At 44.7% G+C, this 113,551-nt stretch overlaps 3 protein-coding genes across 8 annotated transcripts; 1 reads left to right on the top strand and 2 right to left on the bottom strand.

Annotated features, from left to right (window-relative positions):
• Window positions 1-39,868: 39,868 nt before the first annotated feature.
• Window positions 39,869-77,380, bottom strand: LOC308619027 (tumor necrosis factor receptor superfamily member 10A-like). 4 transcript variants are annotated; one of them, XM_081237497.1, is made up of 10 exons: window positions 53,368-53,674; window positions 49,485-49,590; window positions 48,555-48,668; window positions 47,732-47,843; window positions 46,879-46,952; window positions 46,696-46,791; window positions 46,131-46,162; window positions 45,500-45,676; window positions 43,304-43,379; window positions 39,869-41,877 (listed from the first exon to the last, which is right to left on the bottom strand). In XM_081237497.1, exons 1-10 carry the CDS (start codon window positions 53,548-53,550, stop codon window positions 41,564-41,566), a joined length of 1,284 nt encoding a protein of 427 aa, XP_081093623.1. In that variant the 5' UTR covers window positions 53,551-53,674; the 3' UTR covers window positions 39,869-41,563. The 4 variants fall into 4 exon arrangements, with proteins under 4 accessions (XP_081093623.1, XP_081093622.1, XP_081093621.1 ...); XM_081237496.1 differs by lacking the exon at window positions 53,368-53,674 and adding an exon at window positions 77,083-77,380 and having other exon boundaries at window positions 46,696-46,952; XM_081237495.1 differs by having other exon boundaries at window positions 46,696-46,952; window positions 53,368-53,675.
• On the top strand, window positions 53,724-107,609 carry CHMP7 (charged multivesicular body protein 7). Of its 3 annotated transcripts, none has more exons than XM_081237501.1 (10): window positions 53,724-53,838; window positions 96,825-96,996; window positions 102,661-102,846; window positions 102,983-103,116; window positions 103,972-104,020; window positions 104,261-104,380; window positions 104,667-104,765; window positions 104,977-105,037; window positions 105,533-105,712; window positions 106,158-107,609. In XM_081237501.1, the coding sequence occupies exons 2-10, from the start codon at window positions 96,856-96,858 to the stop codon at window positions 106,208-106,210; spliced, it is 1,023 nt and encodes a 340-aa protein (XP_081093627.1). In that variant the 5' UTR covers window positions 53,724-53,838; window positions 96,825-96,855; the 3' UTR covers window positions 106,211-107,609. The 3 variants fall into 3 exon arrangements, with proteins under 3 accessions (XP_081093627.1, XP_081093626.1, XP_081093628.1); XM_081237500.1 differs by lacking the exon at window positions 53,724-53,838 and adding an exon at window positions 94,489-94,870; XM_081237502.1 differs by lacking the exons at window positions 53,724-53,838; window positions 104,977-105,037 and adding an exon at window positions 94,506-94,870.
• On the bottom strand, window positions 90,086-93,825 carry LOC308619321 (uncharacterized protein; the record flags this gene model as incomplete). The annotated part of the gene is made up of 3 exons (XM_081237939.1): window positions 90,086-93,277; window positions 93,373-93,469; window positions 93,810-93,825. 3 exons carry the CDS (start codon window positions 93,823-93,825, stop codon window positions 93,151-93,153), a joined length of 240 nt encoding a protein of 79 aa, XP_081094065.1. The 3' UTR covers window positions 90,086-93,150.
• Window positions 107,610-113,551: the final 5,942 nt, after the last annotated feature.

A 113,551-nucleotide genomic window follows, 5' to 3' on the forward strand; every position in this document is an offset into this window, starting at 1 on the left:
TCACCCACCAGGGGACAGACACCAAATGCAAGAAAACCACAATCCTGCAGACACACAGCAGGCAAGAAAGACCTTGTCCTGGGACCAGCTGGGACCCAGTCCTGCCCACTAGCAGGCCAACACAAGCTTCAGGACACCCCAGACCCCATACCCAACTGTGTCAGGAACTAGCTCCCCTGCACCAGCGATATGACACCAGCTCTGGAATTCCTGGGCCCTGCAGCCAGACCCCAGGACACAGCTCTGCATGCCAGTAGTCTGGCACTAACCCCAGGACCTGGCTTCAGCCACCTGACTCAGCACTTAGTGGCCTGGCAGTAAGCCTTGAAGCAATGCTCTGGTCATCCTTTCTACCAATATGCCTGACACAGAGTCCTTGTGCAGCCAACGGGATCCCAGGAGGCCTCACAGTGCACCCGCCCCAGCCTGCAGAACCCATGATAATGTGGTAAATTCCCCATTTAGCACATATCCAATATGGACTAGGTGCCATTCAAAGGGTTCAGTGCAAGTTCTTTCCACACCTGGCATTGCCCAAATATCCTGAGCCCTCACTGGCAGTTGAGCACAAATGGACTCGTATGCACATGAACACTGGGATGCCACTGGCTGGAGCCAGGACCCTGCACAGGAACTCCCTTCCCAAGATGATCTTAGGAGGCCTCAAGAAAGTGTCTTCCCAGCATCCACACCTGTCTAGGCATTGCCTCACTCCCTGCCTCTGGCCATCCCTCTGGCTGGAGCTCTACCACTGAGGTACCACCACACCTAGCTCTGTGTCCACCAGCATCAGCCCTTAAAAGCCCAGCAGTCTCTGGACGGGAGAAGATAAATATTCCCTCCCTTGGTGGCAAACTCGGCTATGGGGTCTCAGGCAAGGTTGCTCAGGCCCCTGGCTGCCAGTGACTCTCCACAGGATCAGGGGTGCTCAGGCAGTTCAGCTGGAGTAGTAGCCACTCCACTGGTCCTAAGCTCCTATTTTCCTCCCAAACACAACAACCTCAGGCTGGCTGGGCCCTGGGGTCCTCGCCTTCATACACCATATTGCTGGAGTTAGGTGATTCTCTGCCCCTCCTGGATGTTCTCAGACCTCTAACCAAGGGATCCCAATCTCATCCACACAACTGATGGACCAAATTTCGTCTCCAGCCTAGCCAGTTTCCCCATTAACTGAAACCAACTTAGTGCTCAGTATTATCCTGGTTTAATTGCTTTTTAAAGATAAACTGAAGCCTAGTAGGGTTAATTAGCTTTTCAGAGATGACATAGGTAGGAAGTAGTAAGAACAGGAATTCAACCCTTGACCTCTCTTGAGAGAACTTGAACATCTTTGTTCTTCCAACGACTGCAAGCTGTGCCCACATGCCTGTTAGTCTGTCTGACCTCTCTTCAGACACCTGGGAAATACTCACTCCGACCTGCCCCCAGATTAAGCCCCAGAGACCCACTGCTGAATAGGGAGACTAAGGCAGAGGTGGAGGGAAAGGGCTGAGCAGAGGACAGGAGGAGCCAGGGAGCCTGGGAGTAGGGCCTGGAGGATCACTGAAGTCATTGGCAGAGAGAGGGACTTGAAAGGTCTGTCATCAGGGACTCCCTGCCCTCCCAAATGGTGCACTGGCATGGGCTACTGGTGCTCACTGCCAAAGTCAAAGACAAGCTACAGAGGTGAGAAGAAACTAACAAAAATCAACTAGAGGGTTCCAGTTTCCAGTCTGGGATATAAGGAGCTTGGAAGTCATCACTCCCATCCTCAAAACAAGGAAACTTGAACACACTGAAAAGTCAACAACTTTTCTTAGACTCATCAGGGAATTGAGGTCACAGGGCAAACCACTGCTCTGAAAATCGGCGAAACAGGCAGATACACAGCGTCACAGCTTACTTGAGTGAAGCCCAGGAGTGGAAGCTAGATGCCAGAGCCAGTAGTGGTGCAGGAGAACTTACATTTTAATTGATGAAGTGCTGGAGGCTTGACGTAAATGAGCTTGAGAGTTAAAACTCCAGAGGAGTCCAGTTGCAGAGAGGCCCCACACTTTCATGATTTTTCCTTCTGCAGCCTTATTCAAAGTGCAGATCAGAGAAAATCTCTTCCTGCTTCCAGTCGGGGGAAGGGGTGGGGGGAGGGAGAATGTAACCATTTTGAAATATGCTCTGAGCATTCTATTCTACTTAACAAAAGCCTGCCCTCAAGAGAAACGATTTAAACAGAACGTAATCTATAGGGTTGTTTTTAATAGCCTAAGTGACTGTGGAAAAAGGGTAATCCCCAACTCCATCGCCCTCAACTGTTCCTGTCTCAACTCATGGAGGGAGTGGTACAGAGAATCAGTTGTGAAGGTCTCGAGGTCCATGGACACAGGCTCACAGAGACCTAATTACAGACTACAGGATATATCCTACCCACCACAAACCTCACCACCACCTCTAATAGAGCTCCTATATAAGAGGGGATTACAACGGAAGGAAACGCATACCTTAGACCTTATTTAAGAAGTCTCTAGGGAAGTCCAAAGACAACAGGGGGGACAAAAACATGGGTATGAGAAAAACTTTTATCCTCTGACACCTATAGCTATGCCAAATAGTAAGAAGAGTAACTACCAGCCACATAAATATAAAATCTCACACTAAAGGCCTCTTTACTTCCGTTTCTTTCACTCAGTCCACCACGTCCAGCTTTCGACGTAAAGCTGCAAGCCATAAAAAAAGACACACACATAAAAAAACAGTTTGAAGGACAGAGCAAGCATCAGAAGCAGACTCAATTATGGCAGACATATTGGAATATTCAGACCACGAATATAAGATAACTATAATACTAAGGACTCTAGTGGAAAAAGTAAGCAACATGCAAGAACATATGGGTAATATAAGCAGAGAAATGAAAAAAATCTAAGAATTAAAAGTAAATGCTACAATGCAACATTGTAAATCAAATACACTTCAATTTTTAAAAAAAAATTTAAAAAGTAAATACTAAAAATAAAAAGTACTGTAACCAGAATAAAGAATTCTTCTGATAGACCCATCTGTACACTGGACACAACCAAGAAAAGGATCCATGAGCTTGAAGATATGCCAAAAGAAATTTCTAAAATGAAATGTGAAGAGAAAAGAGAATGAGAAAACACAACAATGTATCCAAGAATTGTGGGATAATTATAAAAGATGTAATATATGAGTAGTGGGAATACCAGAGGAGAATAAAAGAGAGAAAGGGACATAAAAAATATTTGAAGTGGGCTTCCATGGTGGCGCAGTGGTTGAGAGTCCGCCTGCTGATGCAGGGGACACGGGTTCGTGCCCCGGTCCGGGAAGATCCCACATGCCGCAGAGCAGCTGGGCCTGTGAGCCATGGCCGCTGTGCCTGCGCGTCCGGAGCCTGTGTTCCACAACAGGAGAGGCCACAACAGTGAGAGGCCCGCGTACCGCCAAAAATATATATATATATATTTGAAGTGATAATGACTGAGAATTTTCCAAATCTAATGACAGCCATCAAACCACAGATCCAGAGATCTCAGAGAGCAATAAACAAGATAAATACCAAAAATTCTACACTTAGGCGTGTCATTTTCGTACTGCAAAAAAAAAAAAAAAAAAATCTAAGATAAGGAGAAAATCGTGAAAGAAGCCAGAGGGGGGAAGAAACACTTTACCTGTAGAGGAGCAAGGAAAACAATTACATTGGATTTCTCTTCAGAAACTATGCAAGCAAGAAGAGAGTGGAGTAAAATATTTTAAATGTTGAAATAAAGAAGCCACCACCATAGAATTCTGTATTCAGCAAAATTATCCTTCAAAAGTGGGAGAGAAATAAAGACTTTTTCAAACAAACAAAATTTAAGGGTTTTTTTTTTGCCAGTAGTCCTGCCTTGCAAGAAGTGTTAAAAAATAACAGAAAATCAGATCAATATAAAGGAAGGAAGAATTTTGGAGAAAGAATAAGTGAAGGTAAAATACAAATGTTTATTTTTCTTAATCAATCTAACAAACATCAGTTTGTTCAAAATAGTGATAATAACTATGTATTCAGTGACGGACTATAGCTTATGGATGAATGACAACAATGTTATAAGGAAAAGGAGGGAAGAATTGGGAATACTCTGGTACAAAGTAGTTGCACTACCCATGAAGCAGTATAACGTTATATGAAATTGAACTTAGATTAGTTGTAAATGTATAACGCAAAATCAAGGATATCACTAAATATGTGTATATATATATATATATATGTATATATATATATGTGTATATATATATATATATATGTATATATATATATATACACGAAATATTGAGAGGAGAAAAAATGGAGTCATAAAATGCTCAATTAAAATAAGAGAAGGGACCAGAGGGTAGACAGCAGAAGCAAGAAGAACTACAATCTTGCAGCCTGTGGAACAAAAACCACATTCACAGAAAGATAGACAAGATGAAAGGGCAGAGGACTATGTACCAGATGAAGGAACAAGATAAAACCCCAGAAAAACAACTAAATGAAGGGGAGATAGATAACTTTCCAGAAAAGGAATTCAGAATTATGGTAGTGAAGATGATGCAGAACCTCGGAAAAAGAATGGAGGCAAAGATCGAGAAGATGCAAGAAATTTTTATTTATTTATTTATTTATTTATTTATTTATTTATTTATTTATGGCTGTGTTGGCTCTTCGTTTCTGTACGAGGGCTTTCTCTAGTTGTGGCAAGTGGGGGCCACTCCTCATCGCGGTGCGCAGGCCTCTCACTATCGCGGCCTCTCTTGTTGCAGAGCACAGGCTCTAGACGCGCAGGCTCAGTAATTGTGGCTCACGGGGCTAGTTGCTCCGCGGCATGTGGGATCTTCCCAGACCAGGGCTCGAACCCATGTCCCCTGCATTGGCAGGCAGATTCTCAACCACTGCGCCACCAGGGAAGCCCTGCAAGAAATTTTTGACAAAGACTTAGAATACACTAGAAAGAATCAATAGCAGAATAACTGAGGGAGAAGAACGGATAAGTGACCTGGAAGACAGAAAGGTGGAATTCACTCTGCAGAACAGAATAAAGAAAAAAGAATGAAAAGAAATGAACACAGCCTAAGAGACCTCTGGGGCAACATTAAATGCAACAATATTCGCATTATAGGGGTCCCAGAAAGAGAAGAGAGAGAAAGAACCCGAGAAAATATTTGAAGAGGTAAGAGTCAAAAACTTCCCTAACATGGGAAGGGAAATAGCCACCCAAGTCCAGGAAGCGCAGAGAGTCCCATACAGGATAATCCCAAGGAGAAAGATGCCAAGGCACATAGTAATAAAATCGGTAAGAATTAAAGACAAAGAAAAATTATTGAAAGCTGCAAGGGAAACACAACTAATAAAATACAAGGGGGGCTTCCCTGGTGGCGCAGTGGTTGAGAGTCCGCCTGCTGATGCAGGGGACGTGGGTTCGTGCCCCGGTCCGGGAGGATCCCACATGCCGCAGAGCGGCTAGGCCCGTGAGCCATGGCCGCTGGGCCTGCGCGTCCAGAGCCTGTGCTCCGCAACGGGGGAGGCCGCAGCAGTGAGAGGCCCGCGTAATGCAAAAAAAAAAAAAAAAAATACAAGGGAACTCTCATAAGGTTCACAGCTGATTTCTCAGCAGAATCTCAACAAGCGAGAAGGGAGTGGCATGACATATATAAAGTGATGAAAGGGAAGAACCTGCAACCAAGATTACTGTACCTGGCAAGGATCTCATTCAGATGCAATGGAAAAATCAAAAGCTTTACAGACAAGCAAAAGCTAAGAGAATTCAGCACCACCAAACCAGCTCTACAGCAAATGCTAAAGGAACTTCTCTAGGTGGGAAACACAAGAGAAGAAAAGGGCCTACAAAAACAAACCAAAAACAATGAAGAAAATGGTAATAGGAACATACATATCAATAATTACCCTAAACGTGATGAGATTAAATGCTCCAACCAAAAGACACAGGATTGCTAAATGGATCCAAAAACAAGACCCATATATATGCTGTCTACAGAGACCCACTTCAGACCTAGGGACACATACAAACTGAAAGTGAGGGGATGGAATAAGATATTCCATGCAAATGAAAATCAGAAGAACGCTAGAGTAGCAATACTCACATCAGATAAAATAGACTTTAAAAAAAGAATGTTACAAGAGACAAGGAAGGACACTACATAACGATAAAGGGATCAATCCAAGAAGAAGAAATAACAGTTATACATATATATGCACCCAACATAGGAGGACCTCAATACATAAGGCAACTGCTAACAGCTCTAAAAGAGGAAATTGACACTAACAAAATAATAGTGGGGGATTTTAACACCTCACTTACACCAACGGACAGATCATCCAAAATGAAAATAAATAAGGAAACAGAAGCTTTAAATGACACAATAGACCAGATAGATTTCATTGATATTTATCAGACATTCCATCCAAAAACAACAGAATACACTTTCTTCTCAAGGGCGCATGGAACATTCTCCAGGATAGATCACATCTTGGGTCACAAATCAAGCCTCAGTAAATTTAAGAAAATTGAATCATATCAAGCATCTTCTCTGACCACAACGCTATGAGATTAGAAATGAATTACATGGAAAAAAACATAAAAAACAAAAACACATGGAGGCTAAACAATACGTTATTAAATAACCAAGAGATCACTGAAGAAATCAAAGAGGATATCAAAAACTACCTAGGGACAAATGACAATGAAAACACGACAATCCAAAACTATGGGATGCAGCAAAAGCAGTTCTAAGAGGGAAGTTTATAGCTATACCAGCCTACCTCAAGAAACAAGAAAAATCTCATATAAACAATCTAACCTTACACCTAAAGGAACTAGAGAAAGAAGAACAAACAAAACCCAAAGTTAGCAGTAGGAAAGAAATCATAAAGATCAGAGCAGAAATAAATGATAGAGAAACAAGGAAACAATAGCACAGATCAATAACACTAAAAACTGGTTGTTTGAGAAGATAAACAAAATTGATAAACCATTAGCTAGACTCGTCAAGAAAAAGAGGGAAAGAACTCAAATCAATAAAATTAGAAATGAAAAAGAAGTTACAACAGAAACCGCAGAAATACAAAGCATCCTAAGAGACTACTATAAGCAACTGTATGCCAATAAAATGGACAACCTGGAAGAAATGCACAAATTGTTAGAAAGGTATAACCTTCCAAGACTGAACCAGGAAGAAATAGAAAATATGAACAGACAAATCACAAGTAATGAAATTGAAACTGTGATTTAAAATCTTCCAACAAACAAAAGTCCAGGACCACATGGCTTCACAGGTGAATGCTATCAAACATTTAGAGAAGAGTTAACACCCAACCTTCTCAAACTCTTCCAAAAATTTGCAGAGGAAGGAATACTCCCAAACTCATTCTATGAGGCCACCCTCACCCTGATACCAAAACCAGACAAAGATACTACAAAAAAAGAAAATTACAGACCAATATCACTGATGAATATAGATGCAAAAATCCTCAAAAAAATACTAACAAACAGAATCCAACAACACATTAAAAGGATCGTACACCATGATCAAGTGGGATTTATCCCAGGGATGCAAGGATTCCTTAATATACACAAATCAATCAATGTGATACACCATATTAACAAATAGAAGAATAAAAACCATAAGATCCTCTCAATAGATGCAGAAAAAGCTTTTGACAACATTCAACACCGGTTTATGATAAAAACTCTCCAGAAAGTGGGCATAGAGGGAACCTACCTCAACATAATAAAGGCCATATACAACAAACCCACAGCAAACATCCTTCTCAATGGTGAAAACCTGAAAGCATTTCCTCTAAGATCAGGAACAAGACAAGGATGTCCACTCTCACCACTATTATTCAACATAGTTTTGGAAGACCTAGCCATGGCAATCAGAGAAGAAAAAGAAATAAAAGGAATAGAAATTGGAAAAGAAGAAGTAAAACTGTCACTGTTTGCAGATGGCATGATACTATACATAGAGAATCCTAAAGATGCCACCAGAAAACTATTAGAGCTCATCAATGAGTTTGGTAAAGTTTCAGGATACAAAATTACTGCACAAACATCTCTTGCATTCCTATACACTAATGATGAAAAATCTGAAGGAGAAATTAAGGAAACACTCACATTTACCAATGCAACAAAAAGAATAAAATACCTAGGAATAAACCTACCTAGGGAGACAAAAGAGCTGTATGCAGAAAACTGTAAGACACTGATGAAAGAAATTAAAGATGGGGCTTCCCTGGTGGCACAGTGGTTGAGAGTCCACTTGCCGATGCAGGGGACATGGGTTCATGCCCCGGTCCGGGAAGATCCCACATGCCATGGAGCGGCTGGGCCCGTGAGCCAAGGCTGCTGAGCCTGCACGTCCGCAGCCTGTGCTCCGCAACGGGAGAGGCCACAACAGTGAGAAGCCCGCATACTGCAAAAAAAAAAAAGAAAAGAAAAGAAATTAAAGATGATACCAACAGATGGAGAGATATACCATGATCTTGGATTGGAAGAATCAATACTGTGAAAATGACTGTAACACCCAAAGCAATCTACAGATGCAATGCGATCGCTATCAAATTACCAATGGCATTTTTTCAGAACTAGAACAAAAAAATTAAAATGTGTATGGAGACACAAAAGACCACGAATAGCCAAAGCAGTCTTCAGGGATAAAACGGAGCTGGAGGAATCAGACTCCCTGACTTCACACTATACTACAAAGCTACAGTAATCAAGACAATATGGTACTGGCACAAAAACAGAAACATAGATCAATGGAACAAGATAGAAAGCCCAGAGATAAACCCATGCACCTATGGTCAACTAATCTATGACAAAGGAGGCAAGGATATACAGTGGAGAAAAGACAGTCTCTTCAATAAGTGGTGCTGGGAAAACTGGACAGCTACATGTAAAAGAATGAAATTAGAACACTCCCTGACACCATACACAAAAATAAACTCAAAATGGATTAGAGACCTAAATGTAAGACCGGGCACTATAAAACATAGGAAGAACACGCTTTGACATAAATCACAGCAAGATCTTTTTTGATCCACCTCCTAGAGTAATGGAATAAAAAGAAAAATAAACAAATGGGACCTAATGAAACTTCAAAGCTTTTGCACCACAAAGGAAACCATAAACAAGATGAAAGGACAACCCTCAGAATGGGAGAAAATATTTGCAAATGAATCAACGGACAAAGGATTAATCTCCAAAATATATAAATAGCTCATGCAGCTCAATATTAAAAAAACAAACAACCCAATCCAAAAATGGGCAGAAGACCTAAATAGACATTTCTCCAAAGAAGACATACAGATGGGCAAGAAGCACATGAAAAGCTGCTCAACATCACTAATTATTAGAGAAATGCAAATCAAAACTACAATGAGGTGTCACCTCACACCTGTTAGAATGGGCATCATCAGAAAATCTACAAACAACAAATGCTGGAGAGGGTGTGGAGAAAAGGGAACACTCTTGCACTGCTGGTGGGAATGTAAATTGATACAGCCACTATGGAGAACAGTATGGAGGTTCCTTAAAAAACTAAAACTAGAATTACCATATGACCCAGCAATCCCACTACTGGGCATATACCCAAAGAAAACCATAAGTCAAAAAGACACATGCAGCCCAGTGTTCGTTGCAGCACTGTTTACATTAGCCAGGTCATGGAAGCAACCTAAATGCCCATCAACAGCTGAATGGATAAAGAAGATGTGGTACATATATACAATGGAATATTACTCAGCCATTAAAAAGGAACGATATTGGGTCATTTGTTGAGACATGCATGGATCTAGAGACTGTCATACAGGGTAAGTAAATCAAAAAGAGAAAAACAAATATCGTATATTAACACATATATGTGGAGCCTAGAAAAATGGTACAGATGAACCCGTTTGTAGGGCAGAAATTGAGACACAGATGTAGAGAACAAACGTATGGACGCCAAGGGGGAAAAGTGGCGGAGGGGTGGGGGTGCGAGTGTGATGAATTGGGCGATCGGGATTGACATGTATACACTGATGTGTATTAAATTGATGACTAATAAGAATCTGCTGTATAAAAAATAAAATAAAATTCAAAAAATAAAAACATGGATTATTTAGAAGTGTGTATCTTTTTTTTTTTTTTTTTCCGGTATGTGGGCCCCTCACTGTTGTGGAGCACAGGCTCCGGGCGCGCAGGATCAACGGCCATGGCTCACGGGCCCAGCTGCTCCGCAGCATGTGGGATCTTCCCAGACCGGGGCACGAACCCGTGTCCCCTGCATCGGCAAGTGGACTCTCAACCACTGCACCACCAGGGAAGCCCTAGAAGTGTGCATCTTAATTTCCAGACGTTTGGAGGCTTTCTACTTCTCACTCTCATTTTTATACAATTTGAAGCTTAGACTTTGGACACAGTGGAATAAAATGCAATTATGTTTGTTTAGTTACTTTATAGAGGTCCTTCAAATATCACTGAAGTGAAGTTTTGAAATATTAATTTTACTTAGTAGTTCTCAGTCTTTTGCACTTGTAACCATAAGTGAATTCCCAAAAAATATGTAACCCTGGCTGCTGGAGCCCTGTTTATCAGGGGAAGTTCACAGACACAGGAATAGTGGGGAGTTTGTGGGCCCCCACTTTTCTGGGCCAGCACACAGGGATCCCGTATGGATCCAGGGTCCAGGAGAGGGACCCAAACTTTGGGCTCTGGTGCTTTATGTGTCCATGAAGCCTTGAGGAAGGCCGGCCTTCCTCCTGCCGGGAGGCAGTCTTGAACAAGTTAGCCCTGTCCCCTCACTACTTCAACAACCATAATTTTCATGACTCCCTCTTGCTCCCCAACCCCACTCAGATAAAAGCGTAGTTTCTCGTGGGGTTGCCAGCCTTTCATTTTTCAAACATTATCAACATCGTTTCATAAAAGGAAGCACATTCGAACCCCAATTAACTAAGAAGCACATAGTACAGAATAAGCTCGTTTGCCCTAAAACAAGACCCTTAGGTATTTCCACGGACCCTCCTTGATTTCTCCATTATGCTGCTGAGTAGTGCAAAGTTGGTGCTCAAGAACCCCGTGGATGACGGTGTGCTATCAACAGCTGCTGTGAAAGGAAGAAGCTGGCACCCTCGGTGGCTATATGGGCAGAGTTGAGGAGACAGTAGGTGATGGCTCTGTGCTGTCAGTGAGGGCTGTCCTCTGCCCGAACCCCTTTTAATCCCTTTGTATCCGTACCACCTGAGGAATGAAGGCAGTGATGAATTATTGGCAGAATTGCCCTGTCTGATAAGAGGGTCACCTGCAAGCCAGAGGGCCCAAACCCTCCCTGGAACACATCACTCCCTACCCACCACTTAACAATTCCCTTCAAACAAAGGTGCAAATTTGTAATAGTTGTACCATTAAGATATGCAGTCTGGGATTCGGAAAATTGTGACTCCTTTCAATTTTCCTTTCAGAAAATTGTGCCCTGTTCTTGGAGAAACATGACATTTTGTAGGGAGAATCCAGGCCAGGTGGCCAAAGTCTCTGTCAAGTCTGTTTCTTCAGCCAATACTTTGATTTCAAGTGAGGGTGTTGGAGATGAGTGCACCTTCACCATGATAGCCTTTCCCTGGTATCACTGGCCAAGGTTCCCTTTGGTGAATATTACGTACAAAAGCTTGCCCAGCCCCTGCCTCGCTGCTGCTCCTGGGATTAGGCACTTCCTTTGCACATCCTGTGGATGGTGGTCCTTTCTCTGATTTTGTGAATGTGTCACTTGTTAAACTATTATTTCTTGAGGCCTGTAAACTATTATTTCTTGATGTCTGTGTAAGTTTCAATTCTGCAATTTCTATTTCATTCTTCTTACGGATTGAAAAACACTAGTGAAATTCCTCATCTTGCAATCTATGCTCCTTAACATTAACCCTAGTCTTCTTAAAGTCCTTGGTCTTACTCTCTCAGAGGCTTCCTGGGGCTTGATTCCAGTGGGCTGGTGAGGTGGACACCACTGAGCTTGACAACATGCCATACTCCACCCAAGCCTGGAGATCTCCGGTGTCTGGGGGAAGAGGCAGGGGCCGTGAGACAGGAGACAAGAACGGAGGTAAATTCAGGGGTAAAGCCCAGGGAAGAGTCCATATGTCAGTTGCAGGTCAGCTATGTGCCCTCTGTCCGAGAAGACACCCCTCAGTGTGGGATGACCAGCTGCTCTCAGAGAGAGCGAGGCTCCTGGGCCCGGCTTCTCATGTGATACTGGGCGGATCCTATGCACAGAGGCTGTGGCTTGCAGGGGGCGTCTGTCAGCACCTCTGCAGGGGTGAGGGGCCAAAGGGGGCCATGGGCAACCTCTCCCAGGAGAAGTCACCTGTCCTGGGGCTGGGGCATCAGTCCCTCAGACCCACACCATCTACCTTTCTACCTGGGTTCCAAGCCCAGCAAGGCACAACCCTGACTTCTGCAGTGTAGGATTTCGCCACTGTGTGACAAGCCAGGCTGTGGCCACCTACCCCGAGGGTATAGGTCAGCAGGGCAAAGCCCGTCACTGCCCCCTGGTGAGGCAACTACAACAGAAAGGTGAGCTTTTGAGAGCAAGGGTCAGGTGTCAGGGAGGAGAGGCAGAAACCCAAGAAGGGACCCATCGCCTGAGGCCACATCCTTGTCCACCTCTGTGGGGTCAGTCAGCCTCCAGTGTCTGCTCTGAGGTCACAAGACCCCACAGTACTGGCCATCACAACCACCTGCCTCAGAAGCAAACAAGAGGGCACGAGAGCAGGAGGCCCATATGAAAAGTGTGGTCCGTTGAGGAGGTGCTCCCTGGGCCAAGTGACAAGACATGGCTTCTCAGGGCACAGCTTCCCCCAGACTCAGCATAAATGTCTGGGCTGTGAGCCCATTGATTCTGGGAAGGGTACCAGCACAAGGTGAACAGATGCTCCATACTTTGAGTCAGGCAAGCCAGGAGCTAAGCACTGACAATCAGCCTGCGTTACACCCTCATGTTTCACAGGGCAGGAGGCTCGGGGTGGGGTGGGGGGAGGGATGGGGCCTGCCCTGAGGTCACAGCAGAGGAGGTTTACTGCTGGAGGGCCAGACACAGGACAGCTGTATACAATGTGATCAAAGGCTCTCTGGTGCTTCATGCCATTCAAAACCAGGGGCTCTTAAACAGCCTGAGGGTAAGATACCGCCAAATCCTTGCTGAAATTTCTGAGCCCATCCTCAGATCCCAAATTTTGCACAGATTGCCAAAAGTTTCATGGGCTTCTAGTCAAGGACCCGATTCATCTGGACTGCTCAGTGCACAGCAAGATTGCCAGGACAGGGCCTAGGGATCTTGCCCACACAACCGTCCCTGACATTTGCTCCTGGAGAACCACCTGCCCAGCTACCGACATCTCCTCCTTCTCTCTAATCAGGCTAAATGCAACTGGGAGAAAGGCAACACAGAAGGAGGCAAATGTGGAAAAATAAACCCGACAGTGCTGTCTCCCCGAGCCAAGACTAAGAGTCCATGAGTCTACCCACTGCACTCACCTGAAAGCCCCCCCACATCACCAGGAGCACAGAGAGCACACAGGCCATCAGGTACACCTGACCTCAGTTTCCTCCTGAGAGAGCACTCAGGGGCCTCCCTGGGATTTGGAGGTGTCAACAATTCACTGCATTGTGGCTTATGCCACAGAGCAATTTTGAACAAGGATTATAGTACCAGTAAACTTTAAGCACTGCTTTAAGTCCAATCACTTTACGTTTAAAGAGAGAGGAACTGGGACTTCCCTGGTGGTGCAGTGGTTGGGAATCCGCCTGCCAATGCAGGGGACATGGGTTTGATCCCTCGGCTGGGAAGATCCCACATGCCACCGAGCAACTAAGCCCGTGCTCCACAATTACTGAGCCTGCACTCTAGAGCCCACGAACTAGGACTATTGAGCCAGTGTGCCACGACTACTGATGCCCGCATGCCTAGAGCCCCTGTTCCGCAACAAGAGAAGCCACCGCAATGAGAAGCCTGCTCACCGCAACTAGAGAAAGCCTGTGCACAGCAACGAAGACTCAACGCACCTAAAAACAAATAAATAAATGAATGAATTTAAAAAAAGAGAGAGAGGAATGGAATATTTTAAACAGAGATATATGAGCCCTTTAAAGCAAAAAAATATTGCTTGCAACTTTTCAAATGGGAAAGGAAACAAAAAATGCTGGGTTTTCTGTTTTCCTTGAATTTGTCTAGTACTAGCACTAGAAAATACTGACGATCTTCATGCTTGATCACAAACAACATGATGCTGTAATGTTCAAACTGTTGGTGAAACTTTTTTAATCTCATGATTTACTCTGGAACAATTGTGTTGACATAGGTACTGATGGTGCAAAAGCAAAGGTGGCAGAAGAGCTGGCACCTTAACCCAAATCAAGGAGTGGCACCAAACTGTACTAGTTGGGCTTGTATTCACTATCATACACTTGTATTACCAGTGCCAGTTCCAGTTAAGAATGTTCTGTCTTCAACAGTAAAAATGATTTATGTTAGTAAATCTTGACCATTGAAATTGAATATTTTATAGTGTATGACAAAATTCAACATACAAACGTCACACATCTGTATATCAAAGTGAATGGGAAGAATTCAGATCAGATACTGATAAAGAGGAAGTGGATGACATGGATGATAGATGTGAAAAATTAGCTAAAATGTAGCACAGAAAAGAAACGGTCAGAAATTATGAATGAGAAGTTTATGGACCTAGAGTCTGCTGGTGGCTTGATTGTGGACTTTGCAGCCTCCAGAACTGTGAGAAATAAACGTCTGTTGTTTAAGCCACCCAGTCTGTGGTAGTTTGTTATAGTCCCTTGAGCTAAGACATATTTTGGTACCAAGAAGTAGCAAATACCTAAATATGTGGAAGTGGCCTTGGAATTGGATAGTAGGTAAAGGCTGAAAGAGATTTGAAGTGCATGCTAAAAAAAAGCTGAGATCACCATAAAGGCCTTTCAGCCCTTACCTATTAAAAGTGATTCTGGCGACGGCTCAGAAAGAAAAGAGGCACACTGGAGAGAAAATCTCCATCTTTGTAGAGAATACAGAAATAATCATGAACAGATAGAAATATGGACGTTAAAGGCTATTCTGGTGAGGTCTCAAACAGAAATGAGGAACACGTTATTAGAAATTGGAGGCGAGGCAATTCTTATTATAAAGTGGCAAAGAACTCGACTGAACTGTGTTCTAGTGTTTTTTGGAAGGTAGACCTTGTGAGTGATGAAACTGAATATTCATCTGAGGAGATCTCTGAACAAAGTTTGGAAGAAGTAGCTTGGTTCCTCATCACCGCACACAGTAAAACACATCAGGAGAGAGAGAAATTGAAGACCAAATTGTTAAGCAAAAAGAAATCAGAACTTAGAGATTTGGAAACTTCTCAGCCTATCCATATTTGAAAGTGAGAAAGCTTGTTCTGAAGAAAACTCGAAGGGTGTAGCAGGTGTGCTCTTAATTTAATTAGTCATCTCAGCAGAGGCCAGGAATAGAGAAGGATTAAAGCAGCAGGGACACTGCCAGTTTGAAGTAAAGGGGACAGGGAAAGCCAGGCAGAATGAGGGAAGGCTGTCAGAAGTCTTGGATTCTACAGAATGGGAGACTAGAGCAATTCGGCTGTGCATGTGTACTCCTCTTGAAGAAAAGGGAAGAAGGACCCCAAAGGTGATTCCGAGGTCATCGGGTCTGTCAATCCCACCGCAGGCCCAGGGGGCCTCAGTTTCGAAGTGTGAGATTGTCGCCCTCACAGAGAGTCATGGTATAGGTGGAGGCCCTACAGAGAGTGGCAGTGTGGGTGGCACCCCACCAAGCTGAAGGCGTGGGGCTGCCCCACCGAGCTGTGGGGTTGATGTTGCCACCCCAGCGGGCCTGGAGGGCAAAGCCTCAAACCAAAGAGGATTATTCTCGTACCTTAAGATCTAATGGGATTGGCCTTGCTAGGCTTTGGACTTGCTTGGAAACTGTCACCCCTTCCTTCTTTCCCATTTCTTCCTTTTTGTGTAAGGATGTCTATTATATGCCTGTCCCACCATCGTATTTGGAAACACTTAACTTGTCTGGGTCACAGATTAACAACTACAGAGGAATTTTGCCTCAGGATGAATAGTACCTCCAGTCTCCCCCATATATGATTTAGATGGTGTTTAGCTCAGACTTTGGACTTTAAATTTTACAGTTGATGTTGGAATGAGTTAAGGCTTTTGAGGCTGTTGGGATAGAATGAATGTATTTTGCATACAATAAGGAAGCGAATTTTGGGTACCAGGGGCAGAATGCTATGGATGTATATCCCCCCCCACCAATTCTTATGTTGAAGCCCTAACCTTCAATGTATTTGGGGATAGGGCCTTTGGGAGGTAATTAGGTCATGGGAATGGAGCTTTCATAATGGGTTTAGTGCCCATTAGAAGAAAAGACACAAGAGAGATCCCTCTTTCTCTCTGCCGTGTGAGGACACAGTAAGAAGACAACCATCTGAAAAGGAGGAAGAGAGCTCTCACCAGGAACTGAATATGGCACCTTGATCTTGGCCTTCCAACCTTCAGAACTGTTAAGAAATTACCATCTGTTTTTCAAGCCACCAGGTCTATGGCATTTTGTTATAGTCGTCCAAGCTGATGAGGACATAGAGAATATATATAAGATGGTCTAATATACATATATCCAGGGTTCTAGAAGTAGAGACAGGAGAGAATGAGTAGAAGTATCATTTGAAAAAGATAATATTATGTTCTGGATGAGATGAAGAACGTGTATTATCCGTTAATGAAGCAAAATAGATCACATGGAGGATAAATTTTTTTAACCTGAAACTAATCACACGTCAAGAAACTGGAGAACACAAAAGACAAAAGACAATCTTAAAAAAAACAATTAGCAAGGAAACTGATCACCCACCATGAAACGGTGTACTGATGGCATAATTTCAAAAAACAGTAACAAAAGCCATATTCGATGGAATAAATATTCAAAGTTCTGAAAGGAAAAACTTTTCCTCTGGAACTGATTACCCTGTCACATTATGATTTATAAAAGTTTACCAACAAGGGAACTGATAAATTATTTTTAATGTATGCATACAATGCAAAATTATAAATAATTAAAGAACATCCAATATATCAGTTTTTCTTAAAGTAAGAATGTTGAAAGAAGAAGCCAAAGGCAATATGATTTACATGACACATATATAACCAAAATATTATTATTATACATAATTTTGATTATCTACAGCTGTGCTGAAAGCATAAACATTTTTATAAGATGGATATATACCAAGTTCTTGATGGTGGCTATCTTTCTCATTGTTGGTGAGAGTGTAAAATGGGACAACCCTTATGGAAAACAATATGAAGTTTCCTCAAAAAATTAAAAATATAACTACCATGTGATCCAGCAGTCCCACTTCTGAGTTTGTATCCAAAAGAATTCAAAGCAGGATCTCAAACAGATATTTGCACACCCACATTCATCGTAACATTATCCGAAATACCCAAGATGTAAAGAAACCCAAATGTCCATCAACAGATGAACGGATAATGGGGTCTATAAATACAATGCAATATTTCCTTCCTTGAAATAAAAGGAAACCATGTCTCATGCTACAACATGGATAAACCTCTAAGACATTATGCTAAGTGAAATAAGCCACTCATAAAAGGACATATCATAGCCACTCACATGAAGTATCTACAGTAGTTAAAAATCATAGAAACATACAAAAGTGACTGTCAAGATCTCAGAGAGGAGGAGGGAGAATTAGGGAGTTTCTGTTGTCCCAACCCCCGCCTGGGCCCTGGGGAAGGAATCAGAACTCAGGAGCAGGAGAAGAGGCTTTGGCCAGCAAGGGAAGCGGGGGTGAGGCCCAGGGCGGGTTCACAAAGGATCAGAGCATCTGAGTGCGTTAGGAGGAAGGGGCTTCAGAGGTGGGCCAGCACAGGCCATGACGGGGGCTAAGCGGGCTGCAAGGGGGGCAGTTCGGGGAGACAGACAGCAGGGGTCTGCGCCCTGCCCCTCATTGTTTGCTCGTCTCACCCTTATGAGCGGGTCATTTCCTCTGCTCTGATGATTCCAAGTCTCTGCCGGCACCCACAGGACGGTGACTGAGGCCTCCACACTCCTCAGCATGGATCCCAGCTCCCACCCAGATCTGGGGCCACAGACACCTCTCCCCCACCCCGGCCGCCCCTGTGAGCAAGCTGTTCTTGTGAAACGCGGTCATAGTTTGTTAGGAGGAACTGTTTTCTATGGGGATACAAGCCAGTGTTGATACCGATACACACACACGTCCAGCCGTGGGCGCAAAGGGAAGGGCCAGTAGTTCTGGGGTGTCTTTGCAGACCCGGAGGCCCCGGACGCCAGTCCCCACGGCCACAGCCACATGGGTCCTCCTCCCTCAGTTGAACGAGATGCTGCTGCACAGAAATCCCGCAAGTTCCACAAAGGGGCCCGACTCTCATTTCCCTTACACACACCTTTAGCGGGTGCCCCATGAATTTCCCTGCACCCATTCCCCTTGCTCCATCCTCAGTGGGATTAAGAGGTAGCGGCCTCCACCACTCTCCACATTGCAATAATCCCAGTGGGACTAGAGGATGCTCCCGCTACGATGAGGCAGACAGTCCTGTCCCCACGGCCAAGACTTTTCCTCTCTGGTCAGGCCACCCACACAGGAAACCCTGGATGAGCGGAGGGTCATCCCAGCGCCGTCGCCTGGCCACTTCAGGGAAGCAGAGAGAAGCTCCATAATGACAAGGGCTGTCTCCAGGCTCCACCCTAGAAACCGGTGAGTGTCCGGAGGGCTGAAAGGCACAAAAGCAGCTCTGCCATCCCAAAAGGTTCAGGGATGCAGAAGACGGTACAGATGCCCCAGAAGGCCCCTAGCCAAGCAGGCGTTAGAGAAGGGCATGATGAGGGGGTCCCTGGGGAAAGTGAGAGCTGTGCGTTCCCAGGGGCAGCCTGAGGAGTCCTTGTCTATGTGGAGGAAAGGTGTGGCCACCTGTAGACCCAGAGCTCCTGTGACCTCCCTCATCCTTCCTTCCTCTCAGGATCGCTCTCTGTGGAGCAGCTCAACAGTGGCCTGAGAGCATTTCCCACGAAAACGATCTTTGTTCACAATTTACATACATCACTCCAAAGGTCCTCCTCCTACCCACACCTGGCCACACCCACCTCCCCCACCTCCCTAACCCCCCACAATTCCACTCCCCCTCCCCACCCTGGTGGTCCTGCCCCCCCCTCCCTTCCCCCCACATCATCCAGGATCAGCACTGGGAGGAGGAGGAGCCCTAGGCTCCCCTGGGGGCTGCCCTGGGGCCTCGCCCTGGAGGGCCGGCCCAGCTGTTCCCTACTGGCTGCAGGGCTTCTTCTTCCTCCACCCACGCTTCTCTGTGACAAACGGGTCACGCTTTCTCTTTCTGGGCTGTGACGGGCGAGCCAGCCCCAGAGCCAAGGCTGGCCTCCCAGAGACGCCGAGGCCAGCCCCGGGGATGGGCAGCTTCTCAGCAGCGGCTGGGCGTCCACACAGAGCCCGCTTCCTCGACTTGGGAGCGGCTGGTGGAGCTGGGCTGATGCTTCTTCTCTGAGGGGAGGGGGCCTGGGGAGCACTCTGGGCCCCCCAACCCCCAGGGGAGGCCAGGCATGAGGCACGCACAGGACTCTGGGACAGCCAGAAAGGAAACAGGCTCTGCAGAGAGCCAGAGAGGAAGGCCAGGCTGGAGAGCTCCTCCTCGTCCTCACTGGACCCGTTCCTGGGCCCTCGGGCCTCCCGAACAGGAGAGGCCTCTCTGAGAACAGATGCATCCCTGGGTCCCTGTAGAGGGCCGGTGTGCCTTTGACCCTGGGGACGGGAGAGCCGTCCGGCCTGGAATGGAGAGTCCTCCTGACGTCCTCGAGAGGGAACAAAGACTTTGGGCCTGCACAGGTCAGTGTCTGTTTGGATGAGCCTATGAAGAGCCTCAGAATCAGTCTCTGATGGGCAGGCTTCAACACTGACCGCTAGACGGGGGTCTTGGTCGTGCCTCTGGGCACCTTGGCCGGCGTCAGACTCAGGACTTGAGCCCATTCCGGGTGCACTGTGACTCAGGGCTGCCCGCACACCCTCGTCCTCTTTCAAGGCCAGGAGTCGTTTCTGCACCAGCTGGTAGGAGGGAGGAGGACAGTGACGGCTCCACACACACGTGTGAGAGGAGGAGCACTGGGCAGTGGGACAATGGCCCGGGGGGGAGGAGGGGACGGGCGACCCCAGGACTCGAATCCAAATACAGACGCTGTGGCAGTCCTGCCATCCTCCTGCAACTGATTCCCAGCTTTGTGTCTTTCCCTCCCCTCCCGGCTCCCCATCCTCTCCTTCCTTTCACCCTGCACTGCACCCACCCCAGAACGGGCCCTTCCCCATGCCAGGCCTCCCAGGCAGGGGAGGGATGGACAGCGCTATGTGGCCCTCCTGTTCTGGGGCCCTACCTCTCCCCCGTTCACTGGGGTCCCTCCGTGCCCTGGTCTTCCTGGGTGTCCCTTGTGTCCCCTGTTCTACCTGGGATCCCTCCCTCCTCTGGCTCCCCTGGGTCATCTGGGTTCCCCTGTCCCCTGGATCACCTGGGGTCCCCCTCCCGTGGGGTCCCCTGGCTCCCTGAGTGTCCCTCTCCCTCCCCTGACTCACTTCTTCGGGGGTGAGCCCTTCCTCCTGCTCCAGCTCCTTCTCTAGGGCCAAGAGATCCAGCTGTGGGTCTGGGGAAAGCAAATCTGCCAGGAATCGAGGGTGAATGACTGCCTCCACCACGGACAGAAAGAAGAGGCTGTGAGCATCCTTGGCCAGGAGTGGCCTGTGAGACAAGAAGGCCAGGAGGGAAAGTGAAAAGCAGAGACCCACCCCACTCTCCTCCACAAGGCGGGGATGGTCAGCACACACACACACACACACACGCAAACATGCATATACACAGTCACACACAGAAGAGCACATATACAGAGGCACAAACACAGACACAAAGGCATACACACAGACAGACACAAACATATACACACATACATCCGCGTACACCTCCCCTAACACCAGGCTCAGGAACAAGGAGCTGAGCTTAAGTCCCAACGCCTGAGCAGAGCCCAGATCTTGGGTGCTGAGAGTTCCATGCCCTGGCATCTTGCAGACCCCAGTCTCCAGGCCTAGCCTACTTTGGTGACAAAGTCCTCCTGGGAACACAGCTTGTCAATGTAGCTCAAGAGATCCGGGTCCGAGTAGGTGCCGTCCTCTTCCTGCTGCAGCTCATTTCCGTCCTCTCCCCATTCTGCATCTGAGTCGCCTGTGGCTGAGTGGACGGGCCCCACCAGCGCCTCCATGATGTCCATATACTCCCTCACAGCCTCAGGTGGAATCTCCTCGGGTGCCTTGGGCTTCGGGGGTCGCTGGGACCTGTGTGGCTTCGGGCGGGAGGGCTGGGCCCTGGGGCCGGACATCCTGGGAGCACAGGCTGAGGCGGAGCAGGAGGAAGGGAAGGAAGGGGAGGAGCTCCCGGTCCACCTCCTGACCACCGAGCGCACGCTGGTGAGGGCATTGTTGGGGGACATTGATGTGGGTGTGGGGGGGTCAGGACCACCTGAAGCCTCATGCACAGTTGGAGGGGGGAGGTAAGGGGGGCATCTAAGAGAGTCACATGTAAGGAGGGGGGAACCTCCAATTTTCCAGGGGTGTCCCCATCAAGCCCACTTCTTAGGCAGACTTTGTGTGCGGTCCTTTGACAGGGAGGTGTGAGAGGAGTTACAAAACTGACCAAGTCAATACCCCGCAGTGACAAAGGGCATCTGAGACCCCAACCCCCCACCCCCTGCCTCGGTGGCTGTTTTGCTTGAAAGACCAGTGCCCCCGTCTTGAAGGAAAAGGATCCACATGGGGACAGTGGCCAACCCTAGGCCTCTGTTACCTGTGCGTTCAACTCCAGTGGGAACCTGGGTGGCTGGCTGAAGGCCCACTTTCGGGGCTGGGGGCCCCCGAGGATCCAGCTTCGGTGGGGCTGGAGGAGGCAGGCCCTGCGCGCACTGCATCCACTGCAACTGCTGAATCGGCATCTCCTCCTCGGCCTCAAAGTCCATGAACCTGGGGGGTGACGGAGGCACAGCCACCCTGAGAAAATGGCCTGGGTTCTGGAGCCCAGCAAAGGCAGCCAAGAATGAGGGATTGGGAGAGGATGTGCCTTGGGGCCGTCAAGGCCCTGTGAGGTGCTGTCCACAGCAGAGAGCTGCTCCTGGAACTGATACAAGATCTGGGACCGTTCCTGCTTCACCAGCACTGGAGAGCATTCAACAGCACAGACCCAGGTCGCTGCATTGAACCAGGTCAACGGGACACATGGCTGACCCAGGGGGTACCCTCCTCATGCCCCCCGTCCCCATCCAGAACCACATGAAGGGCTGACAGCCAGAGGCTGGAACAGGCATGTGTTCCCCACAGGGGCCCTTGCCCGAATCCAGGACCCTGGGTTGGGACTGAGAGTCCTGGAACATAGACCTGGAGAAAGGGCTCAGGAGAGGCTGGACGATGTGGATGCTGAGCTTAGAGGACAGGCCTTCCTTTCCTCTGAGAGGCGCTTGTTTGTTTGGTTTTGTTTCTTAAACCAAGGAGATTACCGTGGAGCAAACACCGGAAGGGCCAGAGACCCCTGGGCTGATGACAGCTGGCTTCCCCAGCCTCTTCAGGGATGCCAGTGTACCCACTCAGGCCACTTTTCATGAGGAGAGGGTGTCCCAAATCTATGTCAGTGGCCGCCAGCCACCCACCACTAAGGAAGCAGCAGGCTGGCGGGTAGAGCTCTTTCCCCGGCCCAGCCCATATGGCCGGAGTTGGGCCCCTACTGGACTCACAGCTTCACCCTGCCCCGTCCTGAGACCTTCATGTCAGGGCAAGGGTAGGTCAAACTCAGGGGAAGGCAGAGCTCCTGGTGGAGGAAGGACAGAAGACCCAAACTCTCAACGTGAGGGAGGGGTTTCTGGAGGACTGTAGGGCCTCTGGGCTGCGGGGCCCCTGTTCTGAGCGACAGCCCTTCTCCTTTGTCCTCTCTGATAAGCACCCCCACGGCCAGACCCTGCCCTCACCCACTCGCCTCACCCTCCACGCAACCCCTGGGCCCAGGACGCTGACTCACTTTTCCTCCATCTTGTAGTGGATCTTACGGTCAATGTCGCTTTTGCGCTGCCATTCCTGCACGGCCCTGCACAGTCCCTCCTCCAGCTTCATGGTGGGCTTCAGGCGGGCCAGGGATCGAAGCACTGGGCTGTAAGCACTCGGGGTCAGTCTCCGTGCCCAGCCCAGCCCCCACCTGCCTGACCCCACCCGCCAATGTGGACCACACATCACTCAACACAGCATGACTGAGCAACAGGAGGGTGAGAGGCAGGTGTCTGGGAGGGCAGAGACAAGCCCAGAGACAGTCCCTTCCTTTCACGTCTTTATCCACCAACCTAGGTTTTTTTTTTTTTTGGCGGTACGCGGGCCTCTCTCAGTGTTGTGGCCTCTCCCGTTGCAGAGCACAGGCTCTGGACGCGCAGGCTCAGCGGCCATGGCTCACGGGCCCAGCCGCTCCGCGGCACGTGGGATCTTCCCGGACCGGGGCACGAACCCGTGTCCCCTGCGTCGGCAGGCGGACTCTCAACCACTGCGCCACCAGGGAAGCCCTGGAGCTTTTATAATGAAGGAAAACTTAAATGATTTTCAACCAATAACTTCATACTAGAGGAATGGTGAGGTAAAATATTGTACCCAGGCACTTGAGAAAGGCAGGCTTCCTTGTTGCTTCCTCCCTTTGTTCAGTCATTCAACCAATTATTTACAAGATTCTCACTCATAATTCTGATACAGTATTTGAAGGACTCTTCTCAAGGCCACTGATACAAAAATTGCACTGTGCAAAAATTAGCCAGTCCCAATTCTGCAATCACCTTTGTAATACTTCAAAATCCTACACCCCACAGACAGAGATAATCAAATTAGCCCAAATGTAATTTGGGAAGACCAGTCACAGAAGGGAGTATCTAAAAGTCCTTTGGATCATGATCTCTGACTATTCCTGCACAGAGGCTGGGGGCAGGCATTGACTACTGAGAAAAAACACCTCCGGACATGCATCACAAGCCTCAGAAGACAGTTCATCTTCCACTCAATCACGAAACATTAAAGAAACGAAGAGATACCATGTTTGTGTCTTGTGGAGTTTTCAAGTCTGTGCACTTGGAGGCGCTTAGTGCTGTTAGATGTGAGGGGGTCTTCAGAGGCATCCTGTTGAGTGAGAAATCCTCTAATCTTGCAATTGACCAGAAAGCGGATCTGATGATTGAAGTTTCTTTGGGAAGTATTACAAAGTCAGGTCAGTAAGTTGATCCCACTACTATTTTTGTTGTTGTCGTTGTTGTTGTTTTTATTGTCAACTGAAATTCTGCAAGATACTATAAAAAAGGAGGGAGGGAAAGTAAAATTGTTCCCATACTACCTGCTGTGTTGAAATTGGCCCAGATTGTCAACTCTTTCTCAAAATTATTAAAAAATAAAAACCAAAACCGTACAAAGGAAACACCTATGAATCAACACTTATTGAACAACCTCCATGTATTAAATACACTGAGAAAAAAGATTCTAGTAGAGTAAATGCGTTGGAAAAACTCTAGGAACGGAGTCAGGAGACAGTATCTTAAGAGTGTTTCCCAGGTCTGAAATTCTTTGCTAGCATTGTTCTTTAACAGAAACTTCAGGTTTGCTAGGAAAAAGGACCTACTGTTTTTTGAAAGGCATTAACAAGAACCAAGGAACTGCAGTCCAAAGGGCGTGAAAGCTCTTGCCCCAATTTGAGGCTACTGTGCTTACAGCGGAGCCCTCCAGAACTCTTTGTAGCTAAGTGCATGGGTTTCACGAGTGCACATCTCACGAGAGCTGGTTTTAAGAAGAGACCGTCACGAAGGTTCCCGGCGAGGAGCGTCGTCAGAGAAGTTCCGCAGCGGGCCCGACCCTCCATTGCTCTCCTCTCCTCTCCGGCAGAGACCTCCTAGGCCCGCGCGCCCCGCGCCTGCACGCACGCGCACGCCTGCGCACGCCCACTGGGGCGGGGCTCTCGGGCACGCGGTCCCTCGTCTTCCAACGGCTCCCGGCATCTGCTGGGGCAGTTTGCTCCGGAAGACAGGAGCGCATGCGCGAGCGCGGAGGGTTGGGCTCCAACGGCCGTTCGGCGGGGGAGGGGCGTGTCATGGCGGCCTCTAGAGTCAATTATAGGAATCCTGAGGTAAGGGGTACGGGGACTTTTCACCCCTCAGGTGTCACTGCTCTGCGCTGTTGTTCACCCTGTGGGTTATTTGTGCCCTTGTCCGTGTAAGGAGACGCCCCACAATGTGGATTCACGCCCCCATAGAGCTCGAGTCCCTTGAGGTGTTTACCCCAGGGTTATCGGCACCACTGGGGAGCCGGCTGCATGAAGGGTTCAGTGATTGCGGGGCCTACAGTGGGGGGTGAATAGCGTGTGCGAGCTATTAAACAGGTGCCGTTCTAGTCTGCGCGTTGTGAAGAGTACAAAAGCTAGAGGGACGTTCTTGCGAGTTGAAAACCCTCATCTGGTTCCGAAGGTGTAGCTCAGGTGATTGGAACATGAGTGAAGCTGGAAGGAACACACTCACCGTTTCACTAGTGTCTTCCTTCTTATCATAAAAACATCAGTCAGCACTTATGTTCAAACTGCATTCTTTTGTCGGTGATGCGAGCAACTTTGCTGAATGCGGTAAGAAACATGTATTTGTAGTCTGGTGTCAAATCATGATTGATTTGCAAGCATAGATGGGGTCTGTACATACTTAATTGGTTGGTGGGAATCTGATATGTAGTCAAATGTGTGGGTTGGTTTTGTCCGTGGATATTTGTGTTTGAAGGGAGGTCATGCCTGTGTTTTTGTGAGAGTGTGTAAGAGTGAGTGTTGTGTTTGGAGGGTGTTGAGATGTGACGCAGGCATACTCAAGGAGTTGGTGGTTAGGTGTTCGTAATTTGGTGTTTGGGGAATATGTTTACATGTGTTTTTTTCACCCATGAATTTGGGGATTTGTGTGTGTCTAATGGTGGATTTGGAAGGATTATCTGCATATGCATAAGGGCAATGTCAGGGAAAGTAGTGGGTGTCCAGTCTGTTAATTTTGTATATTTGGGGAATGTAGGCTGATCATTTGTGTATTCAGGGCATGTTGTATGGTTATGGGGTGTTTGTGGGTGTGCATTTTCAGGAGCTGTCTATGTATATTTGGATGTGTAGAGGGCAAGTCTGTGACTATTTTATGGGGCTGGTGGATGTTGAATGTGTAGGTATGTTGTGTTTGTATGATCCTGTATTCTGCAAGATGGCAGAGTGAATTCTGTGTGAGAGGTTGGGAATGTGGGGTTATGTATATGCCAGTCGTGTGGTACTGTATGTGTATTTGGAACAAAGGGCGTATAGGGTGACATTATTGCCTATTTGTAGTGTACTGGGTAATTGTGGTTCGATTTGGGACTTGTGGAGAGTTGTGTGTTAAAAGAGTTTGCGTGTGTGTTCAAGGGGCATGGCCACTTGGAGGAATATTTGCTGAGGCTGTGCATTTGTAATTTTCAGTAGGAGCCTCTTAGGCTTATGTATTTTGGAAAATGAGTATATGTGTATCTGATAGAGAGGTGGGGTTTTATGTTTCTACAGGGAAGATGGACAATTGCATTTATATGTATTAGAAATATGTGATACGGGTATTTGTTAGTACTTGCATATGTGTGAGCTGGCTCCTGATAGCTAGGGATAATTTGATATATGGAAGTTGTTTCATAAATGGTTTGCTGGAGATATTTCCATGTATCTTACCTGTGTATTCTAATCCGTGTGCGTGTCCATCATCAGGTGCATGCATTATCAAAGTTTGTTCATAAGGTATGGAGTTGTTAAGAGTATTCAAAGTGTATTTCTTTGGAGAATGCTAGGGTGTTTATACATGTGTTTGGTAGGAGTAAGAGGTGGTCTGTCTATATATTCAGGGTGAGGGTAGAAATATATATATACACACACATATACAGTTTATATGTTGGGGTAGTGGTGGGGAGCTTGTATTCTGGAGAGGTAGCATAATGTACAGTGTTTGGGAGGGGATCCACATGTTCAAGGGTTAGGAATATTTGCATGTGTGTGTCCATAGGTGTGTGAGAATTGTGTATGTATATTAGACTGCAGAGGTTGCCGGTGTTTTTCTGTTTTGAGTGTGTCTGAGCATTTGGGGTGTATACTCATGAGTAGTCTGTGGGTGTGTGTATTTGTGATTTGTGAGTGTATCAGAAGGCTTAGAGTCCTCTATGTGTCTATTTCAAAATGTAATGCCTGTAGAATTTAGTGGTGTTGCTTGTATGTGTGTTCTCAGTATTAGTGAGGTGGACTTATATGGACAGTTGACCCTTGAACAACACGGGTTTGAACCATACGGGTCCACTTATAGTGGATTTCTTTTTCAGTAACTACTACAGGACTACTACAGGATCGATGGATGCAGAGCCACTGCATGGAGGGTTGGCGCCCTAAGCCCCAAGCTGTTCAAGGGTCAGCTGTATTTGATAAGTATAGGTTATTTGTGTCTGTGTGTGTTTTTGAGTTCCTGGGGCTTCTGGGGTATGGATTCTGCGGGATCTGAGAGTTTAGTTTGTGTGTTTGGAAACCAGTAGGCTGTGTGGGTTCTGTGTGTGTGCAGGAGTCCTGCAGTCTATGTATTTTAGGGCTGTGGGATTGCATATGGGTCTTTTTTTGGGTTGCACATGAGACAGTTGTGTACTTGGTGAGCCTGTGTGTTTAGGTACTCAGTGTGTACATCTGGATGGCATACTGGTTGCCCAGGTTTGTTTTCAGGCCCATGTTGTGTGTGTATATATAGTTGTGAGAGTGGAATGTGAATATTCAGGGTGAGTAAGGTTTCGTCTGTAAAAATTTAGGTAGTAAGAGGTGGTCTGTTTGTGTATTTATTCAGGGTGAGGGTAGAAATGTACGTGTGTGTTTAGGATATATATATATATATATATATATATATATATATATATGTATGTATATGTACAAACACATATGTATATGTGGTATCCTTTTGGTTATATATCTGTGGTGGGAGTTGAGGGTTCTCCTTGGGGTGTAAGTGGATTCTGTGCACATATTCACAGGAAAAGGTGTGGGATGTGCTGGAACTGGTTCATACTGTCTTGGGAGAGTCAATGGTGCATATCTCTTCCCAGCTCTGTGTTTAGTGATGTCAGGTGGGTAGCTTGAAATTGGTCATGCTGGGAATATTTATACCATGTAGATACCATAAGTGAAGTCTTTCCCGCCTTTCTCGGAGAGCTTTTTATCAAGCACTTACCAGTGTACCACTGATGTGCGTGTTTGGATTATGTATGTATGAAGCAAGTATGTTTGGGCATCGGTGGGTACGTATGGGACACTCATGTGAATTGTGAGTGGGGCTTCTGGGGCTATGGGCCCTTGTATATGTGCATTGACCCTGGTAATTGTGAATCATTGCATTGCTCCTATCAGGTTGGTCTGTTCTTTAGGGCCAGAGAATCCCCATAAATGTTGTTGATTCCCAGTAGAAGTCATGTAGATGGATACAGGGGTGTCTGTACCTTAGGCAGGTGGACACTCCCTCAGCATTTGTGTGCTCCTAGCATCTGGGTCCCTAGAAGGGGAGGCCTGGTGGACAGATGGCCATGCAGGGCAGAACCTTCACAGGTACTTTGCAGTGAAAATTGATTTGTATATTTTTTGCCTCTGAGTCCTTGTGGGATTTTTTTTTATTCAAACAGAAAGTGGCAAAAATTATAATCATCCTCATCAGTTCACTCAGTCCCATGTAATTTATTTTTTATCATCTTTTATGAATTCATCAGTTTTACATTAGAGTTCTGAAAATGCTTATTCATTCAGTTCAACAGTGTAGTCAGTTACCAGAAACCTGTACTTGCCAGAGTCTTTTCCATGAATGCCTTGAATATGAAACCCTTTTATAGGAACATTTTTGCGAAAGCATCAGAGTACACCCAGAACTGTCTGTAAGTGACAAAAGACTTAAAAATGACCACGGTTAAAGATTTGATGAAAGTTCATAATAATGCAATTGACAAGGAAATTTAGTTATTGCTGAGATATACATTTTAAAGTAATAACTAGAATTATGACTTATAACATTATACCAGAACATGTAAGATTTTTAGAAATTTCATGTAATGTCTGAAACATTTATATTAACATATTTCCATACAAATAACCTAAAGAAAGTTTACTATTAGTTGTTTTTGTTTGTTTGTTTGTTTGTTTATACTGCAGGTTCTTATTAGTCATCAATTTAATACACATCAGTGTATACATGTCAATCCCAATCGCCCAATTCAGCACCCTACCATCCCCAGCCCACCGCAGTTTTCCCTCCTTGGTGTCCATACGTTTGTTCTCTACATCTGTGTCTCAACTTCTGCCCTGCAAACCGGTTCATCTGTACCATTTTTCTAGGTTCCACATACATGCGTTAATATACGATATTTGTTTTTCTCTTTCTGACTTACTTCACTCTGTATGACAGTCTGTAGATCCATGCACATCTCAACAAATGACTCAATTTCGTTCCTTTTTATGGCTGAGTAATATTCCATTGTATATATGTGCCATATCTTCTTTATCCATCGTCTGTTGATGGACACTTAGGTTGCTTCCATGTCCTGGCTATTGTAAATAGAGCTGCAGTGAACATTGTGGTACATGACTCTTTTTGAATTATGGTTTTCTCAGGGTCTATGCCCAGTAGTGGGATTGCTGGGTCGTATGGTAGTTCTGTTTTCAGTCTTTTAAGGAATCTCCATACTGTTCTCCACAGTGGCTGTATCAATTTACATATCCACCAACAGTGCAAGAGGGTTCCCTTTTCTCCACACCCTCTCCAGCATTTAGTGTTTGTAGATTTTTTGATGATAGTCATTCCTCAGTCTTTTAGTGAGCCTCCACATGTGGATTGTGCATCTCACACCTACTTCTCAGTTCCTTCTCCTCCTCACTTAGGTGGGACAGGATGACCAGCAGGATAGAATCGCATATTTCCATTCCCTGGGGTCAGTTAAGCTCTCATAAAACCCCAGCTGGTTAGGCTCTGGTTAAATAGTTTCTCCTGACAGCAGAACTTGTTATGGTGAACACAGTGCTATGGTGTATTTCAAAATGGTTGTTTTCCCCTCCTCCTGCTGGAAGCATTAGGGAGTTTTTCTCTGATATTCCTTGTGAGAATCTGATATAGCTCTGAGAGGCAACACTCACAAAAGGGTGTTTCACCAACATTCCCCCCTCCACCATACTGGAGTTTTTATCTCTCGATCTTGTCCACACTGAGCCTCCATCAATTCCTCAGTTATGGTTGAGATTTCCCTATCCAGTACTGGTTCCCATGGAGTTTTTTGCTGGCAGGTTTTTGCTCAGTGAGTTGTGAATCTTTGTACCTGCCTGTCTGTCTCTTCAATTTTGGAGACAATGGTTTGCCCTATGACCTCACTTGTCTTACAGATCTAAGAAGAGTTGTTGATTTTTTTTTTTTTAGTATGTTCATATTTTTACTTATTGTTAGGATTGAGTGGTGACTTCTAAGCTTCTTACATGCCATGACCAGAAACTGGAAGCCCATTTAAAACCTTGTAATAAAGAAAACTGCAGGTCCAGGTGGTCTCACTTGTGAATTCTATGCATAGTTATGGAAGAAATAACACCAATCTTACACATATTCTTTCAGAAAATATGGGAGAAAGGAATACTTCTTCACTGTTTTATGACGCCAACATAACCCTGATTGAAAAACAAAGCAAAAAATCCCCCAAACTGACAAAGCCATTGTTCACACAAAAAGAAAAATGCTGATCAGTTTCCTCCAAAACATAGATGCAAAAATCCTTAGAAAAACAATATGTAATAGAGTCAAAATAATTAAAGAAAACAATGTATCATGACCAAGTGGGAATAATCCCAGGATTATTAGATTACATCTGAAATTAATTAATGTTATGCACTATTTAACAGTGTGAAGGAGAACAACTATTCAACATCTTAATAGATGTAGAAAAAGCATTTGACAACATTTAACACCCTTTCATAATAAAAGCTCTCATATTAGGAACAGAAGGGCATTTTCTCCATCTGATAAAGGGTATGTATAAAAAAGCTACAGCTAACATCATTTATAATGGTAAGATACTGAATTTGTTCCCATGAAGTTTGGGAATAATACCCAGGGTGTTGGCTCATCACATCTATTCAACAATGTAGTCAGTGTCCTAGCCAGTGTAGAAAGGCAGGGGAAAAGACAAAGATTGGAAAGAAAGAGAATTATCTTCATCTGCAGACAATGGATACTGGATTTAGTAAGTGACTCTAGCATGTCACAGGACACACTGTCAACATACAGACATCAATTTTAGTTCTATGTACTAGAAGCAAACTGTGGGGAAAGCAAATTTTAAGTTTCTGTTTAAAAGAACATCAAAAAACAAAGTTTTGAAATTTAATTTGGAAGAATGTCAAAAACATAAATCATAAACATGCAGGACCTCTAGAGAGAAAACTACAAAGCATTGCTGAGAGAAGTTAATGAAGACCTAAATTAATAGAAAGTCATTGATCAGGAGCTCTATATTGTCAATTCTCCCCTAACTGATACATAAATTCAATGTAATCCCTATACCAGTCCTAATACTACTAGAGTTTTTTGGTAGAATTTGACATGCTGACTATAAAAATAATTTGGAAATACAAAGGTCCTAGCTAGCCAAAGCAATACTGAAAAGGAAGAAGAAAATTAGAGGACTGTCTCTATCTGACTTCAAGACATTTTATAAAGTGACAGTAATTTAAAACAGCATGGTACTGTCCTAAGATTGGAAAATTAAATCAATGGAACAGAATAGACGGCTGTAAAATGGACCCAAACTTGTATGTTTCTTTAATTTTCAACCAAGGTGTCAAACAATTCGATGAGGAAAGAAAAGTATTTTAGCATATTTGATGGAACAGTGGATATCCACATGGAAAAAAAAGCATATCATCCCTTCAATCATTCCATACTCAAAAATTAAACATAGATCATTACCTGTCTATAAAACCTAAACTAATAAAGCTACTTCTTGAAAACCTAAGAGACTATAGTTGCAGCTTGAGATTAGTCTTAGTTCTAATGCAGAGCATGCAAAAAAAAATTAAAGAAAATTGATAATTGGGAGTCTGTCACAGTGTTAAACCTCTCCTTATCATATGACATCAGTAAGAAGATGAATGCAAGCTACAGCCTCAGACAAAATGTTTGCAAAACAGCTTCTGAAAAAGGTGTAAAGAACACCTATAACTCATTGATTTAAAACCCAGCCCCCCAGTGCAAAGTTGTTAAAGCTTTGAACAGGCATTTCTCAGAGGAAGACATAGAATGTACTGGTATGTGCAAGGGAAAATGAACCATATATTAACCATGAGGAAAATGCACACTAAAACGGCAATGAACTGCTTTTACAGACACGGTGGATGAGCTAAAATTAAAAGGACTGACAACAGCAAATGTTGGTGAAGATGTGGAGCAATTGGAACTTTCCTACGTTGGTAATGGGAGCATATAATCGTACAACTTCTTATGAAAATATTCTGACAGAGTCTTCTAAAATTAAATACTCACCTGACCTTTGAGCCAGCGATTCCTCTTACCCCAAATAAATGAAAACACATATTAACAAAACTTATAAAAGAACAATTCATATCAGTTTTAATCATAATAGCAAAAAACTGGAAATGGCCTAGGGTATATCAATAAAAAATAGAGAAGCACTTGATGGAATTGGAGTATATTTATACAAGGAAATACAATGGAGTATATTTATACCATGAAAGTTATCAACAGAAAAGAGCAAATTGCTTGTACATAAAACAGCGTAGATGAATCTCAAAAACAACATTCTGAGTGACTGGAGGCTGACGTAGATGCACTTATTTATTTAAGATTTCAGTACTGGCAAAAACTAATCCACGGTGGAAAGAATAATTGCCTCTTGGGCCGGCCTTGCAGATTAGGATTTCCTGGGAATGGACTCCCCTGGTGGCGCAGTGGTTAAGAATCCGCCTGCCAGTGCAGGGGACATGGGTTCGAGTCCTGGTCCAGGAAGATCCCACATGCCACGGAGCGGCTAAACCCGTGATCACTACTGAGCCTGTGTGACACAACTAGTGAAGCCCAAGCGCCTAGAGCCCATGCTCCACAACAAGAGAAGCCACCGCAATAGAAGCCCACGCGCCACAAAGAAGGGTAGCCCCTGCTCGCCGCAACTAGAGAAAGCCCGCATGCAGCAACAAAGACCTAACGCAGCCAAACATAAATAAATAAATTTATTTTTTTTTAAAAAGGGTTACCTGGGAAGGGGCAAGAGGGAATATTCTGTGGTAATGATAATGTTCTATGATAGTGTATTAGGGTTACATACATGTATGCCTTATATCAAAACTCATTGAATAGTACACTTAAGAACTGTACATTTTACTATTTCTAAATTTCACCATTAAAAAAAAACTGAACAACTTTTGAACTCTAGTTAGGAAATATACTCTAAAGTATTAAGAGAAGTGTACTGGTATCTGCAACTGATATTATAAAAATGAGATAAACTGATGAATAGAGGGATGGAGAGAGAAATAAATATGTGCTAAAGCAAATATAGCAAAATATTAATTATAGAATCTAGGTGGTAATTATACATATGGGAGTTCATTGTACAGGTCTTTAAATTTTATCAAGTGCTTGAAAATGTTCATGATGAAATGTTGAAGGAAAAAGCCCAAGAGAGGAAAACCAGGGAAGACAGGAGGGAATGGGATTGTGAGGTCAGAGAAGGGAGATTTGACTGACATTGCGTGGACACAGGAGGACCAGCCTGGAAAAGGGAGGAGTTGAGGGACACATGTGACCTTAGCTGTCCCCAAATACTTGACAAGCTTTTATGGAAGAGTACTGGATTTTTTTTTTTTCTTTTTTTTGCGGTACGCGGGCCTCTCACTGTTGTGGCCTCTCCCGTTGCGGAGCACAGGCTCCGGACGCACAGGCTCAGCGGCCATGGCTCACGGGCCCAGCCGCTCAGTGGCATGTGGGATCTCCCTGGACCGGGGCATGAACCTGTGTCCCCTGCATCGGCAGGCGGACTCTCAACCACTGCGTCACCAGGGAAGCCTGATTTTAATCTTCTCTAGATCCAGGCACTTGAACTGGGCTCAACAAAAATTGTCTTTATTTTAACATTTTTTTCTTGAAATCAACTTTCTACTACTTTAAAACACTTTGAAATTAAAGTTGCAAAACCTTACAAAAAGGTTTTTCCTGAATCATTTGAAAAATAGCTGCTGAAAAGATAAACAGTATTACTGAATATCCAGTGTGTACTTTCTACAAACAAGGACATTCTCCCCCATAACCACAAAGCAACCTTCAAAATCAGAAAATTAACATCCATGTATGACTTCTGTCTCATAATGAGAGCTACTCAAAGTTCTCCAGCTGTCTCCATGCTGTCAGTTATAGCACAAGATCCTGGTCTGAATCCATGTGTTGATGTGTCACTTTTTCTGTGACTCTTTGGTATTTAGTGGGGCATTGACATAGTCCTTTGCGGGAAGCATATGAGGTTGCTTTCTAAACCAGAAATTCATTATTTAACATTTGATCTTGTAGCCTGATTTTTAAAACTTTGCATAATGTATAACCTTCAGTTGTAAAAATGTGTGTGTGTGCGCACGTGTGTGTGTGTATGAGAGAGAGAGACACAGAGAGACTATTCATACATATGGTCAGATAGTACTAAAAGATGAAAAGAACCCAATGTTTGTTTCTTTGGGTTTATTTTTTCTTTTGAATAGGCTATACTCTTGTTTCTTTGTATACCTTGTGATTTTTGTTGTTGTTGTTGAAAATTGGACACTTAAATCTTGTAATGTGGTAACTCTAGAGATCAGATTTTCCTCCTTCCCCAGGGTGTTCCTTCTTGCTGTTGTTAGCACAGAGGGTCTGTGTGCTGAGAGTTAAGCCGAGGTGTACACTTAAGGTCTTTTCCAATCTTTTCTGAGCCTGCACCTTTCCCTGGACATGCACAGTGACTTTCCGAATTCTGCACATATGTGTTTTTTGAATGTTCTAGTCCTTAAATATGTGATTCCTAAAAGGGGAAGTAAAGAAAAATGAAAGTAGTGGGGGATAGGGGGAGTAAAAGGCACAAGTCATTTAAATCCCCTGGAAGTTTCTTCAACCAGAAAGGGAGAGGATTACAACAATGATGGTGAGGGTTGCAACAATGGCTTCAGTGCAACAATGGCTTCAGTGAGCTTCTGGCTGGAATTCCTCTTTCAGGAATGGGTGTGTCTTGTGATCTAAGAAATTTATAGTAATTTTCTAGGTAGTGCTTCTTATAAATATTTGATTTGTTGGGAGAAATATTTACATAAGAGTAAATTTTCTCATACTAAAGCTTCTTCAAGAAAAAGGGCAGAACATTGTATATTTTAAATTAATATATGTTAGACAAGTTTGCTGTAGAACCTTACAATGATACATGTATATTTTAAAGCCCCATTATTTCCCCATCGTCTAGATTTTTACTCTCAACTCATTAGTGCATTGCATTAGATACAGACAGATGAGTAGAAAGAAGGAAGGGAGGAAAGTGGGAGTGGATTTGGGATGATTCAATGATGACTGGTCCTCAGTGTAACCTGTATATTCTAATAGTATTTATTGCTGCCTATAAACTGCCTGAGAATGCTGCAGGTTAAAACCATAATCTGTAATCCATTTATGAGCGTCAGGAATTAGGAGTGACTTAGATAGGTGGTTCTGGCTCAGGTGACCATGTGTTTCTGGCTCAGGTGACCATGTGTTTGTCTTCCAGATGTCAGCTGGGCTGCAGTCATCCGTAGGACTGACTGGGGCTGGAGGGGCTATTGCCCAGACAACACAATCACAGGTGGTTAATGAAGAAGCCTCGGCTTTCGGCTGGCTGTGGGCAGGAGGCCTCAGTTCCTCATCACAGGACTTCCCCATAGGACTGCTTGAATGTCCTCATGGCATGACAGCAGGCTTTCTCCAGAGAGGGATCCAAGAGAGAGAAGAAGGAGGAAGCCAGGATGCCTTTTATGATCTAGCATCACAAGTCACATACTGCTACCTCTGCCATATCCTATTTATTAGAGGTGAGTCGCTAATTGCAGCCCATGTTCAGCTATATATCTTGAAAGAAAAATATCAAAGAATTTGTGCACCTGTCTTAAAACCACCACATGTAAATACTATTAATAATCTTATTTTTTCCACTTAACATATTTTGAACACTTTTTAATTTCATTAATTATTTTGCTACAGTATTACTTTTAATAACTCCCTAACATACTGCATGAGTGTTAACACCAGTAATTTAACCAGAACCCCACTGGGAACATTTTAATTATTTTGAAGTTTTTGACATTTGAATAATACTACAAGAAACATTTTGGTGTGCATATGTTCCTATAATCCATGATTATTTAACTAGGCTAACAGGTAGATTAAAATGGTCATTAGTGTGGAAATGGTTTCAGCGACTCAGAGAATGGAGCAAAAGCCACTTAATAAGACATTGTTTGGACACTCTCCAGGGGGAGGCATGGGGAGGGGTGGAAATCCTGGGAAGTGGTTTGGATCAGCAAGATTCCAGAGCTCCTACAGGATTATAAGGGTAAGTGGAGGAGAGAGACAGATGTAAAAATGAAAGACCTTTTGCAGTGACTCAGCAGGGAGAGCATGAGGTGCAGCCACAAGGACAGAGGAGAAAGAGGAAACCTGAAGAACAGCAGGCCAGTGATGAGAGGTGGTAAAACCTGGGTATGAGGAACCCAAAAACGGCAGAGATGACTCAGGACACAGGAAAGGGGTGGGTGAAAAGTCACTTAATGTTTTTGTGGAAATCTATTTTTTTTTTTTTTTTTTTTTTTTGTGGTACACGGGCCTCTCACTGCTGTGGCCTCTCCCGTTGCAGAGCACAGGCTCTGGATGCACAGGCTCAGCGGCCATGGCTCACGGGCCCAGCCGCTCCGTCGCATGTGGGATCCTCCCGGACCGGGGCACAAACCCGTGTCCCCTGCATCGGCAGGCGGACTCTCAACCACTGCGCCACCAGGGAAGCCCAGGAAATCTATTTTTAAAAATGAGTTTTCTATTTTCTATTTGTCCAATCTCAAGATATTGTGGGTTTAGAAGTTTATATGTATTTAATGAAATTCCAGAGTGAATGTTTAACATCCAGGCCGGGAGGCTGTGTTATCTTCTTTACTACTTGGCACCCTGGTTATCTTCTTTACTACTTGGGATGAATTTCTGGCCTTTCAGACTATTGTTTTTCATTTATAAAATGGACAAGATGACATTTTTCAGATTTGCTTAAAGTTTAAGCTTTCTGAGCAAAGATTGTGGGCCACTTTGTTTAAAGGCTCTTTGAGTGGTAAACATGCCTTAGAAGGTAGAGATTGGCTACCTCCCTGGAGGGATTTAGAGGCTGTCCCCTCCCTGTCAAGGACATGTGCTCACATTCTAGGCTTCTCTCCTCCAAGAGACTTTGTTTCTATTGCAGAGTAAGATATATGATCTTTTTTTTTACTGAGGAGGAGAGCAGGGGCAGATGTGTCAACCATCTGTATAAGCTCTGAGTTTCATGATATGGGATTCCTCTCCAGTGGCATAAACCCCACTGCACGCTCAGGAACGTCTGCCTCCACCGCCTCACTCCATGGAGACCTGGGGCTTGGGTAACCGGGGCTAAGTTTGCTTGGCAACTAAACAATCTGATCCTTGATCCAGAAATTGCACGACGTGATGGTGTGTGTATAGTCTGCTAGCATGTATGTTTGTATACATACATATACACATGTATACATGGACACAAATACATACATATACACATGGATACATGGATACAAATACATACATGCTACCCAGGTCTACACAGACACACAAGGACTCACATATATAACTGTGGCAAGGTAACTTGTTAACTCGCTCGTAGGATCTCAGACCTGTCAGAGTTTCAAACAAAATATTGAGAAATGGGACAGCAGAAGTAGCGGGACGTCTCTTTGAAGATCAGGGTAGAAGGACGGTGACTGCAGTCACCCTGACACTCCCCCAGTCTCTCCCTGCTCTCTCGCTCTGACGAAAGAAGCTGCTATGTGGTGTGCAGCCCTATGGAGAGGCTCACAGCACAAAGACCGAGGGGAGCCTCCTGCCAACTGCCCCCAAGAACTGAATCCTGCCACCACCTTGTGTGTGAGCTTGGAAGCTTGTCCTTCCCCACTCAGGTCTTGCAGTGACCACAGCCCCAGTCTTGTGAGACCCAGAATCAGAGAACCCAACTACGCTGGGACTGGATTCCTGATCCATAGAAATGGTGATGTAATAAAGGCTGTGGTTTTTAAAACACTAAGTTTTAGAGTAATTTCTACTGATACGGGCTTTTTTGTTTGTTTGTTTGTCTTTTTGGGTATTTTTTGCGGTACGCGGGCCTCTCACTGTTGTGGCCTCTCCTGTTGCGGAGCACAGGCTCCGAACGTGAAGGCTCAGCGGCCATGGCTCACAGGTCCAGCCCCTCCGCGGCATATGGGATCTTCCCGGACCGGGGCACGAACCCGTGTCCCCTGCATCGGCAGGCAAACTCTCAACCACTGCGCCACCAGGGAAGCCCTGATATGGGCTTTTACATATCCTGCAAAACTGCTCAGGTTCACCCCAAGTGGACTGTGAAATAAAGCCTATTGACTGTGGAATATTGCCCCTAACACCTTCACCTTCTCACCCCGCAGGCTCCAGTAAAACTTTGACAGACACAGAAACAGATGGAGGCCCAATCAGACTGCCCAGTTCAAGGACAATTCAGATGATTCAATACAAGGGCCTCATACAGGCAAAATTACTTTTCAAGAATTTATTTTAAAGTAATTATAAATTCACCTCTTACTCCTGATTTGTGATCTAAAGTATTTTTCTTCCTAATCCTGATGTACTATGTAATAACTCACAGGCATGGGCAGTGGCAGGAGGGAGGCCCAAGGGCGTGTGCAGCTCTGCACCCAGCACCTTCGCTCTGCGGAGGAGGACAGGGGTGGGACCACGGGACCGCCCAGGAACTCTAGGTGGGTGGGAGAGCCAGACCCTAAGGTCCAGGGGAAGGGAATTGGGGCTCCAAGAGGTCGCAGGGCTGAGCCACTGGCCCACTGATGAGGATGCAGAAAGGCCAGCGGGGACAGAAAGGGGGGGTGGCCCAGGAGCTGCAGGGGGCCCCCAGGTGAGGGGTCACAGAATGACCCCAGCAAGCAGCGCCCCACCCCCCCCACTTCCCAGCAGCTCTGTCAGAGCCGGTCTGCACCTCAAGGGAGCCCAGCAGGCCCAGGTGTGGCCCAGAGACATCACCTGCAGAGGCTGTGGGGAAGCCGGGCCAGGCTGGGGTCCCTCCCCCAGGGGAAGGGCAGGGAGGAGAGGGAGGGAGGAGGGGCTGGACTCCAGTCCCCCAGGAGCCTGGCGCCCGGAAATCCATGAGTCAGAGCAGGAGACACACCCATGCAGGGCGGGCTTGAGCCCGGAAATCCATGAGTCAGAGCAGGAGACATACCCATGCTGAGCGGGCTTGAGCCCGAGGCATAAAAGGGAGAAGGATGGAGCGGGTCACACAGCAAGAACACACACCCCGTACCTGTGTCACTCAGCACTGTTCTACAGGAGGACAGGAGGATGGAGGAGAAAAGCACACATAAAATTAGATAAAATTGCATATTTAATTTGGTCACGAATTCATAAAAATGCATGTTTATATAAAATTATAAAAATTTTAATATAACATTGCATAATTTGGTCACAAATTCATAAACACATGAGTATTTTGTACCTAATGATATTTCTTGTATTGTTTGATATTTCTAACAAAATCTTCAAGAAGGGGTCCTCTCATTGAGAAGAGACTTGAACAGACATCCAATTTTCAAGTAAAACTTGAAAAGTATCATATTTGCACTGGCGTAAGGCAGTATAGGATGCAAGTTCGTGTTTCTTAAAGATTCTCCTTGGTAAAACACACAATAAACATGTGAACAAGTGAATATAGCTGACAAACACTGGCAGGGCTAATACTTTAGATGGGCATTCAAGGAAGTCTTCTGAGAAACGGACAAGTGACCCAACACTTGATTGACAAGAATTCATTTATATTTCCCTCTGAAGATGAAGGCAAAGTGGCCTGCACAGAAGGAACAGCAAAGGCAGGAAACACCTGACTTCCAGGAAAGGGAGGGACATCAGGGCCAGGGGCATATAGCACCAAGACCACAGGGTCAGCCTTTCTATAAACTCAAGTGGACTCCACATGCTATATCCTGATTTGCCTAAACACTGACAATTCCAGTTTTGGCCACATTAGCCACATCAACCTTAGGGAAGACAACACACAAAGCTTTGAGATGGAATAGACCAAAAACCCCTGAGAACTGCTTCCACCATTACGTTTTCCTGCAGCAGTTAGAACACTATGGAGAAGGGTTTGATGGAAGAAAGATATTTTTAAAAAGCAGTAAAAGGACCAAACCTTAATATAGCAGCCATTTTAGGTCAATTCTCACAGTATTTAAGAACTGGTATTTTTGTGTGAGTCTCTTCTGCAGAAGGCCAAAGCCTCCAAAGGGTCTGCGATCCTTTATATATAGCCAATTCAGATGAACAGGAGGAGGCCCACACATGACAGCCCAGTTCACAGACACCAGATACAGGGCTGCACATGGATGCCACTTCTCCTCACTCTCTGCTCACTTGTAAACTCCTACCTATAAAAAATGTAAATATTCACACAGCTATAAAACTGACACGTTTAAAGTGGGCCCTGGAGAAGTCACCAGGCATCCAAAAGTGACCAAACTTCCTCTGAGGGACAAGATGCTATCAGTGCTCTCCCCACAGTGGGCTTTTTCTCCTTTCCTTTTGTTTTTCCTTTTGCTTTTTTTGTTGTTGTTGTTTTGTGTTTGTTCTTTTGTGCTTTTTGTTGTTGTTGTTTTGGTTTTTTTGCCTCGCAGCTTTTGGTATCTCACTTCCCCGACCAGGGATTGAACCTGGGCCCTCAGCAGTGAAAACGCAGAGTCCTAACCACTGAACTGCCAGGGAATTTCCTCCTTTTGTATTTCTAATTGCTTTTGATTGCCAGCCCTCATCCAGGTAACCCACATAAACGACCTAGAAACTATATTTACAAAAACCTTTTCATACTTATATAAATACCTACATATAAACATAAATGTACGAAGATTCACAACATGTTTGCACTTTAATGATGTGTATTCTGTTACACATCATTAAATGCATACATATCAACATGAATGACAAATACAAATAACAAATACAAATAAAAAGTGCACGTATATTAGGATAAAAAAGTGTCTTCAGCTGAAAGACTGAGGTCCTCAAACACTCAGGACACAGCAGAGCCAGCTTCACCATCTTCATAGACATACTTTCCCGAGTCCAGCAGGTGGTCCTGAATTTTCTGCTTTGCCAATCTTAGCCCCAGCTTTTCCAAGGTGTCCAGCAGGGTGTTGACTGAGGCCTCCCGTCCCTTGTTGCTGACCCAAGTATCCAGCATTTCATACAAGGCATCCCGAGGGACCCGGACCCCTTCTCTGACCAGAAGGATCTCATTTTGCGTGAGGCCCAACTTTCTCATGAGTGAATCCCAGGAGTCACACGGCACGATGGTTGCAAAGTCATCAAAGAACCGCCTCAGGCCTAAGTTGGGGGAAGTCACAGACACAGAGTTGGGACAGGCTTCAGAAAGGGCAGAGGAGGGGCTTCCCTGGTGGCACAGTGGTTGAGAGTCCGCCTGCCGATGCAGGGGACACGGGTTCGTGCCCCAGTCCAGGAAGATCCCACATGCCGTGGAGCGGCTGGGCCCGTGAGCCATGGCCGCTGAGCCTGTGCGTCCGGAGGCTGTGCTCCGCAACGGGAGAGGCTACAGCAGTGAGAGGCCCGCGTACCGCAAAAAAAAAAAAAAAAAAAAAAAAAAAGAAAAGAAAGGGCAGAGGACCCTCAGTCAGGCCTAGACCCAGGGTGGGACCTGAGGAGCGCCCCCTGCTGGTGAACCTGCTGCTCTGCGTCCCTGACATGCTTCCCATCAGCAGAGAATCAGGCCACACTGCATGGGCCTCACCTGTGCCCAAGGCACTGCAGGGAGTCCAGGTCTCCAGAGAGTCCTGCCCTAAGGGGGGATGAGGGCCCACCAGGGAGGGGAGATGGACATTATGGAGGGAGAAGGCAGTCTGTGGTAGGAGACAGAGGGCGGGACACAGTGGTGCAACAGACCTCAGAGGAGGGCACCTGCCGTTCTCACAAGAGTGAGGTCCCCCGGCTGCCACCTCTGCAATGGGGACAGAGCAAGGGCCTGGAGGGAGGAAGGTCTCTGGCCTCACGCCCAGCTCGGCCTCGCTGACTGACACTGTGGCAGAGCTAGATGGGGACAGACTCGGAGCAAGAATTTAACCCATAAAATGGAGCAAACACCACCCACCTCACGGGACTGTACTGGGGATTCAATGAGTTGTGTGTGAAATGCAGTGCACACCACCGTCCATAGGTACATAAGGTGGGCACCAAATACAAATTTGTATTTTCTAACAGCTACACTGAAAAACGTAAAAAGTAACAAGTAATAACTAATTTTCATAAAATAGGGTACTAACTCAATATATTCTAAAAATTTTCGTTTCAACATGTAATCAATATACAACAAACTGTTAATGAGACATATTACAGTCCTTTTTCCTACCAATTCTTTGCAATACAGTATCGAGTTACACTACAGCTCATCAGATTTGGCCACAGGTCAGGTGCTCCACAGCCTCCTGCGGCCACTGGGTGCCCTGCTGGATGGCACAGCCCCTTGGATGCTTCAGGGTGGGCCAACCTGGCCCTGAGCAACAGGGGAGGAGGGAGGATGGGGGGGAGGGAAGGACACGGAGGTGTTAGGGGACACTGCTAGGGGACAGAGGGGTGCAGGGTGGGGAGAAGAAGAGGGGGCAGAGAGGGAATTAGAGTCCCGAAGGTCCAGTGACGAGCCATCCCTGCTCTGAGTTGCCCTAACAGCTATGGGGACAGCAGTTAGGACGCTCTCCCTCCTCCCTCCACTCCTGCTCCACTGCCCAGGGAAAGCACTCACTTTCAGTGGGGTCTTCACCGTTTGCTGGAACCAGCAGCCTTCTTCTCGTGTGAGACCCTTCAGCTTCTGCTGGTTCCTGTAAAACACAGTGGAGAACAGCCTTGGTCTTAATCAGGGGTCCTGGATTCCAGAACTGAGCCTAGCAAACATTGTTCGGAAATTCTGGCATATGCAGCCGTAAGTGAAACAAAAATACAATGTAGGATATTTGAAGGGAGAAGACAAAATAGTCATTATTTGATATATGATTGTATTCTTACAAAACTCTAATGGTTTAGCAACAATACTTAAATGTGAGTGTATCGATGGATGAATGTTAAAAATTGTAGCAGATAATAAATTATATAAAGAATTACAAGAGTCAGAAAAACTCATAAGGTTACAGAACACTTGTAGTACAAAGACACAGCCTCAATAAGAAATAGGAGAAATTTACCAAAGAAAAACACACATCTAGTTGAGGTATTATAAAACCCTTGACTTGAAAATGCTACCTCTCTTCATAAGAAAAATACAGAATATCTAAAAGATCTCAGTTCTTCCTAGATTAATTTATAAATTAAGGTAATACTCAAAAAATCAGCAGCTAAATCGAGTATAAGGAATGAGATGGTAACTCAGGACAATTCAGGGAGCTCCTCATGTCTTATTTATCACAAAATAAATTCCACTTAGCTTTTTTTTTTTAATTTTATTTCTTTCTTTCTTTTTGGCTGTGTTGGGTCTTCATTGCCGCATGTGGGCTTTCTCCAGTTGCTGCGAGCTGGGGCTGCTCTTCGTGGTGGTGCGTGAGCTTCTCATTGCGGTGGCTTCTCTTGTTGCAGAGCACAGGCTCTAGGTGTGCGGGCTTCAGTGGTTGTGGGATGTGGGCTCAGTAGTTGTGGCTCGTGGGCTCTAGAGCGCAGGCTCAATAGTGGCCCATGGGCTTAGCTGCTCCATGGCATGTGGGATTTGCCCGGACCAGGGCTCGAACCCGTGTCCCCTGCATTGGCAGGCGGATTCTATGCTACCAGTCACATCATTTAAAAAAAGCCTACCTGGGCTTCCCTGGTAGGCCCGCGCACCGTGATGAAGAGCGTCCCCCACTTGCCACAACTAGAGAAAGCCCTCGCATAGAAACGAAGACCCAACACAGCCAAATAAAAAATAAATAAATAAATAAAAAAGACTACCTAAGAATTTTATCTTCTGTTTGATGGACTTTTTTTTTTTTTTTTTTTTTTTTTCCCTGTACGCGGGCCTCTCACTGTTGTGGCCTCTCCCGTTGCGGAGCACAGGCTCCGGATGCGCAGGCTCAGCGGCCATGGCTCACGGGCCCAGCCGCTCCACAGCATGTGGGATCTTCCTGGACTGGGGCACGAACCCGTGTCCCCTGCATCGGCAGGCGGACTCTCAACCACTGCGCCACCAGGGAAGCCCCGATAAAGGACTTTAAAAGCTCTGAGCAATGAAAAATAAATGTATCGATAGATTTAATTAGTTAATATATAAAATTCTGCACATTAAAATACTAAACCAAATGAAAAAACACACATGCATGTACTCATGGGCACAAGAGCATGTCTGCTTAGAAAGACTCTTAACAGACAACAGTCATCTGAAAATAATCAAAACAAAAAACATACAAGTTTAAGTCAGTTTTTTGCTTGTTACCAAAAAAGAAATATATTAATCTCATATCAAAACTATTGAAATGATATGACCCCAAACGTCTGTGTGTGTGTGTGTGTACAGTGAAAAATACTTCTATACGTTGACAAAGAGATTCTACTTCTACTAGGAAGCCACCCCACAAATATGTCTATTCATTGAGGCAAATACTAATTTTCAAATAGATTCAACTTAATAATAATTTTGAAATAAATGTGAAATTCCTAACGTGATGAGGAATGGCTTAAAAGCATGTAACAATCACACAGAAAAATATCATGTAGCTTTAATTCCGTCACTGAACAATCATGGGAGTGACCACTCTGGCTATTCTAGACACCAGGAATGTGGTGAGAACCAGACAGATGATAAGTAGAGTAAGAGCTGCCAGTCGACCATAGCAGGGGGTGGGCTCCCTTCCCCTCCATGACCATGATTTCCCTCCATCACCACTTCCCCATGGGACGGGAGACCTGACCAGCATCAGCCTTTCCCTGTTTCTACCGCAGTCCTGGGCAAGCAGAAGGGCCAGGGCACCACACTCACCAGCAGACGCTTTGCTTCCCCCTGGGACTGGGCCGTGACATCTGTCGGCTTCACCTGCTCTTCTACCTCCTGCTCAGGGACCAGATCAATCAGCGACTCTCTGTTGATCAGCATATTGTTGTGGGCATTGTCCAGACTCCCAGGACCTCTTAAGGGATGTGAGCGCCAGAAGAGGACCTTGGGAAGGCAAAGAGCTGACTCAGGAGTCCATACCCACAGATCCATGTAGTGTCTGCGGGGGACATTGTGGGTTTTGCCTCCCCACCTACTCCCATGCTGTGCCCCCCAGGTGGGTACAGACTCAGCACATCCAGGGCTCTGCTGATGGCACCTGGACCCTAGTGCTGTGCTAAGGGGGGTTCAGCACCCCTTCCTGACACCCTCCATGCCCCAGGGTGCATCCAGCGTTATGGGGTGAGGGTGCCTCACAAGCAGTAAGAGGGACGGGCTGCCAACCAGCCTTAGGGTTGCTCTCAACAGGCCAGTTGCTCTCCTACAGTCAGCCCAGAGCTCCTACGCCACTTGAGAGAGCCAGGGACAACAGCATAGGACAAATTGGGGACTGTGTCCACCCAGGGCCAAGCAGTTACTGAGGGCCTGATGCCACCAGGTCCTGGAGAAACCAACTCACTTTGTCCATGCACTTAGGGTCCACACCACGACCTAGAAGAGAAGAGGCATCCACCTGAGCAGTGGGGAGGGCCCTCTTGCAGCACCTCCCTCCCCAGGGACAGTGCTAGGGACAGGGTGTGGGCTGGGGGCTCAGACACTGAACAAGGAGCCCCGGGCCTGGTGACAGGGAGCGGGCCATTCCAAATCTGGAGAACCCTCGGGGAGGGAGAAGAGAAGGGGGAAAATGAAATCCATGTAAAATCTCTGTAGGGTTCTGCTGAACGACCCTCTCCCCTGACTCTTGTCACCCAGTCAAGGTGCTGACCACCTCTCTGCCCCGGCTGGGGGTCCTAAAGCCATTAAGAACTGACCCTGCCCCCAGCTACACCATACTTGGCCAGGGGGAAGAGGGGACCGTCAGCTGAGATGGGGGACTCATGTGATCCCGGCTTCGTAGGAGCAGGTGAGGTGGGAGGTGAAGGGGGATCCCGGGGAACAAGATCAGAGCCAAGCCAGGAGGAACAGGAGGATTGGGGAGATGGAGGAGGGGGCCAGCACCTCCCCCTTCCCTCCCAGAACCTCACCTTTAATGAGGAACCTCCAGATAGCATATACAATCAGCAGCAGGACACAGAAAGCCACACTTGGAGCTACAGATTCGATCATCAGCTTTGAAGTGCCTGAGGAGGGAGAGGGAGTGGTGGACAGTCTTGGACGCATGGTCACTGTCTCACCAGGAACCGGGGCCTCCCCACTGGCCTGGGTACCTGATTTTCGGTCCATACATTTGAGGTCGCTGAAGGGGCTACAGGGCGTGGCCACGACCATCCCATCAGGGCACCTGGGTACAGACACAGGGAGGATATGAAGAGGATCCGTCAGGGAAAGCTGGCCAGATGAGGAGAATGAGGGAGAAAACTCCCACCTGCGGTACCCTGACCAGCCAGTGCAGGAGGGACAGGCTTCTCCTGTCTGCAGGGCTGGGTTCCCTCACTACCCCTTGTTGGGTGGGAGAAGGATCTGGGCTGTGCACTTCAGGCCCCAGGGCTCCTGCCGAGTGTTCAGAGCTGCCCCTTCAGGAGCTGGGCCCCTGGGAGGGGGCATCTCATCCATGTCAAGGGTCAGAAGGGTTTGGGCACAAGCCAAGCCTCATCCTCCAGTCAAGCTTTAATACAAGGACCCTCTTGTCCTCCACCTGTTGACTCTTCCTACCAATCACAGCCAGCACTGGAGCATCAGAGAAGACCTAATTACTATTGGCCTCTAAATCCCCAAATAGGAAAGATTCAGATCTTATTGGGGAACAAGGGCTGGATGTGAGGCCAGCTGAGTTGGCTCGGGTTTTATGGGAACCTTGAAGGAGCACACATATGGCCTCATTATGACTTTTGTCTGTGGTAGACACTTGTCTTTCTAGGCTCCTTCTGAGGAGGTGTGGGAAGGGGGCCCTGGGGAAGGACACACAGAGTGATGAGGAGGGGCTGCTGCATGCTCAGGAGACCCCACAGGCACAAGGGAGCCCTGAGGACGTAGGAGGGGCTGCATGGAAACTGGAGAAAGGGGTACAAGGAAACTGGGGGTCTCTGTGGGTTGGGAGACCCCTAGGCTCCCATGTCTCACCGGGTGCTGCACTTGTAGCAGAATTCAGGTGCATCTTCTCTACGGAAAGTGCCAGGTTTGCACTGACACTCAGTGTCCTTGGTTGAGGTGCACGGACTTTTCTCTTCTTCCCCTGGAGACCAAAGATAAGGTTTTGGGGGGGTGTTTCCCTCACGTGTCTCTCAACCATTCTTCACCACCCACTCAGTTCTACTCAGTTCAGGAAGTAATTTGGGGGCCATTTTCTGCAGCAACACACACAGACCATCCAAAGGACAGCCACTGTTCACGTGTCACCAATAGAGGCATATACAAGGGACCATGCGTCATTACAGATTACATCAGGATTGGGAAGAAAAAGGTTTTAGATCACAAATCAGGAGCAAGAGCCGGGGTGGGGCGGGGTGGGGTGTAATATGAGACACTCTGGATGGAGAGGACCACTTGGGTGACTTCCCAACACCTGGCCCTGCTGGTCATGAAGGCTGAGAGAGGCCGAGATCCCGGAGCAGAAGTCACAGGGCTCACAGGGGCGCGGCCCAGAACCAGACTCGCCACACAGCTCAAACCCAGCCCTGTCCCACTCAACCAGGCCTCCCGTGCTGTCACTAACCAGCCCCTCCGTCAAGGGACACATTACTCCCCGCCTTCCAACTGATGCTCTGAAAGACTTCCCTACCAGGTGGCATACGTTATACAAATAATTTCTGTTTTCATTTATTTTACTGACCTAAGACAGGGTAGGATGAAGACCTAGCTGGGCTGGAAATCAGGTTTCTGACTCCCCGTTCCATTCAAATCCCATCTCATCACCCAAATGTAGGCATGGGGACATGTTCTGTACCTGATTTGCAAATCCTACAGAGTAAGCAAGAAGAGAGGGTGTTTGAATAATTGGTGTAATCCACCTTATCCGTGCACGGTGTACAACCTCCACTGGCTTCCTCCATATGGAACCCTGGGAAGGAAGGGAAAAGCTGGTGAGTAAATCCCCACAGGATTCCCAGAGGCTGGCAATGTGGACAGCGCTGCCTCTTTCGGCCATCAGTGGAATCCACACGGGGAACTCTCCTTGACCTGGCTTTAATCTTTTGATTCTACATCTACCACATACCTTAGACCAGTACTGCCAACAGGAATATATTACAAGCCACACATAAAAGTCACATTCATAGTTGGCACATTAAAGAGTAAAAAGAAAGAGGCAATATCCAACATAGTATCATTTCAACGTGTATCAATATAAAAGAATGAGATTTTTACTTACTTTAATACCTCACTAAAAAAATAAAACTCATGCTCCCTTCACAGTGTTCAGGGTCTGTGGCCTCCTCCCACCTGTCCCAGTGACCTCTCCACCCTCCACTCACCCCAGCTGCCCCCTAGCTTTGCTCAAACAAGCCCAGCCCTGCCCCCTGGGGTGACAGTTCCCAGGGCCCTCTTAGGAGCACTCTACCTGGCTCTCTGCACCAAAGTCACCATCCCCAGGAGGCCTCACCAACCCCAACTCTGTCCCACCCATCACTCAGTTATCCTCACGGTTCCTATCTCATCTCTCTGACTGTCACATTTGCCCATCTGTCTGGGTACCATCCTAGGAGGAGGGTTCCAGGAGGGTGGGGGTCTCGTGCCCTCCACTGGCACAGCGCCTGGCACATGGAAGACTTCCAGTAAATGCCTGTGGAATAAGAGCCAGGAACTGCTGGGGTCAGAAGACCAGAAGGACTTGGAGACAAGGGTGGGGTAAGGGTTGGAGATCAGTCTTAGAACGTACCTGGTGCACACAGCTTCCCTGAGAGGCTGAGTTTCCATCCCTGCAGGGCAGTTAATTGCTGGTGAAATTTTTCCTGCCTTATGGGCATGGCTGAAGCAGCTGCAGTCTGTGGAGACAAAGCAGGGACAGGCATGAGTGGCTTCCAGACTCTCATCCCTCCCAGGATGCATCCCACAGTCCCTTGACCACAGCCTGCAAGACGAAACAGAACTGGGGCCTTTCTTCCAGCTATAAACTCTCATTCTTTTCATGTTTGTCCCCTGGCCTTTTGTGCTACCAAGTAACTTACACTTAAATTTTTTTCCTGGTATTCCTTTCTCTTATAATAAAATAAAATATGTTTATTCCAGAAAGTATGGGCAAGGAAACATTTTTTATAAGAAGACAGAAACCACAGGGATCCCCCCAGTTAGAGAAAACATCCATTATTTTGTGTCTTTACTTCTTCTATTTGACCATATGTGTAATACTCTCAGGCTCTCTCTCTTTCTTTCTCACGTGCGCGTACATGCGCGCACACACACATTTTCACAAATGAGTCTTACTATGCACACACTTTTTCAAAATCAGGGTACAGAATCACAGTTCAGTAAGGAACTTTTGGCTTTAACCGGACAAGCTGTCCTGGAAAGGAAGCTGTTAGCGGTCCACATAATGAGTCACACAGAGGAAGAAGAAATAGCAACACAGGGTTTTGAGATGAGTCTCCGTGCAAACAATGACACAATGGGGCCAGTCGAAAAAATTTGAATGGGGTCTGAGGATTTGATGGGGATTAACGTGTTGATGTTAGTGTTCTGATGTTGAAGGCTGTGTTGTAGTTTTGGGGGAGAATGTCCTCATTTGTAGGAAATATACATTCAAGTATTCAGTCATGGGCTCTATCATATCAGCAGCTGTTTTTCACATGGTACAGGAAAAAAGGGGGGGGGTTGTATAGTCTTTGCAACTTTGCTTTAACCTGGGAGTGACAAAATAGAAAGTGAAATTAAGGGAAAAAGAAAAAGAAAGAAAGAAAAACACGGTTCAGATGAAAACAGCTTATGTTGAGCCCAGTTCAACTGCCTGGATCTAAACAAGATAAAATGCAGCTCTCTTCCACAGAAAAGCCTGTCAAGTATTTGGGGACAGCTAAGCCCACATATGTCCTCTAAGTTGTCCCTTCCCCAGGCTGGGCCTCCTCTGACTCCCCACAAGTTGGTGGAATCTCCTTTCCCTGCCTTCACAGTCCTATTCCCTCCTCTCTTTCCTGGTTCTTCTCTCACAGGCTGTCTCCCTCAATGTTTTATTATGAACATTTTCATGCATCCAACAAAGTTTAAAGATCTGTACAGTAAACTCTCATATACTCACCACCTAGATTCGGTAACTAATATTTTGCTATGTTTGCTTTATCACATATTTTTCTTTTTTTAAAGTAATTTATTTATTTTTATTTATTTTTGGCTGCGTTGGGTCTTCGTTGCTGCACGCAGGCTTTCTCTAGTTGTGGCTCTCGCGGGCTCTAGAGCGCAGGCTCAGTCGTTGTGGCGCACAGGCTTAGCTGCTCCACGGCATGTGGGATCTTCCCGGACCAGGGCTTGAACCCGTGTCCCCTGCCTTGGCAGGCGGATTCTTAACCACTGCGCCACCAGGGAAGCCCCATATTTCTTTCTTTATCCATCCCTCTGTCCATTCTCCTATGTGTCTTATTTTTATGATGAAATTCACGTCTGCAACTCAATACTTCAGCATTGTCAGTCACTTGAGCTCCATATTTCTTTACAGTTTTTTTCAGTGTTAAGATTTACAAAGAAGGAAATGCATAATTCTTAAGGGTACCATTCAAATAGTTTTTAAAAACGCATACACTTGGGAAACCCAAACCCTCTATCTAGATCCTGGAAATTAGCATTACTACAGAACATTCCTTCACACCCCTTTCTAGGTTATCCTAATCTCCTATGTGACTCCAAGAGGAAGTGGCCTTCATCAGGTGGAGGAAGGTCTCTTCTGCCCTGATATAATGAGAGGTTTTATCATGACAGGGAGGTTAAGTGTTGTCGAATGCTTTTTCTGCATCTGTTAAGCTGTTCATATAGTTTTTCTCCTTCATGGTGGTAGCATAGTGAAAAACACTGATTCATTTTCAGATGTTATTCCTGTGATTAACCCCACTTGGTCATGGCATGTTTTCTTCTTTAAATATTCCTGAATTTAGTTTACTATTTGTTTTGTTAAGGAATTTTGCCTCTGTTTTTAGGAAGGATATTGAAGGGTATTAATATTTTTCTTCTTTTCAAATGTTTATGTCAGGTTTCACTATTAGGGTTATAGTGGGCTTAGAAACTACTAAAGCACTCTTATGTTGCCTGAAAGAATTTGTGTAAGATTTTTGTCAGTTCTTTTACTGTTTGTATTTTTGCCCCCTCCCCTGCTGCCTAATCTGGGGTCTCCTGGTCATTCACTCCCAGTCTCAGAGATCTCATGGATCCTTGAAAATCTCTACTGGCACTTGAGGAATCAAAACCACAGCACTGTGGTGCCCCATTTTTACTTCTTAGACTAGCAAAGAATTAAAGTTTAGTGTGGCAAAGGTGTAGGGAAACAGGCACACTTGTGGACTCTCGGTGTGAGGTAAAATGGTCCAGCCTTCTTTTGGAGGCCAGTTTATCCTTAACTAAACAAAAGTGTAAAATTAGCTAACCTGCTGACAGCAGTTCCACTTCTAAAGAGTTACCTAACAGACAACGCGCATGGCTACACGGAGGCTTGACAGTGCCTACAGGCACCCAGAGCCATTCGTCAAGCAGTGCTCAAGTGAGTCCTACCTATGGTAAACTGATATTTTAAAAACGAATTCTGTATTTTTTTGTGAATACAAAACGTTATTTCTTTTCTGATTTTTAGTACTAATTTGTACAATGCAAAGTACACATTTTCATGATTCCTGTAACCTTGTTAGGCCCTTAATTTTTTTTTTCCTGTGAACATATAAGAAACTTCGAAAAGAGCCTCAAACAACCTGAGAAAGCAGTGGAAGTAGGCACATTTTTTTTCCATAGTGAGTTTCTTTAGGATGCACACCGATAGTGCTAAATCGCCCCCAGAGCCTCCAGCTAGCCTCCTAAAGAAGTGGGGAGGGGGGCTTCCCTGGTGGCGCAGTGGTTGGGAGTCCGCCTGCCGATGCGGGGGGCGCAGGTTCGTGCCCCGGTCCGGGGGGATCCCGCATGCCGCGGAGCGGCTGGGCCCGTGAGCCGTGGCCGCTGAGCCTGCGCGTCGGGAGCCTGTGCTCCGCGGCGGGAGGGGCCGAGGCGGTGAGAGGCCCGCGTACCGCCCCCCCAACCCCAAAAAAGAAGTGGGGAGAATCTGGTCCCAACTGTGGGTTGATTGATGGTTTCTACACAGCACCCATAAATTGCAACAAACAGCAAACAACGTTGCTCCCCTTTCAGGGAAAAGGAAATTCAAAGGTGCTTAAGGCAGTGGTGGGGGAAGGCGGGGACCTACACGGTTAATCGATTTACAAAGGACACGTTTTAAAAGTTAAACGTAGTGCAAAATAAAAAGAAAGAAAGAGTGAGGAGGATCGGAGGAAGGAAAGGGGAAGAGAAAGAAAAGGCGATCTGTCTGTCACTCGCTGATGCTCCCCTGGGACCAATCTGGAGGCCAGACCCTCCAAGGACCCGGAGGCGGAGAGCGGGCTCTTCTTCTTCGGGGCCGCAGGTAGATGCTGCCAGCCCCGGATCCGCACCCCGCCACCCCCTCACCCCATGTACTTGGACTTCGCCCGGGTGGGTCCTGCCGGGACATGCCCAGCCGTGTCCCGCCCCCCCCCCCGCCCCCGCCCTTTTCCGGCCACGGAGAGCGCCATGTGGAGCCGGGACTCGCGGCGGGGACTCACCGACAGCAGGACAACCCGGACGACGAAGATGAGAACCGAGGGGCCCCGCAGCCGAGGCCTGGGACCGAGAACACGCCCTGCCCGGGTGCTCGAGACGGCCTGTGTGCTCTGTCCCCGCTGCCCCGTGCGGTCGCGGGGCGCTCGCTGTCCAGGTCGCCGCGGAGTGACAGCTGGCAGAGCCATCAGGAATGAAAGTGTGCTTCGTGGAGCGCGGGATCGTCCTGCCGCCTGCGGGTGCACGGGGCAGGGTAATGACTCAGTCGGACGCTAGCTTTACACCAGCCTGGGGTTGCGCCACCCTCGGGGGCGAATGAGCTACGCCTTCCGTCGAGTTGACGTAAACATTCACCACTTTAGCCAATCGCGTGTGGCTCAGGAGAGGAGCCCAGAGACCTTGAGGGCCCCTCTGTTTCATAGAGGAAACTGCCTGCTTTGGCGGCTGATACCCGGGGATGCGGTTTTTCATCAAGGGTAAGGTCTGTGCCTTTGGGAGGTGGGGACAGGGCACTTCCCACAGGCTCTGTTGTGATCCGGGCTGTGAGATTCAGAATCTGCGTTCAAGGCGGGTCCTGACCCTGCCCCTTTGCAGGGCAAATGCCCCACCCGTTCATAAACCCTGAACCACCTGTCTTCTGACTACCGCTTTCTGCCCACTCTCAGCTTCTGCTCCTCCCCGCCCCCCCCTCTATTGACCAGGGCCCCAAGGAGGCCAGAGAACAGGCACTCCCAAGAAGGAGACCCCCCGAGAGTCTGCGGAGCGCCTCCAGCCCCGCTTGGCAAAGAGTGGATGCCCTGCACGTATTGTAGGGGTGTGAACTAAGAAATCTTGAATTGTTAGAAAAATCAGTAGACTGCCAGACTCACTTGCACTTTCTGAGATTTAAGTGCTTAGAGAATGAGACAGACCTGGAGGGATTTTTTGCCCTGGGCCTATTCACGTAATTAATGTTAATGATCAATTTACTATCGAATTGCAAATAAGTATTTATTTAAAGGCAAAGGATACACACTATATTTTCCTGTTGCGAACTCTACTTTTTAAGGACCTTAATTATCATTAGCATGGCTGTATAAATGTACTTTCATCACGTTTGTTTTATAAACCTGAAGTTCTACCTGATAGAACATTTGGACCCTGGTGAATACCCGCTCAGGGTTCCCAGCATCTTCCTCTACCCTCTCTCTCACCCTCCAGTGTCTGGGTTGGGCCTCTGATATCTGTGGGCTCTTGCCATGGACTCCATGGTGCTGTTCCCAAGCCCGAGTCTGTCCCCCATTCTTCACTGGTGCTGGGCTCTCTATCCTAGGGGTGTGTGAGCATTTACAACACAATGCAGGTACAAACACTTTGTTAAAAAAATCAAAAAATGTTCCATCAAAGTCTGTTATGGCACCTTTCAGATATAATGATGCAAAATAAAGCGAAAGGAACCTTTAATATGAAAACCTCTTCCACTGAAAGGAATAATCTATTCACGGTGAGCCTGGTTCAGAGCAGAGTAAGTCATCCTCCTCTTCCCTCTATGCCTTTCCTTTCTTTCCTTCATCATTTTGCACCACAGGCCTACTTCCTATTAGGATGTTGCAGATTGGGAACCTGTACTGTTCTGTCCTGTGCTGCACGGTGGTAGTGGTGGGGTGAAGTGGGGGCGGGGGGACCACAACTGGGAGGTGTTCAGGAAGCTGCCCCCTCAGAAGCCTGGTGAGGGCCCAGAAGCCTGGTAGGGAAGTGCTTTTGTATTTGCTGTTTGTCAACAGCAAGGCCCCCAACCAGACCCTATATTTGATTTTTTTTTCTTTTTTTAAATTGCAGACCAGAAAACCAACATGTCCACTGGAGACCTCTGGGTTCTAATCATCCCTGAGTCAATAAATCCCTGTGTGACTTGAAGAAAGTTTTTTTAAATTAAAAACATTTAAAAAATATTTTACACACTGCCCCTTGACCCTGGTGGCCTGAGGCAGGTCTTCTAGTAACAGTCCAACTAGAGGAAGGGGAGTCTAAGCTGGTCCTGGGGAGGGGAGCTGCCAGAGAGAATCCAAGGCAGACTGGATGGAACTGATGACTCAGGCTGGTGGAGGTCTTGGGTACCCCCAGCCTCGTCACCTACCATGGCACTGAGAACAAGAGGAAGAAAGAGACATTCGAACCAGCCAGAGGAAATCCTCCCCAGCCCCTGTGCTAAAGCCCACAGTCATGGAGCTGTCTCTGAGTCTCTTAACTCTCCGTTTGCATACAGTCCTTTTTTCTTTCCTTTTTGCCTTTTGACCCTCTTCACCCATTTCTCCACCCCCACCCCCAACCCGCCCTCCCCACCTCTGGCAACCATCAATCTGTTCTCTGTATCTGTGAACTTGATTTGGGTTTTTTTGGGGTTTTGTTTTTTGATTTTTTTTTTAAAGATTTTTATGTAAGAAAGATTATATTGTATTCTCTTTCTCTGTCTGGTTTATTTCACTTAGGATAATGCCCTCAAGGCCCATCCATGTTTTCACAAATGGCAGGATTTCATTCTTTTTATGGTTGAATAATAGTCCATTGTGTGTATGTGTGTGTGTGTGTGTGTGTGTGTGTGTGTGTGTGTGTGTGTATATATATATATATATATATGCCACAATTTCTTTATCCATTCATCTATTGATGGACACTTAGGTTGTTTCCATATCTTGGCTATTGTAAATAATGCTGCTATGAACATGGGTGTACAGATATCTTTTCCAGTTAGTGTTTTCATTTTTTTCAGATAAATACCCAGAAGTAGAATTGCTGGATCATATGGTAGTTTTATTTTTAATGTTCTGAGGAACCTCCATAATTTTTTATAGTGGCTGCACCAATTTACCATCCTACCAAGAGCGCACAGGGGTTCCCTTTTCTCCACTGCCTCACCAATACTTGTTATTTCCTGGGTTTTTTTGATAATAGCCATTCTAACAAATTTGAGGTGATATCTCATTGTGGTTTTGGTTTGCATTTCCCTGATGATTAGTGATATTAAACATCTTTTCATGTACCTGTTGGCCATCTGTATGTCTTCTCTGGAAAAATATCTTTCAGATCTTCTGCCAATTTTTTAATTGGATCGTTTGGTTTTTCTTATTGACTTGTATGAGTTGCTTATATATTTTGGATATTAGCCCTTTATGAGATATATGATTTGCAAACATTTTCTCCGATTCAGCATGTTGCCTTTTTGTTTAGTTGATGGTTTCCTTTGCTGTGCAGAAGCTTTTTAGTTTGATGTAGTCCCACTTGTTTATGTTTGCTTTTGTTGCTTTTGCTTTTGGTGTCAGATTCAAAAAATCATTGCCAGGACCAATGTCAAGGAACTTACTGCCTATGTTTTCCTTCTAGGACTCTTATGGTTTCAGTTCTTATGTTCAAATCTTTAATCCATTTTGAGTTAATTTTTGTGTATGGGGTAAGATAGCGGTCCAGTTTCGTTCTTTTGCATGTGGCTTTCCAGTTTTCCCAACACCATTTAGGAAACAGAAGTCCTTTCCCCATTGTATATTCTTGACCCCCTTGGCATAAATTAATTGACCATATATGCATGGGTTTATTTCTGGGCTCTCTATTCTATTCCACTGATCGATGTGTCTGTTTTTATGTCAATACCATACTGTTTAATTACAATAACTTGGAAATATAGTTTGAAATCAGGAAGCAGGATGCCTCTAGCTATGTTCTTCTTTCTTAAGACTGTTTAGGCTATTCGGGGCCTTTGGTGGTTCCATACAAATTTAAGATTATTTTATTTATTTATTTACTTATTTATTTAATGTTTATTTTAATTTTTTTATTACTCGTCCATTTTATACACATCAGTGTATACACGTCAATCTCAATCTCCCAATTCATCCCAGCCCCACCCCCACCCCACCGCCGCTTTCCCCCTTGGTGTCCATACGTTTGTCCTCTACATCTGTGTCTCAATTTCTGCCCTGCAAACCGGTTCATCTGTACCATTTTCTAGGTTCCACATATATGCGTTAATATACGATATTTGTTTTTCTCTTTCTGACTTACTTCATTCTGTATGACAGTCTCTGGATGCATCCACATCTCTACAAATGACCCAATTTCGTTCCTTTTTATGGCTGAGTAATATTCCATTGTATATATGTACGACATCTCCTTTATCCATTCATCTGTCAATGGGCATTTAGGTTGCTTCCATGTCCTGACTATTGTAAGTAGTGCTGTAAAGAACATTGGGGTGCATGTGTCTTTTTGAATTCTGGTTTTCTCTGGGTATATGCCCAGTAGTGGGATTGCTGGGTCATATGGTAATTCTATTTTTAGTTCTTTAAGGAACCTCCATACTGTTCTCCATAGTGGCTGTATCAATTTACATTCCCACCAACAGTGCAAGAGGGTTCCCTTTCCTCCACACCCTCTCCAGCATTTGTTGTTTGTAGATTTGCTGATGATGCCCATTCTAACTAGTGTGAGTTGATACCTCATTGTAGTTTTGATTTGCATTTCTCTAATAATTAGTGATGTTGAGCAGCTTTTCATGTGCTTCTTGCCCATCTGTATGTCTTCTTTGGAGAAATGTCTATTTAGGTCTTCTGCCCATTTTTGGATTGGGTTGTTTGTTTTTTTAATATTGAGCTGCATGAGCTATTTATATATTTTGGAGATTAATCCTTTGTCCGATGATTCATTTGCAAATATGTTCTCCCATTCTGAGGGTTGTCTTTTCGTCTTGTTTATGGTTTCCTTTGTTGTGCAAAAGCTTTGAAGTTTCATTAGGTCCCATTTGTTTATTTTTGCTTTTATTTCCATTACTCTAGGAGGTGGATCAAAAAAGATCTTGCTGTGATTTATGTCAAAGCGTGTTCTTCCTATGTTTTATAGTGCCCGGTCTTACATTTAGGTCTCTAATCCATTTTGAGTTTATTTTTGTGTATGGTGTTAGGGAGTGTTCTAATTTCATTCTTTTACATGTAGCTGTCCAGTTTTCCCAGCACCACTTATTGAAGAGACTGTCTTTTCTCCACTGTATATCCTTGCCTCCTTTGTCATAGATTAGTTGACCATAGGTGCATGGGTTTATCTCTGGGCTTTCTATCTTGTTCCATTGATCTATGTTTCTGTTTTTGTGCCAGTACCATATTGTCTTGATTACTGTAGCTTTGTAGTATAGTGTGAAGTCAGGGAGTCTGATTCCTCCAGCTCCGTTTTTTCCCCTCAAGACTGCTTTGGCTATTCGGGGTCTTTTGTGTCTCCGTACAGATTTTAAGGTTTTTTGTTCTAGTTCTGTAAAAATGCCATAGCTAATTTGATAAGGATTGCATTGAATCTGTAGATTGCTTCGTGTAGTATAGACATTTTCACAATATCGATTCTTCCAATCCAAGAACATGGTACATCTCTCCATCTGTTGGTATCATATTTAATTTCTTTCATCAGTGTCTTATAGTTTTCTGCACACAGGTCTTTTGTCTCCCTAGGTTGGTTTATTCCTAGGTATTTTATTTTTTTTGTTGTGATGGTAAGTGGGAGTGTTTCCTTACTTTCTCTTTCAGATTTTTCATCATTAGTGTATAGGAATGCAAGAGATTTCTGTGCATTAATTTTATATCCTGCAACTTTACCAAATTCATTCATTACGTCTAGTAGTTTTCTGGTGGCATCTTTAGGATTCTCTATGTATAGTATCATATCATCTGCAAAGAGTGACAGTTTTACTTCTTCTTTTCCAATTTGTATTCCTTTTATTTAGTTTTCTTCTCTGATTGCCGTGGCTAGGACTTCCAAAACTATGTTGAATAATAGTGGTGAGAGTGGACATCCTTGTCTTGTCCCTGATCTTAGAGGAAATGCTTTCAGTTTTTCACCATTGAGAAGGATGTTTGCTGTGGTTTGTCGTATATGGCCTTTATTATGTTGAAGCAGGTTCCCTCTATGCCTACTTTCTGGAGAGTTTTTATCATAAATGGGTGTTGAATTTCATCAAAAGCTTTTTCTGCATCTATTGAGATGATCATATGGTTTTTATTCTTTAATCCGCTTGTTTGCTGGTGGGTGGGGCTGGGTTCCCTCCCTGTTGGTTGTTTGGCCTGAGGTGACCCAACACTGGAGCCTACCTGGGCTCTTTGGTGGGGCCAATGGCGGACTCTCGGAGGGCTCACACCCAGGAGTATTTCCCAGAGCTTCTGCTGCCAGTGTCCTTGTCCCTTGGTGAGCCACAGCTGCCCCCCACCTCTGCAGGAGACCCTCCAACACTAGCAGGTGGGTCTGGTTCAGTCTCCTGTGGGGTCACTGCTCCTTCCCCTGGGGCCCAATGTGCACACTACTTTGTGTGTTCCCTCCAAGAGTGGAGTCTCTGTTTCCCTCAGTCCTGCCGAAGTCCTGCAATCAAATCTTGCTAGCCTTCAGAGTCTGATCCTCTAGGAATTCCTCCTCCTGTTGCCAGACCCCCAGGTTGGGAAGCCTGATGTGTGGCTCAGAACCTTCACTCCAGTGGGTGGACTTCTGTGGTATAAGTGTTCTCCAGTTTGTGAGTCACCCACCCAGCAGTTATGGGATTTGATTTTATTATTATAGCTCCCCTCCTACCGTCTCATTGTGGCTTTTCCTTTGCCTTTGCATATGGGGTATCTTTTCTGGTGAGATACAGTGTCTTCCTGGCGATGATTGTTCAGCAGTTAGTTGTGATTCCAGTGTTCTCGAAAGAGGGAGTGAGAGCACGTCCTTTTACTCTACCATCTTCCTTACCTCAAGTGTCAAGATCATTTTTTTTCTATTTCTGTGAAAAATGCGATTGAAATTTTGATAGGGATTGCATTGAATCTGTAGATTGTTTTGGGTATATGAACATTTTAACAATATTGATTCATCAATTTCATTAACATTTACTATTCTTCCATTTATTTGTCTTCTTCAATGTCTTGTAGTTTTCAATATACAGATCTTTCACTTCCTTTGTTAAATTTATTCCTAGGAATCTTATTCTTTTTGATGCAATTATAAATGACATTATTTCCTTAATTTCTCTTTCTGAGGGTTTATTATTAGTGTAAAGAAATATAGTAGATATTTATATCAATAAAGATAACTTTATTGAATTCATTTATTAGTTCTAAGAGTTTTTGATGGAGTCTTGAGGGTTTTCTATATATAATATCATGTTCTCTGAGAATAGTGACAGGTTTTTGGTTTTTTTTTTTTCTCTCACTGTTGTGGCCTCTCCTGTTGCGGAGCACAGGCTCCGGATGCGCAGGCTCAGCGGCCATGGCTCACGGGCCCAGCCACTCCGTGGCATGTGGGATCTTCCCGACTGGGGCATGAACCCGTGTCCCCTGCGTCGGCAGGTGGACTCTTAACCACTGCGCCACCAGAGAAGCCCCAATAGTGACAGTTTTACTTCTTTCTTTCCTATTTGTTTTTTTTTAACATCTTTATTGGAGTATAATTGCTTTACAATGGTGTGTTATTTTCTGCTTTATAACAAAATGAATCAGCTATACATATACTTGTATCCCCATATCTCCTCCCCCTTGCGTCTCCTTTTCTTTCCTATTTGGATGCCTTTTATCTCTTTTTCTTGCCTAATTCCTCTGGCTAGGACTTGTAGTACTATGTGGATAAAAGCTGTGAGAGTGGGCATCCTTGTCTTATTCCTGATCTTAGAGGAAAAGTTTTCAGATTCTTGTGAATTATGCCACGCATAGAACTTCCAGATAAGGAAGACACATCTAGATCAGCAAAGGGTAACTACTGCCCTTTAGTTACAATTGAAAAACATTACACAACATTCAAATACCACTCGGCTGCTCTCAGACCTCTCTTGTGAGAGAACTATGCTTTCAAAAGCCCAGTCATATGTGGAACCCTCCCCTTTTGGGGAAGGACACAGAGAGGAAGCCACAAGAGTGAATCTGCTTTTCAGGAGGGCAGTAGTTGTGACGCTCATTACTCTTTCTCCCGGGGCAGACGTGACTCGGATGGGTGACCTCATGTGTCACCCCATCACCTCTTTTGGGCATCTTTTCATGGACAGATTCCTCCCTGTCCTTAGCTGCAGTCAAGAGCCAACCAGGACAATGCTGGAGAGAGATTTCTTCTAGGAACATTTATGTATTATCTGATTGTTGCAATAATGGGACATTTATTTTCTACAATATGTACACACAAATTTTGATGAGACTTATTTGAGAACTGTTGCTAACAACATTCCTGTTCATCTTAAATTCCCAAAAGAGAGGAGAAAATTAAATGCATGGTGAGTGTTGAAGGGGTTTTAGGTTCTCCATGAGGAAGGTGACCTAGGATCCTCCAGAACTTCTTCTGCCTGGATTATTGGCCAGCTAGAAGAATCAGAACCACGCAAGTGTAGAGACCACCTCACTGGAGCCAGTGGGCATGAGTTCACCCACCGCCCCCTACCTCTGGCCCTTTCAGGCCTGCCTGGTGGTCAGGGTCTGAACAGCCTTTGTGGGTGCTGTAAGGAGCACTGCTGAGTGCTTTGGCCTCGGAGGAAATCTCATGACGTTCCTGTGTATGCTGAATGTCACCATCACTAGGCCCCCTAGTGCCTGCGTGACACAGGGAGTATGTGGAGAGAGGAGTCTGGTTGGAGATTTAGTTGTCAGAGGATGCAACTAATAGAAACAAAGAGTGCCATCCTATCCCTTTGTCCACATAATGTGGCCCAATCAGGGGGTGACATCCCATCACCTTGGCATTTTCTTGGTGAGAAGCAAGTCAGATTCTGTCCATACCCACAGGTGGGATTACACAGGGCTGGACTCATTGGTGGTCATCTCAGGGTATGTCTGCCTCATGGATTATTTTAAAACCAGAAGAAAATTTAACACAAAAGTAACCTAGTAATGGATCATTAAAACATGTACAAGACAAGGTACAAGAATAGAAAGGGTTCCAAACTGTAAAGCACAAGTTTGATGAGCTGGTTGTTTTCCTAATGTAACACTGAAATATTGGATATATATTGTGCCTGACTTTTAAAATGAAATAAGAATCCTGCATGTTCTCCCTTAAACATACCTTTGGATATTGTTAAAGATCCCACCTGTTGGCATTACTGCAATATTCTACATTCTAAATGGCAGTAAGGTAGATTAGGACTTGGGCCCATATGACAGAGAAAAGTAAGCAGATATAGATGGAAGATGTTAAGTGTAAAGTTTATGGTCAGGTATATAATTGAATATTTTTCTCCTTTAAATTGATACACTAATTTCAGCACACTTCTTTTCTTTGAATAAGGGAAGTTAGAATAACCATAATGGTAGTAATGATTGAACAACTCACAAGACAGCAGTGGGTGCAGGAAGGGATTTTCCCAGGGAAACCTCAGGAGCCAGGAGATGTATGTCCCTGTCCCAGGGCATACAAGATGGAGGTGAGCTTTGTCTGGGCCACTTCCCTTCCAGGGATCTTCCCGCCCTGTGGTGAGGACATTCCCTCCCTAAGGATGCCCTGATCCCTCTCAAGGTGTGAATACTTTTCCAGGGTCTGTCCTCATCCACCTGCAGGGCCCTGAAGAGCTCTGTGAAGACCTGCCGCTTCCCAGCTCCAGCATGACCCTCTGCCTTCTCAACCCCAGTCTTGCGCCTGACCTTTCTCCAGCATGGGGCTAAATGAGTGCACGGAATCAATTGTGAGGAACCCTGACCATAGCTCCCCCAAAATCTCCAGGCCAAAATGAATGAGCTGTTGGTAGGAACCAAAATAGTGCACGTGTGTGTGTATGTGTGCATGCATATGTGCATGTGTGCATGTATGTGTGTGTATGTGTGTGTGTGTAGAAGAAAAAATATCTCTACAGCTTAACTCAAGATTCCACTTGTTCTAGGGAGTTACCTTAAGAACATGATCAAGAATCTAACTGAAGATATATTTTGAAATATATTCACAAGTTCTTGGCTATCAGGATGCTGGTGATTGAGCTTTGGGGGAGGGGATGGTTGCAGGGCTCCAACATAACAATGGACACTTGCCATCTTGGGAATACAGGTTATCTTCCTCACCTTCAGAGGTGACACCACAGAAGGTTTATTGTCTGTGTTGGGGTGGGGAAGTTGGGGTAAAGGTGAAATTCAGGAGAAAAGGTACAGGGCTGGAGAATGGGAATGCCCTATAGTACGAGGACACCTAGTACTGGTTGGGAGCAAAAGGGAAGGAGAAAGGGGAATAATTGAGCAGGAGCAGATTGTGGAGGAGGGGAGAGATGGTACTCGAGGACTGTGGAAGATTAAAACAGCAGGTTGTGATTTCTGTGGCTTCAGGGTGAAGCTGAGGTACCAATGGGCAGGGGCAGAGGGCAGCCTCTGGGGGTGGGGGATGCAGCTCTGTACGCAGCACCTTGGTTCTGGGAAGGGAACAGAGGTGGGACCATGGAGCCTTCCAGAAACTCTAAGTGAGAAGGAGAGCCACACCCTAAGGTCCAGGGGAAGGGAATTGGGGCTCCAAGAGGTTGCAGGGCTGAGCCACTGGGCCCACTGATGAGGATGCAGAAAGGCCAGCAGGGACAGAAAGGGGGGGGTGGCCTAGGAGCTGCAGGAGGCCCCCAGGTGAGGGGTCACAGAATGACCCCAGCAAGCAGGGCCCCACCCCCCCTTCCCAGCAGCTCTGTTAGAGCCGGTCTGCACCTCAAGGGAGCCCAGCAGGCCCAGGTGTGGCCCAGAGACATCACCTGTGGAGGCTGTGGGGAAGCCGGGCCAGGCTGGGGTCCCTCCCCCAGGGGAAGGGCAGGGAGGAGAGGGAGGGAGGAGGGGCTGGATTCCAGTCCCCCAGGAGCCTGGCGCCTAGAAATCCAGAGTCAGAGCAGGAGACACACCCATGTAGGGTGAGCCTGAGGCATAAAGGGTAGAAGGAAGGAGCTGGTCACACAGCAAGAAAACACCCCTGCACCTGGGTCACTCAGCACTGCTCCAGAGGAAAGCAGGAGAATGGGGGAGAAAAATACACACACTTCTTTTTATTTAAAATTACATATTTTGGTCATGGATTCATAAATATGTAAATATTTTGTAGCTAATGGCCTTTCTTGTATTGTTTGATACTATCGACAAACTCTTCAAAGGGACAATCAACTGCTTCCCTTTCAAGGAGAAGAGATAAACCAGGGACACTGTGATTTCCTAAATCAATTCTTCCACTCCCATGCACATGCAGGGGCTATCTGCCCTGTGTTCTTTTGTCCTATCTTCAAGTTCACTGATCCTTTCTTCTACCTATCAAATGTGCAGTTAAACACCTCTAGTGTGGATTTCTCACTTCAGCTATTTGACTTTTCAGCCCTACAATTTCGTTTTGGTTCCTTTTGATATTTTCTATTTTTATGGACACATTCCCTGCAGTAATCCTCACTTCTTAAGTGTCTGCTCCAGCTTTCACAGCTGTATGCAGCTGAGCAGTTATCACCCAATCAAGACACAGAACATTCCCAGCACCCCACACAGCTCCCTTCTGCTCCTTCTAGTCCTTTCTCACCCACCCCATCAGGAGACAGGCACTCCATCCCAGGCTATATGTGACTCAAGTGAAGAATATATATGAGGGCACTTTGGAAAATAGAAGTAAAGGTTATACCACAAATGCAAAGGTGCTTTGATCAGTAATAATGTACCATATCAATAATCTAAATAAGGGAATGAAAGCATCTGATAGTCTCCATGGAAGGTGGAAAGACATTTGGTAAAATTAAGCACCAATTTTGAGTTTTTGAAACCATCTCAAAATTGGAGGCTGCATCCACAATGACAAGAATTTCTTCATGAAACCAAGACCCAACCTCATTCTTTTTTTTTTTTTTTTTTTTGTGGTACGCAAGCCTCCCACTGCTTCGGCCCCTCCCATTGTGGAGCACAGGCTCCGGACACGCAGGCTCAGCGGCCATGGCTCACGGGCCCAGCCGCTCCACGGCACGCGAGATCCTCGTGGACCGGGGCACGAACCCACGCCCCCTGCATCGGCAGGCGGACTCGCAACAACTGTGCCACCAGGGAAGCCCCAACCTCATTCTTTTTTAAAAATTTTAATTTAATTTTTACTGAAGTACAGTTGATTTACGTTGTGTTAATTTCTGCTGTACAGCAAAGTGATTCAGTTATTCATATATATAATTTTTTAATATTGTTTTCCATTATGGTTTATCATAGGATATTGAACACAGTTCTCTGTGCTATACAGTATGACCTTTTATCCCCAACCTTGTTCTTAATGGTTAAATACTAAGGGCCTCTCCAAGAAAGTCCATTCAATATGAAAACACCTGCCTTTTCTAAGGATAGTTGAACATTATTCTGAAAACTCTAGCCTATGAAGCATGTTGTGAAAAAAAAAATGAGGCAGATTCTTGGATGGAGCTGGTAAAACAGTCATTATTTTAGATATGACTGTAGAGTTTAAAAATGAATCAGAAAATTTATTACAAGAGGGTCCAACTTACAAAATGCTTAAAATACAAAGAAAACAGCCTTGACAAGAAAATGTAATAATTTATGTGAAGGAAAGCATGAATAGTAATTGAGTTATAATAAAATACAGTTGAACCTTGAACAACACAGATTTCAACTTTGTGAATCCACTTATATGTGGACTTTTTCAAAACATATACAGTCAGCTCTCCATATTTGCACATTTTGAAATTTCTATCTGTAGTTGGTTGAATCCACAGATGCAAAACCCATGGGTATGGAGGGCTGCCTTTACCATGCCATTTTATATCAGGGACTTGAGCATCTGCAGATTTTGGCATATGTGGGAACTCCTGGAACCAATTTCCTGCAGGTACCGAGGGACAACTGTACTTGACTTGAAATTCTATCTTCATAAGAAATATGTTGAATATTGACAATATCTCAATTCTTACTAGATTATTTTTTAAATTTTAAGATAAATTTAATAAAAACTTCAATGATTTTTTTGGGGGGGAGTTGGAGGAAATCTTGTGAAACAATTCTAAATTCTGCCTGGGTAAAATTATAAGTTTTTAAAAAGTAAGGAAAAGGTATTTGCTCTGTTACATAGAAAATTTCATTGGGAAGAGTGTATTACATAATATAATGTCTTGCATGTAAAAATATACAGCTATACATATGCATATGCATATATACATGGCATATACATAAAGATTCTGGCAAACAATCACAAGAAATTCCCTCTCCTAGTTACTTGAAATAAAAAGAGCCAGGGGGCTGGGAAAAGAGTGAAAGAGGTCTCACTATTGTCTGAGAACCTTTCTGTACTATTTAAATTTTCTCACTTTGAATGTGTATTGACCTCTTTTTTAAAATATCAAAGTAGTTAATCAGGATGGAGGGATAATTGACCTTTTAAATGTTTGTTTTCTTTCTTTTTTTTTTTACATTCACTTTATTAAGTTAAAATGTGTATTGAGCAAGAAAAGAGCAAAAAGGAACTGTCTAGGCAGAAAGAGACCAATGTCTGTATAAACATTTGAACTGTGATCAAGGACAGACCAAAAGCAGAGAGAAATAGGAGAATCCATTGCTAAATGGGGTTGGAAGAACCAGAAAGTGACTCAGAATAATTCAGGGAACACATCATATCAATCACAAAATAAATTCCATTTAGGTTATAGCTATACGCTAAAAAAAATTAAAATTCTCTATGGGATTAGAGAACTTCATCTTATACGGGGTCTCTCTAGCTTATAAGCAATTAAAAAGTGTTGTATCTACAAATTTCACTAGTCAAAAATGAAAATTTCTGTACACTAAAATATTAAACTAAATAAAATGATAACAAAAAATTAGGAACTTATTGTCTGTATGTGAGAAAATGCACAGGCATGATAGCTTGTCTTCTTGGAAAGACTCTAAGCAGAAAAGACCAAAATCATAAACAAAAATAATGAAAATAAAGAAATGCAAGTTTAAACCGATTAATTTTTTTGTAGTTAGCAAAAATGAAAAAAGGCCCACAACATCAGGTCAAAACTACTGAACTATATGAACCAAAACCAGATGCACATGTGCCCACATGAGAGTGTGTATGCAGGTCTATGGTAAAAATATACTTTTGCAGGTTGACCCAGATTCTATTCTTCTAGAAAGCCACCCTACTAACATGATCAGAAAAATATATATGGATTTATTTTCAAATATATTCAATGTAATAATAATTTTGAAAAAAATAAAAAATTCTTAGTGTTATGCAGATTATTACTAAATTATATAAAAACCACACAGTGGAATACTATGCAGCCTTTATTTAATCATTCAACAAACATGGGAGTACCCACTCTGTGCCTGCCTGTTTTAGGTTTTAGGAATATAGCTAGTGAAAACAAGACAGATAATAAGTAGCATAACATCTCACAGAGCTGCCGGTCTACCATAGCCGGGGGCAGGTTCCCTCCCCCTCCATGACCCTGATCTCCCTCCTTCACCACTTCCCCATGGCACAGGAGACCTGACCAGCATCGGCTTTTCCCTGTTTCTACCATGGTCATGGGTAAGCAGAAGGGCTAGGGCACCACAGGCCCATCACACACTCATCAGCACATACTCTGTTGTTTTTCTACTTTCAATTTCATTATTTTCTGCTCTAATCTGTATTATTTCCTTCCTCTGCTTACTTTACCTTTCGTTTGTTCTTCATTTTTCAGTGTCTTACAGTACAATATTGGGTTATTGATTTGAGATCTTTCTTCTTCCTTTAAAGTAGTCATTTACAGCTATAAATTTCTTTCTAAGTTTTCAGCTACTTTAGCTATATCCCATAAGTTTTGGTATGCTGTATCTTCAATCTCATTCATCTCAAAATATTTTCCAATTTCCTTTTTGATGTCTTCTTTGACTAATTGGTTATTTGGGAGTGTGGTTTAATTTTTACATAGCTGTGAACTTCCCCAATTTCTTCCTGTTATTGATTTCTAATTTCATTCCATTGTGGTGGGAGGGTATACTTTCTATTATTTCTCTCCTTTTAAATTTATTGATATTTGTTCTATGAGCTCACATATGGTCTAATCTGGAGAATGTTCCATGTGCACTTGAAAAGAATGTATATTTTGTTGTGGTTGACTGAAGTACTCTATACATGTCTGCTAGGTCTAGTTGGTTTATAGTATTGTTCAAGTCTACTATTTCCTTGTTGATCTTCTTTCCAGTTCATTATGAACTCTTTTTTTTTTTTTTTTTTTTTTTGCCACACTGTGCAGTGTGTGGGATCTTAGTTCCCTGACAAAGGATCGAACTTGTGCCCCTCGCAGTAGAAGCTCGGAGTTTTAACCACTGGACCACCAGAGAAGTCCCCATTATGAATTCTTATAGATAAAGGAAATTACACTTCTAAGTGTGCTTTGTATTCTGAGTATTTTTTTCTAATTTGTTTTTAACTTTGTCATGATTTCTTCCATGCAGCTTTCTTCTTAATTTTTATATAGTTGACTTTAGGCAAGTTTTATAGTTTCTTGTCATACTGAAGAAGTCTTTCCCCTCTCCAAACTTGTACGAATTTTTTTCTCATATTTTTGCAGTACTTTTTTGTTTCATATATTACAATTAATTAATTGATCCATCTAGTCTTAGTTTTCTAATATAAGAACAGCATAAGGAAGACACTATTATTTTTCGGAAGTCATCCTAGTTGCTCCATCACCATTATTGAATAGTCACTTTTTTATCATTGATAGGAAGTGTCATCATCATAACATATTATTAAGGAAAGGTTTTGAAAGTTGGTTTTTTTAGAGTATCTTTCATTACTGATAAATATGAATTAGATGAGAATGACAGATCCTGCAGGGAAGAGTGAGGTCACCTGAAGGAGGAAAGCCTGGAGGTGAAGGTCAAGCCTTGGGACATGGGCTCCCAGGTCGTGACGGCTCCTGCAAGTCTTCAGCTCAGTTCCTGGAGAATACCTTTGCATTCCAGAGCACAGAACCCCCTTTCTTTGGGTCACCGTTTGACTCTTTGAGGCTTAAATTTTTTCCTATTGTTTTCTTGCTGGGGCAGATGGCATGAGCTTTATCTGAAGGCTTTTCCCTCCTTATTGTATTACTTCTGTGCCTCTTTGAGTCTTCCATTGACTGGCAGCTCATTGAGGACAGGGATTAGGACTTTCTTCTCTCAGTTCTAGAGACCCAGGTGCTGCTGTCCAATACAGTAATCATTAGGCCCATGTGGGGATGGAGCACTTCAAATAGCTTCTCTGAATCAAGGTGTGTTGCAAGTGAAAAATACACTCTGAATTTCAAAGACAGTATTTAAAAAAAGAAAAAAGTATCCCAATGTTTTATATTTCTTATATTTTCCATCTCTTTGTTGAAGCTCTCACTGTGTTCATTCATTCTCCCCAGTTTGGCAAGCTTCTTTGTGACCATTACTTTGAACTCTTTATCAAGGAACTTACTTATCTCCATTTCATTAAGGGTTTTTCCTAAGGTTTTATCTTATTTTGTCATTTGGAACAGATTTCTTTGTTTCTTCATTTCGCTTGACTCTCTGTGTTTGTTTCTATTCAGTAGATGAAACAACCATCTCTCTCCCAGTCTTGAAGGAGTAGCCTTGTGTAGGAAATGAATTTTTTGTTCAGCCCTCCCCCAGCTCTTAGTCATCGCTCAAACTTTTGGGATTGCTGAAGCAGCCTATTATATTTTTTAAGTGTTCCCTGTAGTTGAGCATGTGCCAAGACATGTCCTATCCCAAAGGAGAAGATCTCAGTGCCTAGATTCAGGATGACTGGAAGCCAGCCACACACGCACAAAGAAAATTACAGGCTAATATCCTTGATGAACATAGATGCAAAAATCTTCAACAAAATATTAGAAAACTGAATTCAACAATACCTTAAAAGGACCATGCAACATGATCAAGTGGGATTTATTCTAAGGATGCAAACTATGGTTCAAAATCCACAAATCAGTCAATGTGATACACCACATTAACAAAATGAAGAATAAAAATCATATGATCATCTCAATAGATGCAGAAAAAGCATCTGACAAAATTCAACATTGATTTATGATAAAACTCTCAACAAAGCAGATATAGAGGGAATAGACCTCAACATAATAAAGGCCATATCTGACAAGGCCACAGCAAACATATTCAATGGTGGAAAGCTAAAATTACCTCTTCTAAGATCAGGAACAAGATAAGAACACTCACTCTTGTCACTTTTATTTAACATAGTATTGGAAGTCCCAGCCAGAGTGATTAGGTAAGAAAAAGGAACAAAAGACATCCAAATTGGAAAGGAGTAAGTAAAATTGTCACATGTCACAGATGACATGATATTATGTATAGAAAATCCTAAAAATGCCATCAAAAAAACTCTTAGAACTAATAAATGAATTCAGTAAAGTTACAGGATACAAAATCAATATGAAAACATCTGGTTGCATTTCTTTACACTAATAACAAACCAGCAGAAAGAGAAATTAAGAAAACAATCTAATTTACAATTGCATCTAAAAAAGAAAATTCCTATGAATACATTTAACCAAGGAGGTCAAAGTCCTGTATATTGAAAACTACATTGAAGAAGACACAAATCCATGGAAAGATAGTCCATGCCCATGGATTTAAAGAATCAATACTGTTAAAATGTTCATACACCTAAAACAATCTACAGATTCAATGCAATCCCTATCAAAATTTCAATGGCCTTTTTCACAGAAATAGAGCAAAGAATTAAAATTTGTACTGAACCACAGAAGACCCTGAATAGCCAAAGTAATCTTAAGAAAGGAAAGCAAAGCTGGAGGCATCTTGCTTCCTGATTTCAAACTATATTATAAAGCTATTTCAATTAAACAGTATGTTATTGGCATAAAAACAGACACATAAATCAGTGGAATAGAATAGACAGCCCCCAAATAAACCCATGCGTATATGGTCAATTAATTTATGCCAAGAGAGCCAAGAATATACAATAGGGAAAGGACATTCTCTTCAGTAAATGGTGTTGGGAAAACTGGACAGCAACATGCACAAGAATGAAACTGGACCACTATCTTATACCATACACACAATCAACCCAAAGTGGATTAAAGAGTTGAACGTAAGAACTGAAACCATAAAACTCCTAGAAAAAAACATAGACAGTAAGCAACTCGACACTGATCTTGGCAATGATTTTTTGAATCTGACACCAAAAGCAAAAGCAACAAAAGCAAACATAAACAAGTGGGACTACAAAGCTTCTGCACAGCAAAGGGAACTGTCAACAAAATGAAAAGGCAACATATTGAATGCGAGAAAACATTTGTAAATCATATATCTGATAAACAGGTAATATCCAAAATATATAAGGAGCTCATACAACTCAATAGCAAAAACCCCCCAAACAATCCAAGTTAAAAATTAGCAGAAGTTCTGAATAGACATTTTTCCAAAGAAGACACACAGATGGCCAACAGGTACATAAAAATATGGTCAACATCATTAATCATCAGGGAAATGCAAATCAAAACCACAATGAGATATTGCCTCACACCTGTTAGAATGGCTATTATCAAAAAGACAAAAAAAGAATAAGCGTTGGGGAGGATGTGAAGAAAAGGGGACCCTTGTGAACTGTTGGTGGGAATGCAAATTTGTGCAACCACCATAGAAAACAGTATGAAGATTTCTCAAAGAATTAAAAATATAACTACTATATGATTCTGCAATTTCACCTCTGTGTATTTATCCAAAGAAAATGAAAACGCTAACTAAAAAAGATATAAGCACCCCATGTTCACTGCAGTATTATTTACAATACTCAAGATATGGACACAACTGAAGTGTCCATTGATGGGTGAATGTATAAAGAAATTGTGGTATATATATATAAACACAGTGGAATATTATTCAGCCATAAAAAATTAAATCTCTCCATGCATGACAACATGGGTGGACCTTGAGGGCACTATGCTTGGTGAAAAAGTCAGACAAAGAAAAATACCATATGATCTCCTATATGCAGAATCTAAAAAAAAATTTAAAAAAAACTCATAGATACAGAGAACAGACTGATGGTTGCAAGAGGTGGGGTGGGAGTGCAGGATTGGTGAAATGGATGAACTGTTTTTTATGGTTTTGGTTTTCAGTTTAAATAAATTGAATAATATTTTTTATTTAAAAAATTAAATAAATTAAAGACCCCATCTACAAACATAGTCTTATTCTGAGCTACTGTTGGTTAGGATTTAAACATATGAATTTGGTGGTGGGGGAGCACAATTCAGCCCATAACAGGCACGTAGGAAAAATACAAAATCATCTAACATACATGTAAATAAGTAAATAAAATAAAAAGGAAGTTGACAACCTGTCCTCAAAAATAGTCTGTCAATTTCCCACTAAATATCAAGGAGTCACAGAAAAAGACGAAACAGCAATTCAGGATAGGATCTCTGTGCAGTAAATGATATCATAGAGACAACTGGAGAAATATGAATGGGGTCTGAGGATTAGCTGATAGTACCCTTTGGATGTTAATGTTCTGATTCTGAAGGCTGCATTTAACTATGGGGGTAGAATGTGCTCGTTTGTTGGAAACCCCCACTGAAGCGTTAAGGGGTGATGTGCATTCTGTCATTGACTTGTTCTCAGATGGTTCAAGGAAATGTGTTTAGTACGGTTTTTGCAATTTTCTGTAATTTGAGAGTGTTTTAAGTCAGGAAGTTAAATTTTAAAAAGAAGATTGAACCAAAAACAAGTTATGTGGAGCCCAGTTTGACTGGCTGGATCCAAATAAAACAAAATGCAGCCCTCTGACACATAAAATTCTTTCAAGAACTTAGAGACAGCTATGCTAATGTGTGTCCCTCTAGTCCTCCCTTTTCCAGGCTGGGCCTCCTCTGAATTTAGGTAATGGTTGTGTCCTCTTTTTCTGCTCACACAATCCTATTGCCTCCTATGCTCCCGGACTTGCATGCTATGACCTGCTAGATTCACTTAGTTCTAGCAGTTGTTCTCTGCAAATGAATACAGTTGGTTATTTCTTCCTTTCCGATCTTTATGCCTTTCTCCTCTGACTTAGAGCAATGTCCAGGACCTGAGTACAATCACCTTGTACCTGTTTTGCTAAGTAGTATTTTTCAAGGAATTTGTCCATTTTATTCAAGTTGTCGAATTTATCAGCATAAAATTATTATTCATAAGATCCCCTTATTATCCTTTTCATGGCTGCAGAGTTTGTAATAACATCCCATCATTAATTCTTGATATTGGTTTTTTTTTTTTTGATTTTCTTTCTTTTAAAATTCGGTTTATTGGTTTTATTTTATTCATTTTGTTGATTATTTCAAAGAATCAATGCTTGGTTTGTCAATTCCTTTAACTGTTTGTATTCTATTTCATTGATTTCTACTCATATTATTATTATTTCCTTCTTATTGAGTTTAATTTGCACTTATTTTATGGTGATTAATGTGGATCTTCCAGTCACTGATTTTATTTTATTTTTCATTTTTTAAAATTTCACTCCCCATTTCTCCCAACCCCCTATTCTTTTTTTTTTTTTTTTTTTTTTTTTTTGCTGTACGCGGGCCTCTCACTGCTGTGGCCTCTCCCGTTGCGGAGCACAGGCTCCGGACACACAGGCTCCGCGGCCATGGCTCGCGGGCCCAGCTGCTGTGCGGCATGTGGGATCTTCCGGGATAGGGGCACGAACCCGTGTCCCCTGCATCGGCAGGCGGACTCTCAACCACTGCGCCACCAGGGAAGCCCCCCCAACCCCCTATTCTTTTAATAGAAGGAAGGTCTTTAATTGCAAACTACACAGTTTACTCTAAGCACTGCTTTAGCAGCCTTCCACAAATATCCATGTGGTATATATTCATTATTATTTATTTTGAAATTTTAAAAAATTCTCTTGATTTCATCTAAGAACCATGAATGCTTTGGAGGTATGTCGCTTTAAGTTCAAATTTTGGAGTTTTTTTCTAGAGATCATTCTTGACTAGTAATGTAATTTCACTGAAGTCAGAGAACAGAGTCTATATGATTTCATTGCTTTTAAACTTATTTAGACTTTTTAAAATTGTCCAGAACGTGGTCTATGTTGATGAAAGTACCACGTTCGTCAAAAAGGAAAGAGACTTCATTAGATGTTGCAGTGTGCTCTCTGAATGTCAATTAAGTCAAGGTGGTTGATAGTTGTTTTTTAAGTTTGTTTTTAATTTGGTCGTGCCGCAGGGCTTCCGGAATCTTAGTTCCCCAACCAGGGAGTGAACAGGTGCCCTCCGCAGTGAAAGCACAGAGCCCTAGCCACTGGACTGTGGGAGAATTCCCATGGTGGTTGATAGTGTTACTACCCTTTTTTCATCTTCATTAACGGGTGAGATGATAGCCCTTTAATTCCATCAGTTTTTGCTTTATGTATGGATATTTTAAAGCTCTACTATTAGGCACATAATATTTATGGTTAAGATGTCTTCCTGATGAATTGACATTTTTAACACTACAGATGGTGCCTTTTTAAAAATCTTTGGTAACATCAAGTGAAAACTTGAAATTGACTCCATGGTGCCTTTGGACCTGGGCAGTCCCTCAACAGGACATTCAGTTACCTCTGTTCTGTTCCCAACCTGCCAGTCATATTTCCCAACACCCACGTAAATACCCCCCTAGAACAGGACAAGGACATCATACCAGCGTTAGTGCAGGCATCTTAGAACCCATGTGCGTTCAGGGGAGGCACGTCTGGAGCTTGCTGAGCAGCCCTGTGCAGGGACAGTTCCGGCCATAGGGAAATGAGGCAGAGACACAAAGATCCCCCGCACCCCCATAAACACCACCAAGGTCACCAAGGTGAAAAGAGCCTGGAGGGGCTGCAAGACAGAGGTGACAATGCTACGGGTGGCAGGGACACTGGTGGACATGGAGTGAAAAGTCCACACGGACAGGATCACAGACAAGAACGAAGTCAAAGTAAAAGGGGGAGGGGGTGGGCGAGGAGGAGGCTTCCTAGTGTGTAATCCCCACTGCACCCTGTTTCAGGGACCTGGGTGCGGTGGAGATCTGAGGCTTTGCCGACCCACAGACTTGTGTGTCTATGGGGGCGGTGTGTGTGTGTGTGTGTGTGTGTGTGTGTGTGTGAGAGAGAGAGAGACAGAGACAGAGACAGAGGAGGGAGACAGGAGGGCGGCACTGGAGCAGCATCGTGGGACAAAAGAGAGAAGGAAACGAGGGGACTTCCCTGGCAGGCCAGTGGTTATGACTCCCCGCTTCCCCTGCAGAGGTAAAGGGTTTGATCCCTGGTCAGGAAACTAAGATCCCACATGCTGCCGGCATGGCAAAAAAAAAAAAAAAAAAGAGGGAGGAAATGAGAAGGAAGGAGGAGATGTGGAAGTGTGTTAAAGTTGAGTCCTGTGTAGACTCTACTGACCCTGCTCTGCCCAGAGATGAATCATGAGCAGGGATTTCCCTCTCCTGCCTCCCGCCCCCGTCGCTTCCCGCCCTCCCCCCCCGCCCCCCCTTAGAATGCAGAACAGTTTAGTTTGATCTTCACTCTCTCTTTTTCCTGTTAAGAGTCAACCAAACAAACACTACTCTTTGCTTGCCGGGACAAACACACCCTAAAGCTGCACCGTTACTCTTTTTTTTTTTTTTTTTAAGATTCTTTAAAGATTCTTTAAATTCTCTAGTGCTTTACAATTTTCAAACGTTTCACACACGTGATTTCATATAATACCATAACAACCCTTCTTTTCCCCTTATCCCTATGTTGCCCCTCCCTGCTTCCCTCTCCCCACTGGTAACCACCAGGTTGTTCTCTATACGCGTGAGTCTGGTTCTTTCACTCTTAACCTGAGCAGCTGTGACATAGTGCGTCAGACTTGTTCTCAAGGTCTTCTTGTGGTCTGAGGTCTGTTTCTTCTGAGATTTTTGTGGGTTTGGATGGTTGTTGTATAGGTAAAAAGACAAGCTACGTTAACACTAAAGCCTTCCGCCTCCTAGCTCGGGGCAGCCATTAAATAGTTTTTCCAGGATGCACACCTTACCTGTTTCGATCTCAAAATGGAAATCAAAATAAAAGCTTCACACCCTTTCCTCCTAAACTAAAGACACAGCCCCTGGGGTCAGCTGTATGATTACTGGTGGTTTACCCTGTAAGCCCTGTATGTTGCTGTGGAAGAAAATGCCCGGAAGGAATTTGGCAAATTGCTCACAGCAGCCAAGAAGGGGTGCTGAATGCAAGGGAGGATGGGAAAGCTACTTATCTGTAAAAATCAATGGGAAGAATAGATGCAATGAGCATGTTTTAGAATTTAAACAGAGGCATAAAAGAGGGGAGGGGAGGGGCGAGGGGAGGAGGGAGGGGAGGGGCGAGGGGAGGGGAGGGGGGAGGGGAGGGGAGGGGAGGGGGAGGGGAGGGGAGGGGGAGGGGAGGGGAGGGGCGAGGGAGGAAGCTGGGAAGGAAAGGAAGGGAGAGGGAGGAGAGAGGGGGTGCGAAGTGGAGTATGGTAATGAGAGGGAAGGGCCGGGCCACATCAAGGCTTGCTAAGGAGTTTTCAACTCTTCTCTCTGGAATTTACTTCTGGGGCAGCCAGACAAGCCTAAGAACGCGGGCTTTTCTCCTTCTGGGCCCCGGTCGGTCCTGCCGGGTCATGCCTCTGCTCCTTCTCCCGACTCTGCCCACTGTTGGTCCCGCTCAGACAACCCGGGCCGCAGGTGACTCGGGCAGGCACCCCACCGCGTTCCCCACGCCCCGCCCCCCCCTTTCCCGGCCGCCAAACGCGCCTCCCGGAGCCAGGACCCGCGATAGGGACTCACCGACAGCAGGACACCCAAAAGGACGAAGATGAGAGCCCTGGGGCCCCGGAACGGAGGCCTGGGACTAGGAACCGAGGCCCGGGAGCCCGAGGCAGCCGGCGCGCTATGTCCCCGCTGCCTCGTGCGGTCGAGGAGCGCTCGCTGTTCAGGTCGCCGCGCGGTGACAGCCGGCAGAGCCATCAGGGATCGAGAGTGTCTTTTGCGGAACGCGGGAAAGTCCGCTTCTGATTGCTAGTTGCTGGAAATCTGCGGGATGCCTCAGTCCCGACCCACTGCTCTCGCGGGTTTGGACTGAATGAAGGGAGCGGGTGGCCCCGCCTAGTCTTACGCTGGTATTGCGCAGTCAGTGCCGGGCGAATAAGAAGCTCCGTCTGGAGCTGGGAAAAAACACAGAGTAGGCGTTAAAAACCCTTCCTGAAGCGGGTCCCTTACCAGGGCCAACGACGCTCTCGAGCTACCGCTCTGGGCTTCTGACCACAGCCTTCTGCTCACTCAGCTTCTGCTTCTTCCACCCTCATTGGCAGGGTGGGTGCATGGATATCACTGCCTTCAGAGTCACTTTGCAGCTCTGTCCCAGTGCCAAGCTTCTGAGCCAGAGGCTTGATCTTAGCATCTCAGTAACCAGGTGCTTGGCTGCAGCGGACACTCAATGAACACGTGGGTGGACAGAATGAGGGTCGCAGAGGCAGCAAGCGGTGGATCTAAATTCAGGTCACCATTAGGCTCCCGACCTCCCCCATCACCACCTTGCATGTTCCCGTAATTCCAGGTCTGTCATCTGACTTTCGCACTCAGGACTTCATGCCATCTCTTCTTAACCCTGCTGCTCCTGCAGTCAGGCAAGCTGGAGGAATCCACTTTATTAAGCCTTTCTTCGGGGTTTTCCTTCTCTGTAGATTCTTTAAAGCCCTTGGGAAACAAAACTGCTGGAGACTAATTGGCACGTGAAACCAAATGGGCCAAGACGGGGGTCCCTAGGTGGGTCAGGCCCTTCCAGCTGTCCCTACACACTGGGCACTCTGCTGGGCCCAAGTTATGTGGAGTCCAGTATTCAGAAAGCGGCACAAGGCTAGGTCCTGCTCACAGGGTGACTGAAGGGCTGGGGACTGCGTAGGAGAGAAGGGAACCTGGGAGCATCCAGCTCCACCCCTTGTATCAGTTTTGTGAGGCCAGAGTAGTAGGAATTAAAATTCATTTTTCTCCATATGTTTATCCAGTTGTTGCAACATCATTTATTGAAAAGACTTTCTTTTCCCATTGAATATTATTACTGCCTTTGTTGAAATTCAATTGATTATATATATGTTCCATTTCTGGACTCTATATTCTCTTCCATGGATCTATTAATTTTCTATCCTTATGCCAATACCATGTTGTCTTGATTACTGTAGCTCTATACAGTGTTGAAATCAGGTAGTTTAAGTCCTCCAACCGTTTTTTTCCCCCTGGAATTGTTTGCATTTCCATATAAGTTTTATATAAATTAAAATATTCAATTCAAAAATCCTCTTGTGAGACCTACTAGAGAATGGACTTGAGGACACGGGGAGGGGGAAGGGTAAGCTGGGTCGAAGTGAGATAGTGGCATGGACTTACATATACTACCAAATGTAAAATAGTTAGCTAGTGGGAAGCGGCTGCATAGCACAGGGAGATCAGCCCGGTGCTTTGTGACCACCTAGAGGGGTGCGATATGATAGGGAGGGTGGGAGGGAGGGAGACACAAGAGAGAAGAGATATGGGGATACAAGTATATGTATAGCTGATTCACTTTGTTATAAAGCAGAAACTAACACACCATTGTAAAGCAATTATACTCCAATAAAGATGTTAAAAAAAATAAAATCCTGCTGTGATTTTAAGTGGCATTGCATTGAATGTGGTGATTGATGAGAAGAACTGACATTTTAACAATATTGTTCTCCAATCAGTGAGATGGTTTTGTTTTAGATCTTTCTTACTTTATCTTGACAATATTTTGTAAGCTTTCTGTGTACAAATTGTACACATCTTTTGTAAATGTATTCCCAAATGTTTTTGATGCTATTTTCAGTGGAATTGGTTTAGATTATTTTATTTTCAAATTGTTTTTGTGCTGATGTTTAGAAACACAACTGATTTTTCTGCATTGATCGTGTATCCTATGATATTACTAAATTTATGCATTTCTAGTTGTTTTGTAGATTGTTTAGGATTTTCTACATAAGCAATCATATTGTCTGCAACTAAACGAGTCTTACTTCTCCTTTTCCAGTCTTTATTCCTTTTGTCTTTCTTGCTTAATTGCCCTGGCTAGGACTTCCAGTACAATGTTAAATAGAAATGGTGAAAACAGAATTGCTTGTTTTACTCTTAATTTTAGAGGGAAAGCATCCAGAATGTCACTGTTACATATGAGGTTAGTTGTAGCGTTTTCATAGATACCATTTATCAGATTAATTAACTTCTGTTCCAAGTTTGGTATAAATTTTTATCATGAATGAGTTTTGAATTTTGTCAAATGATATTTTTCTACATCTGTTGAGATGATCATATGGCTTTTCTCCTTTATTAAAATGATGAATCAAATCGATGGACTTTAATATGTTAAACCTACCTTAAATTTTTGGGCTAAATTTCACTTGTCATGATGTATTGTCCTTTTCACATATTTGCTAGATTTGATTTGCTAACACTTTTCTTAAGGATTTTTTGTGTCTGTATTCATGAGAGATAATAGTCTATAATTTTCTCCTTCTATGATGTCTTTGTAAGGTTTTGGTATCAGTCTCAAGCTGGCCTTATAAAATAAGCTCAATTTTCTTGAGACTTTTATAAGATTGGTATTATTTCTTCTGTAAGGGTTTGATAGCATTCACCAATAACACCACCTGGACCCGAAGGCTATCTGTTGTTGTTTTTGTTTGAGTATGTGTGTGGTTTTTGATAATAAATTCAAATCTTTTAATAGATATAGTGCTATTCAGATTTTCTATTTGTTCATGTATTTGTTTTGGCAAGTGACGTTTTTCAAGGAATTTGTCTCTTTTATCTAAGCTGTCAAATATACTGGCATAAAGTTGTTCACACTATTATTATCTTTAATGATCATAGTGATATCCTATTATTCTGACTTTGGTAATTTGAGTTCTCTCTCTTTTTCTTGATGAATTTTGCTAGGGATTTATAAATGTTATTAATCTTTTCAAATAACTATGTGATCTACATTTACTTTCTTTCTCTTTCAGTTTCATTTTCTGTTTCTGTTTCATAGATTTCTTCTCTTTGTTTTTATCTTTCTTCTACTTATTTTGGGTTTATTTTGACTTTGTCTAGCTTCTCAAATAGCAAACGAGATCATTGATTTTAACCTTCTCTTATTTACAAATATAAACATTTACACTCTCTAACCCTTGCTCTAGCTGCTTCCCATAAATTTTGATATGTTGCAGTATCATTATCATTCAGCTTGAAATATTTTCTAATTTATGTGTAGTTTCTCCTTTGATTCATGGATTATTTATAAGTATGCTCTTTAAATTCCAGATATGGAAGTTTTTAAAAAAATATCTTATTGTTTTTGGTTTCTAATTCAATTCCTTTGCAAACAGAAAACATACTCTGGTACAATTTCAAACCTTTTAAATTTATCGAAACTTGTTTTATGGCCCAAAATATGATCTACCTTTGTGAATATACCATGTGCATTCAAAAGGAATGAGTATTCTACAGTTGTTGGGTATAGTGCTCTATAAGTGTTAATTAGGTCAAAGTAGCTGAGGAATTTTTCAGAACTTCTATGACTTTACTGATTTTTTTTTCTCACTAGTTGTTCTATGAGTTGTTGAGCAAAGGGTGTTAAAAATTTCTATGACTGTAGATGTGTCTATTTCTCCCACTAATCATGTCCATTTCTGCTTCAAGTCTTTAAAGCTCTGTTATTAGGTATACACATATTTTTGAGCATTATGCAATTCTGATGAACTGACTCTTTCATCATTATGCATCCCTCTTTATCTTTGCTAATATGCCTAATATTGAATCTACTTTGTTTGAAATAATGAGAGGCACACCGGCTTTCTTATACTTACTGGTTGCATTGTATGCCTTTTCCCATCTTTTACTTTCATTCTATCTGGAATCAGGAATTTGGGATTAAAATATCCACACTACTATATATAAAGTAGATAACTAACAAGGACCTAATGTACAGCACAGGGAACTATACTCAAATTCTTGTAATAACCTATAATGGAATAGAATGTAAAAAAAGAATATGCATGTATATTTGTTAAAAAAAAATAAAGTCCCTATGCTTTAGACAGCTTATAATTTCAGCTGGCTTTTTTTCCAGTTGGAGGATCTCAGCCTTATAACTGGAATGTTTATTCTAGTTACATTTATCGTTGCAGCCTTATTTGGAATATAGGATCTGCCACAATTTCTTCATTTTGCCCTTGTTTTTAAAAAATATTTTCACTGGATATAAATGAATCATGACTCAGCAGGTTTCTTTCACAGCTTCAAAGATTCTGAGCTCCACTGTTTAAGTCAGTTGTCATTCAGTGGTCTTACAAATGCAAAAAAACCCTTTTTTCATGCACAAAGCCACTGACTATGCTGTGCCCAGGTGGTGTCTTCTTTATTTTTATCTTTCTTTGGCATTTTCTGAGCTTTTTGAATTTGTAACTTGGTGTTTTGCACTACACTTGAGAAAATTACAGCCATTTTTTTTTCTCATTTGTTCAGCCATTTCTTTTCAGTCTCCAATTCCAAATATATTCCATGGTATTGTCCCAAGGGTCACCAAGACTCTGTTCCTTGTTTCCTTTCAATTTTTTTTTAACCTCTGCTCTTCAGATGGAATGGTTTCTATCAAATCTCTCTTCAAGTTCACTCATTCTTTTTTCTGCAGTGTTCAAACTCTGTTAATAACATTCAAGTGAATTTATTTCAGATAATGGAATTTTCAGCTCGAGAATTTCCTTTTGGTTCTTGTTTTATAGTCATCACTTGTATGCTGAGATATCCTACCTTCCATTCATTTTAATAATATTTTCTATAAACCAAACGTATATTTTAAATCTCCATAAAAGAGACTGTATTATGAATTAGAGTTAAGAACCACTGGAAAGACATAAATTTTACCTGGAAGGAAGAGATATGTAATGGGAAGTATCAGTAGTAGACAATGTGAAAATGTTTTTTAGCCCCCGCATACTTAATCTTATAACTATTTATTGAGAATTGATTATGTACCAGACATAACACATACAAAGATTAAGATATGCAGTACCTCCTCCAAGAGACTTGCAGTCTAGTAAGGTTACAGTAAAACAATTGTAATAAAGTGTGGTATTGACAGGACATATTAAAAATGTTCACATCACCAAGGACTTGTATTTTTACTTTGGAGGGAAAAAACCTTGGGATAATCAGGAGAAAGAAGGTAGAGGAGGAGAAGAGAAAGGAAGAAAAATGAATAGAGAAGAATAAATAAATACCTTATTTACAAGGAAGGCTTGAGGGAAACCCAAAGATGACAGAGAATAGATAAACAAGCACAACAGATGAAATTATAGCCTCTGACAGCAACAGCTATGGCAAATAGTAAACACATTCTAACTCCTAGCCAGACAAAAATACAACCTCACAGTAAAGGCCTACTTAGCTCAGTTCTTTTAACAGGTACATCATGTCCAGCTTTCAACAAAAAATTACATGGCATACTAAAAGAAAAAAAAAAAAAAAAACCCCATAGAGTTTTAAGAGTTAGAGCCAGTACCAGAATAAGACACGGATATGGTGGAGATGTTGGAATTATCACACCAGGAATTTAAAACAACTATGAATAATATACTAATGATTCTAATAGAAAAGTGGACAACATTCAAGAACAGATAGGAAATGTAAGCAAGGGGATGGAAACTTCAAGAAAAAATTAAAAAGAAATGCTAGAAACAAACAAACAAAAAAACCCACTGTAACAGAAATGAAGAATGCTTTTCATGTGCTCATGAATAGACTGGGCATGACCAAGGAAAGAATCAGTGAGCTTGAATCAATGTCAACAGAAAGTTAGAAAACCAAAGTGCAAAGAGAAAAAAAAAGAACAAAAAGGGCAGAATAGAATATTCAAGAAGTGGGACAATTAAAAAAGGAGTAACATATACATAAGGGGAATACTGGAAGGAAAAGAAAAGAAAGGAAAAGAAGAAATATTTGAAGCAATAATGACTTCAAATTTCCCAAAATTAATGACAGACACCAAACTAGCAGAACACAGAGCAGGATAAATACCCCAAAAATTCTATACATAGGCATATCATTCTCAAGCTGCAGAATACCAAAGAAAAATAGAAAATCTTAAAAGAGGCCTGAGGGAAAAAGTACCTTACCTATAGAGGAAGAAGAAGAAGAATTATATTGAGCTTTTCTTCAGTAACCATGAAAGCAAGAAGGAAGTGGGGTAAAATATTTAAAGTGCGAAAGGAAAAAAATCCCACCAACCTAGATTTCTGTATCAAGCAAAATTATCCTTCAAAAGTAAAAGAGAAATAACAACTTTCTCAGACAAAAAAAAATTGAGGAAGCTTGTTGCTAGTAGACCTGCCTTGCAATATACGTTTTAAAAAAGTTTTTTTTTCAGAAAGAAGGAAAATGATATAGGTCAGAAACTCAGATTTGCATAAAGGAAGAGCTTTAGAGAAGGAATAAAACAAGGCAAATTAAAATCTTTTCTTTTACTTCTTTTTTTGTATAAACACCTTTCAATTTATTTAGATCTTTGTTATTGTTTTTTTTTGTTTTTGTTTTTTTTGTGTTTTTTTTGCGGTACGCGGACCTCTCACCACTGTGGCCTCTCCCGTTGTGGAGCACAGGCTCCAGACGTGCAGGCCCAGCGGCCATGGCTCACGGGCCCAGCCGCTCCGCGGCACGTGGGATCTTCCCAAACCGGGGCACGAACCCACGTCCCCTGCATCGGCAGGCGGACTCCCAACCACTGCGCCACCAGGGAAGCCCTGTTATTGTTTTAATATCTATTTATTTATTTGGTTGCTCTGGGTCTTAGTTGTGGCTCACAGGCTCCTTAGTTGTGGCATGCGAACTCTTAGTTGCGGCATGCATGTGGGATCTAGTTCCGTGACCAGGGATTGAACTCAGGCCCCCTCCATTGGGAGCATGGAGTCTTAACCACTGTGCCACCAGGGAAGTCCCTACTTCTTTTTTTTTTTTTTTTGAAAGAAAAGTTTTACATTCAGCTGTTCTTTATTGAACACTGACTATGGACCAGTAACTATTTAGACTCTGCACACCCAGGGAGAACAACAACAACAACAAAAGACTGTCATCATGCAGCTTATCCACTAGTAAATATAATTATAATACACTTTCTGATTCTGCAGTGACAACTGTTTTTTAGTTATATTGCTATAAAATTTAACTACCTCATTCAGATTAGAGACAAACTATATTCTAAGGTTACTTATTCTTATTTGATCTAACAGATAACAGTTTGTTCAAAATAATTCTAGCAAAGATGTATCTAGTGATTGTAACTTCTTGATAAGTGAAATGAATGAAAGCAGTGTTATAAGGGTTGGGAGGAAGGAATTGGGATGACACTGCTATAGGGCACTTGCACTACCTGTGAAGTGATATAGTGTTGCTAGAAAAAGGACTTGGATTACGTTTTTTTTTTTTTTTTTTTTGGCTGCATTGGGTCTTCGTTGCTGCGCTCGGGCTTTCTCTAGCTGCGGCGAGCAGGGGCTACTCTTCATTGCGGTGCGCGGGCTTCTCATTGCGGTGGCTTCTCTTGTTGCAGAGCATGGGTTCTAGGCCCACGGGCTTCAGTAGTTGCGGCACTCAGTCTCAGTAGCTGTGGCTCACGGGCTATAGAGCTCAGGCTCAGTAGTTGTGGCGCATGGGCTTAGTTGCTCCACGGCATGTGGGATCTTCCCGGACCAGGGCTTGAACCCATGTCCCAAGCATTGGCAGGCAGATTATTAACCACTGTGTCATCAGGGAAGTCCAGCTGGATTCGTCTTAAGTGCATATTGTAAACCAAAGGACAACTACTCAGAAAGTTTAAAAAAAAATGTAAAACTTATATGCTAACAGAGGTTAAAAATGAAATCATATAAAATGTTCAATTAAACCCATAGAAGCCAGAAAAAGTGGAAGTCAATACAAGAAACAAAGAACAAGGCAATGAATAGAGAATAGTAACAAATATCATAGTATATAATTCAACTATATAAATAATAATTAAAAACATCAGTGGTCTAAATACCCCAACTAAAAGACAGAGACTGACAGAGTGGATAAAAACAAACAACACTCAACTGTATGATGTCTGCAAAAAAAGAAAAGAAAAGAAAAGAAAAAAAGCGATGTAGACACTGATAGACAAAAAGTAAAGCTGTAGAGAAAAATATAGTAGCATTAAAACTAGAATGGTGGAATGCCTATATTAATTTCAGACAAAGCAGACTTTGGAGTAAGGAAAATCATCAGGGATAAAGAGGGGCAACATGCAATGAAAAAAAAAAAATCAGTTCTCCAAGAAAACTTAGCAATCCTTAATGTGAATGCACCTAACAACATTTTGACACTTCAAAATATACGTGAGGCAAAAATGGACAGAAATGCAAGGAGAAATAAATGAATCTACTATTATAGCTGAAGACTTCAGCAGCCTCTATCAGTAACAGACAGATCCATCAGGCAGAGAATCAGTAAGGACCTAGCTGAGCTCAACAACACCATTAATCAACTGCATCTAATTGACATCTATAGTCTACTTTATCCAACAGTAGCAGAATACACATTCTTATCAAGCTGACATGGAACATTCACCAAGATAGATCACATTCTGGGCCATAAAACACCCCTTACCAAGTTTTAAGAAATAAAAATCCTACAATGTCTGCTCTCAAACCACAATGGAATAAAACTATAGAAATCTATAACAGAAACATCTAGAAAATCCCCAGATACTTGGAAATTAAACAATAATTGCTAAACCACACATGGTCGAATGAGAAAGGATTGAGAGAAATCAAATATTTTGAACTAACTGGAAATAATTAAACTTTGTGGGCTGCAGCACAAGCAGTGCATGGAGGGAAATTTATAGCAACGAATGCACATTTCAGAAAAGAAGGAAGATCTAAAATCAATAATCTAAGATTCCACCTTAGAAAACTAGGGGAAAAAAGAGCAAGTTAAATTCAAAGTAAGAGGAAGAAAAGAACAAATAAAAATTAGAGCAAAAATTAATACAACTGAAAACAGGAAATTAGTAAAGAATATCAACCAGACCAAGCTGGCTCTTTGAAAAGATCAGTAAACTTGAGAAATCTCTCGCAAGTTTGAGGGGACGGGGCGGAGGGGAGAGAGAGAGAAACAGAGACCATAACTATTGATCCCAGGGATGCTGACAGAATAATAAAGGAATAATTATGAACAAGTCTATGCCTATAAATTTGATAACCCAGATAAAATGGACAAATTCCTTGAAAGAAACAATCTACCAAAACTTACACAAGAAGAAACAGACAATCTGAATTGGCCTATATCTATTAAAGAAATCAAATCAGTAATTAATAAACTACCCAAACAGGAAGCATCAAGCCCAGATGGGTTCACAGGTGAGTTCTACCAACCATTTAAAGAAGAAATTATTCCAATTCTCCATAATCTCTTCCAGAAGATAAAAGCAGAGGGAATACTTCCTAACTTATTCTGAGGCCAGCATTACCCTAATATCAAAACCAGACAAAGACATTACAAGAAAAGACAACTACAGACCAATATCTCTCAAATATAGATGCAAAAATCCCCAACAAAGTATTAGCAAATCTAGCCAAGCATAAGAAGAATTATACACCATGACCAAGTGGGATTTATCCCAGGTATGCAAGGCTGGTTCAATATTTGAAAATCATTCAATGTAATCCACCACATCAACAAGCTAAAGAAAAAAACTGTATGTTTATATCAAACGATGCAGAAAAGCATTTGATAAGATCCAGCACCCATTCATGATAAAAACTCTCAGCAAACTAGGAATAGCGGGGAAGTTCATCAACTTGATAAACAACATCAACCAAAAACATACAGCTAACATCATACTAAATGGTGAGAAACTAGAAGCTTTCCCCCTAAGATCAGGAAAAAAACAAGCATGTCCCCTCTCACCACTCTTTTTCAACACCATGCTGGAAGTCATAGCTAATGCATTAAGAAATAAAAGGTATACAGATTGGGATGGAAGAAATAAAACTGTCTTTGTTTGCAGATGACATGATTGTTTATGTAGGAAATCCAGAAGATTCAAAAACAAACAAACAAACAAACAAAAAAAACCCTCAATGGAACTAATGAGCATTTATAGCAAGGTTGCAGGATACAACGTTAATATATAAAAGTTAATTGCCTTCTTACGTGCCAGTAATGAACAAGTGGATTTTGAAATGGAAAACACAATACAATTTACATTAGCACCCCCAAAATTGAAATTCTTAGGCATAAATCTAACAAAATATATTCAAATCTGCATGAGGAAGACTACAAAGCACTGATGAAAGAAGAGCTAAATAAATGGAGAGATGTTCTATTTTCATGGATAGGAAGACTCAATATTGTCAAGATGTCAATTCTTCCCAAATTGATCTATAGATTCAACATAATCCCAGTCAAAATCTTATTTTGTGGACATCAATGAACTGATTCTAAGGTTTATATCTTGGTATTTACCCCAAATGAGTTAAAAATGTATGTCCACACAAAAACGTGCACATGGATGTTTACAGAAGCTTTATTCATAATTGCCAAAACCTGGAAGCAACCAAGATGTCCTTCAGTAGGTGAATGGGTAAAATAAACTGTGGTACATTCAGATAAGAGCATGTTATTCAGCAATATGAAGAAATGAGCTGTCAAGACATGAAAAGATCCTGCTGATGAGACTCCCCTTCCCCCTCCAGTTCTCATATATCCAAAGACTGTACTGGCCAGTGTCATTTTATTTTTGCCCTCTTGACAAACATTCTAGAGGCTGAGGTAGGACTGTATAGGTAGATCCATACTGTATGATATTGTTTTAGGGGCTAAAGGGAGAAACTGAAAGTGTTCTACTCGTTTTTCTACAGTGTTGACGTCTTTCTAATGTATCTATTTTTCTTGTGAAGAGTAAGTAGTGACTTCTTTCAAACTGTTAGATGCCGAAACTTTTAAATCCCAATTTTGTCTAGATCTTACCAGATGCTATTGTACTTGAATGGTTAATAAAACTGTGTAGTGCTGGTGGGAAAAAAAAGTTTCTCTTGAAGGCAGGCCTTTAGAAAAATCTAACACTACTTCAAAATGATACTTTCCCCCTTTCCCTGCAGAAAGCAAGAGGTTTTTGTTTTTGTTTTTGTTTTTAATCTTCACTGTGAGAACCTGGTAGAGCTCCTGGAAGTAAAACTCACAATAGTTTGGGGATTCCCTCTAAGACTGGCCTTCCTTGTTGTCTTTAATTTTCAGATTTATCCACACATACAGTTCTGGTTTTCCTACTTTGATACTGATTCCCAAGGAGGATTTTGCCTGTAGGTTTCTGCTCTAGTAAGTTGTGATTCTCTGTATCTGCCTGTCTGTCTCTCCAATTTTTGTAGTAGAAGTTTGCCCTTTGATCTCAATTCTCTGATGGATCTAAGAGTTGTTAATTTATTGTTTTTTCAGCTCTTTTCTTGTTAGGACAAAGTGATGACTTCCAAGTTACTTACATGCTGGACTGGAAATATAGAACAATTTAGGAGGAGAGAGTGGAAGAGAAGACAGTGAGATTAAAAAGGGATAAATTCTTCAGAGTAAAACTGAATAGTTTCACAAATGGTCACTGAGGCATTCTAGAAGATCGTGGTTGTTAATGAGGAGATAGCAACTGTCTCCCGTGGTTTGCAAGCTTTGAAGAAAGAAGAAAGGGGATTTCCCACATCTGTGATTGCTCTAACCCCTCTGTCTAAACATGCAGGCAATTAAATTTAGAGGCATTTCAGCCCAAAACAGCTAAGAAACAAACAGTCATTCAAATAAATAAAAGATTCAGTTACTGTATTAGTACATTATACTTGGATAAATATTCTTATACTGTAAAGGATAGGCCTTGATGAAATTGTTTCTTTACTCGTAGTTTGATCAATTAAATTCATTCATTTATTCATTCAACAAACTGAGTCCTTAGGATGTGCCAGGCACTGTGCTAGAAACAAACATAATTAAGAACACTGTCCCTACCAGGAAGGCACTTAAGCTAGTCAGAGAGACAGGCACACAAATAGAAACTTAGAAAACAATGTGGCACTTTAAATAATAGAGAGGGACACAGGTTATAGAAAAATAAGGAGGGACACCCAATCCAGCCTGGAGCAGGAAGGAAGGAAGAGGAAACAAAGATCGGAGAAGTGTCCCATAACACAGCGGTGCCTGGCTTCTTCCCCTATAAACCTTGTGGGCTAAGAATAATGTATTTTCCTTCGCAGTCCTCTCTTAGCCAAGTCCTAATGGCTGTAAATCGTAGAGATAAGAACTAGAAATAACTGGATAATGCAACAGGGCATGCATACTGCTACAAAAATGATGAAGCATCCCCAATAAGCAGGTGAGATGACACGGAGCATCGTGCAGCATGGAGGCATTGTGGTAGCATCTGCAGAGTTTGTGCTTTATGGCTGAAGTGAGGCTGCTTCGGTGTCCGGCCAAAAACATATTGGAGCATCAGTAAATACATACCACTGCCATGATATGCTGATGTTTAGGTGGCATTTTGTTCTTCAGACTCCGCAGAACTAAAGAACTTCTGCAATCACACATCTACAGTAGATATTACATTCAGAAGCAGAAGGTGGGCGCTAGAAAAAAACTCAAGATCGTAACATAGAAACCTTTAATTCACAGAGGAGGAATCTGAGAGGAAACCTGCTTGTCTGAGGCCATGCAGCTCTTTACTAATAGAGATGAAACAAGAATGCAGGTCTAGGTGATTTCTTTATTTATTTTTAAAATGAATAATATCTAAGTGTCGAGCTATGTGCTGGGTACAAAATATGAAATTTATACTCAGATATTTCTCTACTGTCCTCCATTCAACCTCCTGCCACAGTATCATACAGTCTCACTCATAAATACTTTAGATATATCTATAAGATATACTTTTAATAAAACATAATCACCATATCATTGCACTCAATTTGCTAATATCATCAAATACCCAGTTTAATATTGAAAGTATCTAATGATCATAGATGGGTTTTTATGATTGTTTGTGTAAATTGGACCCAAATCAGATCTAATAACATTGCCCATTAAACGTCTCTTTGTTGCCATTATTTTTTTTGAAGAAACAAGGTCATTATCTAGTAGAATACCCCAGTCTGGATTTTGCTAATTGCAACCTCAGTTTTCACGAACATGTTCCTCTACCTTCTGATTTTTTTTTTTTAACCTCCATCAACTAGTACTTAGATCTAATGCCTTGATCAGATTAAGGTTCAATTTTTTGACAAAAATACTTCACAGGTGGTTCTGTGTACTTCCCATCACATTACTTCAGGAGGCAAGTAATGTTGGGTTGTCTTTCCTTTTGTGATGTTAAGATTAACCAGCAGGTGTTGTCAAACTGACCCATCCATTCTAAAATGCCAAGGGGCTTCCCTGGTGGCGCAGTGGTTGAGAGTCCGCCTGCTGATGCAGGGGACACGGGTTCGTGCCCCGGTCCGGGAAGATCCCACGTGCCACGGAGCGGCTGGGCCCGTGAGCCATGGCCGCTGAGCCTGCGCGTCCGGAGCCTGTGCTCCGCAACGGGAGAGGCCACAACAGTGAGAGGCCCGCGTACTGCAAACAAAAACAAAAACAAAAACAAGGATATCTAAAATGCCAAGGGTGCTATGTTAGATGGGGTGTTCAGACAAGGCCTTTCTGATGAAGTGACCTTTAAGCTGTGACCTAAGGATGAAAAAGAGCCAGTCCTGCAGAGCAGAGGAAGAGTGTAGCCGTTGGAAGCCCGGCAGTGTGAAAGAGCTTGCCATATACCCAGTCGCCCCCTCAAGATCAGCAGAGCTTTCTTTCCATTCTCCACCACTCCCAGTAGCTCTTCCAATCTCCAACAGGTGGAAGCAGAGAACTCTGCGCCCAGAGGTGTCAGGAACCCAGTGGCTCTTTGAGATACAGATGGTCACAGGTGCACAACTTTGGTCTCCTGAAAACGCTTAGGAGCAGGACTTTTATCAGACTCAGAGACCTAGGGGACAAAACCTGGTCTCTCTCATGACACAAACCAACCGGCCATTTTATAGGACATGAGAGCATGGCCAAAATATGGCTCTCAGGGTACAACTCATTTGCTCACATTACATACTATTCTTCTTTTCTGGAATGTTCTCCACCAGACTCAAAATAGTCATGGTTCAAGTTTCTCTTCTGAAAAATGGAAAAAGTGCCAAAACATCTCACAGGGTTGTGTCAAAGTCTGGTCTTTGTTTACAAAGCCAGACACCAGTTAAAGTGCTCAGGATAGATTTTAATCAGTAATATACTACTGCAATAGAGAAGAGAGTCCAGGGTGAACTGTACTCAACTTTCATTTGTACAGAGGTGACTGGGCTCTTTAAAGGGAGAACGAGGGAAGAGGGTGAGGGTGTCTCAGTAGGGTTAGGGCACTGAAAAATTACAAACTACAGGAAGGGAGGGTTGATCCCTGTAAAACTCATCTGGGTTTGCTAACTAGGGCTTATCAAAGTAAGACTCCTCCCCTCCCACAGAGGCCAGGAGACAGGAGCCCTGTCTTCGGGTGTTGGCTGGGACATACAGTAAATTTTTTGACAACCTTGAGTTTTCCCAGGTAGGCATGTTAAGGGGGGCTAGGGTCATCCAATGAATATGCTTCGAGCTGCCAGAAACTATGTTAGTGTTTGTTCATGTCTTTATGGGCCAAGGTGGACAGGTATAGTTAAGAAGAGGCTTCAGAGGAGCCTGTCCAGAGCGGGGTCGAGGAAAATTTTTGTCAGTTGTTACGAGTATTAAATGAGGTACTGACTGTGAAAGTACTTGTAATACTATAACACAACACATTAGTATCAATGGACACATTCATTCATGTAACCAATCATATCCCTTCCCCTCCTTCAAAATGCTTATTAAAATTCTTCCTTACACTGAGTCCCAACTACTAAACATCCTGCCTCTCAGTGAGAGCACCTACTACATTATGTGCCAGGTATTTTACATACATCGTAACATTTCCTTCAAACAACCCTATTAGGAAATATTATTTTACAAAAGAGGCTCAGAAAGTTTAAGCACTTGATCAAGGTCATACAGCCAGTAAGAAGCAGAAGCCAAATTTACATTCAACTCTGATGACTGTTACCTGGTTCCATTAAACAAGAAACTCCTTTCACTCTTTTTTTTTTTTTATTTGCATTTCATCACTTATTTAATGTTTAAGCTCTCACACTAGATTTTTACAAGCTGGTGAACAATAACAAATTATTTCTCCCACAGAACTATAACCACATGTTCCCAGACAGTATAAATATATGGTTGAGCTAACGTTAATACACATCACCATTTTATCCATTACATAATAAAACAAATTGTCAGGTATCCAAATATTAAGTTACAGAGCTCAAAAGGCATATAAAATATTAAACGTCTGCTCAATTCGTTAGCAGAGACCCACTCCTTTTTTTTTTTTTTTTTGCAAGAGAGGTTGGGAATCACACTTCAAACAAAAATAAGTTGGTAAACAACTTCAAGTAAGTATGAAAAAAATTACAAGAATTTCAGAAATTTTATGATTAAGAATTGTTTTAGCTGCAATAACAAAGTATTTCTACCCCCAGAGTGCAAACATTAAAATTAACTATAAGGCTTTTTTGTCTGGAGACCTTAAAAAACATGTGCTTCTGTACAATGCAGATTTTCAAAATGGAGGTGTTCTATAACAGCACAAAATGAGATTTATAGACAGACATTAAATAATCATTGTTTTTAAGCACTCTTATGGGGGCATCTTTGTGGAGTATAATGAATTTCTACAGTTCACTTGTCTGCATAGAGGTCGTGCTGTGCCTGGCAGTAATCTCCACTGCCCTTCAGAAACTCCATAAACGTGTGACCAAGAACACCACAGAACTGAGGAATATGTCTACTCATTGAAGACTGTGGCCTTCATACAGCTGGTCCCGAGGCGGCGGCGGCAGGGCAGGGGCGGCGGTGGTCGTCGCGGGGCGGCGGCAGCTTCGCAGGCTTGGGCCGGGGCACCGGACTCGCTCCTGCAGCGAGCGGCTCCGAGAAGAGCGCGCAGCCTCGCCGCCCCGCAGTCCCGAGAGCCAGTAGGCGTGCGGAGGCCTCCTTTCGCCTTTTAAGTGGTTCAGTTAAAAAGAAAACCAATTTATTCTTAACACACTGGACGTGTTCCTTGCTCATGAGATTTTTTTTGTGAGACTCGAACAAGATCCTAAGATATTAGAAGGGCAAGAGTGAAGTTACTCACCTTTCAGTTTATGAAATATTTCTACGGAACCACTATGCGTGGTAGATATTTAAGCCATTGCTTAAATATCAGGACACAGACTAGTAAATGCTAAATTGTTCAGTCCAGGAAAGAGATCATCAGGACAGTCGGAAACGGTTCCAAGGAAGATTGGGAGAGGGGGAGGGGGGGCGCCGCGTGGTATGTGGGATCTTAGTTCCCTCACCGGGGATGGAACGCATGCCCCCTGCAGTGGAATCGCGGAGTCTTAACCACTGGACCGCCAGGGAAGTCCCTCAAGGACGATCAGAATTGAGCTGGATCTTAAGGGATCCACAGGATATTGATTCTGAGAAGGAAACAGAGGGACACTCCAGAAGGTGGGGAGCAAGTAGAACCTTATATATCCCTGTAATTCGGCGTATATACTGTCACAGAGCTTGAGTGACCAAGAGTTTCGTTTATCCGCGGAGATTACCGTAAACGGAAGCTAACTTGGAGGTTTAAATTATATGTCCGAAGTAAGAACGCCTGGTCGAGGAGCACTAAACGGTGAACCACGCGGGCGATCCTGGCGCCTTTGGCGCCCCTTAGCGGGACTCTCCAGTCCTACTACCTGAAACCACCGCAAGTCTGAGCGTAATCGTTTGCCTCTCTACAACACCATGCCAAACTCCACGATTGCCAGGGGGTCGCGACACGCACTTACCCGCCGCGCAAGCGCTACGTCCTCCTTTCCGCACAAAAGCTGCGGGAGGGGTCGGCGCAAGCGCTCTGAGTTTCTCGGAAAATAGGGTCATCATCCCGCCTCCTGGCGCAAGCCGGTAGAGAAACGCATGCGCTGTGAGGAGGCAGGGACTTATTTCACGCGGCGGTGACGTAATGACAGAGGAGGAGGCGGCCCAGGAACGGAAGCCGGGAAGGAACCAGAGCGGAAGGGGACTAGGGCCAGGGCTGTGTTCGGAACCTCGGCTGGCCTGGGGTTCCAATGTGGTCCCCGGAGCGGGAGGCCGAGGCCCCGGCCGGGGGAGACCCGGCGGGCCTACTGCCCCCCGAGTGGGAGGAGGATGAGGAGCGCATGTCCTTCCTGTTCTCCGCTTTCAAAAGGAGTCGCGAAGTGAACAGCACCGACTGGGACAGCAAGATGGGCTTCTGGGCGCCGTTGGTGCTGAGCCACAGCCGCCGCCAGGGGGTGGTGCGCCTGCGTCTGCGGGACTTGCAGGAGGCCTTTCAGCGCAAGGGCAGCGTCCCGCTGGGGCTGGCCACCGTGCTGCAGGACCTGCTGCGGTGAGGGCGGGCCCGTTCCGGGGGCGGGGCGGCCCCCCGCGGGCAGGGACCCAGGTCGTTCTCCGTAGCGCAGCGCGACCAGCCCGGGGTCTGGCCTCCAGGAGCCGTCTGTGTCTGCTCACTGGGCGAAGAAGGAGGCCGGGTTAGGGGTGTTCGGAGGGAGAGGGAGGCGGGGTATGGGGGGAGATTGAGGGGCCAGGATAGCCCCTCAGTTAGAGGGAGAGATTAGATGAGATCCAGACGGTAAGAGGAGAAGCCAGCCTGGCGGAGGTGACAGTGATTTGTCTGGACTGGAATCCCGTTATGTAGTTATTTCATCGGGGCTTCCACATTTGAATAACCCCGGAACAGAAGGTCTGTGAGACAGGATTTATTGAACTAAGGAAGGGCAGAGCTAAGAAGAAGGTAGTGGTGGGGAAGAGGCCTGTACGGGTTTTGCCAGCAGCCTCCATCCCATCCCCGCCACAGGTCATGTGTCTGGCCTCTCTTGGCGACCCGAGAAGGTCCTGTAGGTGCTACCTGTACGACAGGTGCAGGGTTTTGGAGGTTCCTGGGGTGGTAGCATGCACGTGAAGCAGACGTACTGCACTTCGCAGCGTGCAGGTATTATGCGTACACCATCTGGCTCCCTCAGCAGTCCTGTGTGTGAGGTGGTAGAATTATCCTCAGCAGACAGAAGAGGAAGCTGAGCCACAGAGAGATCGAGCGACTTGCTGGGGGTTACACAGCTAGATAGAGGCCATGCCGGGGCTGGACGCCGGGTCTTCTGATTCTAAAGCATTTGCAATTCACGTTGTATATGTCATACCCAGAGCAGCCTCCCTAGCACAGTGACTCCCTCCGTGACTGAAGACGAAAGTCAACTTTGATATGTTGCTTTTAGCTCTCTGCTCTTCCTGGCTAAGAGATCTCCCTTCTCCCCAGCCCCCTGCCCTTGGCTGACATTAATGGGGCAAGCCATTTCTGGAACTTCACCTTTCGAGGAAAGTGTACTGTGGACAGTTTCAGTTCATGCCCAGTGTGGGGAAACAGTAGCTGAAAAAGTCCGTGAGGGGCAGGAAGAGTCTGGGCTTCCTTATTACAACAGGACCATCCTCGGCCACTTCCCACCCAGAGACCTTTAGTGCCTCGATTTCTCCTCTCCTGACTGCTGGCACTCCACTGATGCCCCTTGGGGCTTGATGGGGTCTAGGACCTGAAGAATTTCTCAGGGAGATATTTTTCCATAGAAGCAGCATAGCAGAGTAGTTAACAGCTTTGCACGAGGACCAGATGGCCTGGGTGCAAATCTTGGCTCTGCCACGTGCAAAATTACGTGACAGAGGAAAAATTATATGCCCCTCCATAAGCCTCAGTCTGACCAGTTATAAAATGTGATGATAACTGTACTTAGGTTTATTGTGAGTATTTGAAGAGATACTCCTTATGTAGCCCTTAGCATAGTGACTGGCCCAGGGGAAGCATTCAGGAAATTTAGCTACTTAACACTAGTACCGTGAAATGCTTATGTCGTATCTCCACCCAAGCTTAGGAATAGCAGAAAACCCTTTCTCTGAATGTCTTTGTATTCTTCCTCATGTCTTGCTCTTGACATTAATCCATTATCGTTGTTTTCATTTTATCGTTTTGAGCTCCGTTTGTAACGGGAAGTCTCAACATAGGCTGTGTGACCTCCGGTGCCTCTCTGTACTCTTAGTGGAGAGCTTGCATTTTGGAGCCAACTCATAGTTTAGCTTTGGCCTCTGTCATCTTCTCAGTCCCTCAATTGTTTCTTGCAGAAAATTTTGAGGCTTAGAGCTGGAGCGTAGACAGTACCGCTCACAGTAGCCGGCACGGAGTAGGTGCCCGGTAAATGATGTTTATGATGATGACCAAATTCCTCTTTGGGGGTAAGGAGGGAGGTGGGGACACTGCAGTAATCCTACTACATGCCTTTTTCTTTCTTTGCCTGCAGTCGAGGGGAGCTGCAGCGGGAGTCAGACTTCATGGCCAGTGTAGACAGCAGCTGGATCTCCTGGGGGGTCGGAGTCTTCCTGCTGAAGCCCCTCAAGTGGACTCTTTCCAATATGCTAGGGGATAATAAGGTTCCTGCCGAGGAGGTGCTCGTGGCCTTGGAGCTTCTTAAGGTGGGTGCTCAGAAGCAAGAGGTCTGGGTGTCATCTGGGGTGATGGCAGGACCCTCCATGTTCCTTGAGTTGCTTGGGTGAATGGTTAGAAAAAGAACGGATCTTTTTTACACAGTGACAGAGTTGATAACTGAGTTTATCTAACCTCCCTTTTGCTGTACTTTGTAGTATTTAGTTGTTAGTGGGACCTGTACATTTCAAGGGTGAGCCTCTGTCTAGGAATTGTCAGTTAACACACAATTGATTCTTTTCTGTATTTGTAGGGCTTAATGATAAACTAAAGTTTAGAAAATGCTTTGCCTTCTGTAGTTTATGTACAAAAATTTCTTTCTGAGGACCTTAGACTTTCAGCTTTGCCTTCCCCTAAATCAGTGAACTGGGCTCAGAGGTCCTCCTTTTGTACTTACGTACCTCCATCAAAGAAGCCACCAGGCCCTTGATCCCTTCATGCTCTCCTAATCAGTCAGCTTCCTCCTGGCCTGCCTTCTGTCCGCAGCCCAGAGCATGCAGCTGATGCTTGACTGCTTCCCTTATCAACACCCTGGGGCGCCTCTGCAGTTTTCGGGCCACACCAGAGACACCAGCAAATCAGCCACCTTAGATCAGCCCCATGGTCCACCATCCCTGCCAGAGAAAATCGCTGTATCGCCAAGCCTGGGGCCCCTTTCAAGGTCCTCAGCTTTAGGAGGGCCCTGGGAGCCACTCTGCAGCCCAGTGTTCTTGTCCCCTCCCCGGCCCTCCCACACGCCTTGCATTCTCTGCAGTCACTGCACTGAGAAGGTAGAATCCCCTTAGTCGTGCCTTCAGCTGTCCGTCCTCCCACCTCCAGTTTGACTTCCTCTGAGCCCTGCTTTCTCCCCAAGCTCAGAGGATGAAGTGTCCTTCCTGTGTTCCATGTGTGCTCTCGAGCCTCTCCCTCCCCTTTGTGGCACCTGTGACCCTCCAGGTCTGTATATTCCTTTCCCTTCTCTGTCGGTGCTCTCCTTCTTGAGCCTCTAAACCCACTCTGGTTTTCCCATCTCAGGATGACTCCTTGTGGGACCTGGGGCCCCTGCTAGTCACCACTCTGTCTCTCCTTCTCGGCCAAGCTTTGTCGTCCCCACGTCCTCACCTCCACACACCCTTTAACCCAGGGCAGACCTGCTTCACCCCCATCATTCCACCCGATTGCTGTGGGCGAGGTTACAGTAACCTTAAGTGTGTGCGTGTGTGTGTTTGTAAAGTTCACTGAACACCAGGTGGCAGGAGTAGACTCGGAGACAGTGGTTATTTTTGAAACTCACAGACCAAGCCCAACCTCAGGGCCCTTGCATAGCCCTGGAGGCTTCCACACCGCCGGACGCAGGTCAGAATCCCCCGCCTCCGCCCCATGAGAAGCTCCAGTTTCTCCTCACCTCCACAGACACCCCCCAGCACCACCCTTCGGCCTGGGGAGCAGGTCTCCAAAATCTACCAGCTCTCTGTCCCCCCCAGGAGTTTTGACTGAGCACCATGCATTTTCTTCAGGGGAACACCTCTCCCCCTTTGCACTGCACCCCCTCCCTTCCCAGGGCCCTGACCTCCAGGACCTCCGGGGCTCAGCCAATACCCCACAGAAACCGTGGGGTGTTTTAGGTGGTTCTGGGCCAGCTCCATCCCTCCTAGCGGTCTTTTACCTCCGGTGTTCTCCAGTCTGGAGCAAAGAGAGGTAGACCCATTTATCCCCACAGATGTGATTTTGGACTCAGTCTTTTGAGAGCAAACGCAGAGATGGGGGTGGGAGTGGAATTACATAGATCTTCTAAGAACCAGCAATAATTTCTAACAGCAAAGTAGTCTAATCCTATTTAGGTAGAAAAATAAATTTAGCTCTTCAGGGGCATGGACTGTTAAATCTGTACCCAGCTTACATCACTAAATAGAACACTTAACACCTATTCCCTTTCGGTGACATCTGCTATCAAATATATGGTGACTTCAAAGATATGGTTTTCTCCTGGTTAGAGACTTGTTTTCATGTGTGAAAATTAAGGGTCTTATCTGGATATTTTTATAAAACAAAAAAGCCTGTTTCTGCGGTAAATTGATTTTCCCAAGTCTAAACACAGAAAGCAGCCAGCAACTTTTAATTTTATTTGAAAAAAATACCAAAAAGTAAAAATTGCCCATAGATTTTGCTATTTAAAAATTTAAAGAAAGAAATTGAAGTTTCCTTTCTATTCATCCCATTTCCATCTCTTTGGGTCCATTCCCTTCCTGCTTGTGTCTGTAGAAACACACACATCTTTTCTTATTGAGCCTATTATATTATTTTCCATTGTATCTTCTTGTTGGCATTTACTACTTCCTGGAAATCTTATTTACTTGTTTACTTGTCTACTATATAAGCTGTCTCCCCTACCAGAAGGAGAAGTTCCATGGGCTCTGGGAACAGTGCCTGGTACATAGTAGAGAGTCAGTAAATATTAGTTAAGTAAATAAATGAATATACACATACATACATATGTATATACATATACTCCATTTTTTTCCAGAAATGGAATCTGCTTTCACCTATTGGTCTGCAACCTCCTTTTTTTTTATTTTTCACCTTAGTATATCATGAGCATCTTTCCAGGTCCCTACACAATATAGATCTACTTCATTCCTTTGGATGGCTGCAGAATAATCTATAAACACGCCACAGTTTATGCAATAGTTACCAAATGGATATTTGAGTCATTCCAATTTCTCCCTACTACAAAAAGATACTTCTCTGACAGCCTCGTGCCTACATGTATGTACTTCTACTTTTATTTTTATGGAGTTGATTTCTAGAAATGCATATGTAATTTTAAATTGTAACAGAAATTGCCAAATTACTTTTCAAAAGTTGGTATAAATTTACACTTTCATGAAGATTGCATTAAAGTGTCCAGTCTCTTCACATCCTTGCCAGTGCTGGATAACAGCAATCTTTCAAATTTTGCCAATTTGATGAACAAAAATGATACTTACTACTTGTGATTTGAGCGTCTTTTCACCTATCTACTGGCCATTTACATATTCCTTTCTGTGAATTGCCTCTTTATATCCTTTGCCTGTTTTTATTTTGGATTCTTTGTCTTATATATTAATTTGTAGGAGTTCTTCATTAGGGATAGATAGATATATAATATATTTAGTATTAGGGATGTTAATATTGTTTCCCAGTCTCTTGTTTGCTTTTCTTTTTTATTTATGATGTCTTTTACTATATAAACGTTTTTATATTTCTACAGAGTTCTCAAATTTTCCTTTATGGCTCTTGAATTTCTGCTCTTGCTTAGGAAGGCATCCTCTACTTCAAGGTTATCAGATTTTTAAAATATTTTCTTCGAAGTATTTTATACTTTCATTTTCTCAATTTAAGTTTTAATAATTCGGTATGTATTTTTGTATATGTGGTAGAGAAAAACTGTTTTCTTCTAAATGAGTAGCCAGTTGTCTTAACATCATTTGTTACTGTGTGTACCATTAATGTATGTGTGTGTGGACAACACACTGTTCTTACTACAGTAGCTTTGTAGTAAATGTTTTTATTTGACAGCACAGTCAGATCTAATGAAAGCTCTAGTTTCTGTCTTATTAGACTCTTCTGCTGCCTTGGAAACTGTTGACCACTCACTCCTTAAAATTTTCCGTTACCTTGACTTTGTTGTCACTACAGTGCAGGTTCTCCTTGGTTCTCCCCAAGCAGTTTCTGGATTGCTTTTTTTTTTTTTTTTTTGCGGTACGCGGGCCTCTCACTGTTGTGGCCTCTCCCCTTGCGGAGCACAGGCTCCGGACGCGCAGGCTCAGCGGCCATGGCATGTGGGATCTTCCCGGACCGGGGCACGAACCCGTGTCCCCTGCATCGGCAGGCGGACTCTCAACCACTGCGCCACCAGGGAAGTCAGCCCTCTGGATCGCTTTTGTGAGTTCCTTCATCTCCTGAACGTTTTGAACGTTGGTCTTCCTTCAGCTTATTACTTTGCTATCTGCATTTTCTTGGGTAACTCATTTATACTTGCGATTTTAATTACCTTCTATATGCTGAGGACTTTCAGATTAATATATCTCCTGTCCTGGCGTCTCCTTCGAGCTTCAGATTTTTTTTTTTTTTTTTTTTTTTTTTTGTGGTACGTGGGCCTCTCACTGTTGTGGCCTCTCCCGCTGCGGAGCACAGGCTCCGGATGCACAGGCCCAGCGGCCACGGCCCACGGGCCCAGCCGCTCCGCGGCACATGGGATCCTCCCGGACCGGGGCACGAACCCGCACCCCCTGCATCGGCAGGCGGACTCTCAACCACTGCACCACCAGGGAGGCCCGCTTCAGATTTTTATATCCAGTTATCTCCTGTACAATCTTAAGCATCCCAAACCAACATGTCCAAAATGGAATGTTTTGTCTTGCCTTTAAAGTATGCTTTTCCTCCTGACTTCTTGCCGTTAATCCACCCAGTCACTCAAGCCAGAACCCAGGAGTCATCCCAGATTCCTCTTTTGCCTTTCCCCCCAGACCCAGTTACCATGGACTGCCAGTTTTATCTTTTAACTTTTGCTTGAATCCCTGCCTCTTTGTCCCTATTCCCATTGCCCTGTTCAGTCCCTCGTATTCTCTTGCATCAGTGGTCTCCCTGCCTCTGAGCCTAACTGCTACAATCCAACCTTTCCCCGTTGTCAGCTACATCTCTGTTAATCTGGCCATGGCCTTCCCTTCAGGGACTACCCACCATCTGCAGAGTAAGGACAGCATAGAAGATACATTACACTTTGTATGAGGTAGAAGGGCTTCTGCTGTCTCAGCCCTTCCCACCCGCATCCGCAAACACCACGCTGGACTCAGACTCCCGGCCGTTGAGGGACTCGTGACCATCCCTCTTCCCACGATGCCTTTCCCACCGACTTCACCTAATGACTTATTCAGCCTACAGGATTCTGCTCAACAATCTTTTTTTTTTTCTGAGCCATTGCTGAACTCCTTGGGTATTCCTTCCCTGTATTTTCGTAGCATTCTGTGCATACTTCAGTAAATATTTCTTGTCTACAGAAGACCGAGAGAGTAATTTCCGTGAAAGAGGAAGACAGTGGTATTGTTTTTTGGAACTTGTATTTCTTAGACTTCTCACCAAAATCCTATCCCACCCATCTGTCACATAAGACTCTTTATAGACTCAATAATTTTCCAGTTTGCAGGATTGCCATTTGGCATAAAAATGGAGAGCCCAGGATTGGCAGGGAATTTAAATCTCATCTCATCCACCTTCTCCAGTTGGTGAGTGGGATGCTGAGGACCAGTGAGACTGACCGGTCCAGGGTCACACAGGCTAGGCCAACCACCAGGCCTTGGCTCTCATTCCTGGCCATTGCACCCCACCACACCACCTCATTCTCCCCTTGGGGGACCACGGGCCAGGGAGCTGCAGAGACATGAAGTCCTAGCTGGAAGGGCAAGCACACATCTGGCTCCCAGTATATTACGTACCTCATTTCATCCATGTTCCCCAGACTTGCCTCCGAGGTTTTAAAAAACACAAATCCTTTTTCCTTTTCCAAAGGAAAGGAAAGGGTCAGTGCTCCCCTGCTCTTGCCTTTTGTGATCGTGGATCTGAAGCACGGGGTCAGGGCTCTCCGGGTTCCGTGGGCAGCGATCAGGGCCCGCAAGCACCTTTCACTTTCCCTGCAGGAGAAGGCTGAGGAGGTGTATCGTCTGTATCAGAACTCCCCTCTCTCCTCGCACCCCGTGGTGGCCCTGTCGGAGCTGAGCACCCTCTGTGCGGGCTCCTGTCTGGATGAGAGGACCTTCTACTTGGTGTTGCTGCAGCTGCAGAAAGAGAAGCGAGTCACCGTCCTTGAGCAGAATGGGGAGAAGGTATGGAAACTCGCTGTTCCTTCCCTGACTCACCGAGGACTTGTTCAGTGTGTACTGACATGCCCACCAGCATCCCTGCCTGGTGATTCCTCAGCATTTGGGGTCAGGGCACCAGTAATTTGTCCCTGTCCCTCAGATTGTGAAGTTTGCCCGGGGCCCACATGCCAAGGTCTCTCCTGTCAACGACGTAGATGTCGGGGTTTACCAGCTGATGCAGAGCGAACAGCTGCTGTCGCGCAAGGTGGAGTCCTTATCCCAGGAAGCAGAGAGGTAACTCCCCCTGAGCTGAGCACCCCTGACCTCCACCCTGGCCCTTAGAGCTGGTGTCTGTGGGTGCTTAAAAAAAAAAGGTTATTATTATTATTTTTTTTACTAATTGTGAAAGTACTGACTGTTCAGTGCAGCCATCATGGAAAGCACAGACTATCACAAAGGAGAAAAAAATGAATTCCTCCCCAAAGAGTACAGCTTTTAACACTATGTTTATGCTCTTCCGTGCCAGTATCCATTTAACCAGTGTTTATTCAGCTAGGCCTTGTCTTGGGGACTTGGGGATAGAGTAGTGAACGAGACAGGTCTCTGCCTTCCAGGGGTCTTGCTGAGGGACCTCTGCTTTTCCCCTCCAATGACTATGCAAGGCGTCCGTGCTAAAGGCACATTACCACGTCTCCAAAAAGTAGGGTATGTAGACATGGAATTAGAATGTGCTTGTTCACACCCTCTCACAGTGGGAGAAACCTCATGTTGTGGGAAGGCCAGCGTCATTGGTGGTGTTAGGAAGTCATTCCCTACCTCCTGGCTCCCAGGATGGGAATTTGTCTTCAGGGTGCCTCGTCAGCATGTTTGCACACCCCCACGCCCGCCCCTCCCCCGCTGTGGGTTGAAACAGCTTTTCCTTGGTCCTTTGCCTTTCCCACGGGCAGACCCGCCTAGCCCGCATCTCAGCTTGCTGCAGGGGTTTGGCGGTGGGCTGTTGGGCATCGTTTTTCTGGCCATTGGGTAGTACGAATTTGATCTTCAGATTTGAAAGTACCTTCACTAAAAGTGCTAGTCTTGGGGACACTTCAGGACCATGCCACCCGCATCCTCTGGCCTCATCATCTTGAGCTGTCCCTTTGTTTGTAGGTATAAAGAAGAAGCCCGCCGGGCATGCCGAGCAGGAAAGAAGCAGCTGGTGAGTTCTCTCTCTTCTCCCCACAGCTGTGTACCTGTGCCCACAGCGAGAGGAGCCCCAGTTCAGGGAGTGACCTTCTCGAGGGGAACAGTCTGCGGGTGGCCCAGACACCACAGCTTGTTTTACAAACCTGGGATGGTCTTATCATCTGGGAAGGGCTCTCTTCCTCTAGCCCTTTTGCCTACCCGGTCTGACCCTGACTATGACCATGTCTCCACACCCCGCTCCCCCCCCCCCCAGGCCCTGAGGTCTCTCAAGGCCAAGCAGCGGACGGAGAAGCGCATCGAAGCCCTGCATGCCAAGCTGGACACTGTTCAAGGCATCCTGGACCGGATCTATGCCTCGCAGACAGATCAGATGGTAGCCACTGCCCCTCTGCCCCAGTGCTTGGCTGGTCTCTGCGGTGTCCACCGCTCATCCCCTCCGCTGTGGCTTTGCTGTTTGGAGGAGGCCTGGGTTCTTTCAGGATATGCTTGGGACTGCCTTTGCCTCTTCCATTGGGCAGTTTTGGCCTCAGTGGACATGGGGTGAATCATGCATGGGTGGGGGAAAAAAACCACAAAGCTTTCTTTTGGAGATGAAACAATATTGTCTGTATTTTGCCCAGTGTTCTTTATCTGCACTGATAACTTTGCTTTCTCTTTAGGTTTTCAATGCATATCAGGCCGGGGTAGGAGCACTGAAACTCTCCATGAAGGATGTCACCGTGGAGAAGGCAGAGAGCCTTGTGGATCAGATCCAAGAGGTACAGGAGTGGGTGGGAGGACACACCTACACAAGGCGGTTCCTGAGGACAGAAGTGACGTTGTCGTACTTCCTTCTTTTGCAAACTGTTTACCTTGTGGACTTGAGGACGCTTTCCTTGATTCTCCAGTGGGGCAGCATTACTCTGTAACCCTGAACACTGAGACCCAAAGACCATTCAGAGTTCAAGGCGTTGTGCTTTTCTCTTACAGCTGTGTGACACCCAGGACGAAATTTCTCAGACTCTGGCTGGTGGGGTAACCAATGGCTTAGGTGAGTTGACATGGTGATTCCATCTTCTTTCCTCTCTAAGGTGACTTCAGCTCCTTGTGCTGTGATAGGTTTGGCCGTGGATCTGTTTTTTTTGGTGCAGGCAGGGCTGGCCCACCGTCCGCTCTCTCTGGGGCTTCTCCACAGGAGTAAGGAGAAGGAATTGGCATTTCCCCCTTGATAGGCTATGCTAACGACCCCTTGGTGCTCCGGCGTCCCTTACTCCCTAGGCCTCTTCAAGGGCAAGGAGAAGCAGGGTCCATTCCATGGTGTCAGCAAAATACACCTCCTTGGTGACTTAGCTCTGTGTATGGAAAAAGCATATCTGCTTGAAGGTGTCCTCTGCCTCCCAACTCACACGATTTTTTTAAATAAACCTCCAAGGAGGCCTGGGCATCTTTTGTAAAGCCGAGCTGGGTTTGCAGTCCTCAATCCTTGACTCATTAATGCGTTTCCTCCCTGGACTTTATGTGTCCTTATGTCGTCTTTTCTTTCCAGACTTTGACAGTGAGGAACTGGAGAAGGAATTGGACATCCTCCTTCAGGACACCACCAAAGAACATTTGGATCTGCCCGACAACCCCCAGGAGACGTTTTATACCAACAGTGTGCCTCACCCTAGGATCTCGGACGCTGAACTTGAAGCTGAACTTGAGAAACTGTCCTTATCAGAGGGAGGTACGGAGCTGTATTCCCAGGGCTGCTGGTGGGCTTGTGGTCCTCTGGCTGACAGTAGCGAGGCTCAGGGTTAACGTGTCCCAGCCCCATTGCCCAATCTCCCAGGGTACCGAAGTCGGGTGAGGGAGTTGTGGGCTCATTATTGAGACCCGGTCCCTTAAACACTGGGATGCTTTCATCTCAAAGATCTACCTGGGGGGCTTCCCTGGTGGCGCCGTGGTTGAGAGTCCGCCTGCCGATGCAGGGGACGCGGGTTCGTGCCCCGGTCCGGGAGGATCCCACATGCCGCGGAGCGGCTGGGCCCGTGAGCCATGGCCGCTGAGCCTGCGTGTCCGGAGCCTGTGCTCCGTAACGGGAGAGGCCACAGCAGTGAGAGGCCCGCGTACCAAAAAAAAAAAAAAAAGATCTGCCTGGTATAGAGTTCAGTCATTTCTTCTCCTTGCAGGTTTGGTCCCAAGCAGTAAATCTCCAAAAAGACAATTGGAACCGACTCTATAAAGCCATTGTAGGACCCTCAAGTGAAGGACCCTCGTGTCAAAGAGAGACCAGGCTTGTGTGTGTGTACATAGTTATTTAAACGAGAAACTCTCGGAATGTGTTGGAAAGAGGAGGAAGGACCACCACTCTGATGTATCTGGATGCTACCACTTACTACGGGACAGATAGAATTTCTGGAAGCGTGCTCGCGAGGCGTGCTGCCAGCTGGGCTCGTGGCCCTGCCTTCTCATCTTTATAGTGCCACAGTTTATACAGTTCTGTGTTTGCCCTGTCGTCTCTCAGAGCCTGCGGCTTCTGCCACGGGCTCAGTTAGGTTTGTCTTCCCCCACCAGCTTCGTTCCAGCCAGCGAAGGCGAAAGATTCGTGCAGCTTTGCCAAATCAAAAGCTGTCCTCGTCCCCCACCCTCACTGTGTTCAGAGGAGTTGATTCTGTCAGTAGGTCCGTTACACAGCTCTTCCCAGCCCCTCTCTGTTTCCACTGGTAGCAAGAAGAAGGAGAATCAAACAGCAGCCACGTTATGGAGAAACACACAGTGTGAAAGGTTCTCCTCTGGGGTTCAGATTCTCCAGGTGTTCAGAAAGAGGGGTAACCCCCGAGTGGCTCAGAGTCGTGAAAGTTGGAGAGGGGCCTTGTGGGGTTGGTGGCCACTGCCGCCTCTTCCATCTTATGCAAAAGAAGATCTGCTGACTGGAGAAATGGTTACACTTGGTCTTTTGAACTTGACGAGGAGAAGCCCAGGGGACTACAGGGCCCCGGGTGTCCAAACCCCATATGCTTTCTTAAAACGGCATCATCTTTGCCTTGCCCCCGTGGTGAATAAATTAAATATAACTTAAATACATAAATCAGAAGAAGCCACACAACAGCACACCTCCCCTTCTTGAGCCTGGCAGACAACAGCAGGTTGTTTGAATTTCAGAAGCATGTTACGTTGTAGCCCGCCACTCGGGGCAGGGGATCTGAGCCAGGATGTGCAATAGATGCAGAAGACGGTGGCCTCAGCCACGTCTGCTGTGTGCTTCCCCGGTCCTGCGCTGCGCCCGGCCCCGCCTCTTGAAGGGCCGTCCTTCTACTTCCTTTGACGAATGGGGGAGGATGGTGGAGGGGGACAGGCAGGAGAGGGCCTGAGTGCGCTGGCAGCAGGGAGAAGAGAGACAGCTGCCATACTGCCGCTCTGCTGCGCAGTCCCAGACACCTGCCTGGCCCTTGGCCCTGCCCCTCCTGCTTAGGGTGACGGAGAACAGAGGGGAGGAATTTGCTCCAGGCCAGGAGCACAAATCACTGTTCAACAAGTTTCTCTCCCACTAGGCCTTGGGAAACTGAAATGTTGGGGGTGAAGAGAAACAATCACTATTTTTTCTTTTTTTATCTGGTAAATAATTAAAAGAAAAACCCTGAGCGCCTCGTCCTCGTCTCTTTTTTAGGTTGTATAAAGTGCCTTGTTCCTTCCTGCATCCCCACCCTCACCTCCAGCACACACACACGGGTTCTTTCACTGACACCACAGGAGAAGGCTGACTGGCTTCCTAGCGGGAGTTCCTAGCTGCTGGGAAAGTGGGCAGCCTACCTGATCGCTCTCACGCCGATGCTGTTATTAAATGGCCTCTTTTGTTTAAGAATGCGTCATCACTTTCCTTACTCTTTTCCTTTCCCTCTTCCCTCTAGATGACCCACTTTCCTCGGCCCGTGTGATCGTACCATATTTTAGTCTGGCACCAGTATTTACTCAGTGCCTGTTACATGCGTGGGGTTTGCCGTCCACGGCGGGAGACAGGTTTTGAGACTGCGAGCAGAGCTAGAAGAGGCTAGAAGATCTGCTGCAGGACTTGGTACGTTAGCAGGTGAACCAACCATGAAAAGGCAACTGGAGGAGCCAAGGGCAGAGACGGTTTGAACAGAACAGAGTGAAGATAGGCCGGGGTGGGGTGGGGGGGCGGCAGGGGGAGGGGGGATGTAGTAGGGAACCCTCTCCGCCCCAAAAAGTGTTAAGTGCCTGGACTTGGAGCCTCTTATCTGCTCTCTTGTTACTCTTTCTCTCGCTGACCTGAGCTGATAAGGAGTCCTTGCTCCAATGTTCCGTCCTGGTTCTTTGCTGTGCAACAGGAAATTAAGAGGTTGATCCAGGGCTTGGATCAGAGTGAAGACAAGCCGCCGTCTGGTGGTGGCTGCATTTTCGGCATTGGATTCCCGTGGGGGGCCTGGGTCTGGCCTCAGAATTCTCTCCTCTTGAAGGAGTTGACTCGGTTTAATAAGGGAGCTGCTGAGTTTTCTTCTATGTGCAGAGAGATCAGGCCCAGATGAATCAGGTTCAGATGCTGTCCTATTGGGAGTGAAGTTCCCTATGGGGTCCAGATACACAGCAAGGACATTCAGGGAACAACTCTTTCAAGTTAAGGGCTCGGGGGGGCGTCATTGAAGAGACGACGGCCAAGCTCTCATTCCCCTTGAATATTTCCTTGGGGTTTTTAAATCTTGTCAAGCAATCTACAAGTTTTAGAATATCATCATATATCCTTAATTCCACTGAGATCAAGTAGGGAGAGAAAGTGTAGCTCATCAGGTAGGGACTGGTCCTGATGTGGATCAGGAAACTTGGTTCCAGTTCTCAACTCCACCACTAACTGGTGGCTTTGGAAACACGGGGCCTCTTGTTTCTCATTCATAAAGAGATGCAGACAGACAGGGTGATCCAGAAATTCTGATGGTCTTAGGGTCCTTCTGAGCAGTCTGCTTCTCCCTTCTCTTGAACCCTTGCTGCCTCGTGACAGGAGTCAGGGCAGTGCCACAGCAAAGCCACGCCTGGGAAGGTGGCTGGAGAGTCCCCAGTCCCTGCCCGCTGGGGACATGAATGTGGTGTGCGGAGGGCAGGTGGGGGTGGGAGGAAGGGGACGGGCTCAGCCTCAGAGTCTGCTGGGCCTCCCAGAAAGCAGCTCTTAGCCAGAGCCCTGTGGCTGCGTGGGCTCCGAGGTGGGGCACCCTGTTATGAGAGGGCCCAGGAAGGGTGAAACTGCTGTGATGATCACTGCCTGCCCAAAGGGCAGAGAGAGTGTCCAAGGTTGAGCAGACCCCGGGAAGAGGTCAGGATATGCTGGTTCAATCTGCTGGCAATGTCATCAAGGCCATCGGAAAAGAGAGAGAGCTACCAAAGCCGTTCAGAGGGGCGAGGCCACTGGCAGAGCTGCTGACGCACAGGAATCCAAAAGCAGCCTGGCTTTGGGGTTGACGGGGGAGTTCGGCAACTCTCTTGTCTTTTGAAGTATTTCACTGTTTTCTCCACCAATGTTTCATTTTACTCAAGTTGCAGCTACCCTTTGGGGAAAGTGTGGCTGCTTTCCTCCTCCTGCACAGAAACAATAGACACCCAAGCATGAGAGCTGGAAGGAGTCTCAGCAACTGGTGGCAAAGCCTCCGTTTCACAGATGAAGACATGGAAGCTTTGGTGACTTGCCCAAGGCACAGAGTTCACATGGGAACTTAGGACTGCTGTCTTCCGGGCTGGTAGTGTCTCAGTACACCAGGCTCCTCTAAAGGCAGGCTCTCAGAAACCATGTAACTCCAAAGTACACTACTTCCCATGGTCGGTGGTGGGTGGGTGGTAGTCGGGCGTGTCAGTGCTTTGATCTGGCAGCTCAGCTTCCTCTGGCTGTCACTGCTGTTGCACAGACTTCTGTGTGTTGAAAACCACCTCCTAACTGGCTGGCCAGTTTCCAGCTTTTAGGGAAACCAGGACAGTCTTCACACTGTTCCTTTGCTGATATGCACCATAATGGTAATCTTTCTTTTTTTTTTTTTGCGGTACGCGGGCCTCTCACCGTTGTGGCCTCTCGCGTTGCGGAGCACAGGCTCCGGACGCGCAGGCTCAGTGGCCACGGCTCACGGGCCCAGCCGCTCTGCGGCACGTGGGATCTTCCCGGACCGGGGCACGAACCTGCGTCCCCTGCATCGGCAGGCAGACTCCCAACCACTGTGTTACTACCAGGGAAGCCCATGGTAATCTTTCTTGACTGGTATTTTATAGCAGGTACATCAACTGTGCAGAAAAAAGTTGCAGCTCTGGGCTGCCTTGAACTTCCTGAAGGAGCCAGACTTAGGGCCCTTGTGAGATAACCAGTGCTGTGATTAGGTGACATGATACCCCCAAGGGACCCCCAAAGCATTTTATGAACTGCAGGGCAGATCAAACCTCAGCTAGTGGATTCCCATCCTTCTGCACAGTGTAATGAGTGTAGGCCTGCTTATTGGGCTAGCCTAGGATAATAATGGGCTAGCCTAGGATAATAGAAATGTATTTAGATTATACATGTTGGAAGAGAATTCAGCCACACAAAAATACCATGCTGAAGTTCTCGACCCAGGAAAGTTAAAAATTAACAAACTCAAGGGACTTGCCTGGTGGTGCAGTGGTTAAGACTCCTAGCTCCCAGTGCAGGGGGCCTGGGTTCGATCCCTGGTCAGGGAACTAGATCCCACATGCATACTGCAACTGAGAGTTCACATGCCACAACTAAGGAGCCAGTGAGCCGCAACTAAGGAGCCCGCCTGCTGCAACTAAGACCGGTGCAACCAAATAAATAAATAAATAAAATTTAAAAACAAAACACAAACTCAAGTGATGTGCCTATTACATGTGAGCTAACAAATCAGAGGAGGAAAGAAGGAAGCTTTAGTTTGGGGCCCTGCCTTTCAGGAACTTAAAGTCAGAGGAAGGGTGTCTTAGTCAGTGCAGGCTGCTATACCAAAATGCCATAGACTGAGCGACTTACAAGCAACTGCAATTTATTTCTTATAGTTCTGGAGGCTGGAAGTCGGATATCAGAGTGCCAGCATGGTCTGGTTCTGGTGAGGGCCAGCCCTCTTCTGGGTTGCAAATGGCCCCCTTCTCATATTCTCACATGATGGAAAGAGGGCAAGGGAGCTGTCTGGCATCTCCTTTATAAGGGCGCTAATCCCATTCATGAGGGCTCCACCCTAACGGCCTGATTACTGCCCCCCAAAGGCCTTACCTCCTAATACCATTACATTGGGGGTTAGGATTTCAACATATGAATTTGGGGAAGACACAAACGTTCAGTCTATAGCAAAGGGTCATTCCAAGGTATTGGCACAATGAAGGTTTAGTATAGTACTAGGAATTTGTAGAGCAGGGGTTGGATGGGTTGGGAGGAGAATGCCCAATCTTGGACTATGGTTCCTATTTTAATGCAATAATAAAAAAAATGAACAGTGGCTAACATTTATTGGGTGCTTACTGTCTGCTGGACACTACAGGTTGGGCTCTTCAGAAGCAGGCCTGGAGACAGAGTTTGGGGTATCAGGGTCACCACCTGCGAAGGAAAATGGGAAGAAGCACGATTAGGGAGAAGAGGTCAATCTACAGTGCAGGCCCCCTAAACTCTTGGTCACACTGGTGGAAAATTCTAGAGCAAGTATTGTCCATGAATATCTCATATCAAGCAGAAACAGCTAGGCCTTTATCCATCCCTACCCTTCTCCCTCAGTCATCAGATACTCCTGGCAAGGGCCTGACCTCAGCTTGGTGGCTCTCTGCAGCTGGGGCAGCCTAGAAGGAGCTGACAGCTGGCTGGGAGGCTGTTGACCACACTCCCTGCAGCTGGGCAGCAAATCCTTGAAGGGCGCCCTGGACAGTGCATCTCCATGACTCTCTGGCTGTGCTAAGATCTTTGAATGTATTTAATCTTCCCAATGAGCCAGGTACTGTTACTTCACAAATGAGTTAACAGAGGCTTAGAAATGGTAAATAATTTGTCCAGGGTTACCAGTGGATGACTGTGATTGTGATTTATAACAAGAAATATATATGTGGTCTTTGTCCCTGTTTCTGGCACAGAGCTCCTAAAACCCTTGGAATTTCGTAAGCGATGAGAACAAAAAAGATGTCTTGATGTTTATAAAAACTTCTTTCAGCCATACCTGAGTTTATGTTAATGAGGTCACCAACCACGTGATAAGAGGTTGGAACATTCATTCTCCCCCACCCCTGCCCCAACCCCCAGAGAAGGGAGAGGGGCTAGAGGTTGAGTTCCATCAGCAATGGCCAATGATCTAATCAATACTGCCTAGGTAATGAAGCCTCCATAAAATCCCAAAAAGGTTCAGAGAGCTTCCAGGTTGGGTAACCAAAATGTCTTCACATGCCACCACATGGGGCCCCAAATTCCACAAGGATAGAAGCGCCTTTGTTTGAGACCTCACCCTATGTATCTCTCCATCTGGCTCTTGATTCATATTCTTTAATAGCCTTTTGTAATAAACCAGAGCAGGTTTTCTGAGTTCTGTGAGCTGCCCTAGCAAATTAATTGAACCCAAAGAGGGGGTGTGGGAATCTCTGACTTATAGCCAGTCTGTCAGAAGTATAGGTAACAACCTGGACTTGTGATTGCCATCTGAAGCTGGGTAGGGGAGGTTATTCTTGTGGGACTGAGCCCTTAACCTCTGGGATCTGATGCTATCTCCCAGCACTGAGTTGAATTGTAGGAAACCCAGCAGGTGTCCAAGAATTGCTTGATGGTGTGGGGAAAACTCCCCACATCCCTACACAGTGTAGTTGGGTAAAGAATCCCTTTTAATGATGGAGAGAGGCTTTAGCTGGGTGAATCTAATTTTTGCATTCTTCTTTTCCTTTCCTCTTTTTCTGCTCTAGTCCCAATTAGGGCAAGAGTTGGCTGTGATTCTGATCATCCTACCAGATTTATGAAGCGCACACACATACCATGTTGTTTCTTGAAAACTGCAGCTTTTCTGCAAGTTTCATATGAATAATTCCCTTTGATTGTAGGAGAGGACTGGAAGAGAAACTTCCAGAAACCAGAACCGAATTTGTTTTTGTTTTTGTTTACCAGGAGCACCAACTAGAGCTTCTGGGGGTGGGGCCCTTTATAGAATGGACCCAAATCTCAGCTGTCTTTACCAGTTTCCAGGATTAGAAGCGAGCTGCAGGCATCGTCCTGGGCATTAATGAGAGGATGATGGGGAAGAGGTGAGATTCCTTAGCGCCCTGTTCTGATTCTCTGTCACTGATACTGCATACGGGGTTCTCTGGCGTCAGGCTCCCCCAGGCCCCTCCGTCGTCTCAAAACACCGCTATAGCAAGAGAACATTTCTTCTGGTCCTCCAGAGTCCAGAAAGGAGCCATGGTGGGAAGAGGTGATCCTTCCAGAAAAAAAGCCTCCAAAGTCGGAATTATGTTCAGAGTCGCTCTTGTCCAGTCTCTACTCGGTGGGGTGCCCGTAAGGCTGGTAGGGGGCGGGCACTTGGGGAGGCGGGAAAGGGGCGGGGAGGCGGGGAGGGGTCGCGGAGGGGCCTGGAGCGCGCGCAGTAAG

This window comes from Mesoplodon bidens, assembly GCF_964165515.1.
Source record: "Mesoplodon bidens genome assembly, chromosome: 6".
Taxonomy (NCBI): Eukaryota; Metazoa; Chordata; class Mammalia; order Artiodactyla; family Ziphiidae; genus Mesoplodon; species Mesoplodon bidens.

Excerpts from the sequence above, each read along its gene's own strand:
- CHMP7 (XM_081237502.1), top strand. The coding sequence starts at position 94,572 with ATGTGGTCCCCGGAGCGGGAGGCCGAGGCCCCGGCCGGGGGAGACCCG. Across the intron at positions 102,847-102,982 it reads TTGAGCAGAATGGGGAGAAG|ATTGTGAAGTTTGCCCGGGG; the intron begins GTATGGAAACTC and ends CCTGTCCCTCAG. Across the intron at positions 105,713-106,157 it reads ACTGTCCTTATCAGAGGGAG|GTTTGGTCCCAAGCAGTAAA; the intron begins GTACGGAGCTGT and ends TTCTCCTTGCAG.
- LOC308619027 (XM_081237495.1), bottom strand. The coding sequence starts at position 53,550 with ATGGCTCTGCCAGCTGTCACTCCGCGGCGACCTGGACAGCGAGCGCCC. Across the intron at positions 48,669-49,484 it reads AGGGAAGCTGTGTGCACCAG|GGTTCCATATGGAGGAAGCC; the intron begins GTACGTTCTAAG and ends CTTCCTTCCCAG. Across the intron at positions 46,953-47,731 it reads TGCTACAAGTGCAGCACCCG|GTGCCCTGATGGGATGGTCG; the intron begins GTGAGACATGGG and ends GTCTGTACCCAG.